Raw genomic sequence first — 118,275 nt, 5'->3', positions numbered from 1 at the left:
AAGCGTTGTTTAATTGTGTTGTTTTGTAGTTGTTGTTTCCAACATTAATTTATGATTTTTTCTAGGAACCTAAGATGGTCCACTATAAGGCGGACACTCCAATAGCTTCGCTCCCTATTTTGTCCACGGCCCCAATTTTATTGTCCACAGCCCCAAAAATTTGTTTTCGCCACTATGGTGGACACTTCCATTAGCCCCTAAATTTTATAATTAATTTTTATTTTAAAATGTTTTTAGTTTCAATCAAGTATAATTAAAATCATCGCAATGTAAGTAATTAGAAAACGAGGTAATTGGGACCGAATATTCGTTATATTGAAAATGGTAAAATTATACAACGAATATTTAAAATAAAATACAAATAAAAACTCCGCCACCGTCTACTCGGTGTCGGAGTCAGCTTCCTCGTCTTCTTCTTCTTCTTCTTCTTCTTCTTCTTCTTCTCCTCCTCCTCCCTCGCTGCTGCCGGCCGCGATTTCCCCAGGAGCATCATCAGCCAACCCTAGACGACGCTCAATCCGAGTGATGAGCTTCTGGTATATATTCCTGATGTACGGGTCATCGGTGGCTAGGTATTTGCTGTAGATGTCCTGCAGTTGTTGCATCAACTGCACATCTAGGTTCTCTCTCAAGACCTCGTGGGGACCAGGAACCATGGGCTGTGGGATTGGGGCGGGCTGCGGGATGCGCGATCCAGACGCGGCCGACGATAGGCTGGAGGCACTTCTAGCCCCTCTGGCGCTGCGGATAGAGGCATGTTGTCTCGGGGGCCGTCTTCTCCTAGTGTGTTTAGCGACGGGCTCTTCGACTTGCTCGTCGTTCTGCTCGAACGAGTGCGAGCCGTTTCGCTACTGTAGTCCCCGGCAAGGTTGTGTCTTGTACGCTTCGCCCAGGAGCTCCAGTGACCTCTTGCGCGCAGATGTCCTTGAATTTCGGACAATCCGCGAGGACTAGATACTCCTCCCACATTGTAAACTTCGGCCAGCCCTCCGTGTTGTATTGGCCCATCGACAGGGCCTTCACGTCTGCTTCACTTCGGCCACTCTCAGCGTAGAGAAGGTTGTTCTGGTATATGCTCGCGAACCACTTGGTAGCCGGCAGAATCATAGACCACTTTTGGCGGATCTGTTCTGGGTCGCACTCTCGGGTGCCGGCAGGTTTGAACTCGTTGTATGCCATCAGGACGCGCCTCCAAAAGCTCCCATCGGTCTGATCGGTGCCCACTATGGGGTCCGATGTGATGGCATCCCACGCCCTCGCCACGGTAATGGACTCCGCTTTGGTGTAGAGCTTGCCCCGTTTGGAGCCCAAGCCACCGCCACTGCCGCCGGCACTACTTCGGGTCGGAACGGGCGTTTCCACCCGTGCTGCAGGCGTATCCAGGATGCCGGAACTGAGCAGACCCATCATGGTATCCAGAGCGTCTTGATCTGTTTCGGTGTAAGGAGATAGGCTGGATAGGAAAGGGGACTCCGGACGCGGCTGGTTAAGCGCGTCGAGGTTGGGTCTGTAATCTCCAAACGCCGAGCGACTTTGATTCCGCTGAAAAGGTTGGGGCGTTGGAGAAGACCTCCACGACTGAGATGGAGGAAGGTTTGGACTCGATGCCCACGGCGGGGGAGATTGACTCCAAATCAACGGCTGGGACGTAGACCCTCCATATCCCGAGGGCTGAGAAGGATAGCCGCCATATCCAGATGGCTGAGAAGGATAGCCGCCATATCCCGACGGCTGTGAAGGATAGCCGCCCGACGGCTGTGAAGGATTGCCGCCATAGCCCGATTCCTGCGAGCCGGGTGATTCGTCGTCTCCACCATACATTTTTAGAGAGTGAAAGTGTAGATAGTGAATGAAGGGAGAGCGTGTGAAAATGGTGAAAAAATGGGTGGTAGAGAAGTGGTATTTATAGAGTTAATTTTAAAAATAAAATAAAAAATTCGAGGGGCACCGGCGCGGCGAAAGGCCGACTGGCGCTTCCCGCCCCGGTTTCGCGGCATGACCATCCGCCCCCTTTCGCACGTCCGGCCCGGGGCGGACGTCGCCTGCACTATAAGTCGCCACGGGGCTATAGGCGCGGTGGTCCCATAGTGGACACCCTAAGACTTTGGGGTTGATGTACTTGAGATTGGATTGATAGATCGAGCATCTTCATTTAATTTATATCCTATGTTTTGTAGTCCCTACCATTGCACAACGTTACCGAATTGTGTTTGCCAATTCCTATATTTAGTTGTGGATTCTTGGCTGGCTCTTATATATCTTCAAAGATATTTGGTTGGCCACCATGTTTTACGAATATATATAGGGATGGAAATGGGAAATAGTAGAGCTTATGTATAAGCTATGAGTTGTGATTAATACTCCCTCCGTCCCGCACTACTCGCACTTATTTTCTTTTTGGGCGTCCCAAGTTACTTGCACTCTTTCCATTTTTAGTAAAAAATTTCACCTACAGCCATCATTTTTGACTTTCCTATACACTCATTCCTTAATCTCCGAGCCGAAAAGGAAATGAGCGAGTAGCCCGGGACGGAGGGAGTACATGACAATACGGAGGTTATTTTAGACCGTTTTAGTTCTCAATACATGACAATACGGAGGTTATTTTAGACCGTTTTAGTTCGCATGAGAAGTAAATCATGTCAGTCATTTAATAAATTGTAAGTGTGTTGTAATGACCTGGTTCACATATCAGGATCCAACCGATTTACGCATATTCTCTCCGTCCCATGTTGCTTTTTTGTCATGAAAGAAAATGTCTCACTGACGGCCCAAAAAGGAAATTCTTTTTATATTAAATTACAATTTTCAGAAACATGCAAACTTGCGTACAGAAACAAGTTGAATCCAAAAATTTAAAACTTACAAAACCCCACTTCGGACTTTTAGGTTTTACTATTTTATTTTTGTAATTTCTATAGTAGTATTATTGAGTCCATTTAAAATTTTGGGTTTTGTCAATTCGATGAGATTTTTCATCATTTCACTGTGTTCTTCCTATTTGGCTTTATCTAAAGAAGTCGAATATTTTCAATACATGAGTGTAATTAGGAGGATTCTAGATTTTCTCATATATTCCACCACCAAATATAATATATGATGATTCAAAATTCAAACCATATATGATGATACAATGAGGGTCAGATGCTGCATAATCGAATTCTTTAATTGGACATACATTAGTTCGGAATCGGCAAACGTCGTCTCAAGTTTCAATGGTCTCTTGTTCTCATCATTTCACTCAAGAATATAGGTAATTGTTTGTATTTTTTTCTCTTTGCTAATGGTGTCATTTTCAGTGTTTAAATTTTGTCGATGTATAGCTCTCAATAATCAAGTTATAAGCACCTTTTTTCATTAATTATATTATGAATATTAGTATTGTTTGTATTTTTCAAACGTTTAAAAATTTACACACGAAATGTATTACTCGTTTTTCTTTTTTTACTCTAAGATAAATTTTATGGAATGAACCGAAATAAAAAATGGGTCAATCTTTGTGAGACAGATGGAGTATAATTTAATGAAAACTATCAATCTATTAACGGTTACAAATAGAATAGTACTAGTGGTATAAAAAATGAAGCTGAACACCTTTACACGACATTTGCAGGGTTGAAGTAATTGAAGAAGCGATTAGGTGGGGAAAAGTGTCACTTTTTATTAAATAGAAAATTGACTTTACTATGATGAAACATCATGAAGTGGAAAAATGACTCCACTGTTATGGAACGGATGAAGTATTTATAAAAACAACTATCTACCTATTTCATAAATTAGTAGTCTTGTTTTTTATTTATATTAATCCATTTATCTCGGCTAAGATGACACATTTTTTTTATTATTCCCTTTCCAAAAATATTTCCTGGAAAAATGAATTTTCTAATTTTAGCATAATTAAACAACATATTTCTCCTACACATCACAACTTATACCATACCACTATATTACATTACTAATGATGTGGAGCGCACTTTTCACTAACATTACTCACACTACCACTATATATTAAAAATTCGTGCTAAATCAAATGTTCATATTTTTAAGAGTGTCCACAATGGGGGAGCCGCGGCCCGCGGCTCGGTGCGCGGCCCCCCATTGCAGAGAGCCGAGAGCCGGGGCACAGGGCCGAGAGCCGAGGGTGAGCCGCGGCCGCGGCCTTCACGCGGCTGAGCCGTGTGAGCCGCGGCCTTCACGCGGCTGAGCCGTGTGAGCCGCGGCCTTCACGCGGCTGAGCCGTGTGAGCCGCGGCCCTCCACTGCAGCGGGCTGCGGAAAAATTATTTTTTTATTTTAATTTTTGAAAATTATTTTATAAAACACTACACTTCCATTCCATTTTTTCAACTCCATTTTACTTCCATTTTCCTCCAATCTTTCCTTCCAATTTCAATTCAACCTTGGAACTATGGATTCCGACGATGAACAATTCCAACAAGCGGAAGATCTGGAGTTCCAAAACCTTGTTGCAGCGGTGCAACGTGAAGCAGACGAGGCGGAAGATGCGGCGGCTGAGGAGGCGGCGGCGGTGGCAGTCCCTCGGCCATTTCATCATCGGCGATTTTTCGACCGTGATCATGCCGGGGCTGACCGCCGGTTGATGGAAGACTACTTCAACGAGAACGCCCGTTATCCGGCAGAAATTTTCCGTAGGCGATTCAGAATGTCGCAACGTCTCTTCGTCCATATAGCGACGTGTTTGGCGCAGCGGTTCAGGTGCTTCAACTTGCGATATGATGCCACCGGCCGACCCGGCTTGTCGACATACCAGAAGTGTACGATGGCAATTACACAGCTTGCATATGCCGGGCCCACTGACATGTTCGACGAATACCTACAGATGGGCGAAACGACTGCCCTACAGACGTTGAGGCAGTTATCTTCAAAGGGGAGTATCTACGGAAGCCATCGGTTGATGATTGCCAACGTCTGATGGATATGCACGGAACTGTACATCATTTTCCAGGGATGTTGGGGAGCATCGATTGCATGCACTGGGAGTGGAGGAACTGCCCGGTGGCTTGGAAGGGGCAAGCGCGATGGGCAATTATACGGTGCCCGGCTCGACAATGGCACGAAAATGATGTCGCAGACATCATGACTGCATGTATCATATTGCACAATATGATAATAGATGACGAAGGATTTGCTGCAGAGCGATGGGCACCGGAAGATGGTGCTAGTTCGAGCTCGGGTACTGCCATGGAGCCCCTGCAGATGGGTGTACCACGTAGTAATGAATACTTGATCCAGCGGTACACCGATATGCGGAGCCAAATATCGCATTCATCACTGCAACCTGATATGGTTGAAGAGGTCTGGAACCGTAGAAGGAGCGTCGCAGAGTGATTAGGGTTTTGGGTTTCCGGGTTGTTTTTAAACTAGGTCACTTTCGTTGTATAATTTTCCTACTTTAATATAATACAACGCAATTATTGTTACATTTTTTTAGGTTGTGAATTTTTTTTGTTTACAATCCAAATTATTTTATTTTAATTAAATTTATAAATATCATAAATTTAAAGACTAATAAAATTTATTAGACATAAATTAAAAAATATTATTAAAAAAGCAAACAAATTAATTTTATTTTTTGGAGAGGGCCATATTTCGTGGCCCTATTGTTTTTATTCATTTTACCATTGTAAAGGCCACAAGATAGCCACAAATGGTGATCGGGCCACATTTGGTGGCCTTTAAGGGCCACCATTGTGGATACTCTAAGAGTTAGAGGGAGTATGACATTTTTAATTATAGAAATAGAGCAAAAAACAGAAAAGAAATACTAGTCCCGATTAGATGAAGTATACTACATGTGGAACATTGAATTTTTAGTTCAGTAGTCATTGTGTGGTGTGAGTGTATATTTACTAAATACAGAGAGGTACTGCATATGAAATTTAGTCGTGGAAAATAATACACCACCACGTGAGTGGCAGTGTGACGAGGATATGAGGTCACGTGACATCAAAATTTGAAGTTGCCACCACCCAACTGCCGCTGTGACGACGCCTACTTGACTTATGTCCATCCGTACCATCATTTCTTTTTTTTTACGCAATCGTTAAAATCTTTTTCTTTTAATACTCCCTCCGTCCTGCTCACTTGCTCCAAATCGGACATTGTTTTACAAAAATAATAATAATAATAATAATTATTATAATGTATGTACGACTCTCTTCTATGTTATTCTTTCTCTTACTTTACTTTCTCTCAATTCTAACTATTTATTATTATTTTTGCAAAACAACGGTCAAAAAGACCGAGGGAGTACTAGTATACTAGTCCTTCCGTTTCATAATAGTAGAGGCGTTACCTTTCAACACGTAATTTAAGAAAAATTGTGTTAAATAAGTTAAGTAAAAGAATAATAAATTAAGATATTAAAAGATAAAGAGATAAAAAGAGAATATAATAAGAAAGAGTAAAGTAAGTGAGAAGAAATGAATTCACTTTTACGGAAAAGGAAAATGACTTCTCACTATAAAATTTAAAAAATGACAAAATGACCTTAAACTGAGAGAGTACTATCAAAATCATTCCAATATTTTAGTTTTAACTTTTTAACCGACTTTTTTATATTATGAATTCACGATTATCGATATCTAATTAAGTAATGATTAGCTAATCATTCTCCAATTATATTTCCTGCTTCTTAGAGCCTCCATAATAAGAATAGCTCAGCAATAGCCCAGCCATAGTCTAGCCACAAACTCCTCATGCCACATCATCAACACTAAAATCCTCCTGCCACATAATAAATAGCTCAGTCATAGTCTAGCCACATCATAAATAGCCCAGCCACATCACTCAAAATTATATAAAACAAATAATTAACAATCACACAAAATACGCAATTTAATTTATGAGACATATACGAGAAAATTCAATAATATTATAAAAATTTAAAAAGTACATTAATTAAAAAAATTACATAATTAACAAAAAACTACAATCGTGCAGTCCTCCGCGCCCATAACTCTTCAATTAAATCCTTTTGGAGTCGAATATGAGCCTCCGTTTGGCGCATGTCGGCATGTGCTTGGAGACGGCCGTCTTCATCGTGAGGTACCCCACTCCGTACGTTGGGGGCGGCCACGCCGTGGCTTGGACCGACTTCATTATCATCGTTGGCCCAATCAGTCAGTTGTACACCTTCATCTTCGACAATCATGTTGTGCATGATAATACAGGCGTACATTATATCTGCAATGCAGTCGACATGCCACAAACGCGTTGGCCCCTTAACTGCCGCCCATCTAGACTGGAGCACACCAAATGCGCGCTCCACGTCCTTGCGAGCCGACTCCTGCCGTGCCGCAAAATAGGCCTTCCTCTCATCTGATGCGCATCGGATCGTCTTCACAAAGACGGGCCACCTAGGGTATATCCCATCCGCCAAGTAGTAGCCCATATCATGCCGGTTGCCGTTGGCGACAAAACTGATGGCCGGACCGACACCCTGACACTGCTCGTTGAAAAGTGGCGACGAGTTGAGGACGTTGAGGTCGTTGTTCGAACCGGCTATCCCAAAATACGCATGCCAAATTCACAGCCGGTAACCAGCTACGGCCTCGAGGATCATCGTGGGATTCTTTCCCTTGTAGCCGGTCGTGTAGAACCCCTTCCATGAAGCGGGACAGTTCTTCCCAATGCATACAATCTATGCTGCCTAACATTCCCAGGAACCCATGCTTCTCCCCGTGCATCTGCATCAGATCCTGGCAGTCTTCGGGGGTAGGGCTTCGAAGGTACTGATCACTGAATACTTCAATCACGCCCTGACAGAAATACTTCATACATTCCAGGGCAGTCGTCTCACCGATGTGGAGGTACTCGTCCCACATGTCTGCCGCGCCTCCGTAGGCCAACTGCCTGATTGCCGCAGTGCACTTTTGAATAGGTGTGTGGTCGGGTCTGCCAGACGCATCGTGCCTGAAGCGGAAATACAGATATCGTTGCTCCAAATCGTTAACAATACGCATAAACAGGGACCTGCTCATCCTAAAACGGGGCCTGAAAAGGTTGGCGTTGAACCGCGGCTCCTGTGCGAAGTAGTCTTCGTATAGCACTGATGTGTAGCTACGTGATCACGATCAATCACCGCTCGGCGGTGTACCACTGGGCGAGGTTGAGATACCGCCGGCTGCAAGGCCCTCTGCATTCATTGATCAATCTCACGGTTCATATAGGCCTCTAGCACTTCGTTCATTAAACGCCCTCAGCATCCCCACCACTACTACCACCGGCGTTACTCATTTCTAGGTGTTGATCTTGTACAGAAATTAAGATAGAGAGAGTACTCGTTAAAACAAGTGGTGCGAATGAAAATGACGTGCAAAGCGCGTATATATATGTTTAAAAAAAATTAAAAAATCGCGCTAGGCGATCCGGACGCTGCAATAGCGCCGAGCGGATCGCCCAACGCACGGCCTAGCGCCACGGAACCGCCGAGCGCTAGGCGGTTTTTAAATCCGGAAATGGCTGGGCGGTTGCAATAGACCGCCTAGCGCACCGCCTGCCGCCGGCGCTCGGCTAGGCTGTGCGCTAGGCGCTATTATGGATGCTCTTATGATTTGAATAAATACCTTATGTTTAGATTTTGATTTTAATATTTGCTTCATAAAAGGTACTCCCAGATAAATACACATTCTCGTATCACGGTGGGGAAAACAAAAAAATAATGCAGGAGTACAACATATTGGACATGTATAAAGATACTGAATTCGAATTAACTTAGCCATTTTGTTTTATATATTCTATTATCATAATAATAATATTTAATGTGTTCGAAGTTGATATGTAGAACAGTAAATAAGGGTAAAACCATAAAACAGAATAATTAATGGTACTCCATTTTTCGATTTATACATGTTATCCTTGAAGGGACAAAATGTAGTAATATACTCCTCGCCATTTAAAATAAGTCAATGGAATGTCATATTTATTTATTAAAGTGGTTGATGTACATTGTGAATGATCAGAAAAGAAATTAAAAAATGTTCATTCGTATATGAAAATTTGAATATTTAAAATTTTTTGATCATATATATAGTACTATTTATTTCTATTGGAGAGAAGGAATATTGCTAATAAACAATTTATGGATCATGTAATGAAAATACTAAAAATAGATTGATATATTTGGAAGGATCGTCGTCTGCATATTAGTGTAAGAGTTGGACAACACTTAACTTTCAATTTTGCTCATTTATTTGATGTGGAATGAATTTATAACCCAACAATATTGTGACCGAATAATAACGTAGAAAAGACTTTATCTATATTATTCATTTTCTTACTTTACTTTTTCAAAACCCATGAAAAAAAGTGTCTCACTTACTATGAGCGAAGAGAGTACTGTATAATTTTTCTTAGTCTCATGTCATTTTATGTCTTAATGTGTATTTCTACTCATTATCATGTAGTAGTACTCCACAACCTATACTATATGAAAACCCATAAAAAAAGTGTCTCACTTACTATGAGCGTAGAGAGTACTTTATAATTTTTCTTAGTCTCATGTCATTTTATGTCTTAATGTGTATTTCTACTCATTATCATGTAGTAGTACTCTACAACATATACTATCTTTCATATATATGGAAAAAATCCAAACAAACCGTATAATTATGTATTCCTCCTTCCTAAACAATAGACAAACTTGTAACATGAGTTTAAATGTGATTGGTAAGTAAGAGAGAGATGAAAAAAGTAGTACTAGAGTAAAGTTAGTGGAAGGATTATGAATGGATTATAAGGTCCACATTATAAATGATGTGTAGGATTATTATTTGTTGAAAACTTTCTATATTGAATTGGTCTAATTTCGGGAACAGCCCAAAATAGTAAAATTAGTCTATTTTTGTAGAACGGATGAAGTAGCAAGTATTACTCCCTTCATCCCACAAGAGTATGCATTTTTTGTTGGACACGAGTTTTAATACACAATTAGTAAAATGAAAGAGAGGTAGAAAAAAAGTAACTAAATTATTGTTAGTGGAGAATGAATCACATGCTGTGCTTAATAAGCACAACTTTAGGAACAAAACGCAACTTTCTCCCCATTCCTTTTTTATTATTTTTATTCTTATTTTATATTTTTAAATATTAAATAAAATAGTATTAATTACAGTTATCATTCTTGAATAAAATATTTAGCTCAATAATATATTATTCTTATTTTTTTTTCCTTTCGGTTAATTACTGATTTTTTTTTGTAAAATCTGAAACGGATAAATGTAGTAATCAGTTTTGAACATACTTTTAAGGTAAATATTTTATTTTATGAATGATAATTACTCCCTCCATTCACAAAAAATAGAAAAAGTTATAAATGACACGAGTTTTAATGTATAATTGGCAAAGTAAAAGAGAGAGATAGAGAAAATGTGGTGCAAGTAGTGTTAGTGGACTGTGAGGTCTACATTTACAATTATGTGTATGGTTAGTATTGGTTTAAAACTTTCCATTTTTAGATTTAGTCTAATATTAGTGGACGGTCTAGAATAATAAAACTTATCTACTGTTTATGGATGGATTGATGGAGGAAGTATATTTTATATGGACTCATTTTATAAAGTTTTTCAGTATTTTAAAGTATAAAAACAAGAATGGATATATTGAATAAAGAGAAAGAGAAGGATGAAAAAATTAAATAAAGAGAATGAAAAAGGATGTTGCGTTTTATTCCTAAAGTTGTGCGTATTAAGCACAGCATTCTGTGCTGTGATATACATCACAATAGGGGATCCACCCCCCAAAATCACATCCAAAAGCCACCAGTCAATGGATACTCAATGAATGAAGGTGCTAAATTTTGCAGTGTGAAAACAATCCAAACAAGCCAAGTCGCATTATGAATTTGGCTACAAGATTTTTCAAAAGATCGAAATCATTTAATTAATGTCTTTCGCATAAAAAGAAGGGTAAATATTAAATCGTGATACGATAGATGTAGATGGTATGGAGATTTTCCACAAGTACGGAAAATGTGAAATGGTGCTCAAATATTTTTTTTACTCTATTCCAAGATAAGCAAGTCATATTTCTTTTTAGGATGTCTTAGAATCATTTATCTTTTTAGCATAAAATCATTTTTCTTACTTTACTCCACCTATTTTATTTTCTCATTACTTCTCTACTTTTCCATTTCTCATACTTACTCTTTCTACTTTAACTCTTTAAATATAAATGTCATAAATCTCTTGCCTAAAAGAAATATTTGCTTATCTTATCTTGTAATGAAGAGAGTACTCCATCTGCCCACGAAGAGTATACACTATTTCTTCCCCAAAAAGTATGAACATTCTAATTTTGAAAACTCTATTCTCTCTAATGAGGTGACACTCTTTCTCCACTAAGGGCACCCACAATGGGGCGCCCGATGGCGGCCATCGTCCTCGGGCGCGGACGATACCTCCATTGTGGGTGCCCGCCATCGTCCGCGCCCTACGCCCACGCCCGATGCATCGTCCGCGGAAGAAGCGCGGATGATGGCCTATCGTTCGCGCCATCGGGCGCCCCATTGTGGGATCGGCGGACGATGGTCGCGGACGATGGCACGCGTTTTTTATTTTTTTTTGTCTATTTAAACATTGTTTCTCATTCACTTGTTCATACGAAAGTCTCGCCTCTCTCATTTCGCTCATCTCTCACATTTCTACCTCTCTCACATACCAAAATGAACCACGACGATGACACCACGAGTTCTAGCTCCTCAGAGTCGGGTAGTTCGACCTCGGAGACCTCGGAAGCCTTAGATGCAGCCGTTGAAGAGGCCATGTCAGAATGCTAGTTGAAATGCAGCGCGAGGCGGCGGCGGCGGAGCAAATCCACAGGCCTATTCGACGTCGGATGTCTGTCCAACGCGACCAAGCTGCAGCTCACCAACGTCTGGTTGAAGACTATTTTGCCGATCAACCACGGTGGGGACCGACTGTTTTCCGCCGTCGGTTTAGAATGTCGCGTTACCTATTTCTCAGCATTGTCCAGACGTTGTCGTCACGTGATGAATACTTCACGTATCGGGAAGACGACGTCGGCAGATCCGGCCTTACACCGTTGCAAAAGTGCACGGCTGCACTCTGTCAGTTGGCCTACGGCACCACGGCGGACATTTTCGATGAGTACCTCCACGTTGGGAATACAACAGGCCGGGAGTGCTTGAAGAGATTTTGTAGGGGAGTTGTGGAGGCCTACGGCGACACATATTTGCGCAAGCCGACTACCACTGATTGCCTGGGCCTGATGAAGATGCAGGAGACGGCGCACGATTTTCCTGGGATGCTAGGGAGCATCGACTGTATGCACTGGGAGTGGAAGAATTGTCCGACGGCGTGGAGAGGCCAATTCACTAGTGGATACAAGGGCAACCACCCGACTTTGATCCTCGAAGCTGTTGCTGACCATTAGCTCTGGATCTGGCATGCGTACTTCGGCGTAGCCGGGTCCAACAACGACATCGACGTCCTCAACTCATCCACCCTTTTTGCCGAGCAATGCAACGGCAACGGCCCGACCATCGAATTCACTGCCAACAGGCGTCGATACCACATGGGGTACTACTTGGCCGATGACATATACCCACGGTGGCCTGTTTTTCTGAAGACGATCACCTGCTCAATGGGTGAGAAGAGGCTTTTATTTGCACAAAAGCAGGAGTCGGCGCGGAAGGATGTCGACACTGGCGTATCCAGTGTAGAACAAGGGGGTACAACTGTACCCCCAAAAATGTGGTTTTGTATAATATATTGTAACAACTGTTATAAAATCTGTAGTGGCGCAGCGGTAGAACACGGCGCTCGCCTTCTAACAGACGCGAGTTCGATCCAAGCGGGTCTCATTTTATAATTCTTCTATTATTAGATTCTCCTTTATATTTTGGAGTTATATTGTACTCCTACATGAAACTTGAGAGATTTATAATTCTTCTATTATTAGATTCTCCTTTATATTTTGGAATTATATTGTACTCCTACATGAAACTTGAGAGTATTTTTGCTGCAATTTATTATTTTCTTCTTCCATTTTATAGTGATTACGAGTATATTTTTATCTATAGATTACTATGTTTATGCATTATTTCAATACTATATCAATAGTTTACTTTCAAGTGTTTTTATCTACAAATTACTATGTATATGTATTATTTTCAATACAATATCAAAAGTTTACTTACTGTATTTTTTATTCTCAAAAAATTTACTTTGAAGGTATTTTATTTATTATATAATTATTATATTTATATTTTTATATTCACAACTAACAAAATGAAAGAAAAATGAGCGAATAATTTTCTCTATATCAAAGTAAATATCGCACCCCCGAATAAAAAATCCTGCATACGCCACTGGATGTCGAGCGGGCATTTGGTGTGCTCCGATCACGGTGGGCAATTGTGAAAGGGCCGGCTCTTCTCTGGTTCAAGGAAGTCATCGCCGATGTCATGTATGGGTGCATAATCATGCACAACATGATAGTCGAGCATGAAGGCGGGAGCATCACCGAGTGGAACGATGATGACGGTGCATCTAGCTCGTCCAGCATGGCGACCGAGCCCCCCGCTAGAGGATTACCGCCGGGCTTCAATGATGTTCTATCTAGACAGGCCTCAATGCGCAACTAACAAGACCATGCTCAACTCATGAACGACATGATTGAAGAAGTGTGTGCCAGTAACCGCCGTCGCTGAGTTTGCGTATTTTTTTTAATTCATATTGTAATGTATTAATTATTATATATGAAATGAAGTTTTTTCCCAATTTTTTTAGTTATTTAAATATTCAAATAAAAGAAAATGCATAGGGCGCGCCTTAGTGCGCCCCATTGTGGATGCCCTAACAATACCTAAAAAACTTTCTCTATCTCTCTCTTACTTTACCAATAATGCATTAAAATTCAAGTGTAACCCAAAGTTCATGCTCTTTAGGAAATGATGGATATAATTTATTTTTTCTATTTATACGTCACATACCTACGCATCTTAGCTCTAGCCCTTGGCACACGCCCAATATACGTATATATTCTCTGCGATATAGGTCAACCAAATAGTCTACTCATTCTAGCATCATATCTGAGTATGTACATTTCTTTGTATTGATTTGGTTGTTGACGATATAATCTTTATAAAAGTTGTCAAACTTTTTTTTGTGTTTTGGGTTTTTTAACCGGAATTTTGCATCTCAAAAATTGATCTGAGTTCGGCATGAGTTTTAATGTAAATTGGTAAAGTAAGAGAGAGGTAGAGAGAAAAAGTAATCAAAATATTGTTATTGGAGAATGAGTTTCACCTTAATAGAGAGAAAATACTTTTCAAAATTAGAAAATGCATATTTTTGGGGACGAACTAATAAGGAAATAGTGCATATTCTTATTGCACGGAGGGAGTGGTAAACAAGAGCAAAAATTACATCTGAAAGTAGTCCATGTTGATATACAAGATACTACTACTAAAAATAGTCCATGAAGATTATATTGTACTCTCTTCGGCCCATAAAAATAGGTGCAATGGGTATGGCACGAGAATTAATACAAAATTGATAAAGTAAGAGAGAGAATAATGATATGTTAGAGTAAGAGAGAGGAGGAGAATAGTAGTTAAAGTAGTGTTAGTGGATAGTGAGATTGACACTATTAAATTGATATAAATTTCTAAAAATTGAATGCATATATTTTTATGGGACGGACGAAAATGAGAAGTGTAGATATTTTTATGGTACAATGGGAGTATCTAATTATTATCACCACATGACTTATTTAATTAAGCCTAGTTTTGCCTTCTTGTCTCATATAATTGTATCTTACTATTTTTATTTTTTCTACCGAACTGAACACAACTATACATATTCTTGAAATGGTTACGAATGAGCGTCTGTATTGTGTATCAAAAGCCATCGCCTTTAATTTGGAAAATTACAATAGTAATAACAAGAGAAAAATGAATAATTTAGCTTTGACTATATGTGTTATTGCTCCATGTTTTCGAATTGTCGGAGATGGGTCTGAAGACTGAAGTGGATAATAGTTGGATTCTCTTGCTGATCTTGATGCACAATATCACAGATACAGATATACTACTACTACTACCAATTATACTCATTTATAGGGGTGTCCGGTGGTAGTATACTCATTTATAGGGGTGTTCGGTTGGCAATATTAAATCTCATGATTAAATATGTATCATGTTTGGTTCATAAGATTGAACCCTTCAACTTAATCCTAGATGGATAGTCTCATATTAATTAGTCATAGTCTCCCCTCCAACTAAAATAATCCCACGACTTAATCCTAGATGGATAGCCTCATGATATTAGTCATGGTAACCGAACGCCATCTAATATAATGAATAAGAAGAATTAATTTGTGTGTGTGTCCAATATGCCCCATTTCTAGGTGGAATTATAATATTCTTAAAATTTAACATTATATAAAAAAGGAAAAATATAACATATCAGATATAAAAAACAACATCATTTTGGCATCATCTACAGTTCAGTATAAAGTATAAACTCATTCCATATCGGGAGTGACCCAAAGAGGACAATATCAAACGTCTGTTGCAGTCGACGATCCGAACAACTATCAATATCATGATACTCGAATTTTCGATTTCAGTCTAGTTTTTTTTGCTTACTGTTTAATTAAACTAAAGCACCACAAAATATTATTTTTGGAAGAAACAAAATGGATATATAGAACTATAGAAAAGAAAATCGAATTTAGAACATGAGTTGAACATTCAAAAAACTGTATAGAGTATCCAAAAATAGCATAAAATTGCTTGTTTTCAAAACAAATTCTGCCATTATCCATTAGGGTGTCCACTATAAGGTGGACACGCCCAATAGCCCCGCCCCAGTTTTTTATCCATAGCCCCAATTTTTTGTCCATAACCCCAAAATTCTATTTCAGCCACTATAGTGGACAACTCCAATAGCCCCAAAATTTTATAATCAATTTTCATTTTTAAATATTTTTTAGTTTCAATCAAGTGTAATTTAAATAATCGCAGTGTAAATAACTAGAATACGAGGTAATTAGGCCGAATAATCGTTGTATTGCATACCGGTAAAATTATACAACGAATAATGAAAATAAAATACAACAACAAAACTCCCGCACCGTCTACTCGGTGTCGGAGTCAGCTTCCTCGTCTTCCTCTTCTTCTTCTTCTTCTTCTTCTTCTTCTTCTTCTTCTTCTCCTCCTCCTCTCTCGCTGCTGCCGGCCGCGGTATCCCCATGCGCATTATCAACCAACCCCAGTCGACTCTCAAGCCAATTGATGAGCCTCTTGTAGACGTTCTTGACGTACGGGTCAGTTTCCCCTGCGTATGACCTGCATACGTCTTGCAGTTGTTGCATCAACGTTACGTCTATGCTATTGGCCAATACCTCGTGGGGTTGCACCGTGGGCTGTGGGATTGGGGCAGACTGGGGGATGGGCGATCCGGACGCGGCCGCCGTTTGGCGGGAAGCACTTCTACCTCCTCTGGCTCTGCGGATAGAGGCCTGTTGTCCCATGGGTCGTCGTCGCCTAATGTGAGTCGCGGCTGGCTCTTCAACTTGCTCGTCGGACTGCTCGAACTCGTGCGAGCCGCTCCCACTGCTGTATTCCCCGGCAAGGTTGTGCCTTGTGCGCTTCGAGCCACCGGCTGTTTCCACCTCGTTCGCCACGATCGACCTGAATTTCGGACAATCCGCGAGGACAAGATACTCCTCCCACAAGGTGAACTTCGGCTGGCCCGTCTTGCGGTATTGGCCCTCCGACAGGGTCTTCACATCTTCTGCGCTTCTGCCACTCTCGGCGTGGCGAAGGTTGTTCTCGTATATGGACGCGAACAGCTTGGTAGCCCGCAGTATCCTACCGAACTTTTTTCAGATCTGTTCTGGGTCGCGCTTCTCGGCGCCGTCGGGCTTCAATTCCTCGTATGCCATCATGACGCGCCTCCAAAAGCTCCCCGACTCCTGATCGGTACCCACCACGGGGTCCGAAGTGATAGCATCCCACGCCTTCGCCACGGCAATGCTCTCGTCTTTGCTGTATGGCTTGCCGTGGCAGGACCCCTCGGGCTGATCACCGCTACCGCCGGGGCCACTGCCCTCGCTACTCGCAATGCCGGGGAGCTGCCCGAGTGTCCACTGACGTTGCCGGTGCCACGACTGCCGCCTCTGCCCCTACTGCCACCAGAGCCCCGGCTGCCGCCACCTCCTCGGGTCGGAACGGGTGTTTCCACCCGCGCTATCGGCGTATCTGGGATGTCGGTACTGAGCAGACCCAGCATAGTATCAAATGCGTCTTGATCTGCTTCGGTGATCGGAGATTGGCTGGCTTGAAAAGGGGAACCCGGCCGCGCCAGGTGAAGCGCGTCTAGGTTGGGTCGGTAATCTCCAAAAGCGGAACGACTCAGATTCCGTTGTAAAGCGGGCGGCGTTGGTGAGGATCTCCACGACTGAGATGGAGGAAGGGGTGGACTCGATGCCCACGGTGGTGGAGATTGATTCCAACTCCAAGACTGTGACGGAACCGCATATCCGCCAAATCCCGACGGCTGAGAAGCATATCCGGCAAAACCCGACGGCTGAGATGGATTGCTGTCATATCCCGATTCCTCAGTGTCGGGTGATTCGTCGTCTCCTTGGTGCATTTTGTAGAGAGTGTTTTTGTAGAAAGTGGGTGTATGGATGTTGTGAAAATGGGAGTGGGGGAGGAGGGAGAGTGGTATTTATATAGATATGAAAAACGAAAAAAAAAAATTTCAAACCATGCGGCTAATCGCATGCAACCGCCGCGGCTAATCTTCGTTCCACTATAGGCGCCGCGCCTATAGGCGCGGCTATAGCCACCCCGCCGCGTCCTCGCCCCACTCGCGGCGAAGCCTCGTCCGCCGCCCTCCCCCCCACCAGCCGCGTCCACTCTCGCGGCGGACACCCCCTCCACTATAATAGCAGCGCCTACCGCCCCGCTCGCGGCTATAGCCGCGTCCACCTTATAGTGGACGCTCTTACAATTTCGTTTTATAATTTATGATCACCACTTGCGCATGGCATGTAACTTATAATTATAATATATTTATATTGAACTCGTGATAAAATCTTTTAAGGAAACATATACTAATATGTCTGTACCGACTCCAACTATTTTATGAATCTCATCTTTACATACAGTCATACACATAATATAATCTCATTAACTTTATTTGCACGTAGGAAAAAAAATCAACATTTTAAGAAATGTAAAATGATTGCACAATAATCATATTAATTTTATTTGCATGTAAAAAAATTCATGCTGGTTTCTAAAAATATAGTAAAATGATTAATTAATAGAAAAGTTATTAGAATATAAAATTTATTTTTATATATAACTTTTATAATAATAGTTAAGTAAAATGTATTATCCATTAATTTAACATAGGGAAAACTAAATAAAATTAATTGTAAAGTGATAAAACGAATCAGGTAATTCGCTCGCTCCGTCACCCCAATCCATGCGCCTATAAAATTGCAGATATCCGTAGAGAGAGAAAGCTTCCCATCTCCAATTACACCTCCTCCTTCCTGCAAAGCCTGAGTAGAAAAAACCTTGAGCAACTGAAATCCAAAACCTTTTCTCAATAAAACTCTCTCTTCCCGCTTAATTTCCTAAATGCCTTCTTCCAAACAGCCGCAGCAGCAAGTGAATTGCGTTTTCCATCCCGGCCCCATCATCGTCGGCGCCGGTCCCTCCGGCCTCGCCGCCGCCGCCTGCCTCCACTCCAGCGGCGTCCCCTCCCTCCTCCTCGAGCGCGCCGACTGCATCGCCTCCCTGTGGCAGCGCCGCACCTACGATCGCCTCAAGCTCCACCTCCCCCGCCAATTCTGCGAGCTCCCCCTCCTCAATTTCCCTAATTTTTTCCCCAAATATCCCACCAAGCACCAATTCCTCTCCTACATGGAAGACTACGTGCGCCATTTCTCGATCGAGCCCCGATTCAAGCAGGCCGTGCTCGAGGCCCGCTACGACGCCCTCACCGGCCTCTGGAGGGTCCAGACGCGCGACGTGCTCTACGTGTCGCGGTGGCTCGTCGTCGCGACGGGGGAGAATGCCGAGCCCGTGATTCCGGAGATTCACGGGCTGCAGAGGTTTCAAGGCCCGGTTTTGCACACCAGCGCGTATCGGTCGGGCTCTCAGTTTTCAAAACAGAAAGTTCTCGTAATCGGCTGTGGAAACTCCGGCATGGAAGTTAGCTTGGACCTTTGCCGCCACCTCGCCTCTCCCTCCATTGTTGTCAGGAATTCTGTGAGTCATTCAAGCTTGATTGTTTTATAATTTATTTTATGATTATTTATTGACATTTTTTTAATCAAAATTAGGTTCATATTTTGCCGAGGGAAATGTGGGGAGTTTCGACGTTTTCGATGGCGATGGTGTTGCTGAAATGGCTGCCATTGAAGCTGGTTGACAAGTTTCTTCTTGTCGTTGCTAATTTGACGCTCGGTGACACCGCCAGATTAGGCCTCCGCCGCCCCAAAACCGGCCCTATCGAGCTCAAAAACGCCACCGGAAAATCGCCAGTGCTCGACGTCGGCGCCCTCTCTCTTATCAAATCCGGCAAAATTCAGGTACATATCTACATATATGGGGAAAATGCCAGCAACGTGGACAATTAAGAAAAATGTCAATTTATAATATAACCAGTTAGTATTTTTTAAAGTTGCAGAATTTATAAAATTTGATTGAATTTATGATTTTTTAAGCACTGTGTATAATGCACATATTCTAATCTTTCTTTCCCTATGATATAGGTAGTGGAAGGAGTGAAGGAGATAACGGAAAACGGTGCAAAATTCTGTGATGGCCAAGAACGAGAATTCGACTCTATAATTCTCGCAACGGGGTATAAGAGCAATGTGCCAACTTGGCTAAAGGTAATGCTCCATTTGTCTCATTTTAAGTGATTGATTTAGCTGTTTTATTATAAGTGATCAATTTCCTTTATTATAGCAAAACAACAAATTTTACTCTAAACTCATGATTTTAAAAGAGTATTAGCATTAATTATAGAATTTATTTTTGAATTATAAATTGATTACGGGTTTATTGAGAATCACACATCGCTTTCGGCCTTACACATGCAGTGGGCTACAAAACGTTTTCTTACACTGCAACAGAAAAGGGCAAATCTGATGGCATTTGTTTGGATCATCCTTCCTACCAATGCTTGCAAAATATTTTTTTTGTTCACATTTTATGATGTGTTACTGTCATTAATTATTTGTTCACCTATATTCAATTTTGTAAGACTGGGGAATTTTTGCGTATAGGTCTCAACTACTGCTGTTTTCAAGAACCAGTCTCAGAAAAATAAAATGTCATTATTATTTCTAGTAGTACTTGGTTTCATTTTATATATTTTTATACCCAAGAATGAAGAATTGGGTAGAAGTGAATTAAGAGAATTGATGTTGAAAATACAATTGATATTAATTTAATTCTTTTTGTGGGAAATACTGTAGGGTGAGGATTTCTTCACGAAAGAAGGAATGCCGAAGACACCTTTCCCTCATAGTTGGAAGGGAGAGAACGGATTGTATGCGGTCGGGTTCACAAGAAGGGGGCTTCTCGGAACATCATCCGATGCCGTCAAAATTGCTAAAGACATTGCCGATCAATGGAGGAAAATTAACAAGAGATATTCAGCCAAAGAAATTAAATTAGGTAGTGAAATATTTGGGAAAATTGGGGAAAATATCTAGAGTGGAGGTGTTTTTTAAGCTATTTATTTTTTTTTAATGCTTTTAGTTGTAAATCAATCAGTTTTGTTTTGGGGAAATTGTAAGAATGGCAATCTTTAGGTTGAATGTTTTTTTTAAGAACTATGTGTGATATAAAACAATAATGTCTTTATTTTGCTGTCCGTACAATAAAATTATAAGCATATATAGGAGTAATTGTTTTGAAGAAAAAATGCAATGAATTGTGTAAGGTTGATATTTTTAGAAAATGGTAGTGGCGATTATTATTAGCCTTTGCCAAAGTGAGGTAAAGGTTATCGGCAATGAACGTAATTTTTTACAGATTGCTACTTTAGGAATTCATGAAATCTTTTAATACATTAGTTTTTTCAGTTATCAAGTACTATTACACGCAAAAAAGTGAATCTAAGAAGATTTCTTTTTCCAAGTTAATGATTGCAACACGATTACATCACCATCCCCAAAAACTTTTTCAACTTTACCATCTCGTTTAATTTCCTATTTGAAAAAATAATTGAGAAATTGTTACAAAAACATTTAATGGAGAACCTAGATATATGCATCTGTCAAGAAAAACGACCGTCTTCTTCAATGTTGTAACGCATCTTGGTAAGATTCAAGACTGACCCTTTTTGGCCCATAGATCTTGCTGGACCACACACTTCTACATTTTGCATTAATCTTAGTTAGTTTAAATAAATAAAGAAAGAAAAAGTGATTGGAATAAGACAATTGTATTCCACTATTTTCGTCCACGAAAAATGTAACTTACTCCATTTGTGGGTTCGCCCCCAAAAAAGCCTATTTTTACCATTTTAATTCTTCCTTCAAAAATTTTAATTTTTAGTTTTGGCAAGTCTTTTTTTAAGTGGACATCATTATCTACTAAAATACTTTAATCATTTTTATTTCTAAATTTATCGTAATTTATTAATCTTGTATACTATGTTATTCCCAAATTCTGTATTTTATGAGGGACGAAGGGATAATATTTTTTTAGCTATCCATAACATTTATAGTTCTATTACTTTTCTGATGTTTTCTTTATTGCTAACATAAAATGAACATATTTCGGCGTTCAAAACATTATTATTAATATTTAATAAAAATATGTGTTCAACCTAAAATAATACTTTACTCCTTTTGTCCCCAAATATATTGAAGTACAATTTCTTTTCCGAATAGAGATTTTATGGATTGTTATTTTGTGTATTAAATCAAAAGAGAATAAAGTAAGATCCAAATATACTCAGGGAATTTGAGGACTTAGTCAAACAACATTACAAATATAAAAACTTTGGTGTTATTAAATACTCCCTCCGTCCCAGTTTAGGAGTGCAATTTAGTTAGGGCACGGGTTTTAAGAAATTGTTGGAGTGTGCAATAATTGAAGTGAGGTAGCGATTGTTGGAGTATGTAATAATTGAGGTGAGGTAGTGGAAAGTGAGACTTTTTGACTTTTTATATGTTTAGCATTTTGTTTTGTTTTATTTTTATGAAAGTAATGTCATTTGAGTGTAAATTTCATCAACAATAAGGTTAAATATTATATCCAAATATGGTAAATTTTAAATGAGACTCTTAAATTGGGACGGACGAAAATGGCAAAACATGACTACAATAAAAATTTCTTAGGATTGAAATAGCTCGTAAAAATTTCTTAGGATTGAAATAGCTCGTAACAAAGTTGGTATCTTTTTATCACAATGAAAATATGCAATGGATTTTCAATCTCTGATGCCAGGTTATTGACAAGGGCGGAGCCGACATGTATGCAGCAGGGTCAAATGTCGTCCTTCATCCCTTCTTCACCATTGTATATTTATATAGTTATAAACTACGTACGCTAAATGTCCCCTCTCAAATACATAAAATTTTCGAACATTATGTTTTTGCCCTTCCTCAAGTGAAATTCTTGCTACGCCGTTGATTAGTGGGTGAATTAATTCATTAAGCAACTACAACAAGATATTGGGACAGTTCTATTTGATCGATTTAAATACTGAAGACTCATTGGACGACTACTCTATTAATTAATTTATTTACTATCATCACTCAACCCAAAATTACATTCGCGGCTAAACCATGCGAAGAACACATGATAGGCAGAAAAAGGTGCTCAATTCAAATGTCTAATAGGATCACTTGATTTGACTCAATCTCTTAATATGAGAATATTTTCTTATGTAAATTCGGTTGCATGTCTAGACACACAACGTTCAGTCACATGCTATTTCTTGTTCATAGGATCATCATAAATTTCACAACAAACAACGAAGTCATTCGCTGAGGTCGAATCTCGTGTTGTGGCTCAAAATGTTGCAATTTTACTTGGGTCATTACCTTTTTAAAAGAATTTGGAGTAAAAAAGATTGAGAGGGCAATTCCTTTATGTCGTGAAAAACCATTAACTCCAATCTAGTTTTTTACGAGTGAGCAAGACCTTGCTGCAGTCAGTGGGTTAAGGCCTCCCCTTTAACGGGCCACTGCGTACCCTGATTTAACTCTCTCACATGATGTCGGGCCGGAGTGTGGGGGCCGTTAAGGCGACGGAATCGTCTTTGCTGCAACGAGTGAGCAAGACAATAGACTTGTAAAATGGGATGATGATGAAGGGGAGTGGTAAGGGAAGGGAAGGGGGGTTGATTTAGGGGCATTGAATGTGAGGGAAATGAAAATAGAAATGATGAAGGTGACACGCTTCCACATACTATTGCTCTGACATTTTTACTAATTGCACGAGGGAACCTCTCTCATCAACCACCATTTTTCATTTTTTTCTTTAAGAGAGATGAAAAAATTCAACAATAGTGGACTAGTGGACAAATCCTAGTACACAAATTGTTGACTACTAGTGGACTAGTGGTCGACTAGAAATTCTTCTATTTTAGACGTCTTTTGGGACATAAATTTCACAATCCATTACACTACTTTTTCTCTCTCTTTTTTTTACGTTATTCATTTTCTCTCTTTCTCTTAATTTATCAATTTCTTCTCTCTTATTTTAGTAATTGTGTATTAAAACTCATGTTATTTTAAAAGTTTCTATTTATAAAAACAAAGATAGCAATAACTATTTGAGGGGTGAAACCTCAGTTTTTACTTTATTTAATAGTGCTAACTTAATACTCCATCACCCTATTTATATGTCTACATTAACTGAAAGAGAAACCATTCTAAGATTTTGATTTTGACTGGATAATTAATTGACAGGAGTAATTATTCTGAATTTTTTCAGACCCCTTACTAAATAAATTGTCAGGTTGAGTCCAGCTTACGTATTACTGTCAACATAAATAAACGAGTTAAACGTGTCTGATGTTAATGAAAAATAAATTATACTAGTATGAATAATTTATATAGCCCAATAAAAGTTCTCAATTTTCCGCTAAAAACACACTTAAATCGAGTTAAATTTGGAGGAGGGACAAAACCATCTTACCTTATTTTGGGTTCAATTAATTAGATACTCCGTATAAACTAAAATTAAAAACTATAGTATAAGAGTCATTTTCTTATATCAAAATTTAAAATAATTGGACAAAAAAACATTTTTAATGTCTATATATAATATACAAGTATGTGTAGACTTGAGATCACCCAATCTTCCAAAAAAGATATAAATACATACTAAATAAAATTTAATTCGAAAATAACTTATTAAAAAAAATTAATGGAATTGTTCTCTTAAAAATTCATGAAATGTAAGTATATATGATGTAGAGATTGGGGGTGCGATGAATGATGCTTACTGATCAAGAAACACAGTAGTTGCCTAGTTGGGTATAGTCATGCATGCCATTTTGCCATGCATGCATTTCCCAGACGACAAATCCCAATTGCATCTCAATGTCTTCTCTCTTTCATTTCAATCCCCAAATTTGATTCTTCATATAGGGTTTCTCACCTTCTTCTTCTTCTCCTTCTATTCATGTCCATACACTTTTGTCTTGCTTGTTGTACACAAGAGAACTGTTTACCTAGTTCGTTACAATTTGTAACAACATCTGTGGATGATATCATGCCAAGTGTTTTCACTATGATTTTTGGATACAAAATACTTAGACAATCAAGTCAATAATACCCTTATAGTCATTTTGCTATGGTAGACAACTTAAATGACCTAAAATGTGTATTTTTATTAGTATTATATTAAACCTTATCTATCTTTTCTATTAAACGACCCCCTTAATTCATTCGAGTCCTTGTGTGCTTATTGCCCAAATGTAAACCTAGACTACTAAGTGCCGCGTGTTTTTGTCACGCAGCCCAGGGCCCCTTTTGGCGTTTTCTGACTGCGTCCATGGCCTAGACGGGAAGGTCGACTACCCACCGCGTGTTTCGGGTAGGGCCCACAGGAATCCAGCTAGGTGGTTGAAGGGAAAATTGGAATCCCTTTTGTTGTTATGCATGAAGGGTGGGTTTGGGTCCACATTTGGTGACCTGTTGAAGTTCAGTGGCATGTAGCTTTAGCAACTGCAATTTGTTGACTGCCTCACAATGGAGGGATGTGTGCTTCTTTTGTATCTATGTATATGTGTACATAATAGTACCTCTGCTGCCTTTTACTAGAGAGACAACTCCTAGGATATATATATATATAGTCACCTAATATCTCATTTTATTACATTTTACTCTATAATACATATCTGAGATTTTGGAATATTTGATTTCAATTGGATGATGCTATAGACGGTGGTGGGTGATGTATCCTCTATTTTCCAGTGACGGACATAGAAAATATCTCTCACAACGGCCATATATATTTTCTTGATTTTATCTGAGAATATAGCTTTAAAACGATTTGGTAGACTGCTAAGGACTTTTTCACAATATATTTTGCAAAATTTAAACAATTTAAAGATCTTGTAAGGTCTTAAATATAAATAAAATCAATTGGTTTGGTTGAGTCCAATTTGTGCCCATTAATATATAGGTACATCCTACTTAATCTGTTACTCGTGAAATAGGTTCGTGTTCCATTGGGATTGATATGCTACGTTTCTATAATTATATAATACTAATATATCTTACTAATAGATGTAATTTTCAATAAAAATATTTGTGGGAATCTAAATTTCCACACCTATCAGAAAGTTAGAGCTAAAACTAGAATTGGGAATCTTATTTCCAGCTACCAATCTAACTTGGCTCCATAGCATCCACAAACAATATAAGATGTATGGATCATTCGTTTTACATGTTAAAAGTTACATAGATTTCAAATAATATAACATGTCAAATTGTTATCAATAAGGGAAAATTAAAGTATTGTTTGGTTGAGATGGGCCAGAGAGAGAAAATTATTGAGCTCAATAGCATTAAAAAAACGAGAGATTTATTTGATCCATATAATTGGGCCCTTGCCTTAAGTGGGCCGGACCAAATGTTGAGAAGAGTAGAAGCCTCCATTCATACGTAGATCATATTTTATTCACTTTTACTTGAATCTGACTACTTTTTCAAAATAAGGGTCAAAAGAAGTTGATTGTGAAAGTTGAGAAGCCCTCCTCTATTTTATTGCGTCTATTTTAGGTTTGGGTGGAGCCTTAGTTCGGGTTGCTGTTCGACACTCTGATCTAGGGTTGGAACGGTACGGTATACCGCACCGAAATGGTCATACCGCATATCGTACCGTACCGTGCGGTATGACAAAAAACCATACCTTTACCGTACCGCTTTTGTTGGTATACCGCAATTGCGGTATACCGAAAAGTCGGTATACCAAAATTTAGATATCGTTACCGTACCGCTTTTGTCAGTATATCGTACTGTGATTTCGGTATACCGCAATATGCGGTATACCGCGGTATACTGTGATTTCCGGTATATACCGCAATACCGTATTTGCGGTATGATGAGGTATAACGCGGTATACCGCATAATATACAAAATGCATACATTTACCGTACCTAAAACTGTCGGTACCGAAAAGTATGGTATACCGAAAATTCGATATTTTCGGTATTTTTTCAGTACGGTAAGTGCGATATTTCGATATTTCGGTATATTTTTTCAGCCCTACTCTGATCTTCCTAGGCCGCATTGGTTGGATGGGGCATGGACTGTTGTTTTACAAAACTGTCTTTTCGACTTGTGGCTTGGGTATATTCTTTCTCATGTAGGTCCGTACTCAAAACATGATTTTCTTCAATAATCATTTTAAGTGTGTATTGAAGAAAATATTTTCTCCTACTACAATATATTGGTCTATTTATTTGATCATCTTCTAACTCGATCTTTTTGTAATGCATAGGATGTCATGCATTTTTAGAGTGAGGATAGACCACTTCTCATTTTGTGCCAAAACAATTTAATGTGGTCTTGGTTAGGATGAAAAAATCGTACTATTTGGATCGTTATTGAGTCAATTAAATAATTAATGACTCAACCTATTAAGGTTTAACTTGATTTTGACTTGTTAATGAAATTCTCAAGTTCAACATGAACATGACCTACTACCCCAAACAAGACCATGAATCCGATTTAATATGGATTGACTCGACGCGATAACGACTCAAACATGATTTATATGATTAAACATGATTTTTCACACGATAAAAACATAATTTAATACGGTATAAAGTGTAAATAAAATTCCATAGAAGACAATTAAGATAATGCAAAATTCCCTAAAATTGTTGGGTTAGATAGTAAATAAACGAAATTACAAAGCCAAGAGTTGAAAGCCTGGTCCAAAAGCAAAAGACTGAATCAAATGACAATCTTACCCCGCACCCTCGCCCTTCAGGGTTACTTTCGTCTTTTGAAGCATCGTCTCCCTACAAGAGTGCCCAAACCGGAAATTTGACCAACTGAAAGGTACTTGTGAGTAAATTCCATTACCAGAGACATTATGATATCTGCAACAGCCCTCATTCAATCCCACCAACAAAGCCCCTCATAAATACAAAAGAGAATTTCTTTTTAGTTTCTGCAAAACCAACTCCTACCGCTACTATTGCTTTCTGGAATTTTATTTTCCCCCCACAAAAATAGTGAGGTATAAATAAAGGGCAAAAAGGGAGGGAGCCATACGAAAAAGGAGGAAGAGGGTTCTTTTTCTTTTTCAATATTATGATATGTAGCGTTATAGGTAATAATCCCCTTTTAAGAGATAATCATATTCGCGTATGTGTGCAGCATATGTTTGTGTGTGTGTTACAGTTCTAATTTGGCTCAATTGAACTTACTGTTTACTTGTTCAAGATTTCGTTATTGCTGTGTGGTGGTTAGGTTGTATTACAACTGAGTTTCAACACACCGCAACAACGAAATTGAAGGAAAAGATTCAATTTTTATTTGACTTTGGGTTTTTTTCGAATTGGAGTTTGATGCAATCAATAAATGTGTCTCAGATGGTGAAGGGTTGAGAGATTGAAGGAAAGGTTGTTTCTTGGGGATCTGGCATTTGTATCCTGCTATAGTGGGCTGCAAAAATGTCTCAAACCAACTGGGAAGCTGACAAAATGTAAGTTTTTTCCCTCACTTTTCACTGCTTTTTGCCTCAAAGCTGTTCTTTATTTGGTAGTGTAGATTCCTAGTTCATAGTATTGTTATTGCTGTTTTTGTGTTAGATTTTCAATTTTCAGGTTGTTTTACTAGGTCAGTTGAATTTAGCCAATTTTTGCTGCTGTTAAAAGTATGTATGCTAGTATATTTTTTGGATGAGGACAGCATGAATTTGGATACCCTCAGTAATAAGAGTTTTAATTTGTGCTATAACCTGAAGGTAATGTTTAGCGTTCTGTTCTCGGATACCACTTGTGTGGTTTGCCCTCTTTCTTGGATAAGTGGTTATTCCTAATTGAGTTTTGACCTATGTTCTTAGTCACAGTCATAGTTAATGTACATGGCCCCGTTCTCTAAAGTTAATGTATGGTTTGAACAAAGGACAAAGGTGCACAATTTGAAGTTGTTTCTTGACTCTGTTTGTTTCCAGGTTGGATGTATATATCCACGATTATTTAGTGAAAAGAGATTTGAAGGTTACCGCTCAGGCTTTCCAAACTGAAGGAAAAGTATCATCAGATCCTGTTGGTCTGTACACAGCATACCTAATTTAGCTAGTTTCTGTTTTATGTTGAAAGTTCTAATCATTTATATTTGCTTGCTTCAGCTATCGATGCTCCTGGTGGTTTTCTCTTCGAATGGTGGTCTGTCTTTTGGGATATTTTTATTGCCAGGACAAATGAGAAGCATTCCGAAGTTGCTGCATCTTATATCGAGGTTAGCTACACACTTGATACGACCTTATTAGAAGGGTAGCTAAATAATATGATCTTATTGTTTTCAGTTTGTTGGTCTTCTTGTACCATTATTGTTCAACTCCACCACCTATTTATTGTTCTAGACTTTTTACTAAGTTGGTGCTTGATATTTATTATTGCACTAACTCTCTTGTGGTTGAAATCTTATGAGTTTATTTTTTTCTGAGAAAATCAGACTCAGTCGATGAAGGCAAGGGAGCAACAACAGCAGCAGCAGCAGCCGCAGTCACAACACCAACACCAACAACAGCAGCAAATGCAGATGCAGCAGCTTTTATTGCAGAGGCAAGCTCAACAGCAACAGCAGCAGCAACAAAAACAACATCAGCAGCATCAGCAGCAGCAACATCAACAACAGCAGCAGCAACAACATCAGCAGCAGCAGCAGCAGCAACAGCAACAGCAACAGCAACAGCAACAGCAACAGCAACAGCAACAGCAACAGCAACAGCAACAGCAACAGCAAAGACGTGAAGGTGGCCACCTCCTGAACGGTTCAGCTAATGGGATTGTTGGGAATGATCCTCTCATGAGGCAAAATACTGGTACTGCAAATGCTTTGGCAACAAAGATGTATGAAGAGAAATTAAAGCTCCCTGTTCAGAGGGATTCCTTGGATGATGCTGCCTTAAAGGTACAAGAATTTATTGTGCTCAGGAATAAACCATGATTCCAAAGTCAGTTCCTTACAGTGTGATATTTACTTTCAGCAAAGATTCGCAGATAATGTAGGCCAGCTTTTGGATCCTAACCATGCTTCAATCTTGAAGTCAGCTGCAGCAGCTGGCCAGCCGTCTGGGTATGATATATATGATATTTATTGGTATCTTACTTTTTTTCTCTTGTTTGTTCTTGAAATGCTACTATGTAATTATCTGGAGGTACATGTGCTGTCATGATGTGACTTATTTATGCTTTCTGACATTATGTTTTAGGCAAATGCTGCACGGTTCTAGTGGTGGGGTATCTCCTCAAGTTCAAGCACGAAGCCAACAATTTCCGGGGTCTACACCAGTCAGTATACTCGTTGCATCCTTGTTTAGAAAACAATTCATATATTATTTACGTCTTACATATATATATATATATATATATACACATCAGGAAATCAAAACTGAAATCAATCCTATTCTCAATCCAAGAGGTGCTGGCCCTGAAGGATCCTTGATTGGAATGCCTGGTATGCTCTTATTGTCCATCCTGCTTGCAAGTAATATTTGTTCATGAGGAACTGTTGTTGTATTGTGGTGAAGAAATATTGGGAATTTCTATTAGTGAACTCATTCAAAGATGCTAAAAGTAAAATACTGGAGCACAAGCAGAGTCCTACATGGTGGCTCAATTTTTGCCTTTGTTCTTGTATATGTTAAATTAATACCATTCTGCATGTTTTAGGGTCAAATCAAGGTGGTAACAATTTGACGCTGAAAGGATGGCCTTTAACCGTAAGTACATTATTGTTTTGACACATTGTTAAACATCCCACTGTGCTCCTTCTTAAACAAATTATGTTATGCTGAATATCTATCCTTCTCTTCTAATGTTCTATTTGTTCCTTGACAGGGTCTCGATCAGCTTCGTTCTGGTCTTCTCCAGCAGCCAAAGTCATTTATGCCGGGTCCTCAACCCTTTCATCAACTACAGATGCTAACACCTCAGCACCAGCAGCAGCTTATGCTGGCACAGCAGAGTCTGACTTCCCCATCTGCCAATGATGTTGAGAGCAGAAGGCTGAGGATGCTTCTGAATAACCGAAGTCTATCTATGGGGAAAGATGGGGTCTCTAATTCAGTCGGGGATGTAATTCCTAATATTGGATCCCCAATGCAAGCTGGTGGCCCGGGATTGCCTCGTGCAGACCCAGAGATTTTGATGAAGGTATCTTTTGCTCCTTTCTAGTTGTTTCTTACATTAATTAAAGTGGATAAGTCCTGCAACCGGTTTGCTTGATTAGTTGTGACGTTTTTACTTGATTTGTTGTATAGATGAAGATTGCACAAATGCAACAACAACAGCAGCAGCAAAGCAATAACCCAACGCTACAGCAGCAACATCCACAGCATAGTCTCTCAGGTCAGCAGCCTCAGAGTTCTAATCACAATCTCCAGCAAGACAAAATTATGGGTGCTGGCAGTGTTACGGGTGATGCTAGCATGTCTAATTCCTTCAGAGGAAATGATCAGGTTTATCATTATATACATATTACTCAAAAATTTCTTATAGATTAGATGATACCATCCTTGCTTTATAAACTTTGAGTTCGAGTAACTTTAGTCAACAGAATTGTAGTTTCTTCTGCATCTATCTACGATCTTCCGATAGCCTGAATGTAGAGCTTAAAAAGTGCATATTATGTGTGTTGCTTTAGATAAATAAACTGAAATTCCAAGTTGATTCCTAATATGGTTTCATGCATTCATTTCAAGGCTTCTAAAAACCAGACTGGAAGAAAACGAAAGCAACCTGTATCTTCTGGCCCTGCTAATAGCTCAGGAACTGCAAACACAGCTGGTCCTTCTCCCAGTTCAGCTCCATCGACGCCCTCAACACATACACCTGGGGATGTCATGTCTATGCCTAATATGCCACACAGTGGTAGTTCTTCAAAGCCTCTGATGATGTTTGGATCTGATAACACGGGCACCCTTACGTCACCATCTAACCAGCTGGTGGGAACGGTAGCCCGTATCTTACCTTTTGTGAAATGTGAATGGATTCCGTCCATTCCTTAAGCTTCTCGTTTACTTATTTGACAGTGGGACGATAAAGATCTTGCACAAGCTGACATGGATCGGTTCGTGGATGATGTTGAAGACAATGTAGAGTCTTTCTTATCCCATGATGATGCCGACCCCCGAGATGCAGTTGGCCGTATGGATGTTGTTAGCAAAGGTAAGGTTAAGGTTTCAATTGCATTTTCTATAAAGAATCTCCTTAAGGAATGAAGATTGGGAGATATTCTTCCCTTACGATATCGATATTAATGTGTTCAGGGTTTACATTTGCCGAGCTCAATTCCGTTCGTGCTAGTTCAAATAAAGTCGTGTGTTGCCACTTCTCATCAGACGGGAAGTTACTTGCCAGTGGTGGTCATGATAAAAAGGTATTCGACGTACATAACACAATTAATAAAATTGGTTGGTTGTTTCCGCGATGCAGTTATCATTGTTTCTGTCATTCACTGTGATAACAAAATTACAATAATTTATGCAGGCTGTTTTATGGTTCACTGACTCTTTGAAGCCTAAAACTACACTTGAGGAGCACACGTCACTTATAACCGATGTCCGTTTCAGCCCTAGCATGGCTCGCCTTGCCACATCGTCATTTGACAAGACTGTCCGAGTTTGGGATGTGGAAAATGTTAGTTGATGAATACACTCTTATGGAATTGCAACTGCTATTCTCCTTTTAATAATCAAGACTTCTGTAATGCTAATGTTCGTATGTAGCCTTCATATTCTCTTCGGACCTTCACCGGGCATTCTTCTGGTGTGATGTCGTTGGACTTCCACCCAAACAAAGAAGATCTCATATGTTCCTGCGATGGTGATGGCGAAATAAGATACTGGAGCATAAACAATGGTAGCTGTGCAAGAGTTTTCAAGGTATCATATCTCGGTCTTCACTTTACAGTCATGTCGTTTATCAATGCAACGAAATTTCTTGACCTTCCTTGCCCTGGTTGGATTAGGGTGGAACTTCGCAAGTGAGATTCCAACCCCGACTTGGACGGTATCTTGCAGCAGCTGCTGAAAATGTTGTGTCAATACTGGATGCAGAGACGCAGGCATGCCGGCATTCCTTAAAGGTAAACCTATCAAAATCCCTCGCCATAGATTCGGATCAGTAGTTCGTGTCGGACAATTTCTTGCATATACGTTATTTCCACCTTCGTTGTAACCTTTGATATGGTGTGGTGTAGGGCCACACGAAACCTATCCATTCCGTCAACTGGGACCCTTCGGGAGAACTCCTGGCATCCGTGAGCGAGGATTCCGTTAGGGTGTGGACGATGAGATCCGGGAGCGAAGGGGTGTGTGTGCACGAGCTTAGCTGCAACGGAAACAAGTTCCACTCTTGTGTATTCCACCCTACTTACTCCTCGTTGCTAGTCATCGGTTGCTATCAGGTAACTAACTAACCTGACTTTCTTGAAAAAAGTCGCGTAATTATAAATTTTATCGTCGTTATTGACCCGAGCTGCGTGATGTAACAGTCTCTAGAGCTGTGGAACATGACGGAGAACAAGACGATGACCCACTCCGCGCATGATGGGTTGATCGCGTCGTTGGCTGTGTCCACGGTGGCGGGCGTCGTTGCATCTGCCAGCCACGACAAGATCGTAAAGCTGTGGAAATGAAGGTGTCTCAGAATTACGTAGCCGTTTAACCGCAATCGAATTTTTTTGTCAGATTTTGTAATTTTATTTTCTTGATAGGTTTTTATGGTGAAACAGAGTTGGTAGGTTTAGAAACTAACTGTTAATCTGTTATGTTGCTTCTGCTACTGTATTCAATTACTACTTGAGAGTACATCAAATTTATCTTCATTATACTGGATTTTCTTTATTACTACTACTCCCTCCGTCCCAACCCAACTAAGTTGAGACATAACTTTTGGGCACATAGATGAAGAAATTGTGTTAAAAAGTGGGAGAGAAGAATAAAGTAGGAAAAATTAAGAGAGAGTAAAGTAGATAGTGGAATAAAGTAAAAGTGATTAAATGTTTTATTTTTTTGTTAAAAAATGAAATGACTCAACTTAGTTGAGACATCTCAAAGAGGAATACGACTCAATTTAATTGGGATGGAAGAGTAGTATTTATTTAAAATACTTTACATCTCATGCACAATACAGGAAAAAATAAAATAACAGAATTTAATAATCAATTGTGGCTATAATAGTACTAATTAGAGTGTGATGAGTACCTTGAAACGGGTGAAGGAGAATTATCCAATTGAAACAGAGAGATAACTTGAGGAAGAGAACGATTGCAGATGATTATAAATGGGAAATACTTGTATCTTCCAAGATCCTGCAATGATGGAAATCAAACACAGAATATGTAATAAGATTAAAATGAACAAGTCAATAATAAGAATATTTATAATTTTCAACGGTTAAGTAATTTATAAATAAATTTCTAAGTTCTAAATCTAATGATATAATCAAACTTACATTTTATGTAGAATAGATATATTATAATATCACTAAGTTACGATTTACAAGAAAATAAAAGATAAAATTGGCTTGAGTTCAGCTTAAATTTTGAAAGTAATTGAGATACCTACATATTCTCAATTACAATGAGGAATCAAAGTATATGTAAATTTCGTGCCGACTTATCATCATATTCGGCGTCAATACAAAAAGAGAATAGATCGAAAATGATTTGAACTATATACAACTAAAATATCATTCATTCATTCGTCTCTCATTCCATTTGAAAATCTATCTTAATAAGTTTTATTGAAGAAAATACTTTCTGGACAGAAGCTGTTGCAATTGGGAGGATCGATGTCAACTCATTCAAACGGTACACCAAGGGAAAAGCTTTATCTCTTTTAGTAGAACTCAACCATATCAATCATAAGTTTTGAGTTGATGAGGAAGAGTCATACATTTTATAGACGAGAAATCATCCAGATAAACCTCTGCAAAACGAACCAACTTGTCGATATTGAAGCTAACAAATGAGTTTTTGGACTAAGGTAATTCATGCAAGAAAACAATTATGTATTTGCTTTTGAGAAACGATTCTCCATTCTTGAGTAAGTAAATCAAGAACCTAATAATAATAATAATAATAAAATACATATGAATATAATATTTAACTTGTAATTAATTGTAATCATAACTATGAAATAAAATGTAAATCTTACTTGATAGTAAATCTCCACTTTGTAATGACGGTAATTATTAACGCGTCAGTCCCTCTTCACACGCACACGAGAGTTGATGGTATCATTCTACACAAAACTCTTCGACTTATCTCAAGAATTGATTCCACCCATTCTCTCTCTATGCCTTCAACGTCTTTTTGGTTGTATCAATAAAATAAACTTCCTCCGTCCCCAAAGAATATGCACTTTTGTTAGGTTTAGTATACTGAAAAGCATGTTTCGAGCGAGTTCGCACGAATAGAATCTTGCTTGTGTACGAAAAAACTCTACAATTCACTTTTAACCCGATTCAGTATCATTCGAGCAGTTTGCACGAATAGAATCAATATATTATTACATAGTGTTTGCTTGTGCGTTTATAAGATGTTTTATAAACATTTAAATGCATAAGAAGTAAACAAAGCCTAAGTCTTTTGCTTAGTAGACTGGTTGTGGGCGTCGTCCACTTTAAGGTAACTACAGTCGGTTCTATGCAATGCTTTGCAAAAGAAAAAGAAGAATTTCACAACCTAGATAGGCTTTGGCTACCTATCGTGAACGGTTGCAATGTCAGTCCGATTATTTCTAAGCCTTATTGAAATAAGATGACGTTGGTGTGGTATAGCACTGAATGGATCTAACAGCAAGACGTGTCTTTATGCTATCTACTGAAAGACTAGGTCTTGATAAATATCTATTTCTTAATCTACATATGTTAGCATTGAGCATACGGTATTGAGTATCTACTGCCTTGACTTACCAAAGGTGCGGGTTTTTCGTCACCCAACGATCCAGGTATATTGGGTAGTGGTGATCATTATCTAGTGGTGCTAGGATTGCTATTATGTTGAATCGTGCACGAGGAAAGTCTCGTTTGATAATGTCCTCAAGAGGAGCTTGAACAAGGTTTTATTATTCGGAAACTGGCCAGTTGGAGTTTTATTACTCTATGAATAATAAATAAGTGTTTCTTGCTAAGTCTACTCTTGGAATTAATAAGATGTTAATTAATTAAGTCCATAGCAGACTTTAATTAATTAATGGACATTTATATCTTAAGCGCGGGAAATAAATAATAAATAAAATGGAAACCCGGATTACTTATAATTTAGGATTTGGATGGGGAGTTCAATATTACGTCTATAGTGGCTGCTCGTAATATTCCAATATAAGCTTGTATTAAATTGTGGGTTCAATTTAATTAGTAAAAGGCTAATTGGGGGAGCCCATATCCAAAGCCTTCCATAGATCCCTGACTGGGCCCAATATGTAACTATTATAAATAGGAGAATAAAGGAGACAAAAAATACAATTTTTTTATGAAAATTTTCGCCCACTCTAATTATTAAGAGGGGGACGATTTTTTCATTCAATTTCTCCTCCGTGAGATCTTCAGCTCCTCCTCCGTGAGAAAGTTCTGTCTTCTTTATTCGAGTCCTAGTGTTTTGATAAGATCAGCCCACACTGATTTCGGAATACAGTTCGGGACACCAGTCAGAAGATCCGTGGTCTAGTAATGAAGATCATCGTGGAGAAGGCGCGAGCTATCGACGATTCTTTGGAGAATCAACGAGGTAAATTGGCTAACTCCGTAGAATTCATGTTTAGGATTTATATTCTATGAGCATGAATTATTTGCGTTCTAGCATGCAATTTTGTGTTAACATGTGAATTGATTAATCCTGTAATCTGTCAAATAGATCCTACGTCTGATTTATTTGTTTGTACAAGTCTTCCGCTGTGCAAGGGGCTCCAAACCTCAACACTTTGGGTTCGACACGAGTTTTAATGCAAAATTGGTAAAGTAAGAGAGAGGTAGAGAGAAAAAGTAATTAAAGTATTGTTAGTGGGAAATGAGTCTCACCTCATTAGAGAGAAAATAGTTTACAAAATTAGAAATTGCAAATTCTTGTGGGACGGACTAAAAAGAAAGAGTGCATATTCTTGTGGGACGGGAGGAGTATATAGTTTTTACGAAGATAAACCATACTTGGCAAATACAGAATCAATCACTTCCTTTTGGTTGTACCAGTGATATGAATCAAGGCTAAGAATCTTTCTACAATCTCTCCATCACTGTTAACATATCTCAGAACCAAAGTCATTTGCTCTTTTATCGATGCATCGTACGCTTCATCAATTAAAAGGGAAAAATTATGAATTTTAATGTATTCCAAAATCTTTTTTATAGTTTCAACAACACAACAATTTGTAAATTCCTTTTGAACTACTAGACAAGCCATCTGACTATATTACCAGAAGCATTTTCCAACGTAACAACAATATCTCAAGTTTATGCTCACGATACCAATCAAGTACCTCTAGAAAGATTCCCTATTTTTAGACCCTAATGATTCGTCAATTCCTCATAAAGCCAATTCTTATCTCAACAATAATCGAATTACATCTAAAGAAGCAGTCAAATGAATGCGAGAGTTGACTTATTCTTTCATATCAAAATTAAGGTTTAATCGTGTAATATTAGGTTTTAATCGTGTAATATCAGGTTCGGGTTGTTATCGTGTCGTGTCAACCCATATTATATCGTGTCGATAACGGGTTCGGGTCGGGTGCGGGTCGTGTTCGGATTTGAAGGTAGCAGGTCGGATTCGTGTTTGGATTTACAGTTTCCTTAACATGTCGGGTTCAGGTTAGGCCTTATTGGGTTGGGTCATTATCAGGTTGACCCGATAACGACCCAATCCGCACAATTTGTCAGCCCTACCTGTACCTATCCTGACTAGTAGGACACTGGATGCTTCATGTTGTGGAATGTGTACGTGAATGTGTGTGTTGGACTACCAGTGTGCATGCGAAAAGTGGAAACTTACTAAAAATGTATAGACAAAAATAAAAGAAATAAGCTAACTAACTGGCTAAACCTGCAGAAAAGCTAAAAAGTAGGACAAAAAGCATAAAGTAACAAAAAGCAATAAGGTGGTCCCGAACTTAGATTGTGACATTGTCTTCTTCACAAGTAACACAAACATTTAGAAAATCAAGACTCCATTGATGAAAGCTAAAATTTAGACTCATAAACTCAGATCTAAACTCGATATCAAGTCATGAACACAGATCCATGCAGAAACCGACAGCTACGTAAACTGACCAACGTACAGGATGGCAGAAATGAGACAAAGCATAGATCCATGCATTTTTAGAAGAACTTCATCTATTAAAACTTACAAACACTTGAGAAATTATTAAATCTAACTAACTAGGCAGATTCAAAGATGTAAACAAACGAAATCAACGTAAAAACTCTAGATCTGTCTAGCTAGGCAGAAGGAAAACGTAAGTAAACTGAAACTCGAAATAAACCAAAAGAAATCCATTGCATTTACGATATTCAAACCAAACGATGTTTCCAACAAAAGATTAGCTAAAATCAGCGTTAAATGCAAGGTAAACAAGTACTAAAACTTAAGCATTCATGAAAACAAAGCAAATAAAGATTGTTTTGGCTCCTCGGAGCGATAGAACTGATAAATTCTTGAAATACGGTGGCAACTGGCTGGAACGGACGGTGAACTCCCTTCTCCGGCAAGCGGCCGAAGGCTTCAAGTGAAGAACTACTAGAGCGAGCTATGAGAGTGGAGTGGAGCTAATCTCCAAGGTGCGTCTCTTTTCTTCAATGCTGATCTTCTATTTATAGGGCGGTCTGCCCCAATCCCTAGGGCTACTTCTCTTCAAATGACGATTCTGCCCCTCTAGATAGATAATCATTATATAGCAATCCCTTTCATCTCGTGCTCAAGTTCCATGGCATGCATCATGATAAGCATTGCACACTTCCTGCGTTCTTTTCACCTGAATTCCTTTTGACCCCGTCCTCCTGACTCGTATCTCACCCTGCACACTTTAGTAACTATTTTTGCACATATTATTCTGTTAAGCACGTTATCCTGACCACTAACCAAGATCTAGAACGAGACTTATTATACATCATCATCAAATCGATTTGCATTTATAAGCCTAAAAAGTTAACACCAAAAATAAAATGCCACATATTTCTCAACATTATAGTTCAACCTCGCATGTCTTCAGACCATTTAAAATAAAAACTTATTTTATTTACATCATACGAGGTTTTCTTAAAGACATTAACATTTGGTTACCATGGTCCTTTAGACATGTATTCTCTTTGAGTGATCCCTAACTTGGACATCATAATTAGCAATAGGTTTCAGTAGCCCAGGGTTAGTAATTATGTTTTCCGAATTAGATTGAACACTTAAAACATTAGTTCTTTCTCAGTTCGCAATCAATCTCCCAATCGGAAGACTACTATTATTTGGATAAAATTTTGCTAAAAAAAGCACATCAATTCGCAATTGCAAATTTTCAAATAAAAAATATGTGAATTGAGTAATCATATAACAACACATATACACATCCTTCAAAAATTCTTACATGTGGAATCGTCGAGACGACAAGCGTGAGGTGAGAAGACGTAGTTGGCCCAAAGTAGATCCGTCGGTAAGAAGGGAATGGTTGAGCAAAATTAAGAATATAAAATTCAACTAATTGGAAAAGAAGTCATGATTTAGAGAGACTAGTGTTGTTAATAGTAGTAAAAAGTCCAAAGATATGGCGAAAGTATAAATAGATATTGCAAGTTTGTGGTTTTAAAATAGATATAGATTAAAGAAAAGGAAAAGACTAATAAAAGTTGTAAATAAATATGGAAAAACAATGGGGACTCGGACGATGTCGATATGAGTCATCAAGCATTAAAGCCAAATTATGAACTTCAATTGATCCAAGTCATATTATCTTCATTGTCCCCTAAACTCTTGTAAATTACTTTCAAGTGTTTTGATTCAATCAAAATTATAAAAATAGTAGAATATTGAAAGAAAATTACCCAAAAATGTGACATGCAAGCTACCTAAAATGAGAGAGAATTATGAAATAATAGTAGTACAATTACGCAAATTAGACTAGGAAATGGTGGCCGTGAGTGTTCAAATTTAAATAATGGTGTTATTGCTTTTCCTCCAAGTAGTGAATAATGTTAATCAAATTATTCAACAATTTCGCTTTCAGCTTTCCATTATTATTGTAATAGTACTAATCACGTGGTTCTCATCATTTTAGGTGTTATTGAAAAATAAGTATTTGTATTAGTTACAAAAAGTATTGTTTTGGGAATAAAATGACCCATAATTATTTCTATATTACATTGCCATCGATGTTACACAGCATTTATTTTAACTATTTATAGTACTAAAATGCGTAATCTAGATAGCAAATATAGCTAAAGGTGTTATTCCGTTCACTCCAAGTTGTGGATAATATATAAATATTCTATATTAATTTGAGTGGTTGCTTTCTCTCCATTTGAATATGTTGAAAATTGAAATCAAAGGGGCGGCTGTTCAAATATTCATCTCTCTTAATCAAAGACTTGACATGCAAGTTGGCCATGTGCTAAATTATCCTCATAGATTAAATGAATATGATTATCATGTCACTTGTATATTAAGAAGTAGTAATATAATAGGTTTTTTTATTGGTAAATGAACATAACTTTATATAAGTTACATCGTGCTAGATTCTAATCCAAGATCGAAAGGTCTTAGATATTAGTACTACTCTACTATTAGACCAACTCGGTTTTGAATACTACACTTTACTATTATACCAACTCACATACGATATAAGATAATAACATATAGATTCTTTTTTATTATGGATAAATAATTTAAATTTAAAGACTATATCACGAAAGACTTGACCTGGCCTCAGGCATTAACCTCTCAGCTGCTTAGCCTACTCAGACACGTAATAACATATAGACTCTTGTTATGATGTTATTATGTTAGTTATGTATAAGTAGATATGTATTCAGTAATATCCCTAATCTAAAAACTGATGTATTTGCTGTTAGAGTTAACAGAAAAATCAATTCATGGTTATTAAAGTGTTAAACTAGAAGTCACTTATACTATTACTCCCTTACACAATAATGTTCGAATAACATTATTATGATTTAGGTCACTTTCAACATTATTATTTACACTCTTATCCCCTTGCACAATAATAATTTTCAAATAACATTGTTATGTATACTCTTAAACAATTACTACAATTTATGTAAATCGTGTCACGTGTGACAATATATACAACATTGTTATATAAAAATATTAAATTCAGGTAACTGTACAAATAATGTTATAGTACAAATATTTTGTATAAAAGGTTATTGAAATAAAAAAATGCCCACTGTTTGTATTTTTTTTATTTGTATGTGAATAAGAAAAGCTTTAATGGAATGTGAAATTTATTTACCAAAACTAAGTAAATGAGACAATTGTCCGTTAACAAAAAGAAAGAAAATATGAGAAAATTATTCACGAACAGAGGGAGTATAGCAGAATATATGTTGTTTGGAGAAAAGGAAAACAAATTCATATTTCCACTTTTGGCTATCGAATTAAATACTACTCCATTTACTAGTACTTCAACTCTACATATATATGAAATTTTTTTTTGTCACGCATAGGAGGATATTAATCGTGAACAAATTCAAATTCATGACTTTTTCGAGTTGAATTTTAAAGTTATGGATTGATACAATTCATGATTTTCCTAACAATTTAGCCTATAATTTATTAAATTATAAAATAAACTACTCATACAAAAAAGTGTTTAGAAGTAATATAGTACTTAATTGTTTTTTTTTGGCCATAACTAATTTTTATTCAGACTTTACCATTTCAAAATATAGAAAACATAATCACATATTATTGTACAGAAGAGACCAAGCGATATTAGTTTTCTAAATTCTACAACACTGCCCATTAGCTTGGTAATTACAGACAACAAAAGTAGTCTTGATAAAATCTGGTAATAAAAATTCAAGTTAATTTGCTCAATATTTTTTTGTTCTAAATGAAGTTGCAGAGTGAGAATGAAGAGAATCTATGATGAATATGCAAAAGTTACATAGCTAATATGATTGATTGTCTTCTACTTCAAATAAATCAATCACACCTAAACCTCACACTCAGCTTCCCCTCCTGCGATGATTCTGCTACAGATTCCTCTCAGATTCTTGGTGATGGATCTTTCCAGAGGTTTCAATATCAAAAAATATGAATGGAGTAGCAGGATTGGTGTATCAATCGGACGAAGCAAAACCGCGGTGAGTGTCACCTTTGTCGGATGCCCCCCTGTGCAGTTCCCTCAGCATAGCAATGCCGGCATCATTGTTGCTGCTAGGTAGGCGGTTTTCTCCCGTGGATGGCCTGACTGCTGAAGAATTGGGCGTGTAGGTTGTCGACCAAGATCCTCCATTTGATCCGGCCAATGCCATTATCACGTCCGCCTGATGTGGATCACAAGAAGAGATATAAGAACAGCAAAAAAACACCAATGACACTGTTCTAAACAGTGCTGACATGGCATCGAATGTTGAATAAAGGCAACACAAACCCAAAAAAAAAAACTATGAAAACCTTGGTGGACTAAACAAGTGCCAAAATCCACCTTCACCACCCTTCCATTCTCATCAACGACACGCTAGAGTCGCTAGCCAGCATTACTACTTGTTTATGCATTACTAAAGAACAATGACTATCGACAGAAGAAATAGACGTTAAGTTAGAACCTCTGACCAACATATATCTACAAAACATGTTAAATCAAAAGTCCAAAGGGAGTTTACCTATAGCGATGTAAGCTAACAATAGCCTTGAGAAAATGTAATGAGACGTTCGCCTATTCAGTTATGTGACAAGTCGCAGGTTTTTACTCCCTTATGACCATATACGTGAATATGATGCGCCCGAAAAATGAGTTATCTAAAAAAGTGAAATGTACAAAAGACAGTAGAGCAACCATACCACTCTTAAGGACTACTTTTTCACTAAAAATTAGTCAAGAAAGAGCTTCTTGACACGTAAAAGTTCAGAGAAGCGGAGTGATATGAGCTAGAGAGAGTAAGTATGGGATGAATCATGCTTAGAGAGAAATTTCCCTTCAATCATATTACCATTAATGTTCCCGATTCGAGTCTATTACACCACAAAATATTCTAATCTTGTAACCAATCACTCAATCAAATTTTCACAAATTCTGATATAAATAAGTGTTCTAGTTGTTCCAACTTCTATTGTTAATAAGATTCATGCTTCCTCTCACCTTATTTGGATGAACATTGTCGAAAACGTGTGCTTGGCCCCCATAAAATATTGTCATTTGACCAGAAGATTCTGTTCCATGACGGCTGTCATGAGATCAATCAAAACATAGTTTATCAACCTTGTCTTAAATTTTCAGGTCAATTACCAAGGCACAAAATAGTAAAACAGAACCTGTGTCCTGAATTAACCTGGGCGTAGCAGAAGACTCTGGTTCAGAAATGCAAGTGCCAGATTTACTTTTACCACTGCGTATGAGCACCCCTGCAGGCTGTCTCCCGGAGATAGCTCCAGCAGCATTTAACGAGCTCAAAATTCCGGAGCCTTTGATTCCAGTCCGCGATCCTTCATCAGCAGCCGTTTGTGACATTAGAGAAGGGCCGACGTTTAACCTATTCGACTGGGCATGGTAGCTAAATGGCATGACCTGTCCAGTTCGTGGAGGATATTGCATTGCTTGCCCCGGATTAACTGCTGTGGCTCTGTCCCAGTTGGAAGGATTGTTATCAGCTCTACCACCAGTCGAAGTCTGAGATATAAAAGAGGCCGAAAGTGGCCTCCTTTGATGGATACCAAAAGATGCCTCCTCCTCGTGTGGGCGTTTAGGCCGCTCGCCCCCTGAATAGCGCAGCAGCTGATATAGAACAAAACTCCCAAGATTAGAGTATGCTGTGAACCACACTAAAATGAGCCTTATATATCATAAGACTGCAAAACTTGTTATCAAATACGAACTATATTTAAGATGTGTAGACTGATTGTAGCTAAAAGAGTTAAGACTACAAAGAGAGGATGGAAGAAACAAACCTTAGTGAAGAGCTGGCTGTCTTGCGAATCTGTAGGCCCTTGTGGAAATTTATCCTTTGACGACATCATGAAAGAGTCAGAGTTGCTTCGTTTGTTGTTCATGAACCTAGTAGTACTTTCCGGCCCAGCAACATCGCCTCTTGATCCATAAAACGGTATTCCTTCCAAGTGATTGCTGACATGTCTTTCTAACATTATTTATAAAAAACAATCAAACAGCAATTTTTTCAAGTAGCCATCATAAATCATGGAATTATAGAACATCAAAGATGAACAACATTCAATTTACTTTCGGTTTCTTTAACTTCTTCGACGTGCACAGTTCATGGGGACTGATATCCAATAAACACAACACACACTAACTGACACATTAAAAGTGGAGTTGTAGCAATAGTTTTGATGAAAACAACCGATAAGATTTTCCTATAAAACCATTAAAAACTGTTGTGCAAATGCAATATACCCTAAAGAAGAGGCCCAGTGAACTACTCCACCAATGGCCTCACGCGAAACCACTCCACTCTCAAGGGAACCAAATTCACGAAATAAGAGCTTCATAATTCAAGGCTTCAACAAGTAGATTTACCCAAAGTTAACCACAAACTGAACTTGAAATGGAAACATAAAGTCACTATAAACTGGCCCAAACAAATTCTCAATAAAATAGCAATAACACAGAGAATTGAAAACATTCCCCCAAACAACTGATTACTCACAAGTCTTTCTAACATGATTGATGAAAAAAAACTACTACTCCAGCAACAATCATGGATGGCATCATTGAAACATCAGAGTCGAACACCATCCAAGTTATATTTAATTTGTTCAAGTGCTTCTGCATGCTAAGTTCACCGCGAAATAAACACATCCAGCACACGCTAATTGACACACATATAGAGTGGAGCTTTAGCAATAGTTTTGCAGTAAACAGCCAAAAAAAATCCAATAAAACCATAAGAACTTCACTCCAAATGCAGTTTGCACGAAAAGGAGAGGCCGCCAACCTCACAAAAGAGATGCATAACTCAATACTTCTACAAGTAGATTTAAGCAAAGTTAACTACAAATTAAACTTGAAATGGAAGCACAATAGCCACTATACTCTTAATATCATCTTACCAGTGAAAAAACAAAACCACGCACAATCACAGACTCACAGTGTTACACAATACAATAACACAGACAAATTCTCAATAGAAGCAGAATTGAAAACATGCCCAAAACAACTGAAATTTTATCACAACCACAAAGAACAAAACCAAAAAATGAGCATAGTATCAAGTAAAACTACTTCTCACCAGAGCCCAGATCAGAAGTGGAGGACGGCGACACATCCTGCGACGGCCTGCCACCACCGGCCGGCGGCGGAGCAGATTCTTGAGGCTGCCCCTTATGGCCAAGAAAATCATGAAAAGTTGTGGGCTTTGCTTCGGTTTCGCCGCCGGCATCAATACTAGCAGCTGCTCTGTTATTTTTATGAGCATGAGCCATTGAGGGCTAAGCTAGATATGCCGCATCTGAAGTAAAGGTGACATTTTTAACACTTCATAACGCCACCATCGCCGTTTTTGATGAAGCCCAGAGCTCAAGAATGAGCAAACACAGAAAAATCTAGAGGAATTTTCAAATGGATTGTGGCTGTGGTTGATGGGTTTCAAGAATAGCTAGGAAAAGAGTGAAACACTTGAAGGGAGGGCACGACTTTCGTGAAACGAGAAAAAAGAGTGAATTGTTGATCTTTTTTTCTTTGGCACTAAAAAGGAAAAGTATTTTTCTGGCATTCACAGATACAGATGTGCTTTCCACTTTTATTCGTAGAATCAATTCAATTACTCGCTTTCTCCAATGTTTCAAATTTTAATTTTAGAATATTTCTATTTTTATTCAATAATTGGAGATATAAAAAGTAACCTTTTTATAAGGCATTTTATAAAGAGTGATGCTAAATGGCCATAATGTGGCCGGCCATAAAAAGTTAATTTAGTCCATTTACATGTATAAAAAAATTAGAATTATCGATATAAACTTATATGTGTGTGAATGGACTTGTGAGTTGATACTTATCTTTGAATTTCATTACGTAAAACACATTAATATCACGAATTACGGTATACGTTGAGCAACAATCAAGAAATGACAGTAGTAATAAGTTGAGCAAAAACTACGAAAGAACAACACTAACATGTTGAGCAACATATAATGAAGATGATATAAAAGTAAAATCAAATAGTATTAAACCAAAAATTTGAAAAAAAATCAATTTTTTTTGTTATTTACTTAATTTATGGCTGGCCATAATGTGGCCGCATAGCATTATTCTTTTATAAATGATTTAAGTTTAATCTAAACTAAAAAAACATCTTCCTCGGGAAAAAAAAAAGGAATATCTTAGGGGAATGCAGTAGGCCCTGCGCATTTTTTTATTGTCAATGATTGTGTTGGGGAAATCACGTGAATTTATTAAATTTATTCTCATAGCCAAGAATCGATCAGTCTTATTAAAATAAAAATATAAAATTATATAATTTGCCAGACAAACTTATTTTAGTAATTATTCATAATAACAATAATAATAAATTAATAATTTTAGTTAGTACTCCTATTGATTATTAATTGATATATTTACTTATTTTTCCATCAATATTATTAGAGTGAACTACAAAAATAGTCATTGGACTATGGATTTATCTCGCTCATAGTTCCTGGACTTTAAAAATATCGTCAGTAGTTCCTAGACTAAGAGTTTATTTGGAAATTGGTCATTTTGGTTATTTTTTAGAGTGAACTACAAAAACAGTCCCTGGACTATGCGTTTATCTCGCCCTTAGTCCTTGGACTTTCAAAATATCCCCAGACAACCATGGACTAAGCGTTTATCTCGAAAATGGTCTTTTTTCACTATTTTGGGTCGAAAATACCCTTTTGAGCATTTGGGCAATTTGATCTTTTTACACTTTTAACATTTTAAATCTGATATTATTTCAGTGATGTACTAAATCTGATATTATTTCAAAATTATCATTCTTCTTCCCTTTTGCCATATTTGATAGTGTATAATATTTAATCAATAAGGTATGCCGACGCCAACTTAGTTTTAATCAATATTTAATAGTTTTATTCATAAATAGGTCATATAACACGATTTATTCTGAAACAAATATGCATCTAATGTAAGACTAATATAATTTTTATTTATTTATTTGAAAACAATCAAAACTAACTAGAAAATTTCAACAAAAATACTCATGTATAAAAAATTTTAATAGTATCAAATTTTTGGTCAACTTCATAGTAATATTTAATCACAAGCGATTATAACAACCGAACGAAGACTAAATATAATAGCTCTTATTTTTTCATCATGATTAATATTATTTTTTTTACTTCTTCAATTCAGCTGAATATTATACTATTAAATAACAAAAATTAATAGTTTTAATTTAAAAAATTTATTGATATTTAAAAATCTAAATTTAAAATTTAATTTTATAAAATTAAATCTAATATTGAAATAAAGAAACAAAGTAAAGGAATAAGGATGGCAAAAGGGAAGAAGAATGATAATTTTGAAATAATATCATATTTAGTACATCACTGAAATAATATCAGATTTAAAATGTTAAAAGTGTAAAAAGACCAAATTGCCCAAATGCTCAAAAGGGTATTTTTCGTATCAAAAAATGGTAAAAGGATCAAATTTGAGATAAACCCTTAGTCCAGGGATGTCTGGCGATATTTTTAAAGTCCATGGACTATGGGCGAGATAAACCCATAGTCCAGGGACCATTTTTGAAGTTCACTCATTTTTTTATTTCAATATTAGATTTAATTTTATAAAATTAAATTTAAAATTTGAATTTTTAAATACCAATAATTATTTTTAATTAAAATTATTAATTTATGTATTTATTATAAAAGAGTTTTGTGTGAGTTGGCTGGATAGTTTTATTTCTATATATATAGTTATGAGACGAGAAAGAATACATAAATTATTAATTTTAATTAAAATAATTTATTGATATTTAAAATCTAAATTTTAAATTTAATTTTATAAAATTAAATCAAATATTGAAATAAAAAAATAAAGTGAAGGATAGCAAAGGGAAGAAGAAGATAATTTTGAAATAATATCAGATTTGGTATATTATTGAAATAATATCATATTGAAACAGTTCAAATGTGAAAAGACGAAATTGCTCAAATGCTCAAAAGGGCATTTTCGTATAAAAAATAGCCAAAATGACCAATTTGGAAATAAACCCTTAGTCCAGGGACTACTGACGATATTTTTAAAATCTAGGGCCTATAGGTGAGATAAACTCATAGTCCAAGGACATTTTTGTAGTTCACTCTATTATTTTAAGGGGAAAAATATAATCAAAGGAAATATCATTAGACTTGTCCAGGAACTACTAGCGATATTTTTAAAGTCCATGGCCTATATAGAGATAAACCCGTAATTCATGGACATTTTTGTAGTTCACCCTATTATTTTAAGAGGAAAAAATATAATCAAAGGAAATATCATTGAAGTTGTGAAAAGTCCAATCGTTCATCATTTCTCGTAATAATGATGATCGAGTTTGAGTGGCCAATGTTATCACGGTTGCTATATATTATATATTCAACTGAGTGGTGACAAAATTTAGTGAGTTTCACTAGTTTAATTCCTCGGATTTTAATAATAATGATAAGACAAGAAACGGAACAAGTGTAAAGTTTAGACTATAATTAAGGATAAAAATTATCTATATCCACTTTTTTCATATACAATTTGAAAAGTGCCATCATATATTTAGCCCCTATTATTGACAGTGAATGTGGATATGGTGGTACTAGAGCACTAGTAGGGCCTAAACACTCACATTCCATGAATCTTATTACGCCCTCAATTCAATGTTTATTTATTCACAATCACATAGTGGAGTAATATATAAAATGCAACCATCAATTATTCAAACCATTAAAATCCTTGTTCCATTGACACTGCTCTTAGCTAATCATTATCCAATGCTATCCCCTTTCCACGTTGATAAATTATTCGTTACATCATTTTTTTCTCTTTAAAGATCATGACTTCTCATTCTCAACTGATTCTAAATCAAAAATCAAATGTATTTATTTGGTACTCAACCAATAATTAGGTCTAACCTCCCCAATCTAGTTTATATACTTATGTTGCTATGATATAAAATAGATATGAGTGTTCCAAATGTCTCGGTTCAACTATGAAACATGTGATAAAAGGGCCCAGTAAAATAATTAGTAATAATGAAATAATAAAACCTTAACCCAGCCAAAAAAATGTCATACCTTCTTGATCCTTGTGGTCCAATCTAGATCACGCCCATTTCACTACACATCAAATAATTCATCACAATCATCATTACTACTATAATATAAGTATGATAATTTCCACATTTCACCAAGAATTCTTCCATCCTAATACAAACACCTCAAGAGCAATCATAAGATAATATAACATCTACTGCATCTCTATCGAAAAATATACACACTCATATTTTATAGTGAATGATTAGAATTGGGAGTGTGGTGAAGTCTCCTTAAAGCTGGCTTTCCTCTGAATATGGTCGATTAACCTCTGCGCGCTCAGCACAGCGCTCTCCGGCTGATACCTGTTCTTCCCAAGCTCGCTGGGGGTTTTACGCATCTTCAAGATCTGAGACATGGACTCAGCTCTCTTTATGATGGACATTTTCCATTCCTGTGACCCCTTGTACGTGTTAGGCACTTTTGTCGAGCGAGGAACAGACGCCATCAGATCATGAAGTTTATGGGCTGTTTTAAACATGCACCGCCTCTCCAAATCCTCGGTCATTCTCTGATATGTCAGATGTTGAGGAACAATGCCCCTACGGAGCATGTCCACAAACTCAAACACAGCCTCGTCGTACCTCTGCAATTTCCAGAGTAAATGGATGAGCATGGTGCTCGTAGCCAGGTCCAAATCGATTCCCCTACCTCTCATCTCCTTGATCATCTTCGTAGCAAGATCCACCCTTTCATCCCTGCATAACATTTTCACCAGCAGATGATATGTAAATCGATCCAGTTCATACCCTGATTTGATCATTTGATTATAGAGATCCAAGGCCACCTCAGTCTTCCCTACCTTCGACAAGTACTTGAGGAAATAGCCATACGTCGTAGTAGAGGGCAAACACTTAACACTCATCATCATCTTAACAATCTTGCTAGCCTCTACCAGATCCCCGGCCTTGCAGAAGCCCTTCACCAACGAGTTATATGTGGAAAGAGTGGGCCCCATTTCTAAAATCGAGAACCTCTCAAGCATCCCCATCGCCTCTTTCAACCTTCCAGCTTCTCCCAGTGCATCAATTATGGAGTTATACACAATTGCGTTGGGTTCAACTCCCTCCGCCCTCATCTCATCAACAAAGTCAATTGCAATGTCAGGACGATTCATTTGACATAACCCTTCAACAAGGGTCCCATATGTGACCACATTTGCTTTAACACCGGCCTTCTTCATCTGCACACGGATCCGCTCAGCATGTTTGAGCTTTCCTATGCGGAGCCACCCGTTCAGCAGTATGTTATAGATCCTAACAGATGGCAACCAGCTCGAGTCCCTTTCTGTGATCGTATCCAAATACTTTGAGGCTATCCTAACATGCTTTTCTTTGCACAAAGAGTCCAACAGAGTCTCCAACAGATTCTTTCCTGCATTTGAATCGTGGAACGAATCCAAACTGCCTATATATTCATAGGTTCGAATGGCTGCAAATGGAAGTCCTGTATACGAAACATGAAGAAACATTACACACCAAAAACAACCAAAATACATTACAGAGATTTATAGGCATAACTCCCACTAGCCTTTATAAGCAACAACACACATTCACCCACAGTGTAACTAAGCTTGACATAATTAGATACAAAAACAGAAAAATAGAACTGAATCAATTTCACAAACACCTGGCAAGCAATATCCTCTAGCGAGAAAGGTGAGGTGAATTATTCCCCTCAATCAAATGAAATAATACCTGCGCGTGCATATCTCCTAATCATGATAACATAAGTATCCAAATTAGGTCTTTCGTTGGGATCTCCTTTAATTTGATCAAGTATAATGCACCAAGCTGAGTCAAATTCCCGGGCTTTACTGAGAGAATCGACCATGGCATTGAAAACGTCGACGGAGAATCTGTAATCGGGCCGCTTTCGGGCCCAATTGAAGAGTGTGAACAGGGGTTTCGGACTGGAATCAAATTTTTTGAAGATTCCGAGTAAATGAGCTGGAGTTGGGTTGATTTTGGCCGCATTGAGGGCTGCTTCGAGGTCGGGACCGGGCTGTAGGGCCGGACTTTGGAGGATTTCGGAAATGCAGGCGGAGGTTGGGTCGTCGGCGTTAGGGTTTAGAGGGGGCGGCTGAGATGGTGGATGTTGAGGGTTCCGCTTATGAAGCGGCGGGAAGGGGATTGAATAGATTGGTTCGTCGGGTAGGTGTCTGCGGTGGCGGGCGGCGGTGGCTAGACAGCGACGGAAGTTCATGATTGAATTTTCCGGCGGTGGTTGGCGGGAATGTTATTGGACTTAGCTCTGACTGAATGCACCTTCATTGTAATTTTCGTTAAATTAGTTAGCATTCTAATTTTGTTATTATTTGAGTTTTTAAATTTATTTTGTAAAATAGCAATATTCAAATTACTTAACAAATTAAAATTATTTCTAAAATAAATAAATTATACTCTAGAATGTGAAGTATTCGAGTAAATTAGAGGAAATATGTCATTTGCATTCATCACGGACTCGAGCTTGATGTGAGTATATTTGAAGAAATGAAACTTTACTTTATAAAAAGAATTTGCAGGAACAAAAATACATACATTGCTGGACAACAATATACTTCTATATCAAGATATTCTACAACTGAGTGGAATAAATGAAAATTCCATCACATCATTCTTGTTGGAAATTTTCCACAAGCTATGACTAGAAACACAAAATGTATTGCAGATTCAATAGAAAAAGTGGAGAATGTGTGTGCAAGGTTGGTTTGATCATCTCCTCTGAAAGTTGAAGTGTTTGATGGCGAGGGCGAAGGTGAAGGCGAAGATGGCGCAGAATCCGGCCACCACCAAAGCAGCAAGGCTCAAGAAATCATGTCGGAATCCAAACTGGTCCTTGAGCAGCTGCTTCACTGGCAGTGTGGTCACACCATCACTCAGCGTTACTGGATCACTTATGTCTCCGTATTGAGATGTCAGCAGTCCATACAGGCTCCACGCGATCGGGTTTGCCCAGTAGTACCATCTCCACCATATCGGAATCCTCTGCCAATAACACCACCATCACAGGAATATGTTACACTTGCTAAAAATATGTAATTCTCATCAACTCATAAACAACGATTTACCATGTAGGGAACCATGAAGCCACTGAAGAGGTTCCACATCATGTAGAAGGGGGCGGCCACGATGGCAGCGACGTTGTGGTTGGGGGTGATGGAGATGGTCATCATTCCAAAGAAGGTGAAGTAGAGCAATGTGAAGTACATGAAGAATATGTACCATACAAACTTCCACACGTTCCACTCGAACGAAGCCATCAGGTAGAAGATGCTGCTGTAGATTAGGGACTGCACACAGACATAAGGGAACTCCACTGCTACCTGCACGACAGGACCAGTGTTGGTAAGCGATGAACTGTTAATAGATCGGACAAGGAGCAATGGAGATGGCCGTGCCTGGGCTAAGGCGAATGGCAGTGCAGAATACATCCCAGCAGCTCTTTCCCTGTACGAAACAAACCTTTCAACGTATACCACTGGCTGCACAGACGTTGCATTTGTGATTCCTATAAACAAAACAGCTGCGTACATAGACCCCATAGCATTGGATATATCCTGCTGAGTTTCTCTGCCGATGGTAAAAAACACCATGATCAACCGATTTTACAGTTGTGAAACAGTTATAGCTCTGGTTACTAAAACTCAAGAGTTAACTAACCTTTTGGATCCGAATTTCCAGCAGATTGTTCCAAACATCAACGAAATGATAACGGTGTAGAAGAAGCGCACGGCAGTGTACTGCGGGTTACGCCAGTACGAGAGGTTCTGCTTCCAAAGACATGCTAGAAACTGACCAAAATATGACAGCGAGTATTTGCTGGGGAAATTCAGTTCAGTTGTATCCTTATCTGGCTTGGATAAGCTCTCAACCAGAATCTTGTTTTGCCTGAAATGGTGAGAAAAAGATGTAATGACTAAAAATATTGGATAGATTAAATAATTGCTTCTTCTTTTCAAAAGAGGAGCTGGTATTTACTTGTACAAATCTGATTGGCGATATAATTCTGCAAAATCCAAACCGAGGCGATTCTCTTCAGCCGGAGATGTGACTTCGAGGATCCAAGCTGCAGGGTTATATCCAGGTCTTATTTTTTGAACTCCTGGAATAGCCTATGAGAAGACAGGAAGATACACACAACATGCTGAATTATGAGGTAGAATTAGGACGGCATTAGAAATTTAGACAAAAATTGGACTTTCAAAACAAGTGTTACCTCAAAATGCTCGATGAGTTTGATGGATTTGTCTCCCAATGGACCAGCATAAATGAGCCGCCCGCCTCGTTTCATGAGTAAAAGCTGGGACACGAGGAAGAAAGATTAGATATATGGGTCAGGAAGATATAAAAAAAAATCAAAAAAAGATCATCAACATAAGAGAACCTCATCAAAAGATTCAAAGATATCAATACTGGGCTGGTGAATAGTGCAAACTATTGTTCGACCCGTATCCACAATGTTCCTCACAGCTCTCATCACAATGGCTGCAGACCTGGCATCAAGGCCTGAAGTAGGCTCATCCATGAAAACTATAGAAGGATTGGCAACAAGTTCTACTGCGATTGTAAGCCTTTTCCTTTGTTCTACTGATAAGCCGTCCACTCCTGGTACCCCAACTAAAGCCCCACGTAGTTGAGTTAGTTCAACTAGTGCCATAACTTCATCTACAAACGCCTGGTATTGATACAAAAAAAAAGATACTTAACGGCAGAAAATACACACAGCTAAGGAAAATGAATGGTTAAGAAACTAAGAAAATTACTCTCTGTGTCGCGAAGTCACACTGAGAGGATAGTCGGAGCCAAGCAGAATATACAAGTGATTCACGCACAGTCAGGCATGGAGAATGAACATCATTCTGTTCACAGTATCCAGATATCCTTGCAAATGTTTTCTGATTCTTTGGATATCCAGAAATGTACACCCTGCCTTCAATATGTCCTCCGGTTTTCCTACCAGCTAGAACATCCATGAGGGTGGTTTTACCAGCACCGCTGACGCCAACTAAGGCAGTGAGGACACCGGGCCGGAATGCTCCGGTAACATTTACAAGTAGCTGTAGTTTTTTTTCTTGTAAGCCTTGCCCCTTCAATTCCTGAAGCATGATGAAGCGGCTGTTAACATATCCTAACAATGTGATTTTCCTTGCAAGAAAGCTGGTAACATATCCTAACATGAAGTAGCTAAGGCTGGTAACATAAAATAAGCTGTTTACGTACTAGAGGAACATCAACGTAGTAACTGATGTTGCTAAAACACATGGAAAGAGGTTTGAATGGGAGAACCATCCCTCTCTGCTTCTCGTTGCTCTTGCCTGATAATCAGTGTGAGAATATGAAAATAAGATCACTCTTAATGGCAGATTATAAAGAGCAAATATCACATGTGGAGTTCTTTGGCTAACCAGTGTACGAGTGTGAATGCTGCAGAAACTCTCCGAAAGTCATTATGTGAGATTCAAAGCTCTTTCGGGGACCGGTAAATGAGTGTGAACGTTGCAAAAACTCTCCAAAAGAAAAGATGGAGCGTCGACTTTCTTTCCCCTTCACTTTGTCATGGCAATCCTCCTTGGAAATAACAGCTTGCTGATTCCCAAGAGCTGCACAACATTAATGAGATGATTAGATTCCCTCCATTAAATCTTTGGTGAGATCTTTCTGGAATGAAACTTACGGTTTAGGTAAGTCAAAAAAACAGTGAACAGAGTGTTGAATAATAAAATATATCCAAGTAATGCTCCAACGCCGATCCAATACCAATGGTCACTTGGAAATAAACTGCGAACCTTCAATAGCATTTGTCCCAAGGACAAATTAGTGCCTTCTCCAGCTTTCTAGCATCAGGAAAAAGGGACCGTGTTATCATACAATGGCATGTCAATGGGTAAGTAAAACAAAGTCATTCGAAAGGAAGAGCAAATGGTACTGGAAAGCAATATGACCTTATCCCAAGAGTGGCCAAGAAATTCATTAACTGAAGCTGCACTTTGGGCATACATCATAGGGGAAAACCAGTAACCCCATATCCACCAAACTGGAATGCTATCTGTTTAGAAAAAAAATTCCCACAAAAATAAAAAAAGGTAGTGTTAACATATTACGATATTAATATCATTAAGTAAAATGCAAAATGGTATCATCGAGTACCTCTTGAAAGTATGAACCCTCCAAGGACCATGACAACCAGCATAGCAAAAGACCCAAATGTGTTGGCAACCACCATATTTCGCCCTAATGATGCCATCACACGAAAAAGACCTATTGACATCTGGTGCAAAGTGAAGTACAACAAGAACTGAAAAATGCATCTGCATGTTACAAGTAAGTTAGAGCTAAATGGGAGCCTAAACTATTAGAGAAACTAAAAATAAAAGGTTGAAAAATCACGGAATATAACATGAAATGTACAAAATATACCTGGTTATTTGAGGATCAAAGCCAATGGCATAATATGTAACTGCTACCCATAGAAAAGATTCTAAAAATGAAAGGGGAATACTCAAGAGCCAAGAGGGGAGAGTATAGATCCAACATGGGTAGAAGTACAGATCCCTTTGTTTGTACAGAACAGGAAGCTTAGCTATCAACATTGGGACCTCCATAAATCCATTAAAAAGAATCATAACTATTGCGAAGTAAAGGGCACCAAGGTAGATGCCCCCGTCATCCAGAGTATTATGATGCAATGTAGTCCGGAAGAACACACTCATCATCAAAAGAATAATTAGGAGGAGCTACAAAGAAAAATGTTTAGGTATAAGTATATGCAGTCTAAACCATAAGCAACAGTGCCAAATTAGATTCAGATAAATGAGAAAGAAGGCAATAGCCTCATTAGCTGAGAATTAAGGTGTTATTACCTGAATTAATTTGAAGATGAACACAGGAGAATTCCGCTTCAGCAGTAGCATCTGCCATAATAAACTGATCCTTAGAAGCTTTCGCCTACTTATACCGTATGTCTTGGTAGACAGTGCAGCTGGATGACTGTAATTTTTATCAAATGTAACAGCCAACTCCTGTGCCAACAAATTGCCAACATGAAAGGATTGAAAACCATCTATAAACTTCGCTGCAGTTACATATGTGTACTGTTTGTTCTTGAACCAATACTGCTCTTGATCCTTTTCAGATAAGACCTATGCATGTGGTTAAAGGTGTAAGTTCCAAAGCAAGGAACCAATGAGCACTGTTTTAAAGGAAAACTTGAACCAAAATGAGAACCTCTTGTAGGAAGTCAGCAACATTTTTCCTGGATGGACACTTGAAACCCATAAAAGTGAAAAAATCAATCGCAACCTCACAGGGCCCCTGATAAACTATTTGTCCCTCGCTAAAAATAATCACATCATCAAACATCTTGTATGTCTCAGGATCCGGTTGCAAGAGAGACACCAGTGTTGTACCATCAAGTGCATGAGTTGTGTGCCGAAGATAATTGATGATCTGATGTGTAGTAGAGCTGTCTAGTCCCGTTGATATCTCATCCAAGAGAAGTACCCTAGAAGGACCCATAAGCAGTTCAGCTGCCGATGTTTATATGTTAGTAATTCAAGCTGAGATATTCTGCAGCAGAAAATTGAGCTCATTATGGCTAGTAAGAATAATTACCTGTCGTAAGCCGTTTTTTTTGCCCTCCGGATATTCCTTTAAGCATTTCATCTCCCACCAATGTATCAGCACAAATGTCCAATCCTAAAATCTTTACATATAGTTTAGAACCAAGCAAAGGAATGCATTCCTACTACAGAAGCTATGATCCTCAAATAAGAAAAGAACATATATGCGATAGATACAAACTGTGAATTCACTGAATTCAAAAGAAAGGAAAAAATATAAAAGATTTGAGTCTGTATAGATCCATGAAATTGAAACTTACTGCCAAATGAAGTAGTGAAGAAAATAGCTATTTACGGATTTAGGGACGCACCTTCATGATGTATTCCACAAGTACGCTTGTCTGTTGCCCCAAAACTACTGCCTAGGAGCAAACTAAGTATTTTAAAAAGTATTGGATCACAGGTAGAAATTCCTAGGCAGCATCATTAGTGGGGAAGAGAATTTCAGTCAGGAAACCATACCTTGATAAATATATCTAGTTCTTGATCCGGGTTAATTTCAGCAATTTTTTCTCTTCTAAGAAGTTCCATGAGAATTTCTATGAGCCAATGGTTCCAACAAGTTCAAATGACTGATCAGAAACAAGCACAAAAGACAGAGCCTAAAAGTGCCCAAATTAATGTGTAGTTGATGTTACCATGCTTGAATCCGGCACCCTGACAGGATCCTGCAAATTCAAGCACCTCTCTCACGGTCATCTCTGCGATGTGTAAATCCTGCTGACTTGCATATGCTGAAGTCCTCTGAGGAGTGAACTCTTCTAGACTGTGTCCATTATACGTAACTTTCCCGGACATCTTCAAAAGTAGATGAACTATTTTAAAATAACTGAATGGGACCAAATAGGACATCACAATACAGAAGAATCACTACTAGATAGTACTATTATATTCACCAAACAGGATAGAGCAATTTGTAAAAGAAAGTTCACTGGACAAGGAAATCCAGCATCTCAACAAAAGACTAAGAGCTCTTTCAAGTTTGCTAGAGTGATGTCTAGCTCATGGACATAAGTAAAAATTGGTTGAATAAGAGGTTGAAGAATAAAAAAGCTACACTACACATTATCTTATAAAAATTGTGAGATTCTCTCGTTTAAGCCACTTGTTTGGATATTCAAGATCAAAGGTGAAGAGCATAGATACATAGTCAAACAAATCACGATGGATAATAGTATTATACTAGAACAGAACGATGATCACCAAAAAGAGTAGTCCAAAATTTCTAAAATAAAAAAGGAATACATTAGTTGCAACTGATAACTGAAATAAATCGTTGCCTGCGCAAAATCTAATGGCCAATTCTGTTGTTAAATGTGCTAAAAGTAAAATCACAACATTGCAAGACAAAATAACACAGCAGCATGATTACCTGCAAACTTGGTGCAAGGCGACCTGCAAGAGCCAAAAGAAATGTTGTCTTCCCCGAGCTGGGAGGGCCTAGAAGCAGAGTCAACCTAAATAATAACCTCACTCGTTAAATCAAGACAACTGTTTAAGAAATACTCCTACTTTTTAACTTTAGCTCGCACTATACCTTGAGGGTCGTATGATGCCATTTATATTGTTAAGTATAGGAAGCTTTCGTCTTCCACCAGAGAAAATCCTGAGCTGCCTCAAGAAAGCCTATTTTTCATGCGATGTTTACATCAAACTAGTCAGTTTAATTTTGAAACGGAGTCTGCTTAGCTTATTAGATTGCTGTTCTCGACACGTTTACCTCAGTCATGTCAAAGATGAAATTAGGTATGGTTGGCAGAGCTCTGCTTCCGACATGGACTAAAGCATCCACCTTCAGATTCTCAAATCGAACCTCGACTTTTGGAAATTCCAGGCCTACGCTGTAAAGAACGCGAGCAGAATATGAAAACGATCAGAAAGAGAAGGAGCATTGTAGCATCACTCTCTAAATAGTTCGACACCAAACTAGCTCAGGCAAATTAGCAAACAGATGGCTTGCATAATTTAGAAACTCTTTACTCTCATAATAAAACACAAACTCGAGAAATTCGTACGCATCAAATCTCTGCCTAACTCTTCTAAAAAACCCCTCCACATCTTCTTCAACAGCAGCAATCAACTTTTCCAAAACCTGCTTCTGCTCGTCACTGCTGATTCTACCAACATCCACCAACGCCAACTCTCCAGCAGCGTTGCGATACACGGCGGTTCGCGCACGATCGTACGTCGGAGACCTCTGCAGCGCGGCCAAAACAAGCCCCTCCTCCTCATCGCCACTAGCGCCGCCGTCGCATAATGTGTTTTTTGGAAGCATTTTTGTTTTTTTCTAGGCCGCCCCCAAATCATGGCGACAGAGGCAGAGTATTTAAAGAAATGCTTTTTCAATTGCTGTGAAAAGCGATGGGTCAATCAGCAACGACTTTGGAGGCTGGAAGGAGGTCGTTCAATGCTATTGCATTAAATTTCTTCTCCATCAACCTCTCAACCAATCTTTGTCTCTCTCTCTGAATTTTTTTTTTCTTTTTTGGTGATGATTCATCGTGAATTCTTGGTAACATTTAGCATATCAACAAAAAAAATTGAAGGGAAAATGTGGTAGACTGAATTAGGTTGGAAATTTTGCAGGAATTTGGACTTTGAGAAAGAGGGAAATGGAGTGTGAAATACAGTTAAAGTAGTTGAGACTTTAGCCATACCCATTTTTTACGTATTTTATTTTATTCTTTAATTTGTTTAGTATCGTATTTGTATAACAAATCACAAATACTATATTAATGTTACTAAAAATAATCCTCTTATTGTTTTCTTCTTCTTTTAACATCATCCTACTATCCTAGTGTTTTTATTCACTAATGTCACTTTAATTCAAGTTTTTCTTTGGAATATATAAAATTGTTTTAAGACAAAGTATGTATATGTCTTACTCGATTTTAAGAAATACAAATATATAGATATTAATTTGTGTTGTGTTTTTATTAACTAAAGATTAAATATCGATTTGAATAAGTAAATTGTATACATCCACGAGTTATTTAGTGATTTCGGTGTTTAGTAGTAATACATTACACAAATAAAGCATACTATTATCTTTGTGCCTATAAAAATGGTATATGCAATTATGCATCTTTTTTTGCATGTTATAGTATAAGTGGTCTATTCTAGAAACATAAACTTTTCACACTTGTTTTAATTAGCACTCAAAATAGAATAGCATTGTTTTATCATCACATATAATTTGATTTTGTTAATATTGGTTTCTTTTTTACCCATTATGGGATAATTTTTAAAAAAATTATATTCAAATTTAAATGGAGTATAAAATTCACCAAAGAGTCAATAAAAGTTTTAATTTAAATTATATTTATCCCTTAAAATTGGCAAAGTGGTTGGCATTGCATCAAAACTTTCCTCAACTGTAAATCCAACAACCTTACCTTATGCAGAATAAAAGGAATAAAAAAATTGAATCATACTAATTTTTAAAAGAAATGTGTCAATTTGCCTACTGCTATTTTCATAACATTAAAGTAGTACAATAAATATTCGAACCATAATACTATGGTATTTTAAGGGCATCGGGAAAGTTGCAGCAAAATGAGTAAATATGTAACAATGAAGTAGGTCAAATGCTACTAATCAAATGATTGAACAATTTAATTAATAACAATATTATGAAACAATGTTAATGCAAGCATAGTACTACCAACTAATTACTACTTCTACTGTAATTAGCGGTGCTTTATTTCCATCTATCTACCTACGTCTACTTTGTATGCTGAAAACGTTGCATTGATTATAGATTGAAAATGACCTATAATGAAGAAAAAAGACAGCCTTTACAATACATCAAATCTTAAAATAAATGCTATTGTAGGGAAAATGAAAGCACTTTCTAAAACATCAAATCTCAAAATAATTAGACTATTGTAAGTTGTAACTTGCCGACTTTGTAAATAATAATGATTGAACAAATTATTTTAATTTGTCGCAGTGGCTAGGTCTATGGTGCTGACGGCCGCACCATGCGGCCAGATAATTAGTCTTATTTACTCCCTCCGTATGCGAATAAGAGTCTCATTTTTCTATTTTAGTCCGTCTGTGAATAGGAGTCCCAGTTCACTTTTCCCATAAATGGTAATAGTGTCTCACATTCCACTAACTCATTTCACTCACATTTCATTTAAAACTAATATATACAAGATAGACATTTATTTCACTAACTTTTTTTCACCCTCTTTTCTTAGCATTTCTTAAAATATGTGCCGCCAACAAATGAGACCTCTAATAGCGGACGGAGGGAGTATAATTTAAATTTATCTAGGGGTTGTGGAGAAATTATATGCTAAATCAGGAGTGGAAGCGGAAAAAACTTGTGAATGGGACTATGTTTTCCAAATATTAATTGAAGGTATATTTTTTTAGTGAATTAATAGAGGTTTTTGCAACTAACACAAAAATTTAATAAATTTAAAAAATTTATTAAAGAAAATATTTTAAAAAGTGAGTTTGCATGGGCTTAAGCCCTTTGTCTCCTCCTCTTGGTCCGCTCATGTGTTAGATACATTATGTGAGTATTCGTTTGATGAACATTTAGTGTTTTGTTTTATTTTATATGTTTAGTTTAATTTTACAATTTTAAAAAAAATCAATGCTTGATTTGTCGTTTTATTCATTTATTTGAAGTTATAAAAATACAAACAAATCGTACGTTAATTTTTATAAAAATAAAATAAAATAGAAAAATGCTAATAAATTTTTTTAATATATTCAAATAAAATTAAATGCATGAAACAAGATAAAAAACGTTAAATATGCATTAAACGAGTATGACGCTTAGGGATGTATGTAATACAATATATCATTTCTGAGAGGTGTATTACATTACTCTTGTGGAATAACCACCTCAAACTTGGAGTATTTTTTAGCATTTATATATGTATCGTATCATAAAATAGCAAAGTAACAAAAACAAAGAGAAGACCTACGAAACTCAAAAAAAACCACCAAAGCAGCCAAGTAACAACAGCCCAAGGAAGCAGTCAAGAAAGAAGAAAACAAATAAAAGTCTATCCCCGAGCTTCACCAAGCAACATACCTGCTACATTTTAATCTTCGTTCCAAACTCTGATACTATTTCTCAAATCTGATGATGAAGTGAGTAAGAGTGCAAAACATTTGGCACCAACTCCTAATCCATGAATGGAGGCACAAAATTAACATTTTCTTCTTCAAGTCCCAGTTTCAAACCTTGGAATATCATTTTATTTTGGATAAACCAAATCGACCACTATATCATGTAAAAGAAAGAGATCCACAACTTCCCGTCAAACTTAGAAATAACACTATATTAGACTGGAACAAGTGAATCCATCAACATATTTTGTGGACATTAAAGATAAAAATTGACATCACATGTCCATACTCATGTGCAAAGACATAGTATATCATTTAAGTAAAATATATCTAGAGTATTGTGGTTGTTACAACCTCATTAAAACACAAACCACCATTTCTAGATTAAGTTTAAATTCAACTCATATATACTACGTACTTCAACCACTAATTATTGATCAGAGACCAACACCTACACACTCTCAAACCTCCACATGCCCAAATAAATGGACCCCATATGAAAATTTGAATTTTGGTCTTTGATCTTCGTCAAATAAAGTATACATACGCACAACAAAAATCTATATATACAGATAGATCTAACTAATATAGAAGATTAAGTCTGGGAGCATATTATGTCAGAAATGGTCCAGATTAATTAAAATAAAGGAATTGTGGTCATCCACTCTCCCCAATATTCTGGCCCAGATATAATTAAATAAAAAAATTTTGGTATCTATTCTATATTCTTCACTCCCCAATAAAAAAAAATCGAAATATGGCTACTTTAATTTATGGAGTTTGATAAAGTGACAGCGACCTGTTTGGTCAACCCTGTTCAAATTAATTTACTTCATGCCGTAGATCTCGAAGTTCTATCCCAACTTTTAAGCAATCCAAATGATGCCTTACTCCATTGCTTCTTTTAATTGTTTTAAAATGGATATGCTGGCTTGCTGCCTTTTTTTTGTTAAAAGCAAAAGTTGGAAATCAAATCGATCCAAATCGACTGTTTTTTCAATTGTTTACTGTGTTTATTATTTAATCACATTGATTAGTTGATACGATGAATATTTATTTTTATTTCAAGTTGATATACATATTTGACAGCGAGTACGTGTGATATGTTGAAGTTTGTTAGAAAATAGTATTCCAGTAGATAAAATATCAAATAAGATTGGAAATTTATTTAAAATATCATAGCTTCCTCGTATTCTTAATCATTGAATCCATCCATGAGAGCATTCACAACACGCTTGGAAAAAAGGTTGCATTTTAGGTTCGGGATGAGGCCTGCATTGCAAGAGTGGAGGCTAGGCTGCAAACGAGGCTTGGGCAGCAGGTGTGGCTTGAAATACGATTCAGACCAGATCTAATTTTCAGTATTTTTAAATTTTTATCATACTTATCTTTTCTTGTTTCTTTACTTTTTCTATTTTTTTTTATTTGTTTTCATCATAAATTTTAATTACGATAAAATAGCATCTATAACTAATAATGAAGAAAAAAAGTTATTGTTGTTATGTCATAAATTTCAATAACTATCAAATTTAATAATTATTTTTGTTATATATGATTTCTAATTTCAATTATGTTTTCAATTTTTTTTATCATTTGTTTTAATTTTGGAAATATTATAGTTAAAATAAATAGAGTGAACTATATTTTTGGTACCCCTACACTTTGAACTAGTATCAAACGCGGCACTAAAACTTTAAAAATATCATCGCACACCAAAATTTTGATTTAATATCGCTGGATGGACTTTTGCACTTTTCGGAACTTTTTGTCTAAAATATCCTTCAACCCTTAAGAACATTTTAGTCTATTAGTGATGAAAGGGAAATTCAAATAATTTTTTATTTGAGTATATTTTGATTTTTGTAAATAAAATTGAAATAAATTAAGGTATCCTAATATTATACAATTGATTTATTTGTACACAAATATTAGTCTATTTCTCTGCGAATTCAGAAAAGAAAATAGTGACAGTCTCTCTCATCACAAATAGACTCAAATGATCTCTAAAGGGCCGGAGGATATTTTTGACCAAAAAATAAAAAATTCAAAAATCTCTCCAACGATATAAAATCAAAATCTATGGATATATTGTGATATTTTTAAAGTTCGAGAATCACATTTAATACCAATTCAAAATTTAGATACTACACTGAAATAAATATATAAAATTAGATATTTAAAAAAATGCACTAGTTAGATAAGTGCTCAGACAATGAGTCAGTAGTTATTGTTTGTGTTGATTGTAGGCTATGGGTTGTGATGTTTGTGGTCCGGTTCAAAATTGACGTGACATATAAATAGATTAAGTCTAACATACTCCTATTTGCATAGTGATTGTCATGAATGTATTGATTAAACAAATTATGGAATTATAGTTAGGATGAAATTAGTATAGATTTTATTTAGCCCATGCGATTTTAGGCTACGTTTTAAAAAGTCTATTAACTATTATTAGATTTGCCACTCCAAAATTCTGGAACAATTATTGGGCTTCATATTTCTTGTGGGTTTTCTATAGTGTGAATCTGGTGATGAAATAAATTGGTTAGTGAGCGATTAAATTTAAATGGCGCTCAAGGCCTAACATAATGTGATGCGAAATGACACTCATATAGTGTTTAAAGACCAAATTTCAGCGGGTTTTTTCTTTTTTTTTTTGTTCTAGACCACAGATAACATTCCTCGAGTGTACTGGACTTTTTTTTATTCCGCCTTTGGGAGAGACGCATGACCCTCATGCGTCTCCTTTTAATGAAACGCATGACGGAGATGCGTCTTTTATAGAGACGCATGAGGGACATGCGCCGTTAAATTTTTATTTTTTTCCTTTATTTTTTTTGAAAGACGCATAAGTGTCATGCGTCACAGGCAAATACGCATAATCGTCATGCGTCTTTCATTTTTTATTTTATTTTACTATTTTTTTAATAGTAAAATAAAAAATGAAAGACGCATGATGATTATGCGTCTTTGCTGTGACGCATGACGCTTATGCGTCTTTCAAAAAAAATAAAGAAAAAAATTTAACGACGCATGTCTCTTATGCATCTCTATAAAAGACGCATCTGCGTCATGCGTTTCATTAAAAGGAGACGCATGAGGGTCATGCGTCTCTCCCAAACCCGGAACAAAAAAAAGTTCAGTACAAACACGGAATCTAAGTTCTATTCTAGAACAAAAAAAAGGAAAAACCCAAATTTCAGCCATCCATTTTGCTAATCTAGTGGATAAAATAAGTTAAACAAATGATATATTACTTCATTTTATATAAACTTCATTATTTGATTGTTTTACTTGCAGAAAGACAATGATCTTAAAATGAACTATGTGTTGTCTAATAATGAACTATATTTTAGTACAGTTTTGCATTAAGAATTAGTTCTGCATATATCACAACCCATTTTCTCTAAATTTTAAATATATAGTCCCTATGCATCCGTCGTCTTTACATATAAACAATATATCTCAATGAAATGGACTAAAAAATCATAGAAATCTAGGCATTGTTATATATTCCTAATATATAAACTAAATTTTGATTTATTTATGTTTCTTAAAAGTACAAAATACATATAATGTCATGAATTTGAATATATTGTAAAGAGTCTAATAAATTTCACAATAACCAAACTAGTTTACAAATGAAACTATATCTAAATAAATTCATATACAAACGAAGAAAAAAGTTTGAATTGGTCTTCTCCTATATTCATTATAATTATCCATGGATTTTCTTCAGCAATACAATATGTAGGGATTTGAATGAATTTACACATATGCTATATTTGTGAAAATGCAAAATTGAAATCACGGCTGTCTTTCAAGGCCAATTAATATATTCTGGGAAATTAACCTCAATCTTTTTCGTGTGTACAACTGTACAAGGGATTGATCAAATCTATGAAACTAATATCGAATGTGAAATCAACAAACTATTTATTCTTCGAAGTTGCAAAAGTCATGCAAAATATACTAGGAGTATTAAACTTATTTTTTTAGCAATATAAAAATGAGAATGAAACACGAACTAATTGGTAAGATGTTTTTTAAATATAGGTGGTCTCAATTGCTATGTAAAGGAGAATACATTTACATAAAAATACATAATACTCCTACTATATTTTTTATTTTTTCATAAGATATTCATCTTTATTCAAAACTAAATTGTTATGTAAATGTTCCTATCATTAATTTTGAAGGACTTAAAATAAGTGTATAAAGAAAATGTATAAAATACAACTCATACTGATGTTTTTTTCTGCGTTCAACCCACGCAATATGCCTAGAGATTCGAGTCATATTAGATGCTTGTGTGTAATTTCGAAATTCAACTTACATGTTATCAAAGATACAAATTCAAGTAGTTATTCACAGTGGCGTATCCAGAGTTTTTGATTTGGGGGTACGAATTATATGAAGAATAATTATTATAAATAAAATAATATTGATTATAAAAATAATTTAAATAGTAAGACTTTTTTTATATGAAGTAGGAGTTGTAATAAAAATAACACTCCATCCATCCCATTTTAGGAGTCTCGGTTTACCATTTTAGTCCGTCCCACATTAGGAGTTTCGATTAAAATATTCCATAAATGGCAATAGGCTTCAGTGGAGAGGCATTATGAGCGACGGACCACTGGAGCACCAAGCTTTTATGTAAATTGCTAATAAATGTAGTATTAATATAATGAATTTTGGGGGTACAGTTGTACCTTGTTCCCACTTCTATACGCCATTGGTTATTCACTAGCCCAATATTTCATTTCTCTAAAGTTACAAAATTTATAAAAACGATAAATACATTTTCGATCTAAACATTCATTATAAAAAATAAACCATAGATACCATTAAAATTATCATTTAATTCGTTTTAACTTTCAACCGTTTAAAACTTTCAAAATTTAATTTACACATGAAATTTGATATGCATAACCATAAAATTACGAACACTAAATTCCATTGCTCCAAAAATTTAACATTGTTCAACATCAATGATAAAAAAAGAAGCAGATGCTAGATTAGTAAACCAATCAATTATTTTCATCATTGATGTTTCAAATATAATTAAATTTAGGCAAAATTCTTAAATCAAAACATAACATGGTAAATAGTTTTCCCAGCTGTAATTTCCAAACATCACAAATGAAATTAAAATCCTACCAAATGATTGAAGAACCTACATAAATTGAAAAGGTGATAGAGCACGGCATTTAATTAATATTTTTCTAAACGTTCCTACCATTTATTCAATGATTCCTTATTAATTTCCTTCTTTTAATTTTTATTCCGTTTTTGTTGTTAAGGATTTTCAGGGATGAAAGAAAAAAGAAAGTCGTGGGGGTAGCAAAATCAGGTGTGGAGGTAGCAGAAATGTATTCATGGAATTTGAGTAGTTTTGAACTGTGGCTTGCCCGCTCTCACGCTACGCTCCTCACTATAAATAATCACTTCACTCTACACATGCTTCTCCTTTTCTCACCCACACTGACTCGCTCAACAACCCTTTGCATTTCTGTATCGACCGCATTTTTCGTTTGATGATCGATCTGCTCCAATCGAGAGGCTAACGCTGCTCTCGTAGCTCCGCAGCTGCAGTAGTGAGCTCGGTCCTCCGATTTTATGTGCGTCTCTTTTTTTTTTCTTTTTTTTTGTTTCTGTATCGGCGTTCATGGAATTTAGGCATTTTTTGTGTTTATTTAAGTTTTTTTTCTGTGCTAATGCTTGATGTTTATGCACATGTTCGCGTTAGTATGAGTGTTGCGTTTATTAGTTTTGTTCGATTTTAAATGTAAATGTCGTTACTCATTTTTTTTTGTGCTCCAGCACTGTTTTTGAGCTCTGATTTGAAATTCTGAAATATTTTGCTTAGATCTGACTTCGGGGCTCGATTTTCAGTTTTGCATTTCTGGTATCATCTTGCGCTTCGTGGAGCTTTGTTTTGCTCATTTTGTGTTTCTAAAATAGGCAATGTGAGTGAAATAAGGAAGTTACCTTCGAAAGTTTGGGGAGATTATTTGACTGGATTAGAGTTGAAATGAATGAGATTCTATTGGATTGTTTAAATAGAATTATTTCTCTTATCACAGATTTGATATGTAATTTGCGTAAAATATAACCCTAACATTTTTGGAATTGATAGCTGTTGTTGCGTTTTATGCTTATCAATTTGTTATTTCAAGAGCATTGACTTTAATTTTGGTAAAAAAATTGATTTGTTTGACTTTGCAAATCAATGTAAAATGTGGCACTTGAGATTTTACAAAGTTTAGTTGATTTTCTTGTTCTATGAATTATTTCATATTGATTCAAGCTCAATTATAAAAAAAAAGTGTAATTTGCTGCACGCGTTTTTGGATGGTGAATGTAATTTCTCCATAAACTGAACACAATTACAAACTCAGAATAAAATGGCAAGAGCAAGAGAATAAAGCTCCGAATGCTAATATGATGAAATTATGAATTTTAGACTGCTTATATTTGAATTTGAAATATGCTCTATATCGTTCGGCTAGGTTATTTGGCTTGTTTTAACTTGCATCCTTTGTAATCATTGCAGCAATCATGAAGGCATGCTAATTTGGTTCCACAAGCTTTTATTCAATGAAGCATGCACTCATGAATGACGAGAATAGGCCATCCAACCTTGGGGAGCCTACTGCAAGAGTCACAAGAGCCCGATCAAAGTTCTTAGGCTCATCGAGCGGATTGCCACCACTATATCCTTCAGCAAAACAAGATGACAAACGGGCCTCACGAGCAAGCTTGAAAAGAGATGCACCGGACAAATCAGCAGGGAGTTCAGCTGCTTGTCACCCGAATAAGAAAAAGGCTGTTCTTAAGGATGTAACCAATGTCAACTGCGAAAAGTTGTACACAAACTGCATCAATGCAGCGAAAGGTCAGGTGAGAACGATACCACCATTTTTGTGGACATGTGACTGTAATAAAACGTTTAAACCACTCTGTCACTTGTTTCTCCTTCCCTCTTTGATCAATATGTGGAATACTGTCTTTGATCAGCCTATCAGGCAGGACAGGAAAGGGTCTTTACAGAAGAAAGGAAAGGTTGAGCCTGCTTGTTTTGCTAAAGGTTCCAAGGTGTTGGAAGTTAAAATCGAAAACATAGTGGATGAGGTAAAGCTGGAGGGATCACAGGATACTTGTCCTGCTGTAGACTTGCCAACAGAACAAACTAAAATTACAAATGAAGTGTCAGTTGCAGCAGGTTCGAGTCCTCTGAAGATAGATTCCATCCAAAAAATTTCACTATGGGGTCCATCTGGTAGAGGTTAGATTTGTACCTAGCTTTTCAATTTGATTATCGAATGTAAATTAAATCTGCATTGCAATTTATGACAAATAAAATGTGTATATTTTTGGGAAACTTTTAACAAGAGTCCAGTGACATGCCAAGGTAAAAATTGTTTAAACTACATAATCACGTACATAGCTTGTATTGTAGCCAGTACAATTTACTTTTTTATTGATGAGGTTGGTACTTATATTCAATACTGTTAAAAGATTACTGAAGCAAGACATTTACAGAAGATAAAAAATGCTAGTATAACCGAAGTGAAGATAGAGATAGCAGCAGACTGCAGTTGTTTAAGTAGTTTAGTCACATATATTTATGGAATATTTATGTACTCATTATGGTGCTCAATACTTACTTTAAGGAGCAAATCTAACAGCACAGAGGTTCTAGAAATCTATTGTAGTTTAAAATTCACTTGATGAACTGTGAACATATACTATGTTCTCTGTACTTTTGCCTCCACATCTGACATTTTCTGGTTGACCATGCAGATGAAGGCAAGCTTTGCATGAAAGAGGAGAGCTTAGAAGCTAAGGGAGTTATTGATATAGATTCAAGACACAGGGACCCACAGATGTGTAGCCCCTATGCAGCTGATATATATACTAGTTTATTTACAAGACAGGTTTGTTAGGTCTCACAGATTGACTAAATGCTAATAAGCATTTCTATATTATGTGGACGGAGTAGAAATCCTTTCTCGTAATCAGGATTTTTTGGAATACTTCTTTATTCCATTATTAATTACTCTTGTACTTCTCTCAGGTCGACCGAAAGCCTTCACCGGATTACATGGAAAAGTTGCAGCGTGACATCACCAAGGGCATGCGGGGTATTTTGATTGATTGGCTTGTGGAGGTAGTTTGCTTACTCTTGTATCTTTGAGCACTTTATCTATGCTATCTATCACCATCTTTCCTTTGTCATTATCCTGCACAAATTTTAATGTAGGATACGTTAGACGTTTATTTCAAAATCATAGAATATGCCTTGCTGCTGCAATCAAATCTACACCTTTGCCTCGTACTGTCACCAACAAACTAAATTGTTATTTGCTACTTGCAGTTTCCTGTTCATACTAGTGGTAAAATACCAGTATTGCAATGGGACTTTTTCTGAAATATGAACATGTGGTTCCCCTTTCCTCATCTTTGTTTGAAGTTTGAACTTCTTTCTTCAGATTTTCAGTTAAGTATACCTTGTGACATTAAGTTCTAGCACAAGGAGGCAGTGAGAATTCATACATCTTTCCCTTTTATAGTCTTAGCCAAAGGTAAAGGAACCTCCAATCCCACATAACAGAGAATCTCACCTCTAACAATTTAGTGAAGGGAAACCAAAGTAATTTCCAAAGCCATTTTTAACTGTTTTATCATTTTTCATTGCTCTGTGACTGCTAGAATGTCCTGCCGTTGATCTTGAAAGATCTGAGTCTTTTTGTCATCTTTTTTCTTGTTTCTTCTTTTCTTTTTGCACTTGCATGCCATTTCATGTACACTCCTCTTTCTCAGGTTTCGGAAGAATATGAGCTGGTTCCTGATACTCTCTACCTCACTGTAAATCTTTTAGATAGATTCCTGTCTGAGAATTACATTGAGAAGCAAAAGTTGCAACTTCTTGGTGTAACATGCATGCTAATTGCATCGTAAGTTGTTCATCATAGAATATTTACTTTAAGAAACAAGGACATGCTAAATATGTGGGTTTTTTTGTTACATGCAACTGTATTTCATTATCCTTTCAAGGCACCACTAATATTATAAGTGTTGGGGGTCATTAGATCATTTTCATTCAATTATATATCAAGGCAGTAAATCTAGTAATTTGTCGACACCTCATGGAAGGAAGTCAGAAGATTTGGTTTCCATGTTTTGTATGTCTAGAAGTTCTTATTCTTCTATTTATATACTGCTGATTATTCTCTGTAGGAAGTACGAAGAAATTTGTGCACGTCGTGTGGAAGAATTTTGCTTTATCACCGACAACACCTACAAAAAAGAAGAGGTACCATGAGATCTACTAATCTACTCATCTCTCATTCTTGATATATTTAAATTGTTACATGTGCATTGACTTTGAGTGACACGACAGGTGGTGGAAATGGAAAGCCGTGTTCTGAACCTCTTGAAATTCCAATTATCCGTTCCCACCACAAAGAAGTTCCTCAGGTATCCACATTAACTCAGCAATCATCATTGCTTGGTTTTGTTTCGGTGTGCTCACTGTCTTCAAATTTTTATCTGCTTATTCATTGAAGGAGGTTTATTCAAGCAGCACAAGCTTCTTATAAGGTAGACGAAACAGACTTTAAAAAAGTTGTCACACTTTTTTAAGAAAGAAATTACTTCAGCTTGACTAAACTGCTCCCATTTCTCAGGTTCCTTCTGTTGAGCTGGAATTCCTGGCAAATTACTTAGCAGAACTAACTCTGGTCGAGTACAGTTTCCTCAAATACCTTCCATCCATAACTGCTGCCTCTGCTATATTCCTAGCTAGATGGACTCTTGATCAGTCAGACGATCCATGGGTTCGTTTTCTAATGCCACTTAATTCCTCATTCCTCCCATTTTCGAGTTCATCTATCAAAAACCAATAGAATTACCTTTTGCAGAACCCGACTCTGGAGCACTACACGAGGCACAAGGCATCAGAGCTGAAAAACACAGTTCTAGAACTGCAAGTATTGCAGCTGAACACAAAAGGAGGCATGCTCAATGCCATCCATGAAAAGTATAAGCAACCTAAGGTAAAACACAAAACAAACCCCATTCTATCCACAAACAAGTTAAGTTACAGTTGCATTCGTTTTAACACACTGTGGGGTGTTGTTCGTGACAGTTCAAGTGTGTCTCGACTTTGCGCTCACCAGAATCTGTTGAGTCACTCTTCTAAGCTTAACAGAGCCTCGTTTCCGGGTAATATTTATTGCAGCCAGCTGACATGATAAAAAAACACCACAGCCACCGGCAGATAAGTAAGTGGGCGACTAATGGATGCCGTCCCCATTCTTTACTCATACTTCTTGCAGCATCTCTCACTCTCACCATTGATGTTGTAAACCAATCAGCTCTGGTGCTTCCAGAAATGCTTTTGTAATGGCAAGAATGATATGAGAAGCTACTAATTTATAAAAGCACATAATGCCTCTCAGCTTTTCTTTTCGACTTAATTGTGAGAATTCTGGTAACTTGGCTTTAGCTTCTTGCTTCTTGAATATGTCTCTCAACATCTTCATCATTACATCAATGGTGATAATTTATTCCTAGTAAATTGACTCTCTCTATCTTCCCTCTCATCTCAAACCTACTGCAAAGAAATGCCATTTTTTAGATTTGTCATCACGTATATTAGAGATTGTTGTTGCCTGCAGTCAAACAGCATATTTGGTATCAGAATTTTGTTTTCTAATCTTTGGTTTAGTGTGTCAATTTTTGCATCTACCAAAGTGTGTAGTCTTTCAGTGTAGAATAATGATGCTTGGGAAGTAAGTAGTTGAAAATTAGTTGCATTATAGTAGTTAGATGCCAAATGAGCTGTACAAGCCGTTGGCATTTCTAAGCAGTGAGTTCTTATGTTTTACCGATTGGATTCTCGATGGCCATTCTCTGATCCTGAGCTTGCTGGAACCACCATACCAAGCAGTGTCAGAGTGGTCTTCCGGCACCTATGTTGGCACCCCAAAATCACTATTGAAGGAATGCATCGCACAATTGTAGGCAGAAATGAATAACTTCCTCAGCAATCGTGCAGATTCATTGAAAGAGTTGAAGGACGAATTGACGATCTTGAATTCGCAGTGAAATGAAGTGCTATCAACTTTGGAGGATCATGTTGAAAAACAACTTCTCCAGCATCCATGAAAATTGAAAATTTGCTATTAAAGTTGGAGGATCACGTTGAAAACAAATTCTGGGGCATCAACGGAAGCAACTATTGCAGCACGCAAGAAGAGGTTTGATCGAATGGGAAATCTTTGTCGAAGCAGCTCAACAGCAGCAACTGTTTCTCCAGTCCCATAGCAGAATAAAGAAGCATAACACAAACAGGTATGGTCTCGGACTACCACAATCGATACAACAATGTTGTTGGAAAAGGTTAATTCGAAGAACATTATGTTGTGAGCCTTTTCATTAGTTGACTGAAGGATCATATGCCAAAAAAAGGGGTTAGATTTTTCACACCTAAATCTCTTACAAGAGTCATCTTTGAGTTTTAGAGATAATAGTTATGATAATGTGAAAGAATCTATGTTAACTACACCTATTATCACTCCACTTATAACAAGAATAAGATAGTACTCAAAAGCATTGAATTTGCAGGAGAACAATAATCACTTTCGAAGGAATGTTCTACAAATTGCTGCAGGGATGGATCTATCATAATTCCAACCTCGAGGACAAGTTGTTTTAAAGGAGGACGATTTGATGGTCGGGAAGTTAGTAGTTGACAGTTAGTTGTGTTATAGTTACACTCGGTTAAGTAGTTAGATGCCAAGAGCTGTAAAACGGAATGTTAACTGAATGCCAAGAGCTATGAAATAAGACCATTCTTCCTTTTTTTTTTATTATATGCTCTATTCCCTCAAAACTCAATGAGTTCTACTATTTTTTTATCAATTGAAATCTCCATGGCCATTCTCCGATCACCGGTGATCCTAAGCTGCCGGAACCGAATCACTCCGAAGCCATTTACACAGAATATTTGAACTATAAGTGATTTTTGTCTAATAGTTTTATACAGTAATTTTTAAGTCGACTTCCAACTCAAGGATTACCGAAGAAATAAAAGGAAAAAAATAAATTGCTCGAGTTGTCCTCTAGTTTTCAATGTCATCCATTATTATCGAGGGGAAATGCATTTAGTAGTAGTAGTACTACTTATTTGGATTGAAAAAAAGTTTTGCATTAATGTTACCTTTATATACTAGGAGTATAAATCAATGATATAATTCAATACATCAATTATTTTTGTAGTCCAAAAAATACATAAATGCTAAGTACTCAATTCTATTAACTCTAGAATCTAGATATACCAAAAAAATTTCTGCTATTAATGGGCCACAAATTTAATAATCGTCGAAGTTGTTTGTATACTGTATCACTGAATTTCCTTATCCACTTAATTCAGAAATGAACAGTTATGAGAGAGACAGGAGAGGAGAGGAGATGATAGAGATGCAAGATAATAATTATAATTAAGTTGGCCAAAAAAGGGTAGGAAAACAAGAGACAAATGAGAGAAAAGAGGGGAAAAAAGATAAATAAAAGAGACAGACTAACAAACAACAGTTAGTTTAGTAAAAATACTAAGGCAGAGACCCTTCTGGGGAGAATAGAGATAAAGATAGAGAAACAGAGCTGCATCAGCAGATTCAGATTAGGGTTTGTAACAACAACAGGCTGGGCGTCCTTACCAATTCCGACGCGGCTCCTTCTGGTTTCCCCCACCACAAAAACCCCCAAGGCAAATAGAATCATCAACCCACTCTACACTAAGCTTACCAGAACTGGAGTCCTACCCGTTACTGGTTGGAGACTTGCGGCATTCTCCAGTCGCTCCCACACTTCCTTCCGTCTCTCCACCTCTGACTTTTTTCGCGCCCGGTCCTCCTTGTAATTTGCAATGCAGGCCACAATCAGCGTGTCGTCCATCTCAGCCAGCATTCTTTTCACGTTTAGAGTCAAGTTCAGGACGGCATGGTTCCAGTGGTGCTCTGAGTTTTGTTCCAAAGCTGGGAAAATTATTGGCACTATAACTTGCCGGTTGTGTGCTATTAGGTTCACAACTTGATCGTTGTTCCACAGGAAAAGAGCTCTTTCGGCTACCTGCATAGGAAGGTAGAGGTCATTGTGTTATTACCAACAATGTATGTATAAAGACGGAGTGTTACTCAAATAGAGTAGCTCTTGAGAGAAAAAAATGAGGGTTCAAGAACAAACAGAGTCATTTTGAAACATATTTCTCCAGAACCCTATAATAAACGAGTGATAAGATCTCCACAAATAAAGAAGAGCAACAGTTAGAGCTGGAGAATGACTCCCGTTGCCACTCATATTTGAAGTATGAACACCAAACGAGATCCTAATAAGCACTTTGTTTCATCCTCCACAATCCATAACAGGGAAACTGTCTAAGCTCATTACGTTTTACTACTTAGGATTTATCAGTAGCATCCGGACCCATTCGCCTAAAAATTTCAAACTCAAAATATTTTTTTTCTTGCCACTTGTTAAGCGTTTTAAGATGCCCTAAACTAGATTAGTTCTTAGATATGACCCCTTCTAATAACACCCCCGTCTAAAATCCTATTGAATTTATGGCCCCTTCTAATTCCAGGGAAATAGAGTGTAAGCAGAGCAACAAGCTTCAATACATAAAAAATGAGGATCCACAATAAAAGCAAATAAACGTGGGCAAAGCAAGCTTAGCAGTATTCGGAAAAAAACTGCTGCTGCCCATAGATCATGGAACCAGAGACATAGTACAAGCAAATGCTACTAGACACAACAAAACAATTACACATATCACTATCATGTTTTGAACCAAACACCAAAAGACAATGAAAGAAACCGTGTACCTGAAAATGGTTGTTATTGATGCAGTGCCCAAGACGCCAAAACAGAGGAACCATGACCTTTTGAAACTCAGCCATATTAATTATTTCAAGAATCTCCTCCAATTGACCCAAAAACATGACCTCCTTTTGGCTATTCGTGACGGGCCAATATTTCAAAAGCCCTGTAATCACACAACTAGCCAGCTTCGGCTCCTTCTCAATAAACTGACTCACACAATATGACAGCTGCTGAAAGTAAATCCCCAATGACTTTGGCTTGTGCAGAGGAATCAGTGCCCTCGAAAGAAATATCTTGTGTTCCTCTTTTAGAGGCAGAGCGAATCCGGTGATCACACTCCCAAAAATCTCCAACAACTCTGCAATCCCATTATGTTTCTCCGTCTCAAATACGAATCTATAGAACACACTGCTCATACACTTCCTTATAAATGGCCGATGAACCATAAACTTCCCATATATCCTGTGGAGAATTGCCTTCAAACAGTCCCTTTCTCGGGGATCCTCTGAATCAAACAAGTCAATGATTCTCAGAATAAAGGTGTAATTTATATACTTCTTGGCGACTTTAGTTTCCAAAGAGGGTGAAGTTACAAGCTTGAGCATGAAATCATACACTATCTGCAAGTGCGACCAGGCCGGATCAAATGTTGGCTCGTCATCATTGTCATTCTCACCTGAACTCGAGCTACTAGACCGCGTACTTGGTGGGAAAACACGAAACAAGTTAACAGAACACATCTTGCAGGATGCTAAAATCGCGGGCTCTGTGAATTTCGGGGGGTTCTGCGATACAAAATCAAGCAGCTCAAGCAATGTGGCTCGTTTAAGCTCCTTTTCTTGAACATTCTTCATGGGATCAGTGAAATCAAACACTACACAGCAGAGACTCAGCTTACTTATGAAAAGATTCATCTTTTCTGAGCTAGGGACATCCTTGAAGGCGAGCAACGGCTCGATTCCAGCAATCACACTGGCCGGAAAGACTGCAGCCGAAGCTGCTCTTTTAGCAGCAGGCCCGCCAGCAGACGACGAATTTGGCCCCGGGTTTGTGTTTCTTGGAGAATCAGACTCCGATTTCGGAGGCTTCCGAGGCAATTTACCAAGAATTTGCTTCCACATTCTGGGTTATTGAGTTTTTTTCCAAGGAAAAGTTGAAGAATATAGCTCTAAAGAAAAAAGACTGAAACTTTAGGTTTCAAATTAAAGGAATTTTGGAGTAAAGCATAGAGAATGAAAGAAAACCTAGCCCAGAAACATAATAACAAATTGGGGATCTGAGGAAAAGCCAGCCCTAAATTGAGATATCCTAATACAATCGCATAAACTACACAAATTACAACCGAAACTATAAATTCACCAATGCACACCAAAAATTCCTCAGCTGCATCCAACCAGAATCCAATAAACGACCCTCCGAAGCAGAAACCATAATTCAAAACTCACAAAGATGGCTTACATTCATTCATACATATATCTGCATGTATAATTGCATATCTTCCTTTTACCGGGTTTACAGACAAACTGAATCAATCCTTTCAAAGGGCTAGAAAAAAGTCGATATTTTTAAACAGAGAAACCTAGGATTCCCCAAATTGAGGAGAGGGGAAATGAAAAGGAAGAAAAAATGGCAAAAACCACAAACACACATGCAGATTAGGGGGGGAAAAGTTGGGATCTTCACTTACACATATACATTGCATTATTATATAAGTGCAATAAAGGTGCCTGCGTTCGTGGGTGCCAAAGACCTAGGAAAATTGCCATTGATGGGCTGTGAAATCGTCAATTCAATAATTTCATCACAGATTTTTTTTGTCTGTTTCAAGAATTCAAAATGGGAAGGGTAGAAATTAGAAAACAAATTGGGAATTGGAAAAATGAGAAATGGAAATGATGATGATGATTGCGCTTTTTCCACAGTGATTCAGAGTGCAGATCCACCATCATCCATGACATAGGAATTCGCCTTTTTCTTAACTTGTTATGGTCCACTCTTTTCTGAAATGTTCCTAATTTCATTTGGGGGAAAACCATTTTCTTTTTCACCATAAGCTTTTTCACTTTTCTTTTTTTACTCCAATGTTTGTTGTTTTATTTCATTGAATGGGAGTATTTATTTACTGTGTCATACTATGTCTTTTTATTTAAGTTACTGTTACAATTAGATGTAGATTCTAATTTACTATACATTGACGATAAAAGCGATGTTTATTAATCACGAGTGTATGTCTGTTTCCATGATTATGGATGCACTTACAATAATCACTTTACAAGCATACTAAAACTAATGATTGTTTATGGGTAAAACTATATCTTGGGACTCCGGCGTGGGTTGTCAAAAATCAAAATAACTCAAAAGGTTAGGCTAAATGAATATGAAATTGAATTACACTAAGTTTAAATCTCGATTCACTTAATTAGTTTAAATCTCGATTCACTTAATCCAAATGAGTTTGTCTAAATAATTACCCCAATTCTAATTTAGATTGAATTAGTTTACTTTGACATATGATATAAGCATACACAATACTAATAATATTTTGGTTTATCATTGAGTCTTGGGTTTAAATATGAAATGAAAATACACATAAAACATAATTCGACAATAACCAAGTTTTAGAAACGGTATCATAATTGATGATAAAGAAAATAATTAAGCTTAAACCTTACTTGCATAATAGCATGAATCAAGACAAGTAAATATTTTGTTAATTATGCACATTTCGATAAAAACTCTCTAGTTACTGGTCAAGATAGCATTAGATGAAAAATTTTAAATTTTTAATATCGTTAACAACAACTCCATTTTACTACCTCAAGTTCACAAATTCTCAAGGTTCGTTATTAAAAACTAAGCATTCTCCACAGGGCTTGACCCCTAACCTGGACTTAAAGCATTAAAAATAAAAATAAGCAGAATAACACAAAATTAAATAATAAAAGTTCAAAAAAAAGATAAAGCTTGTGAATACAATACACTACGTCACTTCCCAAACTTATTAAAAGCTAAGTACTATAATAAGTTTGAAGAGACAAAATCTGTTGGATATTTTAGTACAATTGGATTAACTTGATTGATCAATATGATCATAATGATACATCAAATAAGTTGGAAGTGCGGAGTGTACACTTACTTTGAATTCGTTATGATTAGACGGGGGTTCGGAGGCAGCGCCTCCGAGTAGCGGGGTCCAAGGGGCAGAGCCACTGGCTGGGGTCGAGAAAATGCAATTTTCCATTAATGGAAATTTTTTATTTCCATTAAAATTGCTGTATAGAAAATGCATCCGAAAATATAATTTCTGAAAATTTGAAGGACTAAAATGCAATTTTCTAAACCCGCCAAAACTGTTAAAAACAGTTATGAAATTGAAGAGATGCAATGTTTCATCTTCAACCTCTTCTTATTGATCATTTTATGGTTCAAAGAGACAGAACAAAAAAGGCATACGAATTCTTCAAAACCTGAATTGTATCCGATCAAATATTGGTAGAACTACCAAATTGATTTGATCTGAAAGTGTTTCACTTATTTCAGGATATCAGATTTGTTCACATTTTTGTAAATCTCCCAAACAAAATCTGGGTTTAATCTTAGAAATGGGTGTTGAGATACTGCATCGTCTCCATCATGTAGGCCGTGTTAGGGATGATGGTGGACAACTCTAAATGATCAATGTTTGTCGTGATCGGGCCCTATATAGTTCCAATACTGTTTTTTATTGATCCGCTTGTTAGAGTTTGTATACTAAAAATCATCTTTCGAGTGATTGAATACTGTAAAAATTCCTATTTTATTTTCCAAAGAATAAAACAGATTATTTTTGTCATAATGTTGTTATGTTTTACATTTAATGGATGTTTATTGCATGTTTAAATGTATAAGTAACTTAACAAAGTCTAAGTCTTTGTTTTAGTAGACCGGTTGTGGGTGTCGTCCACTTTAAGGTAACACGGTCAGTTCTGAACAAAGAAAAATAAGAATTTCACAACCCAGATAGGCTTAGACTACCTATCGTGAAAGGTTGCAATGTAAGTCCGCATATTTCTAAGCCTTACTGAAATAAGATGACATTGGTGTGGTAGAGCACTGAATTGGATCTAACAGCGAGACAAGTCTTTATGCTATCTACTGAAAGATGAGATCTTGATAATTATTTGTTTCTTAATCAATGTACGTTAGCATTGAGCATACGGTATTGATTATGCACTACTTTGACTTATCAAATGGTGCGGAATTTTCGCAACCCAATAATCCTGGTATATTGGGTAGTGGTGATTTATATCTAGCGGTGCTAGGATTGCTATTATGTTGAATCGTGAGCGAGGTGAGTCTCGTTTAATAACGTCATCAAGAGGAGCTCGAAATAAGGCTTTATTAGTCGTAACCTAGCTAGTTGGAATTTGATTACTCTATGAATAATAAATAATCGTTTCTTGGTGAGTCCACTCTTGGAATTAATAAGATGTTAAATTAATTAAGTCTATAGCTGACACTAATTAATTAATTGATGTTTCTATCTTAAGCGTGAGAAATAAATGACAAAACAATGGAAACCCGGATTACTTATAATTTTGGATTTTGGTGGGGAGTTCAATATTACTTCTGTAGTGGCTGCTCGTAATATTCCAATTAAGAGCTTATATTAAATTGAGGTTCAATTTAATTAGGAAAAAGCAAATTGGGGGAGCTCATATCCAAAACCTTCCATAGATCCCTTTCTGGGCCCAATATGCGAGTTAATATAAATAGGAGAATAAAGGAGACAGAAAATACACTTAATTTTCTTCATAAAATTCCGTCCCCCTCTCCTTTTCTGAAGAGGACGAAAATTTCCTCTCAACTGTCCTCCGTGAGATCAGTTTCTGTCTTCTTTATTTAAGTCCTAGTATTCTGGTGAGATCAGTCCACCCTGATATCAGTTTACAGTCCGGGAACCAGTCAAAAGATCTATGGTTTAGTACTTAAGATCTTCACGTGGAGACGGCGCTAGCCATCTTTGATTCTTTGGAGATCATTAAGGTAAAATGGCTATTCCATAGAAAAGCATGTTTAAGGTTTAAATTATTCTTAAAGCATGATTTATTTGAGTTATGAGCATGATACATGTGATAATTGCGCGAATAGAATCTATCTAAATAATTTGCTAAATAGATCGCTTTCATTGTCTGATTTATTTGTATGCACGCTTCCGCTGCCAACCCTTCACCGCTCCCAGTGAAGAGCTATTTGTTTGCCTAGGTTGATCTCTTTTCCATTGATCATGTTCCATACTAGATAGAGCTTTTTTTTAATCAAATATCCACAATAGATAGAGCTTTTTTTATTTTTATTTTTTAAAATTAACTCCTATATGTGATGTATTTGCCAAAACTAGATTGGTGATAACTCCATAGATATAGTTACTCTAAAACAATTTTTTATGACAATGAATTTTTACTTTCCGAACTTAAAGTTTTTATATTCTCCCCTTTATTGTTGTCAGTTTCCAAAATTCATTCCAATAATACTAATATTTTTCTTTATTGTTGTCCGTTTCCAAAATTCATTCCAATAATACTAATATTTTTCATATGAGAGTAGCGAACAATGGCGAAGCCATGTTACCAAGGGCCAATTGTAGGTACCCCAACAATTTCAAACTTCTCTATATATATAAGTACATATTTTAATAAATATAATGCAGTTATGTAGCACAAGTGACCTGTCTGTTTACCCACAGAGGCAACAAAGTTGATTCCGGAGGAGCAGAGTTTCAAGAACAAGTGACTGTCTATTGCGCCTCAGTCACCACGTCAAGTGTTTTAATCCTTTAGTTGCATTAATTAACTAGTTTCACTATTATTTGTTTATTTTCTTATTGTCTTTAAAAAAACTACACTTTAGGTATTAAGCAAAAATATTTTTTTTAGTTTATTAGCTGAATTTTTATATTATAAGATTTAATATTTAAATATAGTGAAATGATATTGTAAGATTTAATATTTTCTTCTAACCGCAGACTATGTATTCCTAGTTTTTATTGATTATCCTCTAAATATTTTTCTCTCATTATCCATTCCCCAAGTCCCTATAGCTTATGTGCCAATTGTTTCTAGAGACATACCCCATTATTGTTAATATTTTGAAACCTCCGACTGTTAAAATATGGGCTTATCTAATAATATCAATATTTTTCAATTATGTGGTGGGCCGATTTACATTATTTAGGGAATAAAACAATCAATCACATAAACACCACCGATATAAAGGGTGGGTAAATATTAAGAGTGATGCTAAATGGCCATAATGTGGCCGGCCATAAAGAGTTAATTTAGTCCATTTGCATGTATAAAAAAATTAGAATTACCGATATAAACTTATATGTGTGTGAATGGACTTGTGAGTTGATACTTATCTTTGAATTCTATTACGTAAAATACATTAATATCACGAATTACTGTATACGTTGAGCAACAATCAAGAAATGACAGCAGTAATAAGTTGAGCAAAAACTACGAAAGAGCAACACTAACATGTTGAGCAACATGTAATGAAGATGATATAAAAGTAAAATCAAGTAGTATTAAACCAAAAATTTAAAAAAAATCAATTTTTTTTATTATTTAATTAATTTATGGCTGGCCATAATGTGACCGCAAAGCTTTATTCAAATATTAATTATGTGAAAGGCTACTCGGAATCCATCTTAGATTCTTAGTCGTGCACGTTTTCATCCAATTAAATTAATACATTTTCTTTCTTACCATGTGAGAGCCGAATAGTGCCACGTATGTTCTTTTCATTTTGATTTTTTTTTTCAAAGTCTACATTCTTTGGACATGGCTCCTAATACTCCCTCAGTCCCAAATAAATTAAGGCGCAATACTTTTTCAGATGTCCCAACTAAGTTGAGTCATTTCTGCTTTTGATAAAAAACAAATTATCTAATTACTCTTACTTTATTTCATCACCTACTTACTCTCTATTTATCTTTTTTACTTTATTCACCTCTCCTACTTTTCAATATAATTTCTTAATCCATGTGCCCAAAAGTTAGGTCCCTTAGTTGGGACTGAGGGAGGACTCAAGGAGCATATTATACACGTCACACAACGATTTATTTTCTTAATAGAAGTTATTTCCCACCAAAAAAATGGCAAAAACAATATGCAACACACATGTTTAGAAAAACTAGTAATTTAATTGTACACATCATGAAAGTATCAATAAAAAAATTAAATTAATGCATATCTAGAAGATTAATATCGATTACAATGATATTTTTTGGATGTCGAAAATTGGAAGGTGCAGCAACAATAGGTAACAATGTATGACGAACAAAGTACAAAAGTAAATTATAACCTCAAAGGATTGAGATAAAACTGTCATACCATAAGTTTGACGGCAACTTTAAAGATCAAATTTAATTGAGTTATGCAATCTTAATGGATTGACTATGGGATCGATCAACATGAATACCCAAAACCTGCTTTAATAGAGTAGGGAATATTTCATGATTTAGTAGAGTAAGTGCATGACGATATTTTATCAAGAAGAAGGTAATTACCCACCTAACCCATAATTAGGGCACTTTTATGTTGACAGATTATTTGTCACAAATAAAGCAATCCTTTTCCCAAAACGAACTGCTTAAAAAAAGTATGCTCCCTCCGTTCGTTATAATTTGTCATTATTTATTTCGACACGAATTTTAAAAAATATATAATATAAAATGAGTTGAAAAAGTTAGTGGGATGCGAGTCTTACTTTTATATACTCTATTAGTTTTATACAAATAAAATATGAGCGAGAATGAATTAGTGGAATGTGAAGTCTACTAAAAATGAAAGGTAATAAATTTTTAGGCACGGACCAGAATAAAAATAAGTGATAAATTTTGAAATATATAAATAATAAAATAAGTAAAGAATTACGAAAGTTGAAATATATAAATAATAAGTAATGCAATATTTACTAAAGTCGAAATATATAATACAATAGAGTACTTTCGTAAAGCGGAAAAAGCCAACTGTAGAAGTAGATTGAATGATTCCATCAACAAGACAAGCTTCCGTCTACTAGAAAAATTTATTCTGATTATCTGCTTTCGCCTTTCATCAAACCCTAGTTTTGTTGTTTAATTCCGGTGAGTAACTAACTTGCTCTCTAGTTTGATTAGTTAGTAGCTGTTAATACATAGATTTTGCAGATGTTTAAATTCGTGAATGCTCAATTGATTAATGACCTCGATATACTTTTCCAATTCTTTACAGTTTCATATTTTGATTTTTGAGTTTACTACTTGTTGGACTGTGGTCTTGTATTGCGGATATGGTCAACGATCTAATAATTCAAAATTCTGCAACTAGAGGGTGGGGAATTAGCTGGTATTGGGGAGAATTTAAGTAATTCAGCATTTTCTTTGGTAATTTGCTGTTATTTTCAGCTCGTGTGATAGTTTTTGTGCTGAAATTTCTCAAGATCGGTTTGTATTTTACTTATACAAGTAAGTAGTTTTGTATGGGCTAATTATGTTGGTAGACTATGCCTCTAATTTGGTATCTATTGAAATCATAAGCTTTGTTCACTGAGCTATTTAGATAAATCTTTTCTACTGTGCTTGTTTGGCGAGATGTAAATACTGTGACAGGAACGGTAAACTAATGTTGAAGAAATCATATAGTATGTGCTAAGTGTCTTATTCTTTAGATTATGTTATGAAAGGGGAATCATGTACAGTTATATAAATGGAACGAGTTAGCTTCTAAATTCTAATGTTTGTGCTTTATGCTGTTATGTGCTGTTAACAGATAAGATAAGGTCAATCAACGCCCTTAAGCTCGGATAGATTGCTGCTGCAAAATTTTCAGCATTGTACGAAGGGATCTGAAGTTTTTTACTAGCCTGTTGTCCCATGTTTTCAGAGTGTCATCGAGGGTTGGCAGACTTGAATGGCTTTTCCCCTACTGGGACATCATCGTAAAAGTTTAAGTAGTGAAACTGATTTGCTGATGGAGGGAGCTGACAGTCGCAGTGATACTGAACACGTTATTGACATAACAGGCAGTGGTGCTGCTTCTTCATCTAATTCATCCCATGAAAGGCTGTCAACTGGTATGGAGCAGCAAAGGAGTGAAGACCTACCATCTACTAGTTCAAGGGTTCCCCTTTATCAGCCTCAACCTTTTACTACCGGTGGGACAAACTCAAGGAATTCATCACTAAGTCGAAGAGGAAGTACTCGCAGCCGACAAAGAAGTCCATTAAATTCTGGTTTATGGATATCTGTTGAGCTTTTATTGACAGTCAGCCAAATCATAGCAGCTATTGTTGTCTTGTCATTGTCAAGAAGTGAGAAACCACGTGCACCTTTGAGAGCATGGGTTGTTGGATATGCATCTGGCTGTTTGGCAATACTTCCCCTTCTATATTGCCGTTTTAAACATCGTAACCAAAGTCCTGATCAGGACTCATCGCAGAATGGACAAGATGCTTCCCTGAGCAATAACTCTGCTGGTCCTTTCACGAGAAGATCAATAAACAGAGAAGATAGCTGGACAACTGGTACAGCAACTAGAAGCACTCAAAGTAATGGGCTGCCAAATTCAAGGTAATGTTGTTGTATACGAGCATTTAAAAATTCAATGCTATGCGTCTTACCTTGAATTTGTCATTATCATGAAAACTAAGTTTCCAAAATTGTAATTTGGAAAAGTTTGTATAACACTTGTATGGTTTCCAAAATTTAAAAAAAAGTTGGGTAACATGTTATAGAGAAGCATATGTTCAATCTGCAAGATTTTTATATCATTTCTAAAGGTTGGTTGATACAGATGTTTCTCTTGTTTCTTCTCTAACTAGTCGCCCAATTACTTATTGTTATACCAGATTTTTGTAATACATCGAAGATCAGGGGCGGGCCTGGAAGAGGGGGTGTTGCTAAATAGACATTCTGGAGTTCTTGTTTTTTTATTTCTTCTTCTTTTGTTGGTTGGGATGGGGAGGAGGTGCTGACTTTTATATTGAAGCTGCTTTGAACTTGTTTGTTATAAAAACTTCTATGTAATCAAATGTTTAGTGTTGGCCTTACACTGTAAGCTTGATGTAGCTATTCGGGCTAACCAGTCATACATGCTTATTCCACAACATAGCTGTAGCGCTGAGTATCTTTTCTCTGTCATGTAGTCTAAGAAGAAGCCATGTTTCTTCTTGAAAGCTGTGTCACTTTTATAAACTAGGCCTCTTGCAAAACTATCTCTCAATATCTCAAGTACTTGTACTTAGGCAGTCTAATAGCTGTGCTTACTTTTTCAGGCTTAAGGTGTTTGTCGAATATTTCAAGATGGCTTTGGACTGCTTCTTTGCTGTGTGGTTTGTCGTTGGAAATGTATGGATCTTCGGTGGCCACTCTTCTTCCTCCGAAGCTCCCAATTTGTACAGGTATGAGAGCATATATTCGAGTAGAGCTAGTATGCATGGAAAACTTTTCTAATGTCATGTTCTTAATTTTTCCACTTACAGGTTGTGCATAGTGTTTCTAACCTTCAGCTGTATCGGATATGCTATGCCTTTTATTCTGTGTGCTACAATCTGCTGTTGCCTCCCTTGTATAATATCAGTACTGGGCATCAGAGAAGATTTTTCTCAGAATCGAGGAGCTACTCAAGATTCGATTAACTCTCTACCAACGTATAAATTTAAAATGAAGAAAAGCAAGAGCAAGGAACATAGCAGTAATGCACCCGAGGGTGGGATAGTGGCTGCTGGTACAGAGAAAGAGCGTGCAATATCAGGAGAGGACGCAGTAAGCTTCACTTATCTCTATCTTAAACAAAACAATTCGGTTTCCTAAACTGTTGCTCTTTTTCAGCTGTTTGATAGTTGACACAATTGCTGCAAATGTATATAACCGTTGAACTATGCTCTCCTCGACAGGTTTGCTGCATTTGCTTAGCGAAATATGTCAACAACGACGAACTCAAGGAGCTGCCTTGCTCTCATTTCTTCCACAAGGACTGTGTGGATAAATGGCTGAAAATCAATGCCACATGCCCTCTCTGCAAAGCTGATGTTGGTGATACCATTTTCAGCTCACTCACTGAAGCAACGGCCAACCTACGCAACAGCACAATGCTGTATCGCTGAGGACAAAAGAAACGCGTTCCAGATTGTTCTTTCGTCAGTTGGGCATAGTCGACCATGTGAGGCCGGAACTCACACTCCTATTGGGTGGTACTCGGGCGAAATTGCAATAATATTTCATGGTACGGGGCTCAAATTGCAATCCCATGTGGTGGATTGGGGTGTTGGATTAGATTCTACTGTTGTTGTTTGATCTATGAGTGTTCTATGCCTATTGACTGATGTGAATTTTCAAGAATATTGTTATGTACCCAGGATGAGAAAAATGGATTGATGTACTTTTAATGTAATATGATTCATGTGTCACATAGTACTAAATTGTAGTATGAATCATCCTGGGCTGATATAGTACAAGGTTTTATTGTTTGGCCAAGATATTGATCAAGATAATTTTTTATTTTGTTATTAGATAGATAAAATTAAAATCAGGAGAAATTTCTAATATACTACAAAATAAGGTATCTCTTTGGCATGTGTTTGAACAAATAAAAGTGAGTGGAAAAAATAGTAGAATGTGAATCTTATTTTTATTTATAATAAAATGTGAGTAAAATAAGTTAGTCGAATGTTAGACACATTCATTATTTATTGTAAAAGTGAACCCAGAATTCTAATTGTGGACGGATCAAAATGATTAATTGGGATTCTTAATCATAGACAAAAAGTATTTTTAAAATTTATAATAAGCGAAAAGGTATTTAACAAATTCACCCTTAAATTGACTAGAAAAATGTTATCATTATAAAAAAATAGGATTGATTCAAAATGATACAATTATAAAAATGGAAAACCAATTATACATTTATTATTTTGCAGCAATATACTCTTTGTCTCACAAAAATAACCATTATTGCTATTTTGTTTTTTCCCATAAAAATAGCAATTTTTATTTAAGATTTTTTTATCACGTGGATTTCATTATGAACTAACAATATACTATAATCACTTTTTTTATTTCTTTTTTTTTCAAATTAAAATTCGTGTTATTTTAAAAGTGGTAGTAGTATGCTTTTGGAATGAAAGGAATATAATTTTGTAGTACTTCATAACAATACCATGTAATACTCTCTCCATTCTCTTATAATTGAGTCGTTTTTTCCATTTTGAAAAGTTCTTTTATAATTGAGTCATTTTCATATATAGTAGGAGTATTAATTACTCCCTCCGTATTAAAAAAATAGAAACATTTGAAACGAAACGAGTTTTAATGCATAATTGGTAAAGTAAGTAAGAAGAATTGGTAAAGTAAGATAGAGGAAAAGAAAAATGAGTAAAGGAAAGATGAAGATAAAAAGTAATGAAAGTAGATTTAGTGGATTGTGGGATCCATGTCCTAAAATAGAAAGATTCTAAAGTTTCTATTTTTAAAGAATGATTCAAAATGAAAATAGTTGCTATTTTTAACAAACGGAGGGAGTAGCATTTTTTCTGACTCTTACTTTACTCACTTTCTATTTTATTCTCTTTTTTATTTTATTTTTATTAATCTACTTAACACACTAAATATTTATTTCTTAAATTTCGTAATAAAAAATTTCGCGTCAATTATAAGAAAACGGAGGGTGTTGTAAATTTCTATTGTGCTAAAAAAATACAAAGAATGAAAAAAAAAAAGTTCTAGTATGATGTATGAGTAGACCAGCTCAGACGGTTAACGTGTCACCATGTAACACGAGTTCGACTACCAATTAGCGCTTTCTCGACCACCATAAATTAGCTTATCTTTCTAGGGTTTCTTCTCTCTAGTTCCCAAGAAATGCTTATATCCACCACTCTGCTGTTTCGCTCTCTTCATTCCTAAATTCACATTTTCTGCATCATAAGGTCAACCTCTAAACTTTTCTCCCATTTTTATGCATCTACTGCTTCTGCCTCATTCCTATCTGTTTATGCATACCATGACAAAATTAATTCGAATTTGGGGGTTTTTTTCGTTGGTTGTTAATGTAGGGATATGGTTTTAAAGACAAATGAATATTTTATTTCGATTTTTGATTTAATCGAATTCGTGCTTGAATTGATTAAGAAAAACCGATAAGAACTAATTCCAGTGTCATAAGATAAGATATGAGTCGATGTTCTCGATCATGAATATGCAATTATGGCTCATAAGGCGGTTCAGATTCATTGAGAAGTGGTTCAGATTTAAATCTTTTATTCTGAACGATTTTTGAGCTTGAATTTACGATTTTGTTTGTTAATCTGTGCAAATTCGACAAATTTATTATACGTGGTTGATAGGGGTGTGTTTCGTGTTTCTGATTGTTCAGCTCATGCATTGCATTTTTGTAATAGTCGATTTCTTATTTTCATTTATTGTTTGCCTATTTGTATTTAGAAATAGCTTCTATGTTTTCTTTCTTTCATTGATTGATTATCCTTTTTCATGTTCAGATTTTTATCCTACGAGAAGTCCTTTTTTTACTAGATTTTGCTTTTATGCTTGAGGCGTATTGAATTCAATGTGCATGTGATGGATTATGGATTCTGGTATTAAATCCATTTAGGTGTTAAAGAAAACATGCCTATCTGTTTGTTATCAGCATGATTTGACATTACTATAATGCATCCACATGTGCAGTTCGATTTGGAGGATCAGCAAAGCAATCACATCTACATTTGGGCCTTTTGCTTATGCTCTACATCTTTGGTGATCATGTCCAACAATTTGGTTTCCCAGTACCCGATCTCAGATAGGCAGTTGGCGCAGATGGAGCATGGTTCTAGCTCTCTTGAATTTCCAGCGCCAGAGATGCCTATGAAAATGGCAGGGCAGGTATCAAGCAATCCTGAGCCACAGCATTTCTCTGTACCAGTAGATCGAAGTGGTCTATTAGAGTCTCTCTCTGGTGATTCTGGGTTCAATACCTCATTGTTGCCGAATAATATGCGGGGGCATAATGAATATTCTGGTGTTGGTATGGGATCAAACCAAGTTTGGATGTCGAACCAGCTAGGTCCGGAGCATGCAATTTCTCCCAACAGCATAGCTGCACAGAAGGCTTCATTCCCATTGAAGCGGAAGGCTGAGATGGAACCGTCGTCAAACAGTGATACTTCTCTGCAATTGACAGAGCCTTACAATCGGCCAGCACATGTGGGATCTGATGCTAATTCTCCTGGATATCTGCAGCATTCAGCACATCAAAAGAGAACTGCCCAATCCCAGTCTCGATTGGGCTCTCCAGTTACGCCTGTTCAACCTATCAAGAAAATGATGCGGAATGACTCCATGTCTGGTAAGTCTGGCTTACAGCGTGGGCAAACTGGAAAGCGACAAACTGCCCAAACTGGATCTGCATCAAAGGTTCGTTCAGATTCATCCGAAGGAATAAGGTCTAAACTGAGGGAATCTTTGTCTGCGGCATTGGCTTTGGCATGTCAGAACCAGGAAAATGCCTTGATAACTCAGAAAAACCAGCAGGATACACATAATGCCACGGACCCACGGGATTCTCATGTCTCTAGTTCTAGTGAGGGAGGTCAGGTTCCTGTTTCTGGTTCTGCAGACTTTTTCCGTTCAAATGAATTGGCCTCATTTAACAAAACAGGTGGTTCTCAGGTATTTACTGCTGAGCTACCTCATGGTGAAAGTAGAGGGAATGAAGCTCAGGCTTTCCAGGGGTTCCAGTATAGTTTGCCTGATGAGGATGTTCCATTTGGTGATAACTTCTTTGTTAAAGATGATCTTCTGCAGGGCAATGGGCTTTCTTGGGCATTTGATTTTGATATGCATATGGGAGAGGGTAAGGAAAGTCAACATACTGAAAAGTCGCTGAAAGAGGAAGCAATTATGCCGAAACAAGAAGTTGAAACTTTGACACCAGAAGACTTGGCTTTCAAAATTGAAGCTGAGTTGTTTAAATTATTTGGTGATGCGAACAAAAAATATAGAGAGAAAGGCAGGTCTCTTTTGTTCAACCTCAAAGATCGTAACAATCCGGAACTGAGAGAAAGAGTCATGTCTGGCAAAATATCTCCGGAAAGGTTATGTTCAATGTCAGCTGAAGAGCTTGCCTCCAAGGAGTTAACAGAGTGGCGTATGGCAAAAGCAGAAGAGTTGGCACAGATGAAAGTCTTACCTGATACTGAGGTTGATATAAGACGTTTGGTCAGGAAAACACACAAGGGTGAGTTTCAGGTGGAAGTGGAGCATGATGATCCCATTGTTGCAGAGGTATCTGCTGGGACTTCTTTGTTGACACGACCTTTAAAGAAAAAAACTGTTGAATCTCAATCTCCTTCTGGAGCTAGCGTTGAAGATAAAGAGAAGGTTGCAGGCCAAGGGAGCAGTTTAGAAGGCCCGGATCTCCCAGGCAGCCTGATTATTCAGACAGATGGAACTGATCCAATGCAAGGAATGATGGTGGATGAACTCAAGGATACTGACCTGCCTCCTATTGTTTCGTTGGATGAGTTTATGGAGTCCCTTAATAATGAACCTCCATTTGAGAATCTATCTGCAGATGGGGGGAAGAAGTCTCCTGTATCATATGGAGAAAGCCCAAAACGTCCTAGCAACCTAAGGGCATCTAATCGTGTTTCAGAAATACGAAAAGATGCTACCCCCAAAAAGGCTCCTTTTGTCAAGAAACCTAACACGAAGGATTTGAGTGGTAGTCCTGCAAAAGAAACAGCTCGTCCTAGTGATGTACCGAAGAAAGCTGATTTAGTCTGGAATGGTATCCTTCAGCTCAACATATCATCCTCAATCACTGTTGGTGGCCTATTTTACAGGTTTGTGCATTTGTGGTCCAAAACTAGAAGCATTTTATTTGTCTCCATTATAACCTAATAGCTCCTTCCCGATTACATTAAACCACATTTGAAATTCCTTTGTATAAACAGTGGTGAGAAGACATCAACAAAGGAGTGGTCTGGTTCTCTTGAGATCAAGGGCAGAGTTAGAGTCGATGCATTTGAAAAATTTCTCCAAGAACTCCCCATGTCCCGAACACGTGCAGTCATGGTATATCGAGGCCTTCTCCTTTTCCTTGTAACTAATTCTTGCCCCCTCAAATGCTGCTGCTGGGTATTGGCTTTTTGTCTCCAGAGAAGGCAATGTGGCTTCCCAGTGATGATACCTCATTACCTTAATCTTTATTTAGTCTTAGTCTGTATGTACAAAAGCAGCAGCGGTGAAAAAGTCTCCAAAATATATCAATGTTTTTTACATGTTTTCCCGGTGGGGAATTCGATCATGATTTTTGTCAAGAGAAGAAAAAAAGAATTAAACCTTCTAAGAGTAGCTTCTACAATTGCCAGTAATAATCACCTTTCACATATAAACTAAAATCTTCTGTTATAATGGATGTGTACTTTGTTTAAAGTTTATTTTATTGGTCTGTTCGACATTTAAATGAGTTAGTTGAAGAACTTAGTATTCGTATTCAGAGAAATTTAATTCTGTAAATTAACTGTAACAGTCGACAATTTATATGTTTTCATAAATTGTGAATACGTCGAATAGCCATAAGTGTAATCAACGTGTGTTATAAACAGGTCAAAATTATTGCAGAGAAAAATGTGATAATGTAGTGTTGGTAGCTTTATTTACTAGTACATTTGAATTATGCTTTTGCTAACCCCCCCCCTCTCTCTCTCTCTCTCTCTGCAGGTTCTCCACTTCATTTTGAGGGACAAATCATCCGAGGAGCAGCGTTCTAACCTCACTGAGGTTAACTCCCTCTCTCTATCTCTCTTTATCTCTCTAGTGTGTTGTTGGAACTTAATGCAGCTGACCTTTTTCCGGTGTAGGCTATTAGCTCGTACATAGGTGACGAGAGGCTGGGATACGCTGAGCCAGTCGCAGGCGTCGAGCTCTACCTCTGCCCGCCGGCTTCTAGAATGTTTGAAATGTTGAACAAGCATATACTCCGGGAACGCCCAGGAACTGAGGAATCCTTCGAAAACGGACTAATTGGTGTAGTTGTATGGAGAAGAGCTCATATAAGCAACGCAATATCACCTAATTCATCTTCCCACCAAAAACACGCCTTCAAAAAGCAACCTTTAGCTGCTCCCCCTAAGAGATTTCATGACTCGCCGAATCTTAATCCTAATACCCCAACTAGGAAATCCCAGCTGCCCCCGCCAGATGACGACAATGATGACATCCCGCCTGGGTTCGGCCCTGGCGCAGCGGAGAAGGACGACGATGATTTACCCGAATTCAACTTCTCTGCCAGGGAATTGAACCCGTCAGCGTCTCGTAATTCACTACACGGTTTTAAAAAGCTGACAAGACCAGTAGAGGATGTGAGAGAGCTTATTAAGAAATATGGGCAAGGTGGGCCTAGTGTGGTGAACAGTAAGAGTGTGGTAGTAGATGATAGGAGATTCGGGATTGAACCTTGGAATGATGACGACGATGATGATATACCGGAGTGGCGGCCCCAGGCCCCACAGCTGCCGCACCACCAGGCTTACGCGGTGCCCCACGGCCATCAGCTGCCGCTGCACTTACATCCTAGTGATGGTCGTACGCCGCCTCCTGCTGTGACCCAGCTGCAGCGGCCACCCGGTGGAGCTTGGGCTGCGCCACCGGGTTACCAACATGGTCCGAGATGGAGGCAGTACTAGTTAGCTTTTCACTTGTATATAAATTTTGATGTTTTTTCTTTCCCTAACCTCACTTCTGTTTCTTGTTCTAAAGGTTTTCGGTTATTTAAGTTAGGCCGTTCCATAGTTTGTTCTTCGATTTCGTGTTTTGTAGAATTATTTAAACGCTTATAAAATTGACACAAAAATACGAAAGACAATGAGAGATGCAAACTTATATTCATATGCAAACTATTCAGCCAAACTCTATTCTCAGTCCAAAATTTGACATTCCAGGCAAGGGAATTGAAAATCTTTAGTAGAAAGTCTTACTGCTTTGTAGATGACAACTTGGGGGTTCCTTCCTCTTGAGGCGTCTTTGTCAAAATGTCTGACGTCTTCATCCTGCTATAAAACAAGGGTTGGAGGAGCCATTTATACATTTGAGCTGACTTCTTTCTTCCTCCCTTTCGTCTGAAACGCTATGATGGCATGCCCCCAGCTTGGGATCTTTCGGGGATACTGCTCCATGTGCAGATTGTTTCACCGAGTCGAGCGCTGCTTATTACCCAAATATTGATAAGAAAGGAACAGAAACTAGCCCAAGTGAAAACATGCTTGCAGTGAATCATTTCAACCTTATGCATTGATAAAATGAAATTTAATGCAAATGAATTTACTGATGTAAACTCTCTATTATATCTTGGTTGCCTTTGACACAAAAAGTTCAATTAACAATGGAGACATATCTGCAGCATTAGATATGTATGAAGATGGATTAGTTAAGCAGCGCTTGCAACTATCAGACAAAGAAGTGAACAAAGCTTTATAGATACTGAATATGGACAGTAAATTTACAAACCTTCATGAGGACATATCCATAAATTCCGATTTATGTGGAACAGTTCTAAAAATTAAATATGTAACATAAATCTTCAGATTCTATAAGCATCCTTTTCATGAACAGGATTGGAGCTGTCACACTTTTGTCTATTTCTTTCTTTTTCATTTATTATTTCTGAGCTTTTCTCATCTGATAACATGCTTAACCCCATTACAAAAAGATATATCACATTTAGCTTTATGTATCTTGACTCTCAACACGCACAAATAGAAGATAACGATACAAGCCCATTTCTGTAAATGTACAAGATTTCATGCAGCTATCTGAACAAATATATCACGAGTAAGATAGATGAAAGCAGCAAGGCATGAAAGACATAACTGCAATGCAACTATGTGAGGTACCTTGTAATCTTTGAATATGCATTCTTCAGCAGCTCGTGACACAGGATGTGTAGTTCTGGGATTTTTAACTGCAAAGAAAAAGGAATGGTCGGTACACCAATTCATCAAAACACTAAATATTTTCATAATCTAACTTTTTGTTTTATATAAACAGACACTCTAAGACATAAAGTTACACATGCAAACTATTGGATCGGACTTATGGACCAGAATGGACAAGTTCGAGCTCTTTTGATAAGTAACACAGGAACCTGCAGCCCCTTCGTTCGAGTTCTGATTTCTTGTTGACTTGCTCATTTTTTCTATTATTATTTGGATTTCCCATTTCTCAACCAGATGGCTTAGGGCCTTTCAGGAGATTAACAACAAGACTTTAAAAGGAAAGAAGCACCACCCAATGGAAATGGAGACGGGAAATAAATAGTTCCAGTCAATGACATATCAAGATAACTGAAAAGTTGGAGACATATATGACTCTGGACCTGGAGCACAAGTTATTGCAGTCAAGTTATGCGAATAAGCGATGCACACATCTCCAGCCCAAACTCTTCCTCAGAGAGAGCATCTTCAGTCGCATGATGAGGAGATGGAACCCATTTTCACCAGCCATTCTCAGGATAATTTACCAAACATAACAAACACTATCATTTGTAAAGCTTGAGGGGAACCCTTCATCCAACCTTTTAACTTCACTTCTTTCAATAGTTTATAAGATCCTTCATTAGGTTCACATCCATCCACGTACATGTCCTTAAGCAGATCAATAATTTCCCAGAACATTCCTTTCATGAACATTGCTTTCATTATTGTGTTGTAAATGAAGATATTAGGAGGGATGCCATTCTCTCGCAATTGGTCTCGCAGATGAAGGGCAAGTACAATTTTGCCTCTTCTACATAAAGCATGCACGAAGCAACTGTAGGTGCCAAGATCCGGCCTCAATTTACAGCTAGACATTTCCCTTGAGAGCTCATCTACCATCAAATCATTTCCTTCGTGTATGAAAGCTCGGATTAGAATATTGTATGTAGTCGTATCGGCCGGAACTCCAATCTGTTTAAAATAGTTGAAAAATGTTTCTGCTAATCCAAGTAGATGATTCTTGCAGAGTCCAATAAGAAGGGTGTTAACCGTGACTGTATTAGGCCTGGGACCATTGATCACCATGGACTCCACGAGCTTTAAGCAGTCTGCTATTTTGCCAACTGTACAATAATACTGAATCAGAGATGTTAAGCTCACAATGTCGAGTTTTATTCCTTCATGTTCCATCTGCCACAAAATTCTCTGAACAATGGCTGAATTTCCTAGTTTACATGCAGCAGACAAAACTGTATTCAAAGAAATCAAATCAGGGCCATTGCTAGGCCATAAGATACAATCAAATAACTTGAAAGCTTCACAAAAATTTCTCTCTTTGCACAATCCCTTAAGAATTATGTTGTATGATCTATTAGTAGGTCTAAAACCATTTTCAATCAGACTCTGCATCAAGGACAAAGCTTCTCCAGAATTACTATCACAACACATGGAATGCAGATATATGTTGTAAACGGCAGTATCTACAGAGCAGTGCCTTAGTATAATATTGAGCAACAACTTATTGACGAACTCCACATTGCCCCTTTTCAACATGCCTCCAGCTAATGCGGCATGAGTATACATGTCAGGTGACAAGCCCTTTTGATCAATAAGTTGAATAAGACCATATACGTCATCTACTCTACCTTGATTGCAAAATTCACGGAGAACTATGTTGTATACAACTAAGTCAGGGTTATATCCTCTCTCTTCCATCTTTTCCAAAAGGTTCAGTGCCACATCAACTTTCCCGTCATCACAGAGAAACTTAATAAGTACTGTATAAGTGACCAGACTAGGCTTACAACCAACATTTTCCATTTCCTCTAAACAGAAAAAAGCTTCACGCCACAGCCTATCCTTACTAAAACCATAAACCAATGCAGTATAAGAGTAAACAGATCGCATGAATCCCTTCTTTTCTAAGAAACCAAAAAATTCTAATGCGACACAAGTTTGACTGGATTTACATAAAGCCCAGAGTATGGGATTATAAATAATCCCCCCACAAAAGTAGCCCTTTCCCGAAATCTTCACAAACAATGAAATTGCCACCTGAACCATCCCTACATGGCAAAGACCTTGGATCAAGACACTTATATCATACTGACTTGGAATAGAGTTGACACTCAACATAATCTCAAGCAACAAAACAGCATCAACTACACTTTCTGTTTTCAGTAGCTTCTTGAACAACTTCGACAGAACTGTAAATGAAGGGGAAAACCCAGACGCCATCATCTCACCTGTGATATACATTGCATCTTTCGATCTTCCAACAGAAATGAACCCATTCAAGAGTGTTTGATAAGTTAACAGATTCGGGCTTGGCCCAAATCTTTTCATTCCACTATACACCTCAAACAACTCATCAAACGCCACACTACCCGACTTTAAGAAATACCTGATCATAGCATTATAGTCATAAGTGGTGGGTTTACCCAGAACGTTATCCCTCATAAGGTTCAGGGTCTCAAGGGCTTTGGTAATGCACCCCGAGGCAGCATGCCGCTGCATTCTTCGCTGCAACTCTCCATATTCGCACGATTCCAGCAGCACATTGTCATCTGAGGAGAAACCAGTATCTTGAGCAGCACAGCAAGAAGTACTCATAAAGTGGGATAGCGAAAAAAACCATCTTTTTCTCTTGGGTAAAAGATAAATGGTGCAAAAGAACATTCTACAGAAAGTTCAGAAATTTTGCATAAACCCCAAAAATTAAACTGATGACTTATCATACTGCAGCATATCAGCTACATTTTCAGATTCAGTTCAACGCCATTCTCATAAAATCAATCAACTTTGATTGCACCAGATAGCTTCATTCCTTCCAGCTTCAATCAACAAACAGATGGAATTCGAGAGAGCTGAACCCTCTGCTGAATGAAAAGACGTAAATTGAATTGTGCCCTTCGAAAATTTGGGAAGATGAATTCACGCAGAATTTGATTGAATTGGTGGATAAACTCTATTATAAGCTTCCCGCCACGTTATAAATGAGTAATTGAGAGCACTACCTAAACCCTAACCCTTTTTGCCAAGAAATCTGGATGACAACGTTCTTGTATTTTGGTATTGTGATTTTTATTTAATTATTGAATAAAAAATATACTACCGTTTAAAATAATTTTGCTCCCTTTATAAATATTTCTCTGTAAAGGATATCCAGGAAATGTCAATTCTGCCCCAAGTATGCCACAAATAAAAGACCATAAATTATTCCAAGATTAACAAAGATACAGTTTTTCAGTTATCTTTAACAATCCACATTACAATAGTGGATGAGAGAAGAAAAGAATGGCAGCTGCAGCTCTTCCTACACTGAAATACCATCATTCTCTCTCTCCAAATTTTGTCATTTTTGGGTACCCCCTCTCTGAGCTAAGAACTGCATCAGTCTGTAGCTTTTGCTGTTTCACCTCTACATGTGTTACAGCATTTGTTCTTTTTTTGCAGAAATAATGCTCAAAGCGTACCCATTTCATGGAAGCGGAAAGCCCAATTAAGTGGGAAGTTGCGTAAAATTGTTGGGTGTTCAAGTAATCCTTCAAGATCCTGTTTGCAAGATGGGATTTTGAGGAGGGATTTGATGTTCTTGGGCTTGTCCTCCTCTCTCTCTCTCTCTTTCCCAGTCTTAGGTAAATGCTGAGGAATATTGCTTTTCCCCTCTTATTTGATTTGGACTTCATAGCAACATGACTGAGTGAATTGTGCAGCTTCTTTCTGACATTGTTGGGTTTTGAATGAATTTTGTTTTCGAGCTAAGAATTTTGTGTGTGAATTTAAGAGTGGCTATATTATCAGAGAGAAAAAACAGCGTAGGTGTTTGAAGAAAATCTAAGAACATTGCAAGTATACACTATTATAAAGCTTGGCCCCTTTTAACAGAAATAGCCTCTCATTAAGAAAAAGTGTTCATAAAGTTTTGAGTGTCTTAAGTTAGCACATGCTAATTGGACTGGCAAGATTGATGTGTGGAATTTACTAACAATTCGACACTGTTTTGTCATCCAATGCCTCCAAGAGCTTGCTGACTTTTCTTGGATGTTGAATTGGTGACCGTACAGGCGCTGGTGTGGAAGAGGAACTGAAAATGGATCTATTTGTTGATGAGACAAATGCTTATTCATATTTGTATCCGAAAGCACTGCCTTCCGACAAATTTGTCTTCAAATGGTAAATAGTTGTTTATATCAACCATTATGATGGATTACTATGATGATGTAAAGATGTTACACATCATACTAAAAGCTGTTGCAATGTGCATATTTGCTGTTTTTCTTACTCCCATATTGCTCTTGTGTGTGTGTTGTATTCATGTGATGTTAATGACATATACTTTACACGAAGAAGACTTGTTTTCCTTCAGTTCACCACGTTTATTACAAAATGTTCTCTATTTCATTTTTCTTCCATCGCTAAATTGTAGGAACCTCACTCTTTTCATCTATTTGAAGGGTGGAATCTAGAAAGCCGGAGCGTTATTCGTCAGCTGCACCATTGTCCCGTAAGTCACAATAATTATATCTTCCCTGGTCGAGTTAGAAAGCTCATAGTTTTCAATATTCTGTCTTTTAAAGTAGGTAACCATATGCTAACTGTATGAATCCCTTTGATGAAATCATGATGTATTAACTGCGTTCTTACCCACACATTTCTTGGCCACCAAACAGCTGATGCACGCCTTCGCATTGTGTCTGAGAGGGTTGATTTCATTGATAACCTCATAATTTCAGTTTCGGTAATATGATCATGTAATCTTTATCTCCATAGTGAAAGAAAAAATGCATTTTCCTGACTTTTACAGTTTTACTTCTACCTTTACTCCTATATTCAGATAGGTCCCCCTAATCCATTGTTCTTGAAATCTAATGACAAAAGCACATGGACTGCAAAAGACGTCGCTGAATCTGTTTTAGCTGACAAGTCTGCACTGGTATTTTGAAATTCATGCAAGCTTCTCTTAGTGAAATACCCTTTAAAACGTGTCGGATTTTGGAATGACGCTCTACTGTTTCACCACAGCGGGTAACCACAAGCCAACGGATGGATGAAAGTTCAATCCTTGATGCACATTCTTCCACAGTAAGTCTGTTTCTGCCAAATTTTTTCGTGTTTGTGACAATGCAATCAGTTTTTCTTACACAGGGCTTGTTGTGTTTTTCATTAAGGTTGATAGCGAGCCATATTGGTCTTATGAGTATTTGGTGCGGAAATCACCAACTGAAATGGTAAAGTCTCCTAATTTATTAGAAGATGAGTGCAGATTAACAACTAAGCTATTCACCATCAATCTTCCTTCTTTTCTTTTCTTTTATTAAAATTTCTCAATGATGCAGGCCCCGTCATCAAACCTTTACCGACATTTTGTTGCTGCAACAGCTGAACGCGAAGGTAGGATGTCATACTAGTATCATATTGGTCGTCTGGCATTTATGAAGTGTGTGTCTGTGTTGTTTGATTACCATGAATTAGAGCTGAATAGATTTTTTGCGTTTATGTATGTATCACAGGTTATTTGTACTCTCTCAATGCTTCAACTCTAAGCATGCAATGGGAGAAGGTGAACTCTCAAATCTTTTAACTCCATTTCTCTCATAAGCGCAGCACTGTTTATAGTATACAGAGGGGATACCGATCTTTTGTATGACCCCTTTTTTTCCGTTGGGCGCAGATGGGACCATTCTTGGAGAAAACTGTGGCGTCGTTTCGCCTTCTTCCTCCTACTGAAAACTATGTTCCTCCATACAAGGATCCCTGGAGATTTTGGTGAAAGCTGCTAGTGTTATGCAATCAAAAATTGTTTGCTGAGTTGATATGGAAGAGTGTGCATTATTTGTAATCTCATATTTTGGTCAATAGTTAATTCAACATTTATTTTCTAGCTTTAGCTTTCTAAATCAACCGATTCTGTCATCAATCAACTAATGTTTGCTGCTGCTGCGTGTGTGTGTGTGTGAGAGAGAGAGAGAGAGAGAGGAGAATAATGTATAAGTACCTAATATAAGCCTAAAGATGTGTTTGAAATCACAAGAAAAATCATCAGAAAGTTTCAGCACTCTTTAAAACTGAAGAGAGCGGTAGATACACAGCAAGAAGAGTATTGTATAATACATCTGATCTAACGAGCAAGTACCAAATACAACGGTTTCTCAATTTAAATCGGAAAAAATATAAAGAAACATTTTTGTAAAATTATATTTGAAGTTCATCCACTACAAAACTAGAGGGCAAGAGCTCGGAGTTTATTAACCACAGAAATCCATCTATCTCCATTCAATCAGAGCTTCAAAGCTCCAATTTTCTCTTACCGGATTGGCTGCTGGTTATAATGGTTCTTCTCCTTCTTTTTGGCAGCCGCAAGTTTTGCGCTCCGTGCTGCAGCCTCCATAGCAACAGCTCTTGCAGCAGAGTCAACCTCCTTGTTCGATTTCTTTTTCTTAGCAGACGCCACCCTCTTGAGCCGCTCCTTCACATCAACAGCAGAAGTGTCTCCCTCCACATGTTCAGCCTCATCTTGTTCATTATGAGCATCTGAGGTATTAGGCTGGTCCTGAGATTCCTTTGCCTCTTTGGAGGCCTTATCCTTCTTCTTCTTCTTCTTGGCACTTTTGGATTCAGCAGGTGCAGCACTGTCTTTCTTCTCTGCAACTCCATTCAGTTGCACCTCTTTCCCATCATTGTTTGGGTCTGCAAGAGACCAAAGATCATATGCCACTTATATTAATAGAAATCGACTGTTTATTCTAACTTCACCTAATCGATGATGCTCTATTTCTAGTAATTAGGTAGGGACAAACTGAAGCTGCATTATTTGCACCCACACTATGTGACAGGCTCCAAAAATGCATGCAAAATAACAAAATAAAGACACGGTAAGAAAATAGTAGTAATTGGTAGCACACCAATCGCAGAACAATTTTCATGCACAACCAGCAGTTCGATGTAGATGATAGGGATACATCAATTACCAGTTGTTACATCTTCAGCTTTCTCTTTAGGGTTTACTCCAAAATCGGCTAAAATGGCCTCTAATTCAGCAAGCTCCTTTTTTCTTCTCTCCTTCTTGGAAAGTTGTCTTTCTGTCTCCCTAGGTGCTGGAGATTGTTCAACCTGTGTTTCGACTACCGGTTCAGAAGGTTCTCCAACCTCTGTTTCATGATCAGGCTCCTCATCTACATCATCATCACCTTCATCAAGAAGCTCATCTTCACTCTCACTTTCCTAAATTTTGGATGGAAAATCAAGTTTAAGTCCCAAAAAGAATTGAGTCATTCCACACCAAAATAAAATCAAAGAGGGGGAAGAAAGAGCATCAGTATAAAAAAATTTAATGGGCAGACATGTAACATCTCTAAATAGCCATTACAAATCTACAGCTGCAGAAGGAGCCAATAGGATAAAAGCAATCAGCAGAAATTTACAACTGACAAGGTAAACGAAGGAGACATACCCCAAGTGATTACATTACAGTTAGTATAAATGTGCAACTAACAAAGATATCAAGAGAGACATACCACATGTTGTAACAGTACGATATAACATGAAAAAATTACATGCTGAGGAGCTATGGTTTTTGGTCAATTATGATATTCACTTGTCTGAGATTGTTTTATCACTATAAAAGCAACCTGTAGGTACATCCCATATGATGCTGAACAGGGAGAAGATTAATGAATCAGGGAGATATTGATATAACAAAGTAAGGATGATAGACCAAAAGGCTAGTCTGCAGATGACCCAGATAGGCTAATCAAAGTTTTTATTTTTTACAAGAAACTAAACACATAATCAGATAACAGTATAAGTTTGAGGACAAAAACAATATTACAGTCACTTTAGGCATTGTCAGTAGACTCAGTACAGACAGAAGAAAATTTTCGAGTTGATGAAGCATATTGGGTAACAACTTATATATAGAACAGAAAGCCACAATAAAAAAATCGTAAAAAGAAAGTAGTACTGGTACAGAAAAGGAAAGGAAAGCAAGCATTTAAATGATAACATATTTTCATATAAATGATAAGACACCAGCTAACCTTTTAAAATGAACCTCTGCTAGTAAAGTACGTCATTCATCATACATATTAAGTAACTAGACGAAAAGAGAAAGTAGCAGCTACAAAATGACAACAATGAACACAAATGAAATACCAACGAATCAGCAAATCTAGGAAGTGATATTTCTCAACCTCGCTGTGTAGCACAACATGCTCAAATTTTAATTTGAAAAAGAAATTGCCTATTTACGCATAAAATGCAATATGCTGCGTACTAAAGGTAACAACACCAAATGATCAACACCAGCCGGGCATAGGAAACCATCTAGTCAGAGGAGTCAAGCATCATAACATATTAATATGTAGTGCAAATCCAGTTTTCTTTTAACAATCACATGCGGACTTCGAAATGTTAGAGTTTAGAAACATTTAATCGCCAAACTAAATAGACAATAATAATATTTTTAAAATGAATTAAGAGCAAAAACAACCAGAATGTTCATGCCTTATTACCTCCAAATGATCTTGTTTCTCTGTTTCATCCACTTTATTCGAACCGGAACTACCCCACATCGCCTGGGGAGGAGCCGTGGTGGCATAGTAATCATCATCATCCTCATCATCCACATCCGCCCACGACTTCACTGTCAATGGTGCCGGAGCCCAGTACACCGGCTTTTCCTCTGCTTTTGATTTTCCAGAAGCAGCGCCACTCTTAGTGGAGCTCTTACTCCCCCTGGACGAACCCTTATCTTTGTCAGATTTCTTCTTCTTCCTCAAAGTATCCAGCGCCGCAAAAACATTGGTGTTGCTCACGGTAAACGATCCCTCATCCCTCCTATTCCCACCACCAACCATTTTGCACCGGGCGTAAATCAAAAATTGCACTGGGCGTAAATCAAAAACCCTCCTCAACGATCGAAAATCTGAAGCCCAAATGCAACAAATCGCCGATGATTTTCGGGACTGGATTTCCCGAAACCAATCAACAATTACTGCTTCCAGAACAACAAATGAAAACCAAAGCAAGCCGTAATTTGATAAAATTCTTAAAGAAAAGGAAAAATAATCCGAACTATAAGTGAGTCTACCGCGAGATTGTTGATCGAACAAAGTAAGCCGTGATTTGATAAAATTCTTAAAAAAAAGAAAAAATAATCCGAACTATATGTGAGTGTACCGCGAGATTATCAATCGAACAGGCGAATATCAGATTATACTGTATATCGTAATTTATTTACTCCCTAATCCTACAGTTCCGATGAGCTCGAAAATCAGATTTCAAAATGTAGGGTTAACACGCAAATAGGGTTTCGAACAGGAAGAGAGGCGCAGCTTCTAAGGCTTGTTTGGTTTGGTGCGTACGATTTTCTGTGCGGGCTACTTTGTGCATCTAATAGATTGGGATTTCTGCTGGGATTAGGGTTTGTCTTACCGGATTGGGTAGGGTCGATCTTGGTTGACCTACGATCCAATCCGTTCGATTTATCCAGTCGAAGCTTCTTTAGTTTTATAAATTAGAACAAATACGAATAGCTAGTTAACCACGTCATTTTATTTTTGTATCAGATATTAAAATTATGATTAGTCGGCTCTTTTTTTAAGGTGCATGATTGATAAAAATTGACTAAATTTGATTTCCAAACTCGGAATTAAATTAATCTTGCTCGACTGAGTTTGCAGATTAAAACAGAAAGTCTCCCAACAGTTGGCGGATTTGAACTTTTGATGATTTTTAAGTGATGGATTATTGAGACAATTCCTTCTTTCCGTATTCTTTTGTGCATCTTTTCAATTTTGAAGTCAGGTTTGGTGAGAATAATTTTTCATATTTGAAGATCTTTGTTTAAAACAATCTTCGGTCTTCATATCATACATGCTTACTAAGAGCATCTCCAACAAGGAAGCGTAAATAAAAGAGGTATATCATCTATATACCTCCTCAAAAAGTGAAATTATACTCTTCCAAAAAGAAACATACTCCAAAGAAAAAAGATATATAGAAAGGTAAATGATTTTTTAAACATAAAATAATAGTACAAAATGCATTAAAAAAACATAAAGTGTGATACATTCTCAAATACCTTCTCCCTTGGAGAATGGTTTTTCATGAAAAGAAGGCAAATATGGTAGTTATAAAATTTTACCTCTCTATTGATGGAGAGGTAAAGATACCTCTTCAAAATGGGAAAATGTATAATACCTTCTCAAATATATTTTTCTCTTGAAGAATGATTTTTCATGAAAAAAAGGTAAATATGGTAGTTATATAACTTTACCTCTCCATTTACCTCTCCCCTTGGAGATGCTCTAAGATAAATAAAACACCGCAAAAAATCGAAACAAACAAGTATTATTATACAAACACAGAAGCAAATTAAAATATAAATTTCCCATTACACTTCAACCTGAAGTTTTTGTCTTCAACTTCACTTATAGTAAGAATGCACTGAAGCTCATCAGAAGTAAGGTTCCCATCCCGATATACATAAAGGTGGTGTTCGATTTCCTAGATAAAATAATACCAAGATATAATCTAGGATTGAGTTGTGTGATTATTTTAGTTATAGGGGGTTAGCTATGACTAATTATCCCATGATTATCCATCTACGATTGAGTTGGGGGACTAAATCTCATGAACCAAACACACCACTAATTTAATCCCGGTATACAATCTTGCAAACCGAACACCCCCAAAGAATATTACTACAAAATACTATGGAAAATTATAGGGCCGAATATGAGGTTTGCTTACTGTGTAACAGCTGACTATGCCACGAAGAAGAGGAATACCATGAGGAAGAAAATCAACACAGAGAATATCTTGATCATTAGCCACCGATTTGATGAGATGCTATTGAGGTACTTGAGCAAAGCCCCTTGTGCTCCCTCCACGTTTGACAACGTGTCTTCCATGTTCTCATCGATCCTATTAACACGGGTCCAAAACCATGTAAGAAAATGAACTGGGTTTATAGAGATTATAAAAACAATGACATATAGCCATATAGGCATGGATTCATAAATGCACGATATGTGATCATAAATTTTGAGCATATAAAATAGTGAAAACAATTAAGAAGTTTTAGTTTGTGCTACCTGATAGCAATCTCTCCTTGCTGAGATACCAATGTAGCCAACTGATTGAAGATACTGCCCAGCTCATGAATTGTCGACTCCACATTTTGAAGAGCCTCGGCTCTACTCTGCATGTAGCTGTCCTGTACGGGAACAATTTGTTGTTGTTGATTTTGTTGCTGATGCAGCAAAGGCTGGGACTCCCCATCAACCTGAGTCCTGTTAAAAAAGTTACAGAAAGTAAGCCATGCACGTAACGCGTAGGTAAATCAGTTTAATTCAAGTTGTTTCCAGCAGTATTAAGTCCTAACGGCATCTTTCTAGAACCACATTCAGGACTATTCAACAAGCATCATCAATTTTTCTCAGCATAAATTTAAAAACAGAAAATGCAATGACCAAAATTCATGCAAGCCATGAGGATAGCAACTGGCTGGAAAATTCGTGTATGTGCTTACTTGGGAAATAACTGGGAGGAAGTTTGTGTGCCATCGGACCATGGAAGAGGTGTGGCAGCTGAGTTACTAGTTGAAGCCTTTGCAGCCAAAGGACGCTGGCGAACAAAAGGATTTGCATGGCTCTTGGAAGCAGAAGACGAAAACAACTGTCTTCTGTTGTCATGAACCTTCAGGTTCTGTTGAAGATCAGGAAACACAGATTGTATTAGTAGCTATCCAGGAATAAAGGTTGATGGCGGAAGCAACGAGTTCTGGGTTCACCTCTGTTCGCATGGTTAAAACTTCCTTGAACTCCTTTGTGGTGCTCATCAAACGATTCTTTAGATCATCAACGACAGTAGTAGAATGAGTAGTGGTGTCACTGGAGGTATTCTCATTGCGTGAATTGGAGAGAAACTGGAGATCAACTACACCAGAATTAAGAGCCGTTATATCTTGCTTGATGACTGCAGTGAGCTCCTGGATTTCCAAGGTAGGATCATCAAACACTGATGTTCTCTTTGCCACTGCAATAGATAAAAACATAACATTATCAAATCATATATCGAATGCCAATCTAAAAAACAATCATAAGCAAGAGGCATACGAAGGGCGGGGCAGTAACAGTCAATGTATGTGGTGGACTAGCCTATGATATAGGTGTTTAATTTTGAGTGATAGGATAAAATGATAGTAAAACATAAGATTGAGAATTTTTTAGATGAGATGGTCAAACAAGCTCAAAAGTAATAATTCCATCAAAGAAAATGGATGATTAGCTTGGACACTTTTTACCTATCTATCCTATCACTAAAGGTAAATGCTCCCTTAAGGTATAAAGGCCCCTTAACGTTTAACTAGATCTTGGTCCATAAGAGCACAAAAATCCTCCAAGAACAAGGCAAATTATGATTTCTTAAAGAGCTCTTTCTTCAAGCACCTAGAGTTTGAATCATCGGTATGAAACTAATACTCTCGTGCTCCTGAAAGTAGCAACGAACTAAGGGGCAGATATACATTCTTGTAAGATTAACATATGGTCTGCAAAAGAACTCATATCATAGACTCAAAGATTCAAAACGTCGCAGACAAACAATTGATCAGATTTAATTGGTTAACAAACAACACGTTGCACCATATTTTAACTCCTGTATGGGATGGATCCAATAAAGAATCTCAACCACTCCATACATACAACAAAATGTTTTCAGATACATGCAATTCAGTTCATATGCATTTGACAATAACTACTAAAGTTCAACAAATGCAAAGCCGTGATCAGTTCATTAACTAACCAAGAACATCCTATTTCTGGAGAAAAAATAGCAGGATAAGCTACAATTGAATCACTCACGCTTTGCCAGCTTAGCTAGCTTCTGCGACGTCTGATGAATCCCAAGCCCAATTTTGGATGCCCGCCGGTTGAACTCCGATTGCATCGCCAGCGCCGACCGCGGCGGCTCCTCCCGCTTGGATCCACTGCTGCTGGGCCCATTGTGCAACGATACTGATTTCCTTGCCCTCTCCGCAATCCCTAAAAACTCCTGCGTCCGATCCCTAATCGAAGCATTGCTCTTCACAGACATTTTTGCCAGATCAAATTTTCAACACCTCAATAACATACACTCCTATGCTTGATCCAGATGGATTTAAAATTAGGGATCGAGAAACAGGAATTCGGAAAATTTAGCCTGGATCTCAAAACCCTGAAATTGGTGAAATGAACGAAACCCTAGATCTGCGTGAAGAGGGTAAAATTCATGTAATGTTTATTTCCGCTGTATTAATTTTCCACCGTACAGCAAATTTCTGCTTCTTAGTATTTAAATCTCAAGTTAATCATAATTTGTGTTCCAGTTTGATTTCCAAAAGTATCATATTGTTACGTATTTACGTTTCTTAAGTTGTTTTTTAATATTCTTAAACTCTGAAAGCAAATTCTATGTTCAACATTACTTCCTCTCTCTGTTATTTAATAATTTTAATAGTGAATAATATTAAATTTAAAATAAAATTAATAATAAGAGAGATAAATAATGATATTTTTTATAAAGAATAGTAGTACTATTTACAATAAGTGTGTGACATGTGACATATATTCCATTCATTTTATCAATTCACTTTTACAATTTTTAAAATTGGTGCTGGAACATGTATTAGGAAATGGAATTAAAGAGTACTATCAAAAAATTGTAATATGATTTTTTCTTAACGTGAAAAGTAATGCATGTTTTGTTGTATAATAGTACTCCTTATATTAGGAGATTAATATACATATTCAAATTGTACTATAGTCACGTCAATTCAACAGATGATATAATTTATATATTTAATACTTATTTTACTTTAAATAAAATGACTAATGAATGTCTCCAATTTTATCCATAAGTTTGCAAAATTTGTGTCCAAGTGATATGACAGGAGGCCTTTTTATTTTCAATTAGCAATAAGTTATTGGTATGGCACAATACACCAAATCATTAGAGTATCCACAATAGGGAGTCGCGGCTCTCGGGCATGGAACTTAGTCGGGCCGCGGCTCCCCAATAGTGGATGACAAGTAGAGCCGCGGCAGGGGGTAGCCCATGGGCGCGCCGAGCAGTCGGCCTGGCTGAGGCTCTTGGGCGCGAGCCGCGACGCCCTATTGTGGCGGCCGAGAGCCGCGGCTCGAGCCAAGTTTCAATTTTTTTTATTTTCTTATTTATTTCTTATGAATATATTCATTCTTCTCAATTTTTTTACCACATTCCAATCTCCACTCTTTTCAATTTATCTCAATTCTACTTTCAAAAAATGAATACCGACAATGAGTATCAACAAATGATCGATCAAGCGTTCGATGAAGCTGACGAGGAAGCGACGTGATATGCGATAATTTTCATTGTATAATTTTCCTCTTTCTATAATACAATGAAGATTTGGTTTTAATTTTTTATTAAATTATGCATTTTTAAATTGTTATAGTCTGATAATTTTTATTCTAGTTAAATTAAAATATACCAAGAATGAAAAAAAATAATTAATTTGTGGCTTGGGCTTTCCACTATTAGGGTGGACAAGTTTTCTTGGCCCTGGATAAGTTTTCTTGGCCTTGGCCAAGTTTTTGTGGCTTGGGCTTGGGCAAGTCCATCCTATTGTGGACACCCTTATGTCGCCATGGTGTGGGATGACTATGAAATTTTCACTCATTGTGAGGTTCATATTATAATTCTATTATTTGTCAAAAACTTTCTACATTCAGAGTTGATCTAATTTTAGGGGACGATCCAAAATGCTATAACTAGTATATTTAGTAAAAGGGGTGTGTTATATTGCTAACACGTCCCTAAATTGCTAACTACAACTAAATGATAGCTATTGGATTAATAAATCAAGGTACAAGATCATTTAACTATGAGTATCAATACAATGCATAAAAAATGTCAAATAGGTGTATTAATGTCAATTGACAAAAAGTTAGTTATAACCAACTTTCAAAAAATATCCAAAAACTTTAAATGATTATAACTATCTTAATTTAAATTATTTTTTTTACACAACTTATATCAAATTAAAGATAATTTTATAAGGATTCTAACAAGATCTCACTTGCATATGTTTCGATGTCAAAATTTGAAAAAAATCTCTAATTTTCATATTTTTCAAAAGCAGCTTAATATCAATGTAGCCATCATAATATGTGTTGTGATAGAATAGAGCAATTGTGTAATTGAGATAAACAGAAACGTAAAGAAGACACAGATTTACGTGGTTCACCAACGTTGTTGGCTACGTCCATGGGCAGGAAACGGAGAACATATTTTATTCAGAGTGTTTTCGGATTATGGCTACAGATTTCAGATTTCCTATTACGAAATTATGTGCTCTACTCCCATATAAATAGGCACACATGAGACAGACTGGGCCTAGGAAACATAATCATATCCTAATTAAGAAACATAATCCTATACAGATTCAAGGCATACTAACAAATCTCCACCTTGACTTGAATTATCCCCAACAGATGCATCATTACAATGCCAGACGAACAGACTTCTCCTTCCTTGCCTCAGATTTGCCCTCCTCGGGCAATCCGTGCAGGAAAGCCGTCTTCTCATCTAGTTGCTCAAGCTCCAAATCATAATGTGCAACTATCGCAAGTAACACTATGATGGAAGTGTGTCTAACCACTGGTGAGAATATCTCATTATAGTCAACCCCCTCCTTCTGCGTGAACCCTCTTGCAACTAGCCGAGCTTTGTATCTAACACCCTCATCTGTTGTGGTCCCTTCTTTCTTCTTGAATATCCACTTGCAAGTAACAACCTTTCTCCCATTCGGCCGTTTGACCAGCTCCCAAGTCAGATTTTTCCATAGCGATTCCATCTCTTCTCCCATTGCAGCGAGCCATCTAGCACGCTCACTACCCGAAACAACTTCCTTGTATGTGGATGGTTCTGCAGTGGATGGTTCATCTTCCACCTCACTGGCAACCTGTAGTGCATATGCCAACATAACCTCAAAATCGTACTTCTGTGGAGGCTTCACACCTGTCATCCTAGCTCTGTAAATAGGTTTGCTTCTTTGACGAGCCTCCGGGTGGATATCAGAACCAATAGTTTTAGCAGTAGTGTGTTGATCTTCTCCACCTTGGAGTTCTGATTCACTCTCATTGTGAGTGACTTACAGCTCCACCTGTTTATCAACACTACCAGAATCCTCTGCACAGATAGACTTCACAACTGAGTTAAGCATAGAATTCTCATCAAACACCACATTCTGACTGTGAATAACTTTATTCTCCGAAGGTGACCAGATTCTATACCCCTTAACTCATTCTCCATAACCAAAAAATACACTCTTCTTAGCTCTTGGTTCCAATTTACCCTCACTCACATGATAGTAAACAGTACTTCCAAAAACTCTCAACAACGAGTAATCTGCAGGTGTATCAGACCATACCTCATAAGGTGTCTCTTGCAGTCAATGCCAGTGTGAGGTCCACGGTTGATCAGGTAACACGCCGTGTTTACTGCTTTTGCCCAAAACTTCCTAGTCAACCCAGCCTGGAAAAGAATACATCGCTCTCTTTCTAGCAGTGTCTGATTCATGCGTTCTACCACACCATTTTGCTGCGGTGTATGTCTAATAGTTTGGTGGCGAACAATCCCCTCGTTCTTACAAAACTTATTGAACTCAGACGAACAGAATTCCAAACCATTATCAATTCTCAGTCGCTTGATCTTCTTCCCTGTCTGATTTTCCACCAAGGTTTTTCACTGTTTGAACTTCTTGAACGCGTCACCTTTATGCTTCATCATGAACACCCAAGTCATCCTGAAGTAGTCATCAATCATCGACACAAAATACTTGTGACCTCCAATAGATTCAGCACGTGATGAACCCCAACAATCCTTGTGAATGTAGTCGAGCGTCCCCTTGGTCCGATGAACAACCTTCTTTAGGAACTTGTTGCGATGAAGCTTCCCAAAAAACACAGTGTTCGCAGAAATCTAGATTCTTCACTTTATGCACAAAGAGAAAATCACACTTTGACAGAATTTGCATCCCTCGTTCCCCTATGTGACCAAGCCTCATATGCCATAGCTTTGTCATACTCTCGGGCGGAATCTCAGATGATGCAGTATCAGCAGAGCCTGTCACGATGGAACCTTTCAGAATATACAAGGTACCCCGTTTCAAGGCTGTCAGAACCACCTTCGAACCTTTCATAATATGCATTACTCCACCTTCACCCTTGAAGCTGAATCCCTTACTGTCAAAGGTACTCAGAGATATCAGATTTTTCGTCATTTGTGGAACATGCATGACATCGTTCAAGGTGCAGAACACCCCATCATGCGTCCTTATTCTGATAGAGCCAATGCCAACCACATTGCAAACAACATTGTTGGCCATGGTATTATTGTCTCCATCTATATGCTCGTAAGTGGTGAAATACTCCACGTGCGGACACAGATGGTACGAAGCTCCTGAGTCAAAAATCCACACATCGTTGCTGTGTGGCTGGTCATCTGCAACCAGCGCTAGGCTTACTTCAGAATCTGAGTCATCTGCTTCTGCTACAGTTGATGAACCATTGGCATCCATTTTCTAGCCCTCTTTCTTTTTCTTCTTCGGACAATCATACTTCCAGTGCCCTGGTACTTTACAATATCTGCAGATGTCGCCGGGTTGGAAACCTTTCGATCCCTCTTTTGATTTCGACTTCTTCTTTCCAGATTTCTTCCGGCCCGTACCCCAGCAGATAATCTCGACGCCTGACTTTCTGTGGCTTAACTAGCTGCTTGTTGCTGATCTTCTCTGATGTGGAGAGCAGATCGAACACCTTCCAGAGACAAAGTTTCTTTCCCAATCATAAAAGGCTCAACGAAATTCTCATACGACTCAGGCAAAGAAACTAGCAGAATTAAAGCAGCATCCTCATCTTCTACTTTAACTTCAACATTATGCAAATCCAGCAAAATTTTGTTCAGGTTTTCCAGATGGTCCCGAAGGGGCGTACCTTCCTGCATACGTAATCGAAACAAACGTTGCTTCAGGAGCAACTTATTGGTTAGAGACTTCGTCATGTATAGACTCTCCAACTTCGTCCAGAGGGCAGCCACAGTTTCCTGATCAGTGACTTCGATGATAACATCGTCAGGCAGGCACAACATGATTGTCGAGTGAGCCTTTTCATCTAGGGTTACCCACTCATCATCATCCTCGTCTGCCTTTTTCGCCTTTCCTTTTGCAGTTAGCGGCGCCCACAACCCTTGCTATTTCAGCAAAGATCGCATCTTGATCTGCCATAGACTGAAACTATTTCTCCCAGTAAATTTGTCGACCTTCACGTTCAGAGCGGACATCTTGATTGATTAACGCATAAACCCTAACAGATGCAAAATTCAGAAACCCTAACAGATACGGAATTCAAAACCATAATTCGAAAACCAGGCTCTGACACCAGTTTGTTGTGACATAATAGAGCAATTTTGTAATCGAGACAAACAGAAACGTAAAGAAGACACAGATTTACGTGGTTCACCAACGTTGTTGGCTACGTCCACGAGTAGGAAACGGAGAACAGATTTTATTCAGAGTGTTTTCGGATTATGGCTACAGATTTCATATTTCATATTACAAAATTATGTGCTCTACTCCCATATAAATAGGCACACATGAGACAGACTGGGCCTAGGAAACATAATCCTATACAAATTCAAGACATACTAACAATATGTCAATATAATACATATACAATGTCAATGCTAAATTGTGTTGACGTATTCAATGAATAGTATTGATATGTTTAATACATATATTGACATTTTGATCTAAAACCATAATTTTGATAGTTTTTTTTATCTTTTTAAATTTAAATAATAACAAAATGAAATTACACATGTCGATTTATAGACCACTAGATCTCTACAAATCTTATGGTTCTAAATTAGTTGTAGTTAGCAATTAGAGGTTGAGTTAGCAATTGATTACCCCTCTAGTAAAATTTATAAATAGATCTATTGATTGAGTAAATAGTTTGGGACAATGAATTTCTCATCCAAATATTATATGATTATATGTAAATTTATTTTTTTGTATTTTTATAAATTTAAAGATTGTGTTACGATGGATTCAAACCCAAGACTTTTAATCTCAAGCATTACCACTCTATCATTAGGATTAGGATACTCACACGCAACTAAGTAATTTGAGTCATGGTATAGTGCTCTTAAGAAATCGACAAAATGGTAATTGTCTCGTTGCTAGAACCGTATAAAATTATAAAATCGAACTTTTTGACAGTTGAGGATTTTTAAAGTGAAAATGCAAGTTCAAGACATTTTAAAACATAAAATTTGTAATTTGTGGCATTTTAATTACTTTTGCAGGAAAATGCATGTGATATTAAGTACTATCTGCAAATGCATATGATAAACATACCTACAGTAAAAAGTGATGCATGTGACATCTCAATTACCTTTGTCACATCAATTTTGGGGCTATAACCTATACGCCATATTTGACAGTTAGATTGCCTCAAATTCACGAGGTGTTAGCGATGAACCAAATCCCAGAGAGTTTGTGTGTTCTGATTGAGGTTCAATTGAATAATTTGAGCTTATGTAAATTAATTCAAAGATTTTGAATATAGTATTTGTGAAGTGAAAATTTAAACTAACCCAAATATTAGTAAAAAAGTTTTAGAGGTTAATTAACCAGAAAAGTCCTCGATGATGAAATTACATTAATTAATGCTTGAGGGGCACAGTGGACATTTCGGTCCAGCCCACAATCACATGAAAACCCTAGCTCACTGCCTCTCCCCTTCCGCTTGATATTTAGGGGTTGCAGCTCATTCTCACTTAAACTCCTGCCACCGCCGCGCCTCCTCCGCCATCTACCGTTATTCACCGCTGCGTAGCAATGGTTCGTGCCGCTACTTGTGCTTTCGCATCTGCATTATCCGCGAGCATGTATATTCGCTTTCGAGGCTCGATTGATTTGTCTAATTTCGCGCATATTTGTCATCTTGTAGGCTTCAGAGAAGAAATTGTCGAACCCGATGAGGGAGATCAAGGTGCAGAAGCTGGTGCTCAACATCTCCGTCGGAGAGAGCGGAGATCGTCTCACCAGAGCTGCTAAGGTACCGCACACATTGAGCTACCGCCGCCGAAGCTCTGAATTTTTTCATATGATTTGTTTTTGGTGATTTAATGTTTTTGGATTGACCGATTTCATTTTCTCTGTTAGGTGTTGGAACAACTCAGTGGACAGTCTCCTGTTTTCTCCAAGGGTAAATTCCTATACACGTATTTTTTCCATTATACTAGTATTAATTTTCGAGAATATGCTTTTGCTGTTTGTACATTTATGTATTTTTCTAGTTTTAGTAAGTATTGAGACGCATGAATTCTGCAATATTAACTTGTTAATACAGATTAGTTGCTAGGTAGTTTTAAGCATTTTGTACAGAACGGATGAATGTATGAATCACCAAAATAGCAGAGCTGGAGTAGTTCTAACTTCTTCTTGTACTTTCTATATTATGGTGATCCAATAAATAGTAGATCTAAGCATTTTTTGTTGTTGTGATGGATTACATTTTTTAAGTCAGGGTTATTTGTACAGATTGAAGCTTATCAAATGAAAATTTTAAACGTATGGCGACATTAGTTGAATTTGTTCTCTCTCATGTTTTGCAGCAAGATACACTGTTCGATCTTTTGGGATCAGGAGAAATGAAAAAATTGCTTGCTATGTCACGGTTAGGGGTGACAAGGCTATGCAACTCCTTGAGAGTGGCTTGAAGGTCAAGGAGTATGAACTGTTGAGGAGGAACTTCAGTGAAACTGGTTGCTTTGGTTTTGGTATCCAGGAGCACATCGATCTTGGGATTAAGTAAGCAAATCTGTGATGAGTTCTCATATACTTTATCAATTAATAGTTGTAGACCAGTGTAGATCAAGTTGCCTGTATGCCTTTTAGGTTTATATGTGACAAATACTACATTGTTAATTTACCTGTATTTCTATGATGCTACTCTTTTGAAGTATGAAGATTTCTGACATGTCACATTGATAATATTATAGGTATGATCCTTCTACTGGTATTTATGGTATGGACTTCTACGTTGTCTTGGAACGCCCTGGATACCGCGTGGGTCGTCGCCGTAGGTGCAAGGCCCGTGTTGGAATCCAACACAGAGTCACCAAGGAGGACGCAATGAAGTGGTTCCAGGTGAAATATGAAGGTGTGATCCTTAACAAGGCATCCAACATTGGAGCTTAGACTGGGATCAGCGTCTGGCCCTTTGGAATGAAATCTTTAAAGGTTTTGTTTCTTTTATCTCTTTTTGGCTAAAATTTTTGTAGAATTATATCAGCAGACAGGTCTTACTCTCATGTTGAGATTAAGTTATGTTTGATATTTTACTGGTGTTAGATATGCTTATGAATGTTGGTACTGTTATGAAAAAATCCAGATTGGTTTTATATCATTTAAATGTTATTTTATTTCGATTTACCCAATACTACCATATTACATTATTTGCTTCTCGTAGTACAAAATATGCAAATAATCTTCTTTCATTTCAACCTTGTGTAATTACACATGCATGGTTCATTTCAATCTCAAGAAATTGATTGCGTGTAATTATGTATGTATTATGCTGACGTTACGATATTCTAATATTTTCATGTAATTTTTCTTCAAAATTTCCAATACATTATATATTTTCGAATTGAGATAAATCTCTCATTTCTTGACTCCAAGTAACCACACAACATTCCATCATTTTGCTATCAATCCTTGGGAATTAGACTATTTCATGTAATTCTCGTTCAATTCAATAGTAATCAACTTTTTAATTACACAACTCTCAATTGTAGAGATTTTCCAATTAATTTAAAAATATTTTTTTTTTCATAGAAGGCCACAGTCCACTGCTGCGAATGGGTTATAAGGGCATATCTCACAATCAACCTAGTATTTAATCCGTCGATGCAACCTTACAAAGCGAACATCCCCTAAGATCCATCTTCTTTGTTTTTAACTTTGTTTTGCAAGTCATTAAGAGCTTGGAAAATGCTAACACCATAATGAGTCAAAACTCCCTCGTTTGGAAGAACTCTGCCCCACCCCGAGCTCAATTGCTTGTCGGGTTTATCTTACAAGAAATGCTTAACACTAAAGATAGACCGATCAGATGGGACATTCCACGAATTGAGAATGATATGTGTATTTTCTGCAAAAAAGAGCCATAGACGTTGGAGCTGTTAGAAATAATGAGATAAAATTCTCAAGCTGTGTACAAGCGGTACTCTAATTATTACAATCGAAGGAAAATAACAACAATAAGTGGAATGGAAATTACAACCGAAATAATAAAACAAACCAAACTATAAGTCGAGTCGAGGAAAGCCCTCTTTCCGCAAGACAAATTACGCCCCGGCTAGTGCTCACGGAATGACGTATTGTCCCCAAAGATAAAACGACTTTCTCCTAGCGTGTAGAAGCACTTCAAACCCGCTAGGCACCAGCGAACTTGATGGAGTTTCGAGAATCGAGCTATGCAATGCTCCTAAGATGCATACTATGCTGTAGAGAGCTTGAGAGAAGATGTAATGCTTTTCGTTGGTGTGTATTCTCTCTACAACTCCATGCCTTTTATAGGCATCAAATGTGGACATGGAACGTCATGGAATTAACCACCATAAACCACAATATTAAAACAATGGAGGTTACAAGAATAAGAAAAGCCAAAAGCCTCTCTTAAATCACTTCCCCCACATTGGTTAGAGCACTTCAAGCTCAAACCAACACAAGACGTGTATGCATTGAACCATTCCTCCTTGGTGTATACCGAGACAATAATATTGACACAATATTATTTACAAACTCATCAGTTCTCACGTTTGTGTCCTTTACTGGCCATGGAACACCACTTTGGATTCATAAGTGATTCACATGTTGAAGCGGCCCACACTTCTTCACTTACATAGGTGATTCTTTTCCTGGTATCCTGCAATATCCACCTCCTCGAGGTTTCTAAGAATCATTAAAAGTCAAAACTTAGCCTCTTACTACATGCAGGTTACAGCACCCAATGCTTTCTAAAGAATGAGTGAAGATTAAAAATCTTCCGAGTGTTACAACTAGAATCATATAGCTTCGTTTTCCCATTGAACCAAGCCCATGAGATCTCCAATCGTATGGTTGGGTTACCACTACAATAATCTTTTAAGATGTGGTTTTCAGTCTCATTCTTTTTAGCAATTTATGCATTTGATCACAGTTTAAACTTTTCATTAACGGATCCGCTAAGTTATCCACTGACCTTACATAGTCAACTGCGATAACACCACTTGTGATCAATTGTCTTACGGTATTATGTCGTCGACGAATATGTTGAGACTTACCATTGTATAAGCCACTATGTGCTCTCCCTATAGCCGCTTGGCTATCACAGTGTATCACTACTGTTGGCACTGGCT

General features: G+C 37.1%; 13 protein-coding genes, 1 long non-coding RNA gene and 1 pseudogene across 18 annotated transcripts; 7 read left to right on the top strand and 8 right to left on the bottom strand.

Annotated features, from left to right (window-relative positions):
• The first annotated feature begins 18,546 nt into the window (after nt 1–18,546).
• On the top strand, nt 18,547–20,825 carry LOC121778633 (probable indole-3-pyruvate monooxygenase YUCCA4). Its single transcript, XM_042176017.1, has 4 exons — nt 18,547–19,278; nt 19,353–19,601; nt 19,785–19,907; nt 20,496–20,825. Exons 1-4 carry the CDS (start codon nt 18,646–18,648, stop codon nt 20,733–20,735), a joined length of 1,245 nt encoding a protein of 414 aa, XP_042031951.1. The 5' UTR covers nt 18,547–18,645; the 3' UTR covers nt 20,736–20,825.
• Nucleotides 20,826–27,540: 6,715 nt separating this feature from the next.
• Nucleotides 27,541–33,560, top strand: LOC121779979 (transcriptional corepressor LEUNIG-like). The gene is made up of 19 exons (XM_042177481.1): nt 27,541–27,831; nt 28,094–28,206; nt 28,678–28,775; nt 28,855–28,964; nt 29,181–29,639; nt 29,716–29,804; nt 29,941–30,019; nt 30,110–30,185; nt 30,401–30,450; nt 30,569–30,883; nt 30,991–31,188; nt 31,432–31,674; nt 31,762–31,897; nt 31,999–32,108; nt 32,219–32,368; nt 32,458–32,613; nt 32,700–32,816; nt 32,931–33,137; nt 33,225–33,560. The coding sequence occupies exons 2-19, from the start codon at nt 28,175–28,177 to the stop codon at nt 33,366–33,368; spliced, it is 2,769 nt and encodes a 922-aa protein (XP_042033415.1). The 5' UTR covers nt 27,541–27,831; nt 28,094–28,174; the 3' UTR covers nt 33,369–33,560.
• A 4,646-nt stretch (nt 33,561–38,206) lies between these two features.
• On the bottom strand, nt 38,207–39,812 carry LOC121778334. The gene is made up of 2 exons (XR_006045658.1): nt 39,304–39,812; nt 38,207–38,758 (listed from the first exon to the last, which is right to left on the bottom strand). It is a non-coding gene; the product is annotated as an uncharacterized LOC121778334 (long non-coding RNA).
• Nucleotides 39,813–41,724: 1,912 nt separating this feature from the next.
• On the bottom strand, nt 41,725–45,629 carry LOC121780442 (protein TIFY 8-like). Its single transcript, XM_042178073.1, has 5 exons — nt 45,143–45,629; nt 43,845–44,032; nt 43,229–43,671; nt 43,039–43,123; nt 41,725–42,223 (listed from the first exon to the last, which is right to left on the bottom strand). Exons 1-5 carry the CDS (start codon nt 45,333–45,335, stop codon nt 42,017–42,019), a joined length of 1,116 nt encoding a protein of 371 aa, XP_042034007.1. The 5' UTR covers nt 45,336–45,629; the 3' UTR covers nt 41,725–42,016.
• Nucleotides 45,630–49,211: 3,582 nt separating this feature from the next.
• On the bottom strand, nt 49,212–51,448 carry LOC121778088 (annotated as a pseudogene).
• Nucleotides 51,449–51,650: 202 nt separating this feature from the next.
• On the bottom strand, nt 51,651–59,386 carry LOC121779835 (ABC transporter G family member 32-like). 2 transcript variants are annotated; one of them, XM_042177280.1, is made up of 24 exons: nt 58,812–59,386; nt 58,517–58,637; nt 58,334–58,422; nt 58,169–58,253; nt 57,435–57,594; nt 57,259–57,335; nt 57,108–57,158; nt 56,789–56,879; nt 56,402–56,703; nt 56,038–56,316; nt 55,595–55,911; nt 55,325–55,485; nt 55,120–55,223; nt 54,852–55,011; nt 54,583–54,777; nt 54,398–54,492; nt 53,941–54,273; nt 53,562–53,852; nt 53,394–53,477; nt 53,156–53,289; nt 52,838–53,065; nt 52,576–52,747; nt 52,246–52,500; nt 51,651–52,162 (listed from the first exon to the last, which is right to left on the bottom strand). In XM_042177280.1, the coding sequence occupies exons 1-24, from the start codon at nt 59,069–59,071 to the stop codon at nt 51,890–51,892; spliced, it is 4,317 nt and encodes a 1,438-aa protein (XP_042033214.1). In that variant the 5' UTR covers nt 59,072–59,386; the 3' UTR covers nt 51,651–51,889. The 2 variants fall into 2 exon arrangements, with proteins under 2 accessions (XP_042033214.1, XP_042033215.1); XM_042177281.1 differs by lacking the exons at nt 57,435–57,594; nt 58,169–58,253; nt 58,334–58,422; nt 58,517–58,637; nt 58,812–59,386 and having other exon boundaries at nt 57,108–57,154; nt 57,259–57,331.
• A 7,934-nt stretch (nt 59,387–67,320) lies between these two features.
• On the top strand, nt 67,321–72,377 carry LOC121779491 (cyclin-A2-1-like). Its single transcript, XM_042176817.1, has 12 exons — nt 67,321–67,514; nt 68,450–68,796; nt 68,914–69,181; nt 69,700–69,833; nt 69,974–70,066; nt 70,720–70,853; nt 71,137–71,212; nt 71,300–71,376; nt 71,466–71,499; nt 71,586–71,735; nt 71,820–71,954; nt 72,047–72,377. The coding sequence occupies exons 2-12, from the start codon at nt 68,494–68,496 to the stop codon at nt 72,098–72,100; spliced, it is 1,458 nt and encodes a 485-aa protein (XP_042032751.1). The 5' UTR covers nt 67,321–67,514; nt 68,450–68,493; the 3' UTR covers nt 72,101–72,377.
• Nucleotides 72,378–74,374: 1,997 nt separating this feature from the next.
• Nucleotides 74,375–77,784, bottom strand: LOC121779490 (serine/threonine protein phosphatase 2A 57 kDa regulatory subunit B' kappa isoform-like). Of its 2 annotated transcripts, XM_042176816.1 has the most exons (3): nt 77,471–77,784; nt 75,786–76,951; nt 74,375–75,033 (listed from the first exon to the last, which is right to left on the bottom strand). In XM_042176816.1, exons 2-3 carry the CDS (start codon nt 76,902–76,904, stop codon nt 74,695–74,697), a joined length of 1,458 nt encoding a protein of 485 aa, XP_042032750.1. In that variant the 5' UTR covers nt 76,905–76,951; nt 77,471–77,784; the 3' UTR covers nt 74,375–74,694. The 2 variants fall into 2 exon arrangements, with proteins under 2 accessions (XP_042032750.1, XP_042032749.1); XM_042176815.1 differs by having other exon boundaries at nt 75,786–77,784.
• Nucleotides 77,785–83,766: 5,982 nt separating this feature from the next.
• On the top strand, nt 83,767–87,283 carry LOC121779633 (E3 ubiquitin-protein ligase At1g63170-like). The gene is made up of 5 exons (XM_042176983.1): nt 83,767–83,914; nt 84,579–85,378; nt 86,083–86,208; nt 86,290–86,572; nt 86,704–87,283. Exons 2-5 carry the CDS (start codon nt 84,720–84,722, stop codon nt 86,911–86,913), a joined length of 1,278 nt encoding a protein of 425 aa, XP_042032917.1. The 5' UTR covers nt 83,767–83,914; nt 84,579–84,719; the 3' UTR covers nt 86,914–87,283.
• A 1,340-nt stretch (nt 87,284–88,623) lies between these two features.
• On the top strand, nt 88,624–93,694 carry LOC121779631. Its single transcript, XM_042176979.1, has 5 exons — nt 88,624–88,734; nt 89,492–91,647; nt 91,759–91,879; nt 92,528–92,587; nt 92,668–93,694. The coding sequence occupies exons 2-5, from the start codon at nt 89,567–89,569 to the stop codon at nt 93,490–93,492; spliced, it is 3,087 nt and encodes a 1,028-aa protein (XP_042032913.1). The 5' UTR covers nt 88,624–88,734; nt 89,492–89,566; the 3' UTR covers nt 93,493–93,694.
• LOC121779632 (pentatricopeptide repeat-containing protein At1g63330-like) lies at nt 91,904–97,857 on the bottom strand. 3 transcript variants are annotated; one of them, XM_042176982.1, is made up of 5 exons: nt 97,520–97,857; nt 95,181–97,346; nt 94,699–94,766; nt 93,784–94,008; nt 93,356–93,445 (listed from the first exon to the last, which is right to left on the bottom strand). In XM_042176982.1, exon 2 carries the CDS (start codon nt 97,294–97,296, stop codon nt 95,311–95,313), a length of 1,986 nt encoding a protein of 661 aa, XP_042032916.1. In that variant the 5' UTR covers nt 97,297–97,346; nt 97,520–97,857; the 3' UTR covers nt 93,356–93,445; nt 93,784–94,008; nt 94,699–94,766; nt 95,181–95,310. The 3 variants fall into 3 exon arrangements, with proteins under 3 accessions (XP_042032915.1, XP_042032916.1, XP_042032914.1); XM_042176981.1 differs by lacking the exon at nt 93,356–93,445 and adding an exon at nt 91,904–92,025 and having other exon boundaries at nt 95,181–97,857; XM_042176980.1 differs by having other exon boundaries at nt 95,181–97,857.
• A 163-nt stretch (nt 97,858–98,020) lies between these two features.
• LOC121778483 (psbP domain-containing protein 5, chloroplastic-like) lies at nt 98,021–100,663 on the top strand. The gene is made up of 11 exons (XM_042175843.1): nt 98,021–98,144; nt 98,236–98,417; nt 98,847–98,955; nt 99,237–99,286; nt 99,453–99,520; nt 99,617–99,715; nt 99,805–99,864; nt 99,951–100,010; nt 100,119–100,173; nt 100,293–100,342; nt 100,454–100,663. The coding sequence occupies exons 1-11, from the start codon at nt 98,077–98,079 to the stop codon at nt 100,550–100,552; spliced, it is 900 nt and encodes a 299-aa protein (XP_042031777.1). The 5' UTR covers nt 98,021–98,076; the 3' UTR covers nt 100,553–100,663.
• A 120-nt stretch (nt 100,664–100,783) lies between these two features.
• LOC121778482 (uncharacterized protein DDB_G0286299-like) lies at nt 100,784–105,018 on the bottom strand. The gene is made up of 3 exons (XM_042175842.1): nt 103,293–105,018; nt 101,751–102,003; nt 100,784–101,469 (listed from the first exon to the last, which is right to left on the bottom strand). The coding sequence occupies exons 1-3, from the start codon at nt 103,635–103,637 to the stop codon at nt 101,087–101,089; spliced, it is 981 nt and encodes a 326-aa protein (XP_042031776.1). The 5' UTR covers nt 103,638–105,018; the 3' UTR covers nt 100,784–101,086.
• A 138-nt stretch (nt 105,019–105,156) lies between these two features.
• LOC121778481 (syntaxin-32-like) lies at nt 105,157–108,103 on the bottom strand. Its single transcript, XM_042175841.1, has 5 exons — nt 107,649–108,103; nt 106,577–106,821; nt 106,316–106,491; nt 105,879–106,076; nt 105,157–105,708 (listed from the first exon to the last, which is right to left on the bottom strand). Exons 1-5 carry the CDS (start codon nt 107,878–107,880, stop codon nt 105,549–105,551), a joined length of 1,011 nt encoding a protein of 336 aa, XP_042031775.1. The 5' UTR covers nt 107,881–108,103; the 3' UTR covers nt 105,157–105,548.
• A 6,471-nt stretch (nt 108,104–114,574) lies between these two features.
• On the top strand, nt 114,575–116,305 carry LOC121780386 (60S ribosomal protein L11-like). Its single transcript, XM_042177979.1, has 5 exons — nt 114,575–114,709; nt 114,819–114,926; nt 115,034–115,076; nt 115,486–115,681; nt 115,873–116,305. Exons 1-5 carry the CDS (start codon nt 114,707–114,709, stop codon nt 116,069–116,071), a joined length of 549 nt encoding a protein of 182 aa, XP_042033913.1. The 5' UTR covers nt 114,575–114,706; the 3' UTR covers nt 116,072–116,305.
• The last annotated feature ends 1,970 nt before the right edge of the window (nt 116,306–118,275 follow it).

This window comes from Salvia splendens, chromosome 19 (genome assembly GCF_004379255.2).
Source record: "Salvia splendens isolate huo1 chromosome 19, SspV2, whole genome shotgun sequence".
Lineage (NCBI taxonomy): Eukaryota > Viridiplantae > Streptophyta > Magnoliopsida > Lamiales > Lamiaceae > Salvia > Salvia splendens.
Note: the sequence above shows the minus strand (reverse complement) of the source record. Positions and strands in the feature narration are given on the sequence as shown.

Coding starts and splice junctions, on each gene's coding strand:
- LOC121779490 (XM_042176815.1), bottom strand. CDS start 76,904: ATGTGGAAGCAAATTCTTGGTAAATTGCCTCGGAAGCCTCCGAAATCG. Junction 75,034..75,785: donor TCAATAACAACCATTTTCAG/GTACACGGTTTC, acceptor CTTCCTATGCAG/GTAGCCGAAAGAGCTCTTTT.
- LOC121778483 (XM_042175843.1), top strand. CDS start 98,077: ATGGCAGCTGCAGCTCTTCCTACACTGAAATACCATCATTCTCTCTCT. Junction 99,716..99,804: donor TAGCTGACAAGTCTGCACTG/GTATTTTGAAAT, acceptor GTTTCACCACAG/CGGGTAACCACAAGCCAACG. Junction 100,343..100,453: donor TAAGCATGCAATGGGAGAAG/GTGAACTCTCAA, acceptor CGTTGGGCGCAG/ATGGGACCATTCTTGGAGAA.
- LOC121779835 (XM_042177280.1), bottom strand. CDS start 59,071: ATGCTTCCAAAAAACACATTATGCGACGGCGGCGCTAGTGGCGATGAG. Junction 58,638..58,811: donor GTTAGGCAGAGATTTGATGC/GTACGAATTTCT, acceptor CGTTCTTTACAG/CGTAGGCCTGGAATTTCCAA. Junction 52,163..52,245: donor GCTTCATGGTTCCCTACATG/GTAAATCGTTGT, acceptor TGTTATTGGCAG/AGGATTCCGATATGGTGGAG.
- LOC121778482 (XM_042175842.1), bottom strand. CDS start 103,637: ATGGTTGGTGGTGGGAATAGGAGGGATGAGGGATCGTTTACCGTGAGC. Junction 102,004..103,292: donor AGAAACAAGATCATTTGGAG/GTAATAAGGCAT, acceptor TCCAAAATTTAG/GAAAGTGAGAGTGAAGATGA. Junction 101,470..101,750: donor AGCTGAAGATGTAACAACTG/GTAATTGATGTA, acceptor GGTCTCTTGCAG/ACCCAAACAATGATGGGAAA.
- LOC121779631 (XM_042176979.1), top strand. CDS start 89,567: ATGTCCAACAATTTGGTTTCCCAGTACCCGATCTCAGATAGGCAGTTG. Junction 91,648..91,758: donor GTTGGTGGCCTATTTTACAG/GTTTGTGCATTT, acceptor TTGTATAAACAG/TGGTGAGAAGACATCAACAA. Junction 92,588..92,667: donor AGCGTTCTAACCTCACTGAG/GTTAACTCCCTC, acceptor TTTCCGGTGTAG/GCTATTAGCTCGTACATAGG.
- LOC121780442 (XM_042178073.1), bottom strand. CDS start 45,335: ATGGCTCATGCTCATAAAAATAACAGAGCAGCTGCTAGTATTGATGCC. Junction 44,033..45,142: donor CACTTCTGATCTGGGCTCTG/GTGAGAAGTAGT, acceptor AAATAATGTTAG/AAAGACATGTCAGCAATCAC. Junction 43,124..43,228: donor GAGTCTTCTGCTACGCCCAG/GTTAATTCAGGA, acceptor ATCTCATGACAG/CCGTCATGGAACAGAATCTT.
- LOC121780386 (XM_042177979.1), top strand. Junction 114,927..115,033: donor GTCTCACCAGAGCTGCTAAG/GTACCGCACACA, acceptor TTTCTCTGTTAG/GTGTTGGAACAACTCAGTGG. Junction 115,077..115,485: donor GTCTCCTGTTTTCTCCAAGG/GTAAATTCCTAT, acceptor CATGTTTTGCAG/CAAGATACACTGTTCGATCT.
- LOC121778481 (XM_042175841.1), bottom strand. CDS start 107,880: ATGTCTGTGAAGAGCAATGCTTCGATTAGGGATCGGACGCAGGAGTTT. Junction 106,822..107,648: donor GCTAGCTAAGCTGGCAAAGC/GTGAGTGATTCA, acceptor TATCTATTGCAG/TGGCAAAGAGAACATCAGTG. Junction 105,709..105,878: donor CAAGGAGAGATTGCTATCAG/GTAGCACAAACT, acceptor CCGTGTTAATAG/GATCGATGAGAACATGGAAG.
- LOC121779491 (XM_042176817.1), top strand. CDS start 68,494: ATGAAGCATGCACTCATGAATGACGAGAATAGGCCATCCAACCTTGGG. Junction 69,182..69,699: donor ATGGGGTCCATCTGGTAGAG/GTTAGATTTGTA, acceptor TTGACCATGCAG/ATGAAGGCAAGCTTTGCATG. Junction 71,377..71,465: donor ACCACAAAGAAGTTCCTCAG/GTATCCACATTA, acceptor TATTCATTGAAG/GAGGTTTATTCAAGCAGCAC.
- LOC121778633 (XM_042176017.1), top strand. CDS start 18,646: ATGCCTTCTTCCAAACAGCCGCAGCAGCAAGTGAATTGCGTTTTCCAT. Junction 19,602..19,784: donor TCAAATCCGGCAAAATTCAG/GTACATATCTAC, acceptor CCTATGATATAG/GTAGTGGAAGGAGTGAAGGA. Junction 19,908..20,495: donor ATGTGCCAACTTGGCTAAAG/GTAATGCTCCAT, acceptor GAAATACTGTAG/GGTGAGGATTTCTTCACGAA.
- LOC121779979 (XM_042177481.1), top strand. CDS start 28,175: ATGTCTCAAACCAACTGGGAAGCTGACAAAAT. Junction 30,451..30,568: donor TGAAAGGATGGCCTTTAACC/GTAAGTACATTA, acceptor GTTCCTTGACAG/GGTCTCGATCAGCTTCGTTC. Junction 32,817..32,930: donor CATGCCGGCATTCCTTAAAG/GTAAACCTATCA, acceptor GGTGTGGTGTAG/GGCCACACGAAACCTATCCA.
- LOC121779632 (XM_042176981.1), bottom strand. CDS start 97,458: ATGTTCTTTTGCACCATTTATCTTTTACCCAAGAGAAAAAGATGGTTT.
- LOC121779633 (XM_042176983.1), top strand. CDS start 84,720: ATGGCTTTTCCCCTACTGGGACATCATCGTAAAAGTTTAAGTAGTGAA. Junction 85,379..86,082: donor AATGGGCTGCCAAATTCAAG/GTAATGTTGTTG, acceptor TTACTTTTTCAG/GCTTAAGGTGTTTGTCGAAT. Junction 86,209..86,289: donor GAAGCTCCCAATTTGTACAG/GTATGAGAGCAT, acceptor TTCCACTTACAG/GTTGTGCATAGTGTTTCTAA.